General features: G+C 43.6%; 1 protein-coding gene and 2 long non-coding RNA genes across 8 annotated transcripts; 1 reads left to right on the top strand and 2 right to left on the bottom strand.

The window, feature by feature from the left end:
• Nucleotides 1–7,258: 7,258 nt before the first annotated feature.
• PDE9A (phosphodiesterase 9A) lies at nt 7,259–104,108 on the bottom strand. Of its 5 annotated transcripts, none has more exons than XM_075912259.1 (20): nt 103,957–104,108; nt 103,174–103,274; nt 84,368–84,438; nt 82,526–82,603; nt 81,041–81,084; nt 60,164–60,218; nt 58,461–58,531; nt 45,898–45,982; nt 38,451–38,532; nt 30,297–30,371; nt 22,764–22,850; nt 20,182–20,286; nt 17,467–17,549; nt 16,332–16,488; nt 14,316–14,429; nt 13,058–13,162; nt 10,719–10,847; nt 10,455–10,550; nt 7,905–7,991; nt 7,259–7,474 (listed from the first exon to the last, which is right to left on the bottom strand). In XM_075912259.1, exons 2-19 carry the CDS (start codon nt 103,240–103,242, stop codon nt 7,941–7,943), a joined length of 1,557 nt encoding a protein of 518 aa, XP_075768374.1. In that variant the 5' UTR covers nt 103,243–103,274; nt 103,957–104,108; the 3' UTR covers nt 7,259–7,474; nt 7,905–7,940. The 5 variants fall into 5 exon arrangements, with proteins under 5 accessions (XP_075768374.1, XP_075768377.1, XP_006137931.2 ...); XM_075912262.1 differs by lacking the exon at nt 103,957–104,108 and adding an exon at nt 103,641–103,845; XM_006137869.4 differs by lacking the exon at nt 103,957–104,108 and having other exon boundaries at nt 7,259–7,469; nt 103,174–103,609.
• Nucleotides 73,984–81,034, bottom strand: LOC142821374 (uncharacterized). Its single transcript, XR_012898155.1, has 3 exons — nt 78,965–81,034; nt 78,711–78,803; nt 73,984–78,232 (listed from the first exon to the last, which is right to left on the bottom strand). It is a non-coding gene; the product is annotated as an uncharacterized LOC142821374 (long non-coding RNA).
• LOC106733001 (uncharacterized) lies at nt 101,927–112,022 on the top strand. Of its 2 annotated transcripts, none has more exons than XR_012898154.1 (3): nt 101,927–102,061; nt 110,349–110,584; nt 111,482–112,022. It is a non-coding gene; the product is annotated as an uncharacterized LOC106733001 (long non-coding RNA). The 2 variants fall into 2 exon arrangements; XR_003087074.2 differs by lacking the exon at nt 101,927–102,061 and adding an exon at nt 102,087–102,236.
• Nucleotides 112,023–118,967: the final 6,945 nt, after the last annotated feature.

Below are 118,967 nucleotides of genomic sequence, written 5' to 3'. Positions count from 1 at the left end.
AGCGGTATCAAAATGGTAAACCAGGCATTGTGCTTTACCCATTATCATGCTACAAGAACGAGGAGCAATCAATGAAACAGTGATAGCAGAGGTGGTTTTTTCACAGAACTTGTAACTCACCGGTGGTGCTCCAGGAGGATAAGGTGCTAGAGAAGTACAGGGGCTGACCCTGGAGTCACAAGATATCCCAGAAATGCCAGAGAGGTGTTGGGAGCATGGTCTCCTCTTCTCCCTCCCAGCCTACTGGATCGCTGAGCTACCGGTAACTGGCCAAGGTGACGCAAGCACACTGAAGGGATGGTGCATTGTCTACTGTCCCTGTGTGGCTAGCTACTCCCTCCCATAGCTCCACGGGGGCTAGGGATTCGACTTACCAAAGCAACTGAATTCTAAGCATGTGACGCTCACTAGACACTAGTCGGGAAGAATTTCACTCTGATGCCACCCCATGCAAATAAAACCTCTGGGAAAGGCAGTGAGGTGAGAACATAAGTCAGACTCCTGCATATAACTACAAAAGCGACGAAGAGTCCTGTGGCACCTTATAGACTAACTGAAGTGTAGGAGCATAAGCTTTCGTGGGCAAAGACCCACTTCGTCAGATGACATGCATCTGACGAAGTGGGTCTTTGCCCACGAAAGCTTATGCTCCTACACTTCAGTTAGTCTATAAGGTGCCACAGGACTCTTCGTCGCTTTTGCAGATTCAGACTAACACGGCTACCCCTCTGATATCTGCATATAACTGTACCACAGACAGGCCACCCCTCAGTTTTCTCCATTCAGTTTAGCAGGGAGAGCATGCAATGGGACAGGAAGCTATTCTGACACTTTGGCAGCTCTGATGTTGAAGTTGGGAAGGTTTTTATTTTTGTTAAAGGCAGGGTGCAGAGGAATGTTGTAAATCTAACTATATGTTACTATTTTGGGCCCACCATATTTATGGCTATTGGACTTTCTTCCGCAATAGATGCATTTATTGTCTGCTTTCCAGCACAGTTCTTCAGAGCCCAATCGCTAATTTTTACTCAGAGCTTTCCTGGGGGACTGAGAAGAACAGACCTTCCCACTCACTTCTTTGTTGCCTGGGTAAACATCAACTGTGTTTTAAACACAGCAAGCCTTGATTCACTTGTATGTACAGCTGACATTGCCTCATTTTTCCAGCAAAAAATAGCCCTACCTAGCAGATCTAGACACTGGAGTATTCCCCAAGCCCAGCGAAATATTTAGTTAATATAGAGCCTTGTATGCCATCCCTTCTGGACATGACCAGATAAGAGAGCTGGGGACAGGGAAACATAGGGGCTATGTCCACACTACCAACTTAGTTCAAAATAAGTTATTTCGAAATAATAACTCCTGAAATAACTATTATGAAATAAGCTTATTCCTCTTCACAAGCGGGAGCTGTTATTTCAAAAGAAAGGGTTTGGTAGTGTGGATGCTCACATTGTTATTTCAAAATAACATGCATAGAGTGGCCACAGTTACCTTATTTCTGTATGATTCCCAGATGTTAGAACAGCTCCTGCCTGCGTCTAGAAATCACTGCTTATGTTTTTGAAGATCAGACCACACAGAAAGGTCCCATGATCAGGGGTATAACATTCTTGCATACTCCTTCCAGCCTTGTGTTAAGAGCCTCTGATGTTACACCAGGAAATCAGTGCTAGCTAGCTCCATTCTACCTCATGTTACACCCCATCCAAACCCAAAGAAGTCTCTGAGATGACTGGGGATGTAAGCAAGCTAGGGAAGATTTTGCTCGAGTATGTGGAAAATTTGTTCCAGAATAATGTATTGCTCTTGAAACCTAACAAATAATAATACCTCGTAATAATAATAATTAATACTAATTTATTGAACAGTGATTAGCAGAATATACAAAAAATGAATGCAAGAGCAGAGAGGCAAGTTGGCACAATGGCCCATGATTTAAATGGGAAAATTAAATACTGTTTGACATCTTTTTTCAAGATGGGTTTATCCTCAGTACCAGTATTATGCTTCACTGCCATAGGGAACAGATGCTATTATTACTACACTGCAGAGGCTGTTCCTTTATTAACCATTTCCACATACAGATATTTATTTGGCATGTATTTAATATGCACTAAAATTTCCTTTAAAATTGGCTGTTGTAGCATATTCAGGTTTTTAAAGCTGCTATGTACAGTAGTTATGATATGTTGTAGCAAAAATGTAATATTATACTTATAGGCATACAAGTATAATGTATAATTTGATGTATAATGATTTACTTATATATTCCGTATGCTTCTATTTCACCCTGTCTCTCATGATTAGACAATGTTTGCTGTAAGGTTTTGCTTCCTGTTAGGATTACAAATTAAGTTGTACCCAGTTGTGTCTTCTAGTAACTATGTAATCCTTATCTGGAATGCTCTGTAAGTTGTTCGGTGTGAGTGCAGGAGGTGTGTGAAAGCCATCACTGATGCTCCAATGGTCAAGAAGAAGTGGGAACCTTGGAAATAACCAGGAAACATCCATTGTGTCTGATTATCTGAATTAAATTATCAGAATTGATGAACCCTGGAGACAGGCAGACACCCCCAAAAGTGAGACACAAACAAGAAACAACGATGGGAAACCTGACAATAGCCATCAAACAATAACTGTGGAAAACTCTGAAATTAAACACCTTTTAAGAATGAATGATTGCAGCATAACACTGCAATACCCATAGACTCAAATGGGAACTTACATGTATAAGAAGGGGAGCTTTGGCCAGTAGGACTCTGGGTTCTATCCTGCAAAGCCAAGCCTCAGAGGAGTCTCAGAGGACTCACTCATTCAGCTTTGCTTGGCCAACAAGATGGATTTGAGCCACGAAAGACTCATAACTATACACCATCTGCAGGATGCATGTGTGTGTGTGGGGAGGAGGAGGGAGTTTGTCCTTATGAAGCATATGCTAGCTGCTTTAATATTGTATTCTTAATAAATGTGGCGTCTTGCCTTTCTCCTTAAAGAGATCCCCTGTGCTTTTTATAAGCATAACAATGTGACCTTACTTTAATCTGATTAGAAATGCACTGCTCAAGAGTGAAGAGTATACAGGACTCTGGGGAATTCTCCCTATTTCAAAACAAAACAAAATCCAGAGCCTTAGCTTGGTTTCCCAAGCTAAAAATATGGAACAGATAGAAACTCTTTTGTATTGGCCTATGATTCTAAGGATAATGGTAAAAATACAGGGCTGGAATGCATCCAGGATAATAATGATGTTCAAAGGGTATCAGCAGCAGTGTAACGTTTTGTAAGGCACATGTCATAGAGTAAAAAATAATAGTCAAATATAACATTCATTGATAGCTATTTAAGTGGGTTAGAAAAGAATGATTAAATCACACTTCAGATGTCTGTCTGGATGTCTCAAAAAGCTCAATTTTTAAGTGAAGTAGAGATTCCAAATGTCAGACTTTGAAAATACATGACAACTGGAATGGCTGCTTGCCAGGATGTATCAAATCCATTCATTTACATATGAATCACACTTTCAAATATTATGGAAAGACAGGTAAAAACTAGGATTAAGAGAGGCTGCCTTCCAATCCCCAAATTTAAATATAAATTAGACAGGGCACTGCTTGGAAACATTCCATAGAGGGGGCAAAATAAGTGACAGGGCATGCCAGTTTATATCAGCAGCTGGTTATTAAAACAAATAGTCTTGTTTTCATTTCATTTCAACAGCTGCCTGTGCTTTGCATGTTCCTTTAGTAAACTGGATTGTACGTTACAAGAGCCTACAGGTATTAGTATATGCTTGAGGAAGTAAGAGCCAAATTCTCCTCTCAATAATTCTGATGCCCTTAAAGCTAGGAGGGTTGCACCAGTGTCCTTTATAGTGACCCCCTTCTTCAGAAGTAAATCAGAGATTTAAAGCTACCCTTTAGCCCAACGGGGAATTAGCTTGTTCCCACTGAAGTCAGTTACACACTTTTATTGATTTCAAGCTTATGATGTGCTCTGATCCTGAAAATGCTTATTCACATGCTTAACTTTATGCATGTGCATCGTTCTATGAGACAATGATGTGTGTCAAGTTGTGTGTGTGCTTGGAGAATTGGCGCTTGGTGATGCTGAAGAGTCTTTCAGTTGAAATGAAACCTCTGAGTAACACAACATAGTAATAAACACGTAATATTATTTGTTATGACTGGGGTAAGATAGTCTTCTTACAAAAGATTTTTCTCATTTAATGTTCTGGTGAAAGTAGGACTTGGTATACTCAAAAGATGTGGTTCATAATTACCACATTGTGCATCTGTTTTGGGGGCTGATTTGTGGAGAAAATCCATTTAACTGGAGATGGTAAATGTAATTCCCTTGTGAAAAAGAAACCAGGAACTCCACAGCAAAACTAATCTGGTTCATCTGGAACTTTGGAGAGACAGGTAGCTGTGAAATTTAGATTCAGTTCTCAAACATCACAAAATTCAGGGGTATTTGGATCTTTGTATTATGAAGATAATTGTGTAACATGCCTCTGCATCTTGGTTTAGAACCTTTCTTTCGCAGGATGTTCAGAGCCAGGCTTTAGTTCTGGTTACCATCCAATTTACAATAGAGAGAAGGTCTCTAAAGAACATTGTTTAGAAAGGAGCGTTGGGATCAGAGAGCACCACCCACTGTGGATCTGACATTGGGGCAGCCAAGCAGGAAGAGGACAAAGGGTTCAAGCAGGGGTCCAGTCTGTGGACGAGAGCAGATCGCAATACTGGGATAACCACGGAGGGAGAAAGAATGTTAAGCTGTGAATTAAGAAACATAAACTAGAGGAGAATAAAGGTGTTGAAATGCCAGAGTACTGTACACACAGGGGCTATGTCTAGACTGCAGGCTTCTTTCGAAAGAGGCTCTTTCGAAAGCATCTTTCGAAAGAGCCTCTTTCAAAAGATTGCGTCTAGACTGCAGGCGGATCTTTCGAAAGAGAAATCCGCTTTTTCAAAAGAGAGCACCCAGCGAATCTGGATGCTCTCTTTCAAAGACGGCCTCTTTACATTGAAGAACGCCTTCTTTCGAAAGAGGAACTTTCGAAAGAAGGCGTTCTTCCTCGTGAAACGAGGTTTACCGCCATCGAAAGAAAAGCCGCGTTCTTTTGAAATAATTTCGAAAGAACGCGGCTTGAGTCTGGATGCAGGGGAAGTTTTTTCGGGAAAAGGCTACTTTTCCCGAAAAAAACCCTGAGTCTGGACACGGCCAGGGTGTAAGAATCATTATTCAGTGCTGAAAAGAGCGAGTGTTAGTCACTAGGAAAGCCTGTGATTCCCAATGTGTTGCCTGTGTCATGAGGAAAAAGAACTAGCCACCCACCGTCTTCTTTCTTTGTAAAAGGAGCTAAGACTACACATGCAGCTTTGGAGCTTGCAGATATCTGTCTTCAGTGCATGTGCCCTTCAAACAGAAACAGGAGCATTCTTGGGCACCATTCCTTCCTTCTGTGTTACTCTGAATATTTATAGTACAACCACAGAATAATCTTGGAGACAAAGCCCAGAAACAGCACCCTGTTTTCTTTCTCCAAGAGCGTGTGATTAAAAGCATACCTCTGTGAAAGCTACAGTGCAATCTTTCTTATACTTCTGTCATATGGAAAATTTAAAATATAGGGCCAACTTCTGCCCTCAGTGATACATGTGGAATCCCATTTCAGGTGCTGTTGTGACTTCTAGCCACCACCATTCATTGGGGGTGGAATGGAGGAGCACCATTCCAGCACTGGCACGATTGTGCACGCTGCTTGGAATTCCTGTGTGCGCAGATGTAACCCTGGGGGAACATGTGCTGCTGTCACGGAGTGTGGGGCAGTCTCCAGGCCCTGCACCCCCGTCCGCAGTCAGGACGATGGGACTCTCAGCCGGCAAGTAGAACAGAAGGTTTCCTCGTTGACAGGGACACACCGTAGCCCAGATTTCTTGTTACAGGAACCAGGAGCATTCAGTACAATCCATCTCAGGGAAAGGGGGACCCAGACCTCCTGCTTTTGGCCCCTGTCCTGGCCCCCCAGGCCAGCTAGGCTCCCTTCTCCCCCAGCCAGCAGAAAAACTAACTCACAGCCACTGCTCAAAGCCCCCCAGGCAGCCCCACCTCCTGCTTTGTCCTGCTTTCAGACCCAAGGTGTTATCTGCTGTCACCTGGTCCCCAGGACAGGAGAGACTGAACATACTTCTACAGTGAGTCATGCCCAGCCTCCCCCTCCTCATGCAGATAGTGCTGCAGGGCCCGGAAACGGAGGCATGCACACATGTGCGTAAACACACACACACACACACACACACACACACACACACACACACACACACACGCCCCCCCCCCCCCCACAGAGTCACTGCAGAGCAGCATAGGACAGTATTAATCGCATACAGCACAACAAAGCAAATAGTGAATGTAACAACCGAGTGAACACAGGACTACAAGAGCAGACAAAATCCCCACTATCTCACAGTTGCATCTGCCCCTCTGTCTCAACACAGAGGATAAGAGTTGTTGCAGCCGCAAGCTACCACCAAGCTTTGGCTATTTAACTCAGACTGTAGCAGCTCATGTTTTTAGCTGTGGACATCTCCCATTCAGTTCCCCATGTGTCAGCCAACAGAGCAACTGTCACACAGACAGAACTCATCCATGGATACACCCTATCAGAGGGACTCCACTGTGCAGCTGGACAAATCGGGCAGCTGGTATCCCAGCCACTACTGGCAGGAACCAGTTCCTGCCCTCAAGATTGCCCCAGGACTATGATTGTGGCTAATCCCTACAGAAGGGGCACAAGAAACTAAAGTTCCTTATCCCTAATCCTCCCTTGCATTCTCAAACAGAGATCAATCATGGCCTGGCCCTTAGTAGGGCTGCTGAGGTGTGAGGGACCAGGCCTAGTAAATAAATCTGCATCTCTCACATGTCATTGCCTATGAATGCTACTAGACCAGCAGGCAAACTTTTTCTCACTTCTTTAGTAATCATGTGAGGATTAGTGTCCTAACGATGTATGCCAGGACAGGATTTGGCTCCTAATATTTATATAGTCATATATGACTAATAAACCTTTTTCTTTCTTCCTGTTATGACACACACTTTACCAGACAAAAATGTTTTATAAATTGGCTCCTCTAAAAAAAAGTCCAACACTCAACCCTTTCGTCCATGTACATGTTATGAAAACATTTTTCTATGGGAACAAGAGCAGTTCTTTATATACACAGCTAAAGGAAATAAATACAGCACCCAGTTTGGTATAAGAATATATTATTTAGAAGACCAGTTGAAAAATTAAAAAACAATCTGTACAAAGTTTCCTTTTTTTGCGTCCATGAGGATAGCGACAGTTCTTTAAAAATACACTCTTGGAGTGGTCGCAGCTACTTCTATCATCTTTTCTCTGGGCTGAAGGATCCCGTGATACTTAGCTGCACCTTATTTCCTTTAAGGCCTCATCAGGTCTGTTCTGGGACAGAAGGGGAATTCAGATCAACTATATTAAGTGTTGATTAAACATAATAAAATTCAGAAGATTATATCAATAAATACACTGTTAGGTCATAATCTCAGGAATATTACTAGATAAACAAAGCATTTGGTGCTATACCCACTGACCCATAAATAGTAGGATAGAAAGATTAGTTAGATTATGCTGTAGTTGTCATATGGCTGCCTACAGGTACCTGGTGCATTAATCAGAATGACATTTTTCTGGATGTCTGTGAATCATTTTCCAGAACAGGATGGTTATTAAAACATCATCTTATGTCTATGGACTTCCAGCCAAATTCTCCATGGACACAAGAAGGGACAAGTTTGCTGAAGTCAGTTGAGTTGCACCACCTTATATCCACACATGTCTACTTCAAACATATTTTTTTAAAAAACAAACTCACCTTGTGACTTTTGTGTAGCTCAGAGTGTTTTTCTTTTCACTTCGGTGCGCCGTCAGTTGTCAAACTTTCGCTTTTGTTCTTTTGCAACTAGAATAAAGAGCAAGGTGGAACAAATATCACTACTGGCACATCATGGACAGACTGCCACCGCTAGCTGATCACTAATCCTCCTTAAGGTTACAGCTGAATTTCCATGCAACAGTATGCCCCAATTTGGTGCATCACAGGCCCCATGTCATCCAAAACAGTTCTGATGGCTGCAGGAAGTGCACTTCAGTATTTCTCATTATTTGTTCAGTTAACTTCTGAGATAATTACCCTCTATTATTTGATGGCATTTCTGAGTGTATACAGTTTTCATGATACCACAACTCCTTGGACTAATATACTGTAATTAAAGCTCTATCAGTTTCCATAGAAACTCTGTTTTTGACAACTTTACACTTCAGGTATAAAAATTCACTTCAGCTTGAAACATCCCAAAGTATCAATAAACCCCAGCTATTATCTTAAATGTTTTTTTAAAGGAACATTTCATGTTTCTGTCATAGACTTGAACATTTCCAGAAGATTTTATTTGCCAGTCTGTAATTCCCCCCTGCAAGGTCTGGATATGTCTAGACTGCATGGCTCCATCGATGGAGCCATGTAGATTAGGGTTGTAGGCAAAGGGAAATGAAGTGGCGATTTAAATAATCGCTGCTTCATTTAAATTAAAATGGCTGCCGCGCTGTGCTGATCAGCTGTTTGGCGGCACAGCGCTGTAGTCTGAACGCTCTGTGGTTGACATCAAAGGCATTTGTTGACCTCCCTGTTATGCCTCGTGGGATGAGGTTTACTGAGGAGGTCGACAAATGCCTTTGAAGTTGACGCGGAGCGTCCAGACTACAGCGCTGTGCTGCCAAACAGCTGATCGGCAAAGCACAGCAGCCATTTTAATTTAAATGAAGCGGCGATTATTTAAATCGCCGCTTCATTTCCCTTTGCCCAGTAAACAAATCTACATGGCTCCATCGACGGAGCCATGTAGTCTAGACATGCCCTCTATGTGCTGTTCCTGTCCACTCCCAATCAGAATTAGAATCTGAGCTGCTTAAAGAAGGATCTGTCCTTCCTAAATGTTTGGAAAGTCTCTTAACACACTGTGTTGCTATGGCAAATCACCACCAACACCACCCACCACCACCGCTCAGGGAGTGAGGGAGTAGGCATGGTAAATAAATCTGCCTGTCCCATAATCAACACTCCCAGACCACCAAATACAAACTTTTTCTCACTTTTCTTTAGTAATTATGCGGAAGAACGGCTCTTGCACAAGAGGGAGTTTTTATGCAAAAAGGAGGTGGGTAGATGGCTCCTTTTTGCACAAAAGCCTCTTGCGCAAAAACGCAACCTCATTAATTATGCAAATGAGGCGCGGCGATATTCCATGCTTCGCCTCATTTGCGTATGTTTTTGCTCAAGAGCAGTGTAAACATAGTCACAGTGTGAGCACTAAAGGCATCATTCTGTACCACAGAAGTCAGTGGGAACAGAACCAAGCACTATAGCACTGTGATTCTCCTGCATGCACAGTATTGAAAAGGATTTGGCATAGGTCAGAGAGAACTGAAAGACCTGAGGCCTGGTTACAGACACCATCAAAGCGCTCATAGAGCTTACCTACTACAGTGGGAGATATTTGGTAAATACCATTGTTAGATGTACCTGTTTAATCTGGGTTAAAAAATGAATAAATGTGGTCATCTGTTTAATCGTATTGCATGGTGAAAGTGTGTGTGCACCTGCATGCAGTATAAAATGGAGGAAGAGCAATTCCAAGTATGCCAGTGTCACCTGATAATATTTCTGCAGGCTCTTTTTAATTATGCATTCTGTGCACTCGGATTTTTTGCCATTTTCTTTTCTATGGTTAGGTATGATGACTGCTTCTCTTTCTCATCATTATGTATGTATGTATGTATGTATTTATTTGTTAATTTATCTAGTGTGATAGATATGCATAGTGCTTTATAAATATATAGGAAGAAAGGATGACCAAAGATATCATCAAAGGCAATAAATATAATCAAAATGAAGGAAACCTTGAACTGTTTGTTTTAATTTTTAGTATCACCCACAGCATATGCATACAGCTGAAAGAATAATTGATTATTCAGTTCAAATCCACAAAATCAATTTGTTGTGAACTGAAACTGAACAAAATGTCAAAATCATTTTGTGTAGAGAAAAAAGTTTCAGTTGAGTGAAACTATTTTTTCATTTTCTTACATTTGTCACGTGTTTTAAATAAACTGTTAAACAAAAGGAGATGGATATAAAAAAGAAATGTTGTTTAACATGAAATGTCAAAACGTTTTACTGTACCTTTAAAAAGCCAAAACAAACCATTTAGACTTTTTCAACTTTTAAACATTTTTAATTTACCCAAACTATTTGCTGGATTCAACCTATATTCATGAATAGTTTTGGTCACTCTTCACTGAATTTTTGAGTAAATTTAATATTTGACTGAAAAATGTCATCCAGTTCTAGGTATGTATAGCTTGCCTCTTTCATAGCGTCATCTAGTTGTTTTAATTCCTCATAGCGGTCTCTGGATTCCCAAAGAGGTTGGAGCATGACTTCTTCAACTTCTGGAAAAAGCTAAACAAAAGTGAGAAAAGTCAAACTAACATTTCTTTAAATATTTATTTACCTGTAAATGATAGAAAGGGAGTGAGAGAAGGCGTCACTGGCTTACTAAAGGCGTATCAAAATCAAAGCTGAAATGTTCTCAGCTCCAGGGGCATCTTAGAACCTTAATAAACTTACCTTTGTTACTGTTTCAAACATTGGGATCAGAACAAACTTAAGGAACCCAATCTGTGCTGTTGGTTTGGTCACTTTATCTCGGTCCATGAAAGGTGCTACTGGAAGCCCCTCAGACTTTTCTCGATCACTCTGGAGCAGATTCAATAGGTAACAAAGATTATTATCAATAAGGAGATTGTGGGAGCAGCAGAACACAACTTGTTTTCAGACTGGTAACAAGGTCACTGATATTCTATACATATTCCTCTATGATGTATGTGACAACAGCAAATGAAAGTGTCATACATTTTAGAAGCTGAACCTTATTGTTTTAATAACCTTTTTACTGCTGTTTCTTTTAGTCCCCCCCAAATGTTGCATGTATTGAAAAGTATCATATTGTAACAAGGCCATAAAGTATCATATTGTAACAAGCCTCAAAGCCCCTGGAGACTGTCTCACGCTAATAGGACATGAGCTAGAACACTAAAAATAGCTGTGTGGATGTTTCGGCACTGGAGGAGGCTAGCCACCCCACCTCAAAGCCAGGATGCAGGGTGGGCTTGACCTCAGGTCTCTGCTAGCGCAAGGTCCTCACAGCTATAATTAACATAAACCCACTAGCACAAGCCTGCCTTCCTGGTTTAAGAGGCTTATGTCATGCCAAGCCTCTTAAACCCCAATTATTGTCAGCCAGGATCAAACCCGGGACCTTTGGGGTTTAATGCATGAGCCCATGAACTAAAAGACATCACTCTTAGCCAAGGGTGTAGCAGATGCCTCAATCTCTAGCTGCCACTAGAGCGGGACAGAGTACCACACCAAGAGAGCCTAGATTGCATTTGCGGTAAATGCAGTGTAAGAAGGAGATTCTTAGAGGCATACAAAGCAATTAGGCAGCCACCCAAAATCCATGGGACTTCTTAGGGAGTAAAACACTACTCAGTGTGAGACAAGGTAGCAGAATCTAGCCTTAGCTTTTCTACATAGGAAGGAAAGGATACGTGACTTCATTTTCCTCTGGAGAATTATCATTTTTTGGTATTAAGCAAGGCCTACCCGCCCATAGTCAAAAACAACTTATTGTATCTAGTTTATCGAGTGGCTTCTAGTACATGCACATTCAGGGATGATTGTATCCCTGTGTTCCAAACTTTGGAAAGATCTTTACAAATAATGGGATGGATCCTTAACTAGCATAAATCAGCGTAGCTCCATTGACTTAAATGGGTCTACAGTGATTGCAATCCAATGACTGTCTGACCCAGCATTCCTATAAATGCATAGTTAGTAAAAGGGGCACAGAAAATGCCAACGTTGACACCCTTTTAACTTCACTGCCAGCATTTACTCTTATCTTTCAGACTTGCTTGAAAAACAAGTGTGCAGTAGTACTTTGTGTCAGATGTTAGGGTAAGGAGAACAATAAAGTGCATAGGTCATTTTGTTTTGCATAAAAATATTGCAGTGTCATTGAGCTAAAGGTGCCTCTAACATTTTGTCATTAAGATGCCCTATTATCAAGCATTTTCCTTTGGACGCACCTAACTTAATTTCTTTGTCAAATTGATTCTTTCAGCACACGGAAAATGTAAAAAAAAAAAAAAAAAAAAACAGAAAAAAGAAAACACTGGCATTTTGTTCCTCCAGCCATGATAAAGCCATGTTTTGCATGCTGCCAGCTGCTACAGTGTGCATGGACAGCTTGGTTTGGATGGGAGAGAGCAGAGGATTGCTGTTAGTTTTAACACTGCTTTATACTACCAACCCCCCCCCCCAAAACCCCCACATTAGCGAGGGAAGGGAATACAGAAAGAAGCAAATATTTTGGGAATATAAGTTGATTTTTCAGGACTAACTAAATTGATGGCATCCTTTGGAAATAATCTTTTTTTTTTTCACTTTTAAAGCAAATGTTCATCCTATGCAGACTTGGTCATTTCAAAGCATCGCAGATCTAATTTAAACTTGGCCCATTTAATACTACCCTTTAACTGACTTTTTCTATACCCACATTTCTTGCCCTTTTGGCTTGACAAGGGTTTACATGCCAAATAAACTCACAAGGCAGCCCTATTAGTAAGAACAAGCTGCAGTCCAATGACATTAGCATTTCTACTTTGTTATTGTCATTGATCTCAATGGCAGTCAATTACAGCATTTTATTCTGAACATACTGTCCTATGCCACGCTTCTGTCACCTTATTCAAAAGAAGCCTCCTCATCCTTGTGGCACTAGAATGTCATACAATATTACCAATCAGCTGCAGCTATAACTGAAATAGAGATTAATTAATTATTAATTAGTATTATTATTTTATTTTATACTGTGTATCCGTGTCTCTGTCTCTCATTCTTACCTGCATAAAATATTCCTCTAATAAGCAGTCTACCCATGGTTCTGCAACTTCCATCGGGCGGACTTCATTTGAGATATCACAACATTTTATCAGTACCATCTTCAACTAGAGGAGGAAAAATATTTTTACACTCTAGAAATACAGAAGCCTGCCTCTTTGTCAATCCATGAGCCTTTCATTTTTAGAGAGGCAAAGGAAGCGATCTCAGAGAAGAACAATAGTCTTATGGCTAAGGCCCATGACTGATCTAGTGTCTCCTCCTCCTATCTAGAGATGTTCTGTTCCTGGTTCTGCCTGCCACAGACTTCCTGTATGACCTTTGGCAAGTCACTTAACCCCTCTGTGCCTAAGTTTTCCTTGGCGATAGCGCTTCTTACTCCATGGGAGGTTTAGTCCATGAATAATTGTAAAGTGCTTTTACATTCTTCGAGGGAAGGAACTACAGGGGCCCAATCTTACACTCATTAATGTCAATGGAAAGATATCCACTGATTTCAATGGCAATTGGACTGGGTTTAGAGCAAAGTATTGTTATGATGGATGCCATGGAGACGAGACTAAAACTAAGAATGTATATCTTGACAGATACAGTAATTATTTCTTGCTTCCGTGACTCTAGGATTACAAAATCTGAAAGAGAAATCTAGGCTTTCTTTGTATCAACTGCTCCCCAGATTTATTGCTTTTTTTTTTGTAAAGTTTTTATAAAGAACCATAGAAATATTTAGATGTTCTTGTTAATGTTACAGTGCAAACCAGTTCTAGACACACATTTCCCTGCAGTATTTGGCACCATTGGCAGTGCCACTTAAGAAAGGGAGGAAGGGTGGTTCCATAAGTTAGCTAAACTGGGACTAGCAAGAGCTGGGTCCAGTACTCTGCTCTACTAGGGATTTCTTGTGAGACGTTGGGCAAATCACTTAGTGTCACTTCTCCACTTCACAGGAGTGTTGTGAGGCACATATGTACTATCCTGAGGGGCGCTAGCTAAGAATTTAAATCAGTCTGACCCAAACCAAAAGATTTCACTTGGATTTTTTTCTTGTCAAAATCAAGTTTTTCCCCACACAGAACATTTCAAGTTTGCAGAAACTGCCTTTTCTGTTGGAAAAAACCAAACACACACAGTTTGACAGAAAACTTCTAATCACTTCTACTTAGCATCTTGCATGTTCAGACCAAAGCCACAGTTTAGAATGTAGTGGTATCACCATGAACCACGCTCAGCCCTGAAAAATGATAAACACCATCTCCTTACACAGGTCACATGTTCCTCATTTGAGTAATCAAAATTATCCATTTTTTCCTTGAAAGAGTCCAGTATTTCTGCATGTCTTGCCATGTCTGTTGCCAGGATTAATGTAATTATCCCCTGTGAAAACAAACATAATAATACACCAGTTTAATGTCCCACAAGGCCTTACTTCCACTATGTAAGAATGTGTTTAAATTAACACAAACACTTTATAACACAGATAAGAACAGATGTATCATATAAATGAAAGAGGAACTTGAGGCCACTTGATAAATCATAGAATCCTAGAATACTAGAACTGGAAGGGACCTTGGGAAGTCATCAAACCCATTCCCCTGCCCTCACGGCAGGACCAAGCACCATCTACAACATCCCAGATAGACGTCTATCTAACCTGCTCTTAAATATCTCCAGAGATGGAGATTCCACAATCTCCACCCCCAGCCAATTTATTCCAGTATTTAAGCACCCTGACAGTTAGGAAGTTTTTCCTAATGTTCAACCTAAACCTCCCTTGATGCAGTTTAAGCTCATTGCTTCTTGTCCTATCCTCAAAGGCCAAGGAGAAATTTTTTTCTCCCTCCTCCTTGTAACACCCTTTTAGACACTTGAAAGCAGCTATCATGTCCCCTCTCAGTCTTCCCTTTTCCAGACTAAACAAACCCAATTCTTTCAGTATTTCCTCATAGGTCATATTTTTTAGATCTTTAATCATTTTTGTTGCTCTTCACTAGACTCTCTACAATTTTTCCACATCTTTCTTAGAATGTGGTGATCAGAACTGGACACAGTACTCCAATTGAGGCCTAATCAGCACAGAGTAGAGCAGAGGAATGACTTCCCGTGTCTTGCTCACAACACTCCTGTTAATACATCTCAGAATCATGTTTTCTTTTTTGCAGTTTATTTATTTAAAGAATTTGCAGTGACACGAAAAAATGAAAATCATGTTACTGGTTTGAGTATAATTATATGCTGGAGAAACTGCTGCTTCTTGTTCTGAGCTTTGTTTGATTTTTTAAATATGTGTACACAATGCACAAAGACATAAAAAGGTCAGTTCTATGTGCTGAGGACAAAGTCTGGTCCCACAGAAGTAAATGGAAACTTTGCATAGCTTCATTTTCATTTAACACGGATGGGAGTTGCATCCATGGATCTCAGGACGGAATTTCACCCATAATGTTATGGGAATTACTTCTTAATTTATTGTCATGGAAAATACTGTGATGTCACAGACTTTATCATTATGACTTCATTGCCTCACACAAGAGAAAAAGATATGGGCTCCAGTTTCAAACTTTTTATTATTAATAACAATGACATTTTTAAAAAGATAATAAAATGTGTAGAAGGGGAATATTTGTTTATTTACAATTTTTCTCCATTTGGAACTCCCTTTTTAAGTTCAGTACAATGTACTTCTAATGGTTAAATAGTTATCACCTATGAGCCCTGTGGCCTATTTACAGTCACACCCTAACAACTCCTTTTATAATGTAAATTTCTACACACTGAAGAGTACACGTTTATTAGTCACACTTTGCTCATTGTGTTCCCAAAAGTCCAACTAGAGAATTGCTAGCAGAAGAGCCCAGAAATCTCTCTGTGGCTAAACTTACACTACAGCCAGGATTTGTACCAGTGGTCCATTTAGCAGGTCTAGGGAAGACCCATCAAATCGATCACAAATCACCCTTCAGTTGACCCATGCACTCTACTCTGGATGAGAAGAGTAAGGTAAGTTGATGGGTGAGAGTCTCCCATCGAGCCTATGTGATATAGACACCAGAGTAACTTGATTGACCTAAGGTATTCATGTAGCTGGAGTTGTGTACTTTAGGTTGTCTTACTGCAGTATTGTAGACCTATCCTAAATCACTTCAATTTCTAGATTATGCATTTCTAACCTCTTGATGGAATTATTCTTTTGGATTACATAGAAGGTAGATATGTCCACACTGCATCTTCAAGAGCAGTTTGCACATCATAGACTTCCCTCTGGATCAACATTCATACCTGTCTGATCCGTTTGAATTGTTCCGGGGTGACATTGGAGAAAATGTTGCATTCTGGCTGGGCAATGATCTGGAAAGCCACAGCACAGTGATGGTTCTCCAGTGGGGAGATGTCATTGTACCGCACGGCGAGCTCAGTTCGGGCATTGATCTGGTAGCTGATGTGAAGAAAATAGTGAGGTCTCGCGTGTTACATACACCCAGTACTTAAAAACAAGCATTGCATGTTAGACATTGGCAATGCTACATATGTTGTGAATATCTCATTAGTTAATACAAATTATTGCAACAGTAAATATGACATCTGAATTTTTTTGAGGAAATGATAATGCTTCCAGATAGACTCTCATTATTTACTTTTTATTAGAGAATTCCTATCACTTAAACAGATGAGGGAAGGATAGAGGGGTTTTGAAGTTCACAGGCTTGATTCCCACTAACTCCCAGTAAAGTCAATGGAAAGAGTCTCAAGGACCTTCATGCCAATTGGATCAGGTTTCTATTTAATATCTCAATACAAGTGAATTAGAGTTAAAATATACTTTACACAAGCAACAATGCTTAGCACTTCTAGAATACCTTTCATCTGAGGCTAACACTGTACTTCAGAGACATTTATGAAGTAACCTTCAGATCACCACTGCCAGCTTCTTGTTATTATCTCCACTGTATAGATGGGCAAATGGAAATATACAGTGGTTGAGTGCTTTGTTTAAGGTCAGGCAAGAGGTGTTTGGCAGAGCTGGGAAAAGAACAAAAACTCTTCACACACAATTGAGTCTCAACCATATGACCATTTTTCTGCTACATAGGATAATTAACAACAACAAAAAAATTCACCTGAGAACATTTTCTAGCTGCCAGTTTTACTTTTTTGTGAGAAAAATGAAGAGGGGGCCATTTTTCTTTCAGTGATTAGCAGCCTCAGCTTGGGATAGAGTAAGCTAATGGCTGTTGTTGCATATAGTCTAACCAATGGTGGCTCTGTCATCAGTGTTTGACTACAACAATGGGGCATTGTGGATAGATTCATATTCAGCTGCCACATTTTCTGCTCTGGACAGGAGAAGAAAATACTGATCTGCCTTTTTCGTCGATATATTGTAAAGAAACAAAAAAATAAAGGGTACACGTACGCGTTATTGTATCCTGGGTGATCTAAATCATGGCATACTGCAGCAGTCATTAGAATTAAGATATCAATTTGGGAAAATTTCTCCTGCAATAGAAAAAAAAATAATGTAGTGTCTAACAATGTCTATTTTTTCCTCCTACCATATTCACATTTCAGAAAACCAAATAATTTAAGTAAAGTTAATCTTTATTCATAAATTAAATTCCCTGCAGGTAAGAAAGACGATTCACTGTTCACTGCAGCAATAGATGACTCAGATTTGACTTTGATGTATTAAATAGAAACAGTTTGGAGGTGGCAAATGGAATTTTGTCTCAGATTTCTTAATACTTAGACCTTTAGAAATACTTCCAGCGTCTACATTAGGTGGGGGAGGGTTGGAAGACAATTTACATGCCATTATCTTTCATGCTAACTAGAGATGGGAAGCAAGTGAGGAAATTTTTTCACAAACATTTCAGCAACGTCTAAACAGGATGAACATTCATGAAAGCAAAGTTGAGCTCATATGACTATTTACTAGACCACAAATTCTTGCCAGTAGCAGGGCTTCATTAAACTATGGAACAAAACGGGGTTAATGATGAAATTATATTTGTTTTGTGTGGAACTGAAAGCAGTTTAGAAACATTAGGCCATCCAGTGATGGAAAAATACATCTGGTTTAGGTGACCACACAGATCAAATCTGAATCATGAACATATACTATGCAAAGCAGTACATTCAGTGAGCAATTCACGAGCAATAGGCTGAACCTAGAAAACATTTGTTGAAAAATTTTATATAGTGAATGAAGTATCAATTCATAGCCCACGAAAGTTGTCTTCACTGGCCTTTGATCAGGCCCCAGATACATAAGAATGTCAGGCAATGTGAATCCAGGAAAAGGGTTAAATGAATACTTTGTGAATAGTGCTCTCTCTTTGAGCTGTAGTGTGGCATGGGGGCCTTCTGGGGAACTAGTGACAAAGAAGAGACAACTTTCGCTCTTTCTATTTCTTGGTCAGTTTACATGGGGAGTCCTAAATTTGAGATTAAAATTGAAGAGGCCAGACCTTGGGCTGTAGAAGGTCAGATACACTTGAGTCACTACCACTGTCTGGAGATCTGGCATTTTACTACATCTCTTGATCAATGGTGCCTTTGACAGGATGGCAGGCAGAGATGTTTTCCAGTCTCCCTATTTGTAGGTTTAGATTAGATTAGATGAGATTATAAATAAAACTTCATTCATTCCATGGGGCATAGCAGTCAGCCAGCTTTCTTGTTGATTTTCAGAGGAGTTGTGTACTCACCCTCCCCTCCGCCCCCGAATAAGCCAGTGAGAGTTGTAGGGGCGCTGCACTTTGGGCTATCCTGTGGCTCCATGGAATGACTGAGTCACTGTTAAGCATGAGCTTAAGTGCTTTGCTGATTCAGCTTGGAGTGACTAAACGAAAGAGTCTCTAAAATGCTTAAGCATTTTATTTAGTGATTTTTTTCCTATAATCCAGGGCTATTGGTTCTCATTCTAATTAGACACAGATGAACCAATTTGGGTGAAATAAGAACCCATTGGAAACTTATTTTATTCCGGAGCAAAACACAACCTCCTTTTCATGTCTGAATCTGGTCTAAGTGTCTTCCCTACATGCTGGGTGCATCCCACCCATTTCTCTGCAGTGGCAGATCCTCTTGAGGAAGACTAAAACTCCTTCCTTCCTTGGATGGTTGCTAGAGACTCACTTAGTCTCTGGACTGGCCATTGCTGCTGTAGCTCTTCTCAGGCTTCCAGAGAACTTAAAAGTTTCCCTGGTGCATGCGCCCCAGAATGCACCAAGCCCTGCTGGAGCACAGATGGTCACAAGGTATAATTAGTTTGGGGGCATCAGGAGATAGTAGTAGAGGCTGGGATATGAATACTGGGGAAGAGCCAGAATGAGTGGAATGTAAAGGAGCACTCGGCAGAGACACTAGTGACTCCTGTCCTCAGTTGCTGCTTCCGGAGAGAGAAAGGACAGTGCTGCTGCATGGCTTTTCATTGAAGAGAGTACCACACAGGTGGAGAGGAGACATCCTCTTCCCCTGAAGAGGAGCAAAGAGGAAGGAACACTCATCAGCAAAGACAGAGAGTCTGGGGCTTTTCCAAAGTGTTGTTTCATGGGGAGTGAACCAGAAAGGGACTATCTAAGGCGGAGAGTTTCAGATCATCTTTTGGTGAAGCACTTGTGGTTATGGAGATTTATTTCACTTTTTGAGACCCATCCTATTTATCTTAGATAGTTATATGGTTCCCATTACTGTCGTATTTAAGAATCTCACAATCTTAACATATTTATCTTCACAACAGTCCTGTCACGGAGGGCCGTGCTATCATCCTCATTTTACAGGTGGAAAAGTGAGGCACAGAGAGGGCAAGTGATTTGTTCAAGGTCAGACAAGAAATTTACAGTAGAACAGGGACTTGAACCAAGGTCTTCTAAATAACCCATCGGCTAGTGTCCCAACCACTGGCCATCTATCTTTGAACTATACTCCTTATTGCTTGATTTTTTAATGTTTGCTTGCTTGCTTTCTTGCTTGCTTGTTTTCAGTACATTAATAGTCAGGTGCAAATAAAACGACGCTCCTTTTTGTAAGGAAAATGTCCTGGGTTTTATGACACCTGGTGGATGAATATTTGTCTAGTAATAGACATAGATGTGCAGATAGCTATGTGGACAAACTAAAGACACACCTGGAGATTGCAGAGTGAGATCATACTGTACATCATCTGGGTCACACAGAAGCAGTGCCGGAAATTATGGAATGGGTTGTTTCTGTAATTGTCATGAATACAGAGCTACAAAAAGAGGAAGTAAACCAATTAATGACTGTAGAGTTGTTTCTGAATGGAAAGATCTGAGTCCCTGCACTCCCCCCTCTCCCTCGAGGTGCTCCATGTCACCATGTGACATATGGAGCACCAAATCATTCTCCATTTTTGCTCCTTCAAAAATGAGAACACACAGCCCTGCAACACCTTTTGCCTCAGGAGAACTAGATACAGCTCCCCGTCAAAAATTAATCAACAGAATTCCTGAACAACCCAATGGAGTCACTGAAAAGCCCCAGGAGGCATTCCTTCCCCAGCCACATGAAGGATGGGAATATGAGGCCAAAGATTGTACTGTAAGTAGTCCTGCTCTTTTTCACAAGTTTAATCTGCCTCACCCGATAGCTTACGCAGGGAATAGTAAGCTTTTTCAATCCTGATACACAGCCCATGCTCTTGTCTTGCATCTCTTCTGAGCAGACACCACCACGTTTGCCAAATTATGCTGGGGACATAGACCCACTTAGGAATATACGCAGGCCACAAAACTCATTTCTGTCATAATTTGAATGTCAACCCTGTGGTCTTCAGAGGCAAGAACGAAATAGGTATTTAAGTTAGTCAGACTGCCACAGTACCACTGAGTGCCACACGTTCAGGCTGTGCTCTTGCAAGGTGCTCGTCAATCAGCAAAACATCTAAGGACACAGAGGCAACTTGGGAAGGGCAACCTTGGGGGCTACAAGATTCTCCCCCGGGACAATCCTCCTGTGCCCCAGACCCCATATTACCCCATCCCTGCTCCGCCCTCCTTCCCTTGCTCTGCTCTCTCCCCTCCTCTTCCTGTCCTTGCTCCACTTCCCATCCTGCCTCTTCTCCCAACTGATGTTGCCCAGGGGACTGGCAGCGCTAGGGTCTAGCACCAGCATTGGGGGTCCTGCCTCTGCTTGGGGGGAAAAGAAGAGGGTGCTTCAAAGCGGTAGCACCACATGGAGCCTGATGCCAGACCCCAGCTGGCCCAGGCTGCATGCAGCGTTTCAAAGCGGCAGCGCCATGTAGAGCGCGGGGTCAGCTAGGGACTCCCCCACTGGCCCCACGCTCCTTGTGGCACTGCCGCTTTGAAATACTGCGGGGAGCATGGGGCCAGTGGAAGATTGCTTAAGTCCCTTGCTGATCCTGTGCTCCCTGCAGCGCTTTTGCCTCTGAAGTGTAGCAATAGCTCCAGAGAACTTCAAAGGCGGAAGCGCCCTTATCAGTTGATGCAAATTGCTTTCTGTTCACCTGAGGTTCACCCTAAGTGCACTGTACACCATGGAGGAAATATCACAACCTGGAAGTAGGGACTGTGGATCTCCTTTTATCATCCTTTTCTGCAAAGTCTCTTTGTTCTTGTGTTTCAACACAGGGAGAATTGACATTCCTAATCTGTAATCACTATGCCATTCATTATTTTATATACTTTTATTAAGGTTCCTCTTATTCATCTTCTTCCTAAGTTGAACAATCCCAATTTTCTTTTCATGAGAGTTTTTCCATGACCCTAATTGTTTCCGGGGCTCTTCTGTGAAACCTTTCTAATTCTTCAATATCCTTTCTGAGATATAGTGACCAGTCCTACACAATGTATTCCAAACAAGGTCACATCACTGATTTATATAATGGCATCATATTATTTTGTTTTATTCTCCATCCTCATCCTTATGAAATCTAATCTCTTGTTAGCTTTTTTGACCACAGCAGCATATTTTGCAGAGGTGTTCATTGAGCTGTTTGCACCAACACTGAGACTGCTTTCTTAATTTGATACATCTAATTTAGAATCTTTTAAAGTGTACTAGTTGCTTATTTTTTCCCTTCAATGTGCATTACTTTGAATGTATTGGCATTGAATTTCATTGCGTCTCACTGAAATTCTTCAATCTTCCTGGTCCTGATGAATCTATACAACTTTGTGTCATCTGAACATTTTGCCATCTCATGGCTCACTCCCCTTTCCAGATCATTAATATGAAACACTGTATCAAATATCTAACTTTGAAGCATCCTGTCTTAACCTGCTTTTTCCTTTTGTTAACAATTGAGTTATTCCAGGAATCAGGAGGGCCAGCCCTGAGCACTGCCTGGAGCACGCTGCAGTACTGGCAGCGGCACTGAAAGCCCCGGTTCCTTTTGAATTGCTGAGGCCCCAGGCCAGTTGTCCCCTGTGCCTCTCCTCTCCCCACATCAGCAGGCCTGCCAGGAATAAACTTGGCCACAGTGAGTCCACAGAAAGTTAGGAATCAAGAATAAAGTAAACAAATACAAAGTAATTCTCAAACATGTCATCTGTGACCCTGATCATGCAAACGTTGGCACAAGTGCTTAACTTTGAATATGTGAGTAGTTACCCTGCCTTTAATGGGATTACTCACGTGAATAAAGTCAGTTCCATGAGACAGTATAGGTAGGATTTAGGGCTATATATTAAAAATCACAAATACTAGCGATTTCAAAGAAATACTTACCAACCACCTCTTCAGTGTGATAGGGTTGATATTAAAGTCTTTTACCAAGCCAAGATCATGGTACATGTGTTCCAAACAACTCAGCATCTTCAATGATGAATAGACAAGTTACTGTTTTAATCACTGTCATTTATAAAGCTTAATGAAATGTAAATCTTCACCTTATCAGCACTGATGTCTAATGGAACCCTATTGTTAATCATGAAACAAACTGCTAAAGACTCAAGATTAAAACCAATTCACCAAGGAACTGATCTAAAGCCCACTGAAGCCAAAAGAAACATTTCTATTGACTTCAATGTGTTTTGGATGGGGTGCTAATCCATCTTAGAGCTCCCTAGTGATCACTGCTTATGAAAATCAAAATTATATCACCTCATGAAGATTTGATTGTGCTAATGGACCTGGTTTATGGGCCTGATCCAAAGCCTACTGAACTCAGTGAGTGGTCTTTCCATTCACTTGAATGGACTTTGTATTAGGATCCAAGGGCACAGAAATATGATTGCAAAAGATAAGAGTTGCCGGCATTACAGTGCATTCTAGATAACTGAGTACACATAATTCATGTACAACTTCCTGGAATTTAAAAAAAATCAAGTATCTTCACTACATTAAACAGATGTAAAAAACCCCTCAGACTGTAAAATTACAAAATTTGAGTAGATTAATGCATATTCTCTCCCATAACTGTGTACTTATGAATACGAGCAATGAAAACACAAAGGAAAAACATTCTTTAAGACAACTGTACAGTATTTGACATTTATTCTTTTCAGAACAGCATACAACAAGATTAGCTATGCCATTCCAAGTCTAGATTTTGCTGTGTGTGGCTATAGAAAAAAAAGTATTTATGTGCTACTTAGTTCAAAACTACCTGACCCAGTTTTTGCATTTAAATTATAGCTGCATTGGAATAATGTTATAAATATGTCCTAGAAGATATTTTCATTTAAAAACCTTATTTTTGGCTATTCATAACTTCCCAGAAAAATTGCTTTCTGTGGTCAAATTTGCTGTTTCTCAGGCCATATTTCATTTAATAACATGTTTAGTAAAATTCCATTACGGTTGATTTTGGGACATATAACTATGAATAAAAAAGGCTTTCCTACAAAACTTCAGGAAAAACATCTGAAGGGAGTTCAGATAACACCATCACAATTTTGCCATACAGCATCATGCTTGATTCCCCGATACCCAAGAATATGGCTTGATACATTAAAAGCAAACTTACAAAACATGTTTTGTTAGTCTATAAAGTGCTACCAGACCATTTGTTATTTTTTCCTGTCCAGACTAACTCGGCTACCCCCTGAAGCTTCAAATCAAAGCTGTTTTTTAAACAAAAAGTTAGGCCTGGTCTACACTGAAAAGTTGTACTAGTGTAATTTTGTCATTTAGGGTTGTGATTTAGTACCAAAATTGTTATACTGATACAACTGCTGGTGTGGATGCAGTTATAATTATACAAAGTGCTAATATAGTTTATTTCCTTTCCCATACTGCTATGTCAGTATAAATCACCTTTTAACAATATGACTGCACCCAGTGTTTTGACAGTAGTCAATGCCAGGTGCCCCAGAGGGAATGAACAGAACAGGTAAACATCAAAGGTGCATCTACACTGCACCCGTAGCTTGAAATAAGATATGCAATTTGAGCTATGCAAATTGCGTATCTTATTTTGATCTTATGTCAAAATAGCTTATTTCATCATTTGGTGCTGTCTACACAGTGCCAAATTTTGAAATAAACAGCTATTCCAAAACGTTCCTTACTCCTCATGCAATGAGGTTTACAAGGACATCAGAATAGCGAGCCTTTTACATTTCGATGTAACGGACTTTCTCTTAAGATGCAGAATAGCTATTTTGGGATACTAGAGGTATCCTGAAATAGTTCTGTAGTGTAGACGTAGCCCAAGTGACCCATCCCCTGTCATCCATTCCCAGCTTCTGATAAATAGAGGCTAGGGACACCATCCTTACCCATCCTGGCTAATAGCCATTGATGGACCTAACCTCCATGAATTTATCTAGTTAACCAGTAGACACCCCGTTATCGAAACACCAGTTATCCAGTTATATAGACACCAGTAGGACAGGCAAAGTTAGGAGATTGCCTGGAAGCTACTCAGCCACGTGGATAGAGCAGGGCACAAGCTTTATTAAAGTTCCATTTATTCAACTTGACCTGCATTCTACTTCGCTCTTTGCTAATGAAGCAAGCAGCATACTTCCCATCTGCTAAGCTTCGTTCTCTTTAATGATTTAACTCTGCATCTTGTGCAATTTAGCCAGCAGGCATATATATTTGGATCTTGGCAAATTACATCTCTTGGGTCAGTATAGGATTCCAATAATTTTTTTCTTATATTTCTTTTTCTTTTTCCTCTGAATAATCATAAAAAAGGGAAACATATTGCAAAATGACAACATTATGGTTAACATTTTGCAGACTGAAACCTCAGAAAATTCAAAGTTTGCAGAAAAAAATGTTTATAAATATGGCTTATCTAATCTGTGTTTTATGGATAGCTTTCGCATTTGGAGCCTGAATGATGACATTGTGGAGATGCCACACAACTTGTGCCATCCCCTGCCTAATCAATTTGCTAATGTACAGGTTATTATAATTGGGCCAGGTTTCCAAGTGCTCAGTTTCAATTAAGACACCTAAATGAAGTGGTCAGATCTGCAAATGCACATGCAATAGCTCTCATTAAGGTTAATGACAAGCTGTCTTCAGAACAATAGGAGCTGCTGCATGCTGAGTACTTTTGAAAAGCTGGCACATTATTTATGTTCAATTAGTCATATTATGATAGCACCTAAAGGTCAAATATGGATCAGGACTCCACTGAGCAATGCACTGTGCAATCACAGATGTGGAAATTTATTTACAGCCTAAGGCCCTGATTCTGCTAGCTAGTAAATTGGGTGTCTGTGCGGGGTGGAAGTGGGAGGAGGAAGGGGATGACCATTTGCTAGCACAAACCTTACTGAATACATTGGGCACACTGGTTTGCCAACATGGAGTAGCTTGCAAGATTGGGATCTAAGTGGCAAACAAAAGATGGGGAAGAAGGAAACACTAAAATAAAGTGCTGACTCCTCTTTGTGATTTTATTGTGAGTCTTACAATATTTGGAGTTTTTCATATAGCTTTGGGTGACCGGATGTCCTGATTTTATGAGAACAGTCCCTATACTGGGGCCATGTCTTATATAGGGGCCTGTTAACCTCTCTCCTCTGTCCTGATTTTTCACAGTTATCTCATCATTCTAATAAAGTTGCTGCTCAGTTATCCTCGAGAGTGATCAGGTAAGCTGCATTAGAAGGGAACAAAGGTCTAACACCCCCAGCTAAGAGAGGGTTAGGTTTTAGCCCCCACTGGACAAAATACGTTTATATTGCTATATATTCCTCTGATTCTCCAGGGGTGTTGAAAAAGTAATGCAGAGTTGTTGAAACAGCCTATTAATGAAGTACCATAGAGAAAACCATCACTTTTAATGCCTTATGCACTTGATTACACTCTAGCATGCTGATTTATAGCCCACTTGCTCAAAATCAGCCACATAAACACCACTTACTGTTAAGTTAGCAATAACATAATTGAAATGGTTCATGCAAACATAAAACAGTCAAAAGAGAAAAAATGTTACCAGACATTACCATATGGTATTATGCTCAAAATGGTGATTGGTTCTGAGCAAAAGTTCCACATATGGTATGTTCCTAATCTCCGTACCCTCATGATATCAGTGTGCATGTCATAATGCAATGGCTCCCATTACTATGAATAAGTTACGCTGTTAAAATACTGTGCCTTAGTGTACAAAAATCCATGGATAATTCTTTTTTCCCTATTCCTGCTCTTTGTTAATGGTCTGCTAAACAACCTGCCAACATTTTTATGGTCCACCTGGCACGTTGTAATTCTTAGGGCAGTAAAAACATCACAAGCTAGATATTTGAAAGATGGTGGGTAAGTTGTTTTTCCTGAGTAGTATATGAGTTTGATGCTTACGGTAACTACAGGTGTCTGGAAAAAATAAAGTATTTTCCTCAAAATGGCAAGAAGTGTGGTGAAAATTCTGTTACCTTCTATGTGCTTGCCCATATATACTAATAATCAATGGGAACTGAACTCTGAACCACATAAAAGTCCTGTTATTCCTACCAACTGGAAGTATGTTAATAAATAAACTAAATGAAAAACATTATTCATGTTTGGATTTTTTATCTTTGGAATTTTGGCTCATCATGGAATATGTTCAGCTAGCGATTCTGAAGCAGAACAGCTCTTGTTCACATAACACTCTTTTGAAGATGCAATTTGTGCCCCTTCTTTGCAATTGCTCTCTCCCCTTTTTTTTCTGTTGGACTAATCTAGTTATGTCCTTTTCCTCCCTTTCCTTCCTGTCATTTATTACATCCATTTGTTGAATCTCGTTTCACATTATAACTGTCCATGCAATGGGCAACCTCTTTCTTTGTGTTTCTACAGCTGTTGGTACAATGAGGCCTCTGGGACCTTCCATAACATAGGCCATGTCTATACTAACCAGAGCATCCACGCTGTGGTAGTCTATCTTCTGGTGTTCGATTTAGGAGGTCTAGTAAGGACCCACTAAATTGAATGCTGAGGGCGCCCTCATTGACTCTGGTACTCTTCACAGTTATGAGGAGTAAGGGAAGTCAGTAGGGGTATGTCTACACTACCACCCTAGTTCGAACTAGGGTGGTGATGTAGGCATACCGCACTTGCAAATGAAGCCCGGGATTTGATTTGGAACGAGGTGTACAGATAGTTCGGAATGGCTTGCTAGTTCGAACTATCTAGCCTGTGCCGCGTGTAGCCGCGCGGCACGGGGTTCGAACAAGCCGGCATTTAAAAATGGCGCCGGCCGGCTTATGCAAATGAAGCCCGGGAAATTCAAATCCCGGGCTTCATTTGCAAGTGCGGTATGCCTACATTACCCCGCTAGTTCGAACTAGCGGGGTAGTGTAGACATACCCTAGGAGAGTTACTCCCATTGACCTCCTGTTGTGGGGATGCCGAAGAAATTCATCTTAAGGTAAGTTTACTCCAGCTAAGTTATTTACATAGCTGGAGTTGTGTATCTTAAGCCAACCTTCTGGTTTAGTATAGACCCACCCATAGATAAAGATGATTAATAATTAATAAATAATAATACACCTGAATCTTCATAATCGGGGTGTCCCTAATCTGGAAACATCCATAGTTCAGGCCTGCTGCATGCTGCCATTCCCCCTTTCCTCTCAGCTGTGCCCTTGGGAGTGGAGAGCCAGGCAAGCACTTCACATCTATCCCCCTCCCTCCCAGACCCCACACCCCCATCCTCAGTGCCACTCATTATGGTAAACACTCATGGCCTGGAAAATTCCATAATCTGATAGAGCCTATTTCTTAAACCTGCCAGATTAAAGAGGTTCAAGTGCATTATGCTGTGCGCTTAGATTTGCATCTACTCTGGATTGCACATCAACATCTCTGTACAGGAGCGTACAAATCAAGGTAGCCACACGACCCTGGTTCAGCAAAGCCCCTAAATACTTGTTTACCATTGAGTAGGTAAGTAGTGCCATTGATTCCTTGCTTAAAGCTAAGCATGTGCTTAAGCGCTGTGTTGAACAGGGATACATTCACTCATACTGGATGGCATGAAAGATGCTAGGCTGGCATTAACTTTGTTGCACTTTTCCTTTAATGGCATTACTAATATTTGGATTATTACGAAATAATCAAAGAGTTCTATAATAAAGACAAGCTTTTTGGCACATTTAGGGAACAAAAATTTTTGCGCTCCAAGATGATTCACTCAGTGAAGAATTAGATTTCACACACATTTCCTGGATTCGCCAATTCTGCACTTAAAACAGCAAATTTCAACTTAAAAGCTGAGGAGTCATGACGTGGATATTTTTTGCCTCATCTACTTTTGGGAACAACGCTGATCCAGCAATTGGCTTAATTACTCAGGGTGCATATACACTGCACCTGTAGGTCTAAATAAGCTACACAATTTGAGCTACAGCTACAGTATATATGCACCATGAGTAACTAGTCAATTGCTGGATCAGCGTTGTTTCCAAAAGTAGATAAGCCAAAAATATCCATTCAAGAAAGTTTTGGGTTGTTTTCCTTTTCAGATTCCCTTAACTAATACATATGTCATGACGCCTCAGCTTTTAAGTTGAAATTTGCTGTTTTAAGTGCAGAATTGGTAAATTCAGGAAATGAGTGTGAAATGTGTGTGAATTATTTTCCAGTCAATTTCATAATAGCTTATTTTGAAATTTGGCATTGTCTACACAGCACTTATTTTGAAATAAATTGCTATTCCGAAATGTCCCTTACTCCTTGTGGAATGAGGTTTACAGGGATGTTGGAATAGCGAGCCCTCTGGTATCCTGAACTAGTGCTGCAGTATAGACAAAGCCTTAGATGCTGGCCTCTAAGGATATTTCTGCACTGCAGTTGGATGCCCTGGGCTAGTCAGTGCCACGGGGCTCAGGCTAAGGGGCTGTTTATCTGTGGTGTGGACATTTGAGCTTAGGCTGGAGCCAGAGCTCTGGGACTCAGGACTCACACCTGGAGCTGCCTGACTGGGGGAGGGACACTTCTCCCTCAGTGATAGCAGCTGAGGATAGAACAGCAAGTCTCTCCTAGGCTGCTGCTGTTGCTGAGGGAGAAGTGCCCCGCCTCCCTGCCTGGAAGATCCATGCGTAAATCTTGAGCCCCTGGGTGGGCAGGACTCATTAAGCAGCTGCAGGACTGTGCTGCCACACAGCTTAGCGGGAACACTGCCTGCAGGTTCTTTTCTACACTTTGGGGTCAGCATCCATGGGGCTACTAGGAATGTGAATGACTAGTCGACTGTCCGATAAGCAAATACTTATCAGATAGTCAACACACTAATCGACTAGTTGCTTCCCCCGTCCCTTGCTGCCTCTATCGGAAAAAGGCAGTAAAGGGAGGGGGGGGAGGAAGAAGTGGGGGTACTTCAAAGCAGCAGTGCCACATGGACCCCAGGGCCAGACCCTGGGCTCCACGTGATGCTGCCACTTTGAAACGCCGCGTGCAGACCGGGGCCAGCTGGGGATTCCCCTGCTGACCCCGGGCTCCGTGAGGCACTGCTGCTTTGAAATGCTGCGGGGAGTTCCCCGCTGGCTCCGTTCTCCCCATAGTGCCTTTGAAGGGTAGCAACAGCCCGGAGGTGGGGGGGACTGTTGCTACACTTCAAAGGCAGAGGCACCCTTATCAACTAATCAAATAGTCGATACCAATTGCTGAGTAGCTGAGTAATCTAAATTTAACATCCCTAGTGGCTACATTGACTTCTAGTCATCAGGTGATGAACAGAAGGTATTCTTGAATGTAGGCCAGGTCTCTGTTCAGCATTGCTTTTATTAGGTTGTGTGGCTTTCCTGACACTATTTGTACTGTCACAGGAAAAGCTACAAGTATCGACAACTTGTTTGCTCATTGCCTCGTTACCTCATTGGGCTCCCACAGCCAGACATCAAACGTTGGCTTCCGAAGTGCTTCTATGGTCTCTTGAGACAGCATGTACTGTAGACAGAAAGACAGTGTCTGTTATTAACTGCTACTGAGCTTCCCTCATGTCGTCATGGGAGCTGTGTTCTGTCCTCATCAGAAGTTCTCCAGCATACCATTAATTCATTTTCCAAAATTTAGTGTATAAAATGCATGATCTCATGTTGGTTTTAATATTACATTATTTTTATGGGGGGATGAAATATTTTAACTTCAGGTGATTTATATTTTCATTTTGAACTGTTGTTTTTCTAGGGTTCCCACATTTTAATCAGGTGCCAGGCAGTAAAGTTTATGCAACTGTTTATTGTTGATCCTCCCCCCACCATTTCTGTGAGCAACAGGATGGCTCCTCTTCTCCTCTTAAGAACATAAGAACATAAGAATGGCCATACTGGGTCAGACCAACAGTCCATTTAGCCCAGTATCCTATCTGCTGACAGTGGCCAATACCAGATGCTCCAGAGGGAGGGAACACAACTGGTAATTCTCATGTGATCCCTCCCCTGTCACCCATGTCCAGACAAACAGAAGCTAGACACACCATTCCTATCCATCCTGGCTAATAGCCATTGATGGACCTAATCTCCATGACTCTAGCTAGCTCTTTTTTGAACCCTGTTAAAGTCCTAGCCTTCTCCTCTGGCAAGAAGTTCCAGAGGTTGACTGTGCACTAAGTGAAGAAAAACTTCCTTTTGTTTGTTTTAAACCTGCTGCCTATTAATTTCATTTGATGAACCCTAGTTCTCATACTGTGGGAATAAGTAAATGACTTTTCCTTACTAACTTTCTCCATACCTGTCATAATTTTATAGACCTCTATCATATCCCCCTTTAGTCTCCTCTTTTCTAAGATGAAAAGTCCAAGTCTTTTTAATCTCTCTTCATATGGGACCCGTTCCAAACTCCTAATCATTTTTGTTGTCCTTCTCTGAACCTTTTCCAATGCTAATATATCTTTTTTGAGATGAGGCAATCAACCAACCACACCTGTATGCAGTATTCAATATGTGGGTGTATCATGGTTTTATATAGAGGCAATAAGATATTTTCTGTCTTATTCTCTATCCCTTTTTAAATGATGCCTAACATTCTGTTTGCTTTTTTGTCTGTGGCTGCACACTGAGTGGATGTTTCTAGAGAACTATCCACAATGACTCCAGGATCTCTCTCTTGAGTAGATGTTGCCAAATTTGTCCCCATCAATTGTATGTATTGTTGGGATTATTTTTTCCAGTGTGCATTACTTTACATTTATCAGGTTTCCATTTATCTTTCATACAATTATCATTTACTCTTCCCTTTTCTCCCTGCCACACCTGGCCTGGGAAGGGGAAGATGGTACCCCAGTTCATCCTCCCCCCCCCCCCCCCGCCCAATGGAAAGGTGAAAATTCCCCAGAGGAATCATAGAACACTAGAAATGGAAGGGACTCTGAGAGATCATCAAATCCAGTCCCCTGCCTTCATAGCAGAACCAAGCACCAAGATCATCCCTGATAGCTGTCCCTCCAAACTGCTCTATCCAATCTCCAGGGATGGAGATCTCCCAATCTCCCTAGGCAATTTATTGCAGTGCTTAACCACCCTGGGTATGTCTACACTAGAAAGTTAGTTCGAACTAACGGACGTTAGTTCGAACTAACTTTCCTATGCGCTACACTAGCGCTCCGCTAGTTCGAATTTGAATCGAACTAGCGGAGCGCTTAGTTCGAACTAGGAAAACCTCATTTTACGAGGACTAACGCCTAGTTCGAACTAGCTAGTTCGAACTAAGGGCTGTGTAGCCCTTTAGTTCGAACTAGTGGGAGGCTAGCCCTCCCCAGGTTTCCCTGGTGGCCACTCTGGCCAACACCAGGGAAACTCTATGCCCCCCTCCCGGCCCCGGACCCCTTAAAGGGGCACGGGCTGGCTACGGTGCCCGTGCCAGGTGCAAGCCTGCCAGCACCCAGCTAGCAGACCCTGCACCTGGCACGGCACAGAGCCACCCACCCGATGCCTCCCAGCCCACCCCCTCTTGCCGGGACCAGGCTGGCGGCTCCCGGGAGCTTGCCCTGGACCGCAAGAGGCGGGCACCTTCCTGGGCTAGTGCGGACATCGTGGACCTCGTCCACGATCTCCGCACTAGGCACAGGAAAGTGGCCGTCTAGGGCAGGAGAGCTGCCAGCCTGGCCACCCAGGAGCAGGTGTGCATGAAAATCAAGGGGGTCCACTGAGACCCCCGACCCTGAGCCCTGAGCTTACAATGGCCGTCCTGGGTCAGACCAAAGGTCCATCTAGCCCAGTAGCCTCTCTGCCAACAGCGGCCAACCCTAGGGACCCTGGAGGGGATGGACCGAAGACAATGACCAAGCCATTTGTCTCGTGCCATCCCTCTCCAGCCTTCCACAAACTTTGGGCAGGGACACCACTCCTACCCTCTGGCTAATAGGACTCCATGGACCCAACCTCCATCACTTGATCTCACTTCCCTTTAAACTCTGTTCTAGTTCTAGCCTTCACAGCCTCCTGCAGCAAGGAGTTCCACAGGTTAACTATTTGCTTTGGGAAGAAGAACAACTTTCTCTTACTAGTTTCAAGCCTGCTACCCATTCCTTTCCTTTGGTGTCCTCTAGTCCTTCTTTATGGGAACTCATGAAGAACTTTTCTGAATGCACCCTCTCCACCCAACCGCTGCTTTTAGAGACCTCTATCCTGTCCCCCCTCCGTCTCCTCTTTTCTAAGCTGAACAGTCCCAGTCTCTGTAGCCTCTCTTCATCTGGGACCTGTTCCCAACCCCTGATCATGTTAGTTGCCCTCCCCTCTCCCAGCCTTTCTCTTCCCCTCTCCCACCTCCTTTTCCCAGTCTCCCCCAGTTTTTTTCAATAAAGACAGAGTCAATGTTGGAAGAAACATTAGCTTTATTTTGTACATCAATAAGAAGGGGGGCTAGGGAAGGGCAAGTGGAAGGAGGTGAGGGAGGAATGGGGTACGAGCCCCCGATGGGGAGGACTGGGCTGGCTCTGCGGGCTTCTGGGGGTGGAAGCTCTCCTGCAGCCCCCCAATTACTCCCTCTCCCCAGATGGCAGCCTGCGGCAAGTGCAGCCGGGCTGATGGCCGAGTGGTGTGATGTGCCCAGTGTGGGCACTCAGGGCACTCCAAGCCAGAACTTCTTTGCAAGCGGGGCACCCCTTAGAACTGTGTGTCCGGGGTGGGGGTTGGGACCCTTTAAGCGCAGCCCTCGGCTAGCCTGAGACAGTATCTCCATGCTCTAAGTCCTCCTTTTATGCCCTGCCGGCACTGCTTCCGGCCATCATTAAGCCCTGTTCAGAGTCCACTCAATGTGGACTTACTAGTTCGAACTAGCAAAACGCTAGTTCGAACTAGTTTTTAGTTCTAGATGCGTTAGTTCGAACTAGCTTAGTTCGAATTAACTAATTCGAACTAAGTTAGTTCGAACTAGCGCTGTAGTGTAGACGTACCCCCTGACAGTTAGGAAGCTTTCCTAATGGCCAACCTAAACCTCCCTTGCTGCAAGTTAAGCCCATTGCTTCTTGTTCTATCCTCAGAGGCCAAGAAGAACAATTTTTCTCCCTCTTCCTTATAATGCCCTTTTAGATATTTGAAAACTGCTATCATGTCTCAGTCTTCTCTTTTCTAAACTAAATAAGGCCAATTATTTCTGTCTTCTCTCATAGCTCATGTTTTCTAGACCTTTAATAATATTTGTTGCTCTTCTCTGGGCCTTTTCCAATTTCTCCACATCTTTCTTGAAATGTGGTGCCTAGAACTGTGGTGGTGCCCAATACTCCAATTGAGGCCTAATCAGCACAGAGTAGAGTGGAAGAATGACTTTTCATGTCTTGCTCATACTACCCCTGTTAATGCATCCTAGAATCATGTTTGCTTTTTTTTCGCAACACTGTCACACATCTAACTCATATTTAGTTTGCAGTCCACTATGACCCCTAGATCCCTTTCTGCAGTACTCCTTCCTAGACAGTCGCTTCCCATTCTGTATGCGTGAAACTGATTGTTCCTGTCCAAGTGGAGTACTTTGCATTTTTCCTTATTAAACTTCATCCTATTTATCTCAGAACATTTCTCTAGTTGTCCAGATCATTTTGAATTATGACCCTATTCTCTAAAGCACTTCCAACCCCTCCCACCTTGGTATCATCTGCATACTTAATAAGCATATTCGCTATGCCAATATCTAAATTGTTGATGAAGATATTGAACAGAACTGGTCCCAAAACAAACCCCTGTGGAACCCCACTTGTTATACCCTTCCAGTATGACTGAGAACCATTAATAACTACTCTCTGAGGGTATGTCTACACTACAAAGTTAATTCGAACTAACAGACGTTAGTTCAAATTAACTTTGCTAGGTGCTACACACGAGAACCGCTAGTTCGAATTTAATTCGAACTAGCGGAGTGCTTAATTCAAACTAGGTAAACCTCATTCCACGAGGACTAACGCCTAGTTCGAATTAACAAGTTCGAATTAAGGGGTGTGTAGCCACTTAATTCGAACTAGTGGGAGGCTAGCCCTCCCCAGCTTTCCCTGGTGGCCACTCTGGAGACCACTAGGGAAACTCTTCTGCCCCCCTCCCGGCCCCGGAGCCCTTAAAGGGGCACAGGCTGGCTACGGTGCCAGTGCCAGGTGCAAGCCTGCCAGCACCCAGCCAGCAGACCCTGCACCTGGCACGGCTCGAGCCAGCCACCCGCTGCCACCCAGCCCTCCCCCTCTTCCCGGGACCAGGCTGGCGGCTCCCAGGAGCTTGCCCAGGTCTGCAAGAGGCGGGCACCCGCCTGGTCTAGTGCGGTCATCGTGGACCTCATCCACGATCTCCGCACTAGGCACAGGAAAATGGCCATCTAGGGCAGGATAGCTGCCAGCCTGGCCACCCAGGAGCAGGTGTGCATGAAAATCAAGGTGGTCCAGTGAGATCCCCAACCCTGAGCCCTGAGCTTAGAATGGCCATACTGGGTCAGACCAAAGGTCCATCTAGCCCAGTAGCCTGTCTGCTGACAGTGGCCAATACTAGGTACCCTGGAGGGGATGGACCGAAGACAATGACCAAGCCATTTGTCTCATGCCATCCATCTCCAGCCTTCCATAAACAGAGGCCAGGGACACCATTCCTATCCCCTGGCTAATACCACTCCATGGACCCAACCTCCATGACTTGATCTCACTTCTCTTTAAACTCTGTTCTAGTTCTAGCCTTCACAGCCTCCTGCAGCAAGGAGTTCCACAGGTTGACTATTTGCTTTGTGAAGAAGAACTTTCTGTTGTTAGCTTGAAGCCTGCTACCTATTCATTTCATTTGGTGTCCCCTAGTCCTTCTATTATGGGAACTAATGAAGAACTTTTCTTTATGCACCCTCTCCATACCACTCATGCTTTTATAGACCTCTATCATATCCCCCCTCCGTCTCCTCTTTTCTAAGCTGAAAAGTCCCAGTCTCTTTAGCCTCTCTTCATATGGGACCTGTTCCAAACCCCTGATCATTTTAGTTGCCCTCCCCTCTCCCACCCTCTCTCTTCCCCTCTCCCACCTCCTTTTCCCAGTCTCCCCGAGTTTTGTTCAATAAAGAGAGTTTCTATTTTTGAACACACGTGACCTTTATTTTGTACATCAGGAAGGGGGGCTAGGGAGGGGTAAGTGGAAGGAGGTGAGGGAGGAATGGGGTACGATGGGGAGGACTGGGGTGGCTCTGTGGGCTCCTCGGGGCGGAAGCTCTCCTGCAGCCCCCCGAGCCCGCCCCCCAGATGGCAGCCTGAGGAAAGTGCAGCTGGGCTGATGGCCGAGTGCTGTGATGTGCCCAGGGCGGGCACTCAGGGCACTCCAAGCCAGGACTGCTTTGCAAGCGGAGAACCCCTGAGAACTGTCTGTCCGGGGTGGGGGTCGGGTCCCTTTAAGCACAGCCCTCGGCTAGCCTGAGACAGCAGCTCCACGCTCTAAGTCCTAATCTGATGCCCTGCCGGCACTGCTTCCGGCCATCCTTAACCTCGGTTCAGGGTCCACTCAATGTGGACAATCTAGTTCGAATTAGCAAAATTCTAATTCGAACTGGTTTTTAGGTCTAGATGCACTAGTTCGAATTAGCTTAGTTCGAATTAACTAACTCGAATTAAGTTAGTTTGAATTAGTGCTGTAGTGTAGACATACCCTGAGAAAAGTTATCCCGCCAGTTATTCACACCTTATAGTCACCCCATCTAAGTTGTGTTTCCCTAGTTTATTGATAAGAAGGTTATGCGAGACTGTGTCAAATGCCTTACTAAAGTTTAGATATACCATGTCCACCACTTCTCCCTTATCCACAAGACTTGTTATCCTATCAAAGAAAGGTATCAGTTTGTTATCAGGAGCAGAAGTGAGGCTGATGGGACAGAACAGATGTGGGGGAAGAATTGATGGGAGTAGTGGGAACAGAATGGATGTAGAGGCAAAACTTATTGGGGGGAGCTAGGGAGACAGGACTAATTTGGAGTTTGGGGGCAGTGGACAGGCAGATGTGAAGGCGATGACAGCACTCTCCCCCTATACTTTTTTTCACAGCACTTTTAGCAAGGACCTTCTGTGTTCTGGGTGGTTACAGGGTTGGTAACAACGGCTATAAAAAATTCTAGAGTATTAGAAGATGTGTAAGATATCTAACCACTATTGAACCATGTATCTGAGACACTGTGAGAAAAAATTTCTTGGAACATGTATACCCAGTAAGTTTAATTGGACCACTCACCACAGATGGTTGTAATTAGTTTGGTATACTATTCTGAGAATATAAATGAAATGATCCAAGCCACTGTACTGTTATTTAATTCAAGCAAGAATTACATTTGAGGATTAACTCTCCATATCTGGAAGGCACTAATGTTGCATTTACATGATACTTTATTTGTAGTATAGAGTTTTGCTAGACAGGTGTAAATTAGCAATATTGATGTATTAATTAAAACCAATGTTGTAATTATCAAATCTGTTTCCAGTGAATTGTCATTGCCTAACATGCCTGAGGTCTCTCAAATCCAGTATTTAAAGCCATAACAAATGTCACACACAGAACAAATAAAACCTAAATTTCTCCTGAATACAAGCAATTAAAAGCCTTCATCTCTAGGCAGAAAGGAACAACAGCTTGCCACTTGTTCAGCTACAACTACTGTAACAGTTAATCTCAGAAGCCAAACACTCTAGCAGTGGGTAAAAGGTTAGGTTAGGGCATCGTTGCTGTCTACATATCATGAAATAAAATAATATAGAGCAGTTTGAGAAAGCATGTGTTAGTAGTGTCAACAACACACAAATTTAAGCAAAGCAAAAATGGAAGTGACATTTTACATCCCATTAAACCCCTTTACAAAAGACAGATGCCAGGACTACATAAATTACTTTAATTGAAAAATAATTCACTGAGAGGGAAAAAAGCAAAGGCGCCATGACAGAATAGAGAATAAAGTTATAGACTAATAAATCTTGCTTTGAGCTTGCAGATTAAGTATCATTAGACAAAACAGAACACTAAATGTTCAACAAGTTTGTAACATTTAAATTATTCATGGATTCTGAATATTAAAGGTTACTGAGGGTTGGAGTTGAAATCCACTGCAATAGATGGGAGTCTATTAGCTTCTAGTGTCTTTGGATTAGGTTCTTAATCTACACCAGTGATTTCCAAAGTGGTGTCCTCCAATTCTTGGGGGTTTCCTGTGGGTTAGGTGGGGGTCTGTCCCTTGAGCCAGGGCCAGAACTCTCTGCAACAGTATTCTGGTACTTTTGCTTCATGGAGGATGCCATTTTGCTCTCAAAATGGCATCCTCCGCACAACATGACCTTTCACACACAATGCATGAGAGGTTACACCGTCAGGGATGTTCCTAGACTGGTGGGGTTGTTTCAATAGTACAAGAAATGAAAAGGGTCGTCCTGGACAGTTAGTCAGAAGCCAAAGGACTTTTTTGGGGGAAAACTTTTGGGAATCACTAATCCAAACAAATAAGCTATAAAGAGATGGTGAAATCAGGCACTGTATTCCAGCTCCTCATGGAAGGCATACACTGTAAATTAATATCCTGATAACCAAGTGCATCTTACGGTACCTTTGGATAGGATGGTATGTCCCTTCGGGGTGTCAACTTCTTGTTTTCATCTAAGAAGCTGTACTTACAGGGACAGCTAGTCCTGCAAATGAAAAATTCAGCCCTCAATATTGGGACAACAGCAGGTGCATTTTTTTTTAGCAGCATTGGATATATTAAAGTATCTTGGTATGTGGTCAAATAGAGCAGTGTTTCTCAAAGTGGTCTGTGAACCCACTCTGAGAAAGCTGCTACCGGGCTGCTCTGGTTTGCTTACTTACTGGCTCTGCAGCCACGGAGTCTCATGGCTCACTTTGGCTGCGTTTCATGGCCCATAGCCAAAGAGAGTCGTGGGAAGCAGCATGACCCATGCCGCTGTTTCCTGTGGCTCCCCTTGGCTGCAAATGTTGAACTGCAGCCAATGTGAGCCACAAGGCTCTGTGGCCATGGAGCCGGTAACTAAACACACTGGAGTGGCCTGGTAGCAGCTCTCTCAGAATGGGTCCATGGAGTACTTTGAGAAACACTGACATAGAGGGTATGTCTACACTGCATCCTAAGCCTGGCTTCTAACTCAGCTTTGAGCCCAAGCCCCACTTCCATTCACACATAAGCAGTGGAGAAAGTAACTTAAAATTTTGTACAGGTACTGTCCTATTGCAACTCGGGTCCCTGCCAGCTCTTTATAGCTCCCTGCTGGCTTTTGCTGCAGCTCAGTTAGTTCTTACCAGAGCTGCACACCAGGGTGCACCCGATTACTTTCACCTTTGCACACAAGTCAGTCTAACTAGTGTCAACAAGCACTCAGGGCCTGGGTCTGAGGACCTACTAAGAGGTGACTCCAAGCCCAAGTCCTGCTGTGACTGAGGTCATCAAGCCCTGTGATTTTGTAGTGTGGATGAAGTTCAAGCTGCAGACCAAAACAGAAGACCTGTGTGGTGCATTAGGATGATTGTGAGATCTGGGTCCAGCAATTGTAGCCCAGGCTTACACTGCACTGTGGAAGCCAAAGTGTAGGCTTGGAAACACCAAGCCCACAAGCCAAGAGCCCACAGGCTTTGACCTGGATTTACAATGCAGTGTAGAGGTAACCTTAGAGTCACACTGTTTCTCAGTCTCTCCTAACAATCTCATTTTCCTTAATTATAAGAAACAATCAGGGCCACCATAATATCTATGAAACTCTCCAGAAACAAAGGTAGGTGTTATCTGAAATTCATTCATACACTTTAATCATCTTTCCATTCAAGTGATATGATATGTTTATAATCTTTTGTGTAAAATAGTTCTACTTGAGTTTCACCTTCATTCCTAGATTCCTAATGTTTAGATTGCCCCATTTTATTTTGAAAACATTCAAAACCCAAAACCAAACAAAATCACTACAACCTATGGACTTATCACAACATTTGCTCTATTCAATTGTGAATACCCCGATCCTCTGTTTTTCCCCTTATATCGCTGATGTTTGCTATTATCACTATTGCTGTATTTTGTATGTTTTGTAAAACAATTTCAGCTTTTGGCTGATGGTGATCAGTACTGGACGTCATCTAACAAGGGCTTATTCATTAGCACTATCACTGGTGAGGTTAGAAATTGTACCAAACAGTCCTAAGATATCAATCAGTTCATGAACAGTGATAGTATTACTCTCTGTATTACAGTAGCTCCTACAGGTATCAGCTGTGATTGGGATTCCATGGTGATGGTTCTGTACAAACTTATTTAGGCTTAGCATTGTACCATCCTACTTCAGGTGTTTTGCCTGCTACTGGAATCCACAGTCCCAAGCCACAAGGCAGGCTCCCTATACAATGCATGGGGAGAATCAAGTGCCTGTGAATGGGATTTACAAAAGCCAGCACATTGAACAGGGAGCTACCTAGGTTAGTCAATAGGAAATGCCAAGGAGAGAGTTATGGCCTCAGCCCTTCCCTTCTCTGGGGCTTAGATACCTAACTCTGGCCCAGGATTAGTGCCTATCTCCACTTGCAATTCACAGCTGGGATGCAGCTTCTGGAATTAGGTATCTAAGCTGGGTCAGCCCTTCCTTGAAAAAAATTGAGGAGGCTGTTCTGCCAGCCCCCTTCTATCCATTAGCCCAGGCATTAGAGCTATAGGCTGGTGGCCCTAGTCACCAGATGCGGATAGACAGACACAGTCTGTTAGGTTTCAGTCCCTTTCCTCAGGGCTTAATTTATTGTTTTCCCAAACAAAGCAATAAAAGTATACAAAAAGGAACACCAATAACAATCTGTTAAGGGCTCTGACTGGGGTCTTCCAGCTTCCATTAGGTACTGTGTAGCACCCTTTCTGACCACAGGAGGGCTCCAAAGGGCCAACTGGCTTATCTGCTCTGTTTGCTCTCTCTCAAAGCTCACACCCCACCCTGTTCATGGATTAGCTCTCCTTTATATTCCAGCCAAGAGTACAGGCCAATCATAAGGGGCTGATCAGCTGTGACAGCTGATCCCTGGTACCTGTGTGCTGGGTTTCTACCTGGGGTAGGGATGGCTGCTCCCTCTCTTCTCTCCTCCCCACTCCCAGTTATTAAATGGGCAGATCACCCTGGCACAAGACCTTGCCCTGGATGTGGGAAACCTGACTTCAAATCTTCTAACTGCCTGAGGACTGCAAGCAATTGAAGACAAGCCCTCACTTCTCTTCCCGATGAATGCCTAAAGCCACTGGGCTGTGGGGTATTTCTGGAAGGCGAGGCATGGGTGTGTCTATCAGTCTCTCCTGTTAAAGCTGTCCCACTTTGCATAAAACAATTAAATATTCGCTTGGCCAGAGATTATCCAGTGGCTAGGTAGTCAGCCAGTTCCTGCTCCAATGAGAGACTCCAGTTTCAGTGAGAGTCTGAGGTTAGGGCACTGAGATGGAAGAACTGGGCTGATATCCTTGCTCTTCTGGGAAAAAACTCAAGTCTTCTACATCTCAGGTGCCCCAACTATTAGGCTACTGGCTTGGGCTCCACAGGAGAGATGGGTAAGGGGTTAGATACCTGATTTAAGGATCCTGTCTGAGCTTAAGTGTGAGTGAGGTGTCAGAACTTTGACAGCTGTGCACATGCCTGGCCTGCTGCCAGATTTTTAGGTGTCTTAGAAATTGAGGTACCTACAGGGTTAGGCAGTAGCTAAGTGGGTGTTTTGAGGACCTACATTTTGAGTGGCGGTTAGGTGCTTAACTCCCTTTCTGGATCTAACCTTTAGAGACTTGCCCAAGATCCCACAGAAAGGCTGAGGCAGAACTTGGAACTGATTCCATATCTTTTGAGATGCAGCCCAATGCATTAACCAGAAGTACAGCTTTCCTCATTATCAAAGCCTGCTCTTTTATGCTATCAAAAAGGGAATCTCTGGACCAGATTCATCACTAGCTCAGACCTGATTTGTGCTGCTTGTGGAGAGGTGGAGGTGAGGGTGGAATACACTCTGTAAACTCAGCGTAACCAGTTAGTTTCTCCTGTCTACTAATGCAGGTGGAATACTCAAGTGGAAAAATAAATACACAGAAAATTACACTGGAAAACATAATTCCAACTATACATACAAAACAATAGGGTCTAAATTAGCTGTTACCACTCAAAAAAGAGAACTTGTAGTCATTCTGGATAGTTTTCTGAAAATATCCCCTTGATGTGCATTGGCATTCAAAAAAGTTAACAAATCGTTGGGAATCATTAAGAAAGGGGTGGATAATAAAACAGAAAATAATTTGCCTCTATATAAATCCATGGTATGCCCACATCTTGAATACTGTGTGCAGACATGGTTGCCTCAACTAAAAAAAAATATTGACGTTGTAAAAGAGTCATAAAAAGGCAACAAAAATGATTAGGGGGTGTAGAATGGTTGCCAAATGAGGAGAGGGTAAAAAGACTGGGACTTTTCAGCCTGGAAAAGAGATGACTATAGGAGGATAAGATAGAGGTCTATAAAATCATGACTGGTGTGGAGAAAGTAAATCAGGAAGTGTTATTTACTTTTTCTCATAACGCAAGAACTAGGGGACAGCAAATTATATTAATAGGTAGCATGTTTAAAACAAACAACAGGACATATTTTTTCACACAATGCACAGTCAACCTGTGGAACTCCCTGCTAGAGGATGTTGTGAAGGCCAAGACTGCAAAAAGAACTAGATAAATTCATGGAGGTTATGTCCATCAATGGCTGTTAGCCAGGATGGGCAGGGATGGCATCCTTAGCCTCTGTTTGTCAGAATCTGGGAATGGTCAATAGGGAATGGATCACCTGATGATTCCCTGTTCTGCTTATTTCATCTGGGGCACCTGGCATTGGTCATTGTCAGAAGACAGGATACTGGGCTAATTGGACTTTTGGTCTGATCCAGTATGGCTGTTCTTATTTACTAAGACAGGCACGTTAAGTGCAAGTGCAAAAATAGAGGCCAACGTCAACAATCTAGCCCTTAATGTGGATGAGAGGATGAGAGCTTTGCTGCTCTTCTCTGGAGAAGCTGATATGCTTCTAACTTTATGTAACAATGCTCTGGGAGGGGCATTTTAAAAACATGTTATGTTGAGCATTGCTGTTCTATTATATACCATTAAAATATCACAGTATGTCCACACACATTTTATTAAACTGGGCAGTGAGTGAAATCCTGACTGAAGAAGACTGGGTGAAATGCAAAGAAAACCACTAAGTCCTGACATGTCTTTTTAGACCCCTCTTGCAGTGGGGAGGGCTTGTTTGCTTAGCAACTCAAGGAGGAAGCTCCTCTTGTCTTTGCTCAAGCTGAACCATGGTTGCTAGGGAAACTGAGAGCTGCTTGTAATTACTCAACAACTTCAATGGGGGGCCTTCTTAAGGACAATGCCACACAAGGCACAGCCTACCCTTGCTTTAGAAAACAAATGGAATGCACTAGGATCTTTGATTATATTCTGCATGGCTAAGGACCAGCTGCTGATGCAAGAACCATCTATTTAGGCTGATGACTACAGTGGGTGGCTTATTATACAAGCTTTTAGGTCATTCGGCTTGGACCTCAGTCCTTCAGTTTAAAAATAAGAATGAGTAAATGGATACTATTCTACCTGGATGACGTGGAAGAGGGAGTATGTATGTTTGTGGGATACATGGCTGTGGTTGTAACGTTAATGGGGAATCTGAGATGTAAGCGGTCTGAATTAAAAGTAAAATCAATCAATTCATAAAAGTAATTAATTTTGCACTTTTACAGCGTGTATCACCTGCAGAAGTCAAAGTGGTCAAATCCACTCGTTAAGTCTCATAGTCCATATGTAGGTGAAGTAAGTATTTTGGTAGCAAGGAAGACCAGATGTGGATTCTTATCCTGGACCTGTGGTTGGTCCATGCCAGCTGACATAGGCTTTCAGGACTCAGGCTGCGGGAGTGTTTCATTACTTCATAGGCTTCCAGACTCAGGTTGTGGTCTGGCTCCAAAACCCTGTGTGATGAGAAGATCCTAGAACATGGGCTCCAGCCCATAGCACAGGTTCCCTCCAACCTTAGGAGAACCAGGGTGCCTTGGCCAACCACAATCAATCAGCAGGAAATGAAACAATTGTTTTTTTTTTTTTTACCTTTCGCACTCTTTAACCCATGGATTTCCACGGCATCACAGCAACATAAAACTGGAATTTTGCAGTGGTGAGGCAGGCTCCAAGTTTCTATCTTTTTGCTCTGCAAAGATGCAGCTGTTATGGTGTAAACAGATCTGCAGCCTTGTAGAAAAGCCTATCCAAACAGCAGCAGCAGCAGCAGCAGCAAGGATGGGATCTCACTTCTCCAGTGCCCCACTGACCTCGAGGATGTGTGAATGCCACAATTTAATTGGATGTGTCAAGTTCAATCTGTCTTTTAAAGCTTAGTTACTTAAATGCAAAAAACCCTGTGTTAAGTCAACCTGGGGACTGTCCAGGTAAAGCCATAAAAATCAGGAAATACAGCAGTGCTAACTTGACTACATTGTATATAGTATTTTCTATTCCTGATTTCCTGGTTGAAGGGGTAGCTTATTGTATTGCTGCTCATATTACAACAAAATGAGCAGCACAGAGCAACAGGATGTGCAGCACGAATGAGTCAAGATTGAGATTGGAACAATAAGTTTTACATTTTCTAATTTTGGGATGATGTGAACTATACAACCTTAATGCAGCATTAACATATTTTTTGTTCTGCCTCTCTCTATACATGAATGCACTCACATACTCTACAAAGAGTCAAGAATCAATCCACATCCCCTTCCCAGTATGCAGATTGAATCTAATATGTATTAGAATTCATATTTTTGATTTTGCTGCCAAATTTGTTCCTAGCCATGCTAATCAAATTCTCACAGACGCCTTAACAAGTGACTATGTAACCCATGGGGCCAATCTGTGTCTTTCATGCTGCTGTAAATCTGGAATAGTTTCATTGAGGTTAATGGATTTCTCCAGATTTATATCAGTATGACAGGGCAGAATTTGACTGTACAACTGTATCAAATGTGTTTTCTGAATTATTGCATCACATTCATCTGGATAGTCCTAACATTACAAAACCAAATTATTATATGCCCTGGTTCCAGGATGCTTTGAACAAATCTTGCATCTACCTCAGTGAAAAATTAGTTTGCTTAAGGACCAAAAAGTTTGACCTTAATTATATAGTACAAAAGTGAAAGGCTTTCAAGACAACACCCATGGTTAGCTTTGCTTAGGAGACACCCTTTTGAGTACCAGTCTGAATTGCCTGGTGTATTTCTTTTAAATAACTCTACCAGCAGTGTTAAAAATCTCTCAGTTGCCGATATGTTTATCTTAATGATGTATGTCAGAGACATAAAAGTCCAGCACTACAGATGATGTAGATTACTGCAACAAAATACAATTCCCTCTACTGTTGTTTTAATTACAGCAAGTCTAAACTTGGTAATAGCTGATCATTAAGGTGACTCCTTGAATTTAGAAGGAAATCCCTCATCGCTAGTTAAATTGGAAGTCAACATTCTGCAGAAGAGTGAGAGCATAAATAGAAGAATTGTTATGTATTTATTGTGATATTTTTGCAATTTACATTTTAAATCTTAGTTGAGCTAATTAGAGCACTGGCCTCTAACAAAATAAATGTTGTCTTTGACAGAAGAAGTTTCTCTCTCTGCATAAAACATGGTGCAAAATTCCTATGACTGGATGGCTGAACACAGAAAAAACAAGATGTTAATCTCTGTCTTCAAGCAGATTTTTCTTTCAGTCATCTGGAACAAGCTTGCACTACTGAATTGCCATAAATTCTTAAATAAAACAACAGTCTTTGCAAATGAAGCCAATGCCCTGCACAGCACTGAGCGGCTTCTTTGCTTCTGTTTAAAAAAAAAAATCCAGAATGACTCAAGTCTGTGCAATTACTTCATCAGAGTGAATCCAGAAATCCCACTGGATTCTTCTTTCCCCCCACCCAGTGGTAACTGAAGTAGAACTTACCTGGTGCTTCTTGCTGCCATTTCTTCCCTCATCTTTTTAATGTCACTCTTGCATTTCTCGATCTCTACTACTTTCAGTCCTTCCACTGTCAACAAAGAAAAACAACAGGGGTGTTACCATGGAGAAACATGAAGGATCTTATTTCATTAATTGTGCAGCATTTCAAAAGGCTTGTAACTCTGGGTCTATCCAATTAGTCAACAAGTTCTTACATGCTGCACCAATTCCCAGATGGGCAGGTGTTGCCAACACCATATATCTTTAAAGTCCATAGGAATTTTCTGATGCTAGTGTTCAAAACTAGCTCAAGTGTTTTAATTCACAAAACAGCCATAACATCTAATCTTCTCAGAATAGTTAGCAACACCAATCAAAGGAACTGCTCAGCAAAGAAATGCTCCAGTGATGTGATAAGATTGCCAGACTGCACAGTCACAAATGTGTCCTGCTAGAATTCAAACTCCCTTTAAGATAAAAGGTTTTAATTTAAAAAGTTCCCCAAGGAGCACCAGGAGTCTGTGAGAAGCATGCCTGCACACAGAGAAACCAAAAATAGACATTTTTAAAATGTCTTGGCACTTAGAATTAATTCTATCTCAGTTAAGTACCTAAAATATGTCATAATTCTTTGCAGATAAGTTGTTGGGCAATCCAGGGTTATTGCTGCATACAGCACAGGAAATACTATATTCTCATCTGTATGTTTTATAAGTGCCACAAGAGAGAAAGTTTGTGTTTATGTTGCAGCTTGTTTCATTTCATGCAGCCTTGACAGCCTCATGCAGTTCCAAGGTCTGGATCTTCCTCCCTTCTCCCTCTTTGGCTACCAAAATACTCAAGGACATAATGCAAAACCATTTATTAAGTGTATATTATTCACAGTATGATCATGCCACAGCTCATTTATTTACTGTGCTCACTACTTATGTAGACAAGCTGATATGCAGGGAACTCAAGGGAACTTTTAAACTGTAAGATCAGTTTTCATTCACTCTTCTTTAAACTAGGCATCTTCCTACCCACCCATAGCATAACAAGCAAGTGATGAAAAATAGTTTGGGAGGAACATAATGCTGCAGATCAGCAGAGGACTCAGATTTCATCTAATTGCCAGTAACTACAGTCATTGCTTTTGGGTGTAGGATGAGGAAAGGGGAAAAACACGGGAGCTACACACGCTCAATTCAAACTCTTACATATGGGAATAGGGTTGTGAACATAATTCATGTTTGATGAAAGGGATCTGGAAATCACATTTCCATCTGAACATTTTTTAACTAATATTATTAGGAAGGACCCTTAGGATGATTAGAGCTGGAAAGGATGAGAGTACAAAAGGTTATTTATTCAGTGGTTATGTTTGTGGGTGTGTTATTGACAGCACTTAGTGTAGTGGTCACCAACCAGTAGATCGGGATCTACTGGTAGATCTTGGAGCCTCTGACAGGTGATCCTGACTGGTCTGGCCAAAAGGCTATCAAGTGCCAGCACTTCAACTGCCCTTCCCGCCACTGCTGCTCATCTCCTGCCCTTTGCCTTGGAGCTGCCCCTCCCGCTAGGGAGCCTTCTGCTTTCTGTGCAGTTACATTCAAAAAGTGATCTTGTGCTTGAAAAGGTTGGAGGCCACTAACTTAGTGCCTGCTCAGTTTCACTGCTTTGTGGATAGTCAGTTGCATTTCCTGTCTTTTACATAGGGACCATGACTTCAGATTTCTGTGTGGAGGTCTGGGAGGAGCTCACCTGTATGCTGTTGCCCAGACTCTGCTAGAGGGGGCTAACTGGTAAGCAGTAGCAACAAAGCAGTATCTGATACAGAAGATGGAGTAGAAGGCCTCCCTGTATACCAGGGTTTCTCAAATTTCATTGCACTGTGACCCTCTTCTGACAAAAATTATAACATGACCCTCAGAAGAGGACTGAAGCCCAAGTCTGGCCAAAGCTAAAGTCCAAGCCCCGCAGCCCAGAGGGGTACCAATGCTTGAGGGCTACAGCCCTGAGCGGTGGGGCTCAGACTTTGGCTTCAGGCCTAAGCCCCAACAAGTCTACTACCAGCCCTGGCACCCTAGTAAAATAGGGTTGTGATCCAATTTGGGGTCCCACCCCACTATTTGAGAACTGCTGCTACAGAGTGAGGAAGGGACATGAAGAGTGGGAGCCAAGTGTAACCAAGGTTGTAGTGTTGCTCCTCAGCTTTCCTCAAACCTCATTAACATGGGAGCAGAAAACTAATATCATCGTTTTTCAGAAGGGTGTTTCAAAAAAATGTAAGTGGTTTTCTGGTTTCTTACAGAGGTTTGGGAAGGTTTTGTGGCGAGGCCTAAAATGAAATTCATTTCTGGTCATTAAATAACTATGGTTACCGTGTTTTAGCGCATATAACCCGTGGGTTATACAAAGTTTTACACACCCCACAACCCTCCCATAGGGTATACATGTCCACGGGATATACAAGTTTATTTTTACTTGCCTGGGTGCGAGTGCAGTTCCCCTCCCGCAGGCCGGCCAGCTTGCCTGTGCTCTCTGTTCCCCCCTCCTGGAGGAGGGTGGGTTGCGCCTGGTTGTGGCTGCGTGGAGCCTGGACGAGAGTGCAACTCCCCTCCTGCAGGCAGGCCAGCAATTACCAGGTACCTTAAAGTAGCGCATATAACCCGCGGGCTATATGCCTGCACGGGTTATCTTAGACCTTTTTACACATTTAGGAAAAACTGCAGGTTATACACAGGTGCGGGTTATATACGCTAATTTACGGTAACTTTGTATAATCACACAACAGCCATTTAAGTTGGGAGGCAGGGTTGTATTCTGCCCTCACTTCACATTTGTGAAATATGTTGTGGTCCTTAAATGTAATGCCATCAGCAATGTGCCAGTGAAAGATAGATAAAATGGTTTCCCCTCACTCATTGCCTTAGATATCTTTCCTTTAGGTGTCCTTTTCAGATAATGAATTTTAGCTATGGTTGCTGACCTGTCTAATAACTGCAGTATCATGACTGATCTTTGAGCAGGGGAGAAGGATATTGGCAAAAGAGTCCTTTTTGTTTCCCCTGGCATGGTATTATGTTCAGGTGCACCCTTGGTTAGCTTGTCATGGCCCTTTGGGATTCACAGTTGCACTCTTGTTACATACCTGGTTTAAGGCCATTTATTCTACCGCAGGATGCTTTGCTCTCTTAAGTAACCCTTTATCAACACAGGGATTTATACTGATGTAGTTATAGAGATATTACTTCCCACCTTTATTTCAGCATAAAATTGGCTTTTTTGATTCAGCTTTAAATCCTTACCAAGCAACATAAGAAAAGGAAAAGTTACTCTCATATCAGAGTAAAGGTGTTCCAATGCAGGGGCTGCATCTGTATAAATACATCATATTATACTGAGAAATATTTCCTATGTAGACAAGGCCTTTCACACTTCAGTCATTTACACCCTGTAGGTATTCACATGCCACGCACTCACACTTTTCACATCACTTGTATGCCAGCTCATGGGTCTCCATTGCAGAAGTCAAGAGTGAAGGAAGCAGCTGAAAAAAAGGGTATTTTTCACATTACTTGTAGATGATAGATTGCCTTGTTTGCTTCGATTTTCAGCAACAAATATATTTTCAAAAGGCCCTCTAGTGTAAAAAGGCATTGAGCCAAATCGTGAACTCTGCACTGGATTATAACTCTAGTGAGTTGAGACACACTGAATTGGTCTGGTCAGTTGAAACTCATTAACCGATACCAGTGAGTCCCTTTCCCTCTGGCACTGTGATACTCTTACAGTCACGGTTGCAAACTCTCTTATCTCAGCTACATGCTGAAATAAGTTTCGTAGCTGCAGTAGGTGAGGTTTGGCAGTTGGATTTAGGAAGCCAGCATTCACAGAGCTGCCAGAACAAAATACAGGACTATGTAGCACTTTAAAGACTAACAGGATGGTTTATTAGGTGATGAGCTTTTGTGGGCCAGACCCACTTCCTCAGATCTGGCCCACGAAAGCTCATCACCTAATAAACCATCTTGTTAGTCTTTAAAGTGCTACATAGTCCTGTTTTTTGTTTCAGCTGGACCAGACTAACACGGCTACATCTCTATTACTAGAGCTACCAGATTCTCCCCAAACAAGGCTACTTCTTAAATTTAGTCTTGCTACTGATAGAAACTGATAGAGCTGTGGCTATCCCGGGCTATTTCTGCCTGTATGAGTAAGATTGCATCTCCAACCTCCTACGTTGGTGAAGAGGTGCTCCTTTTTTCCTGTCTAAAAGTGCTCACATCTGCTCAGAATTTGACCTCAAGATCTTGCAATGGTGCCAAGTATGCAATGTTTTGAAATAAGCCCAGGTCTTCATGTTCTAAGTGCGTAAGTGTAATGAGCTGGATCCTGAACTTACTTGGGCAAATTCCTCCTGAGTCTACTAAGAGTGCAGAGTTCAGGATTTGGCCCAATGCCTTTTTAAACTAGAGGTTCTTTTGAAAAAGTATTTGTTGCTGAAAATTAATGCAAAGGGCCTTGATCAATGTGCCTAGACAAGGCAGTTTATCATCTACAAGTAACATGAAGAATATTATGCTTTTTTCCCCCAGCAGCTTCCTTTGCTCTTGACTGCAGCAATGGAGACCATGCACGGGCATACAAACGATATGAGAAGTATGAGTGGGTGGCATGTAGACAGCTATAGTGTGTAACTGACTGAAGTGTGAAAGGCCTTGTCTACACAGGAAATATTTTTCAGTATAATCCAATGTATTTATACGGGTGCAACCCCCATTGGGACACCCTTACTCTGGCAGGCGGGTGACTTTTCCTTTTCTTACATTGCGTGGTAAGGGTTTACAGCTAACCCTGAAAACCCTTTTTATGCTGAAATAAAAGTGGGGAGTAATATCTATAACTACACCTGTAAAACTTCGCTATGTCGATATGGGCTTAGTTAAAAAAGCAAAGCATCCTGCGGTAGAATAAATGGCCTTAAACCAGGTGTACAACAAGAGTGCAACTGTGAATCCCAAAGGGGCATGACAGGCTAGCCAAAGGCACACCTGAACAAAATACACAGTTATAATTGAAGACCCCTCTAAACTGTGTGGCCTCTAGCAGGTTATCAAGGGCTGTACAGCCACAGAGGCCTGGAGAGCACAGAGGTAAGCAGAGGGTGGGGAGCAAGTTGAGGCATGAAGGGCTGCAGGGGGAACTGGCACCTCATCTCTGGACCAGCCCTCAGCTCCAGAGCTGCCATGTCAGGGAGAGGTGTCTTCCCCTAGTCCCAGGCTGCTGTGGTGAGAGAGGACTGTGGGGAGTCCTCTCTCCTCGCTGTAGCTCCGGGGCTGCCTACACCTCCAGCCCCAATCAAGAGTCCATACTCTAGCCAGAGATCGTACCCCCAATACTCTGCCCCTGCCCTGAGCCCCCTCCTTGTCTCTGAATCACTCAGCCCCATTCCACCACAAATCACCTCCACATTGGTGCACATAACAAAATTCATTCCACACACGGATGTAACAAAATTAGAGGGAACTTTGGTTATAGCCTGTATCTAAAAGGTGTCATGTAATATGTCACTGGAAAACTAATAACTTACTTATCATTAACATTCTATTATGATGTGTAGAAAGGGTGTGGACAAAAAGTTATGAGTATGAGCTAGAATTATATCCCTAAGGTGTTTGGTAAGTGTGGCCAGACAGCCCGCCTCCATATCATCCATCTTATTTGCCTTCCTGAAGCATACAGGACAGAAAAGGAGCAATAAAATCAGCATAGTCTATGCTGGCTCATCTGATCCTGAGAAGCTGAAACATAGATATGAGGAGAGATCAGGATATGTGAGACTGCCACCGGCTGGCACCTATGTTGATTCGAACACACACACAGTCCCTGAGAGGAATTTCCCACTGAGAAAACAATGTCCTGTACTTCCAATTTAATCATCTCAAATCTCTCTTACAAGTGTAAATTAAGTTCACAACTCCCTTGTGAGAACTGGTCTCACAGCAGACAGACCAGCATCAATTGGCATTACAGATAAGAAAGAGAAATACGTGACCCCATGATTATAAAAGATGGGCCCAGCACACACTCACTTTGAGTGTCATTCTACCCTCTACCTGCTGGTCGGGTTAGGTGTTTGACCTCCCGAGGTTCTATGGGGACGCCCACCTCGTATTTTCGTCTTTCCTAGGAATTGAGGGACCGGCCCTGGCCTGACATGCTGGAGTCGAGAGGCACAGAAGGGGGTAAAAATGGTACCTGGATGTGGTCCTCTGTCTTAAGTGTACACATAGAAAGAGTAAGCTGTTACTTGGTACCATTATTTCTATTTTTCTATCTTTATCTTCTTTGTAACCATTTTTAAGACCTATATTTTGCTAATAGTTAAGAAATAGAACAATAACCATTGCAACCATATGATTTATAAGCTTCCTCAATACTGTTTAAGCTTTAACCTGACTCCTTCAGTTGCTGTAACAGAACCAAGCACAATTTAAAAGAACTTCAGCCGGTCATAAAGGGACAGTTATAGGAAGAGCTTGGGCGTTTGGATCTGTGTCACTCCCAGGTGACAGGATCCACTGGGGCATCTTTCAGTCTTTCCCCAAGGCTGCCCTCTGCGAAGGAACTCCCTGTGTTCTAGCAGCTAAAATCTAAGGTGTAATAAGCTCTTCCTATATAACGGGGCGTCTGTTGGCCTGCTGGCCACCCTCTGCGATGGGACCCCGGTCCTAGCAGTAAAGGCACGGACGTTAAACCTTTTCTCGGAAACACACACACACACACACTGCCCTGACCGTCGGCTGACAGTAAGCCATGCATAAGCACAGTCTGCCTCAGAGCCCAGTTGTCAGGCAAAGGCAGTGAAAATCCATTGTTACATATTAGGTAAACAGACCCGCTGAGCTGAAAATGGGGAGGGAAGAGAAGACAGCATGGTGTCTATGCCCCAGTAGAAGGCAAATGCTTGATATGGGTTACTTTTCAAAGAATACATTGTAAAGGTTTACTGGTCCACAAAGGCAGGGGGGCAGAACCTCAAATGATAAGCAGTTGAATTAATTGATCATATAAAAGTTTCCTGCTGGACGACAGAGTAACGTCATCATATCATTCTGGGTATGTCTACACATCAAAGCTATTTCGGGATACCAGAAATAGCTTTTGAACGCGTCCGTGTCTTTTGAACGTGTCTGCTATTCCGAAATATAGTGGACGCGCTATTTTGGCATCCTGGTAACCCTCATTCCACAAGGGTTAAGGGATGTCTTGTAGACAGCACAAAATTTTGAAATAGACTATTTCGAAATAAGCTACACAACTTGCATAGCACCAATTGCGTATCTCATTTCAAGTTTACAGTGCAGTGTAGACATAACCTCTGAGTCCCACTGCCTTCTTCCTTCCCTCCCTCCCCCTTTCCCCAGTGCTCAGCTGCCTCACAGGACCTGTGAGCCCTCAAAGTGGCCCTCCTAGCGGCCAGGGGGAGAGCACAGGGCCTGCGAGGCCTTGGAGCAGCCCCCTCCCCTGCAGCCAGCAGTGGGGAAGTGTGGGGCCTGTGAGGCCTCGGAGTGGCTCCCTTCCACCGGCTGGCAGGAGAGCTCAGGGCCTGCCATGGCTGGGAGAGGGGGGGTTAGGGTTAGCACATGGCAAGGGAGTGTGGGGAGTGAGTGTGGGGAGCATAGCTGGGGGGGGAGGGAGGGAAAAGGGGCGTAGGGAGGTGTTGCTGGGGCCAGGCTGCAAGGGGGAGGGAAGAAGGGGCCTGGGTGACACAGCTAGGGGCAGGTGGGAGGGGAGAGGGGAGAAGGGCCCTAGGCTGGTGCAGCCACAGCCTGGTCCTCCCTTGTGGTCGGGGGGAGAGCTGGGGTTGTCTACTCCCTGTGAGAGGGGGGTCGCTGAGCATAGTGAGCAGGGGGCACAGCCCCTTAGTATTACTGTATTATACACGTTTATAGAGTAAGGGCTTTTTGAAAGCAAATGACATTTGTATTTAATATCCTTGTGAAATGTCTGTATGAACAATATATGAGGAGATTCAGATATTTACGGATATTATGCCTTAGTCTCTGGCCAAACAGGGAGAAACAGGTATCTCCTTTCCCCGGGGACAGAACAGAAGGTAGTTGTTTACATTTTTCCTACTTAAATTAAGCATGGTGGAATCAAAACAACAGAAGCCCAGTTTTACATACAGAAGGGTGGGAAGCCTGCAGGAAGGGAAGAACAGGGTAAAGTCATCTTGCCTCTTGAAACAAATTAATTGAACTTTGCAAACTAGAAGCAGAGCCCAAAGCCATCTTTGGCACCCATCGCAAGAAGGCAGAGCTTTTGCAAGCTGAGGAAGAGAGGCCCTGCAACCATGCGGGTGAGGTTGGAAGTTTCTGGAAACTGAATATAAATTAGAAACCTGCTTAGGCAAAGATGTTTCACATAGGAAGACAAGGAAAGCCAGCATCCTGTACTTTTGTGGAAGTTCCTGACTGAGGGAAAGTCAGCCCAGGCTGGAAAGAATGACTGCTGAGAGAAACCATCTTGAACACAGGTTGTATGTTGGTAGACAGACTGCATTTTAGACTTCTAGAGGCATGTTTTCACTCTGATTTGCTTGCACCCCTTTCTACCTTTATTCTTTTTATTTGCCATCGCTTAACCTATGTCCTGTTGTTCATAAATTTGACGTATTTTAACTATAAACCAACTCAGAGCGGTGTTTAAATGGAAGAGTGCATTCACCCTGGTTCAGTAAATAAGCTATGATGTGCTTTTGCATCTTTAGAGGAACACAGAAACATCCCCTTTTATCTGATGTATCCAGAGGAGGGTGGGCAGTGCAGAGTGCTTGGTTTTATGGAAACAAGGCTGGAGGAAGCTAGAGCAGGGCTGTAGACAGAGTGCAAGGATCAAAGCTGCCAAATCAGGTCTGTCCAACATATCAACACTTCTGGGTGTGACCTGTATGCTTGTAAGTTGCTTGTGATCATCTCACGTTGGGAGCTACAGCAGCAAAGCTGTACCCATTGTCCAGGGGGACTGGTGACATAGCCCCTCACAGGTCTGGATTGAACCCTGAGCCATGAGACAGCAACCTTTTGTTATTGCCTCCTATTCCTGCTGGCCTGCCAGTGCTGAAAGGCTGTGTGTGCAGAGTGCATCCGTCACTGCCAGCTGGGATTTAGTAAGGCACCTGGGAGACAGCCAGTGGGAGAAGGAAGCATTTGGCTGGCTGGGATAGTTTGGATAGAGCAGTGCTTCTCAAATTTTAGCAAACAGCAGATCCCCACTTTGATTTAATTTCTTTTGTGGGCTCCCAGGCTGGCTTTTAATTTTCTCCAGGGGTGCTCAACTCCTGCCCAGCCCCAGGCTTTGCCCCCACTCCACCTCTTCCTGCCCCCCTTTGCCCCTCCTCCTCTATGCCTCTCCAACTCTTCCCCAGAGCGTGCCCCTCCCGCTCCCTCCCAGCACCTCCTTTATACTCCTGAACAGCTGTTCTGTGGCATGCAGCAGGCCCTGGAAAGAAGGGGGAGGAGTTGATCATTGGGGGTCAGCAGCCCTGCACATGACTTGTGTACCCTCAGGTCTGCAGACTGTAGTTTGAGGACCATTGGTATAGAGTGCTCACTCTGGTGCCTGCTCTCTATAGCAGTTTGATGGGGAGACCCACAGAAGTGCTGGCCTTTCCTCCTCTGATCCATGGATTCTGGCAAGCTGCTGACACTAGCTTAGAATGAGTAGTCCTGTGGCACCTCAGTCCTGGGCTATACTAAGGAGTTATTTCAAAATAACCCCCTTTATTTTGAAATAAGTAGTCGAGTGTCCACACTACCAAGCCCGTTATTTTAAAATAATGGGCTGGTTATTTGAAATCTGTACGCCCACTTTCTTTGGGGAATACGCTTATTTTGAAATAGGTATTTTAGGAGTTGTTATTTCAAAATAATTTCCTAGTGTAGACATGCTGTTAGAGACTAACAAATATAGTCTCATGAGCTTTTGTGGACAAAACCCAATTTTTCAGATGAGCTTGAGTGGAGAAAAAAAGGGGGAGGTCTCACAATTTATAACAGAAAAGGAAGAGAGAGTGAATAAAAGTACCTATCAATTATAGCACTGGTGCTAATGAGGCTAATTGAGTGGGCTGGAAGTGTCCCATACTTGGCTTTTGATGTCAGCTGGGTGTTGACTGTTGTGATGGGCCGGGCCCATCCCCTCTCATGGGGCTGGATGCGCCAGAGGCTCCTGGCCCAGAGATCGACCAACGTGCCCCCCCCCCCCCGGTACTGTTGTGCATGTGTCTGGAGCTGCGCACCGCATTTAAAAGCGGTGCCGGCTCAGCTGATGGGGGCGGAAGTGGCGGGAGATGCCGGAGACGACAAGGAGGCTGCCAGGGAGGCGGAAGCCACCGGGGACGGGTGGCAAGCCTCCCGCATGGCCAAAATCGGGACCCGGACACTGGAGTGGAAACAACCACTGTGGGTGCCGGAGCAGACTCTTCCCACAACCAGGGGAGACATTCGGCGGCATCTAAGCCATGTAGGAAGTGGTTCCAGGATAGGGGTGTCGAAACGGACGACAAACCCCCGAAAGGGGTGGTGAGCAAACGGCATGTGGCTCATCATTCAGGTAAGGTCTGCATGGCCTCACCCTAGGGTCCTGGGGCTGGAACTTGGAAGTGGGGGCGGGCCCGAGTTCCCCTACCTAATCTGATCTGATGGCTACTAAGGCCGAGAAGACTGACCATTGAGAGAGACTTTTTCCTTTCTACTGAACTCTGGGGAGCAGCAGAAGCAGGGACGCCCAAAGCAGGCGCGGACTATACCCCGCCGGCTTATAGCCAGGGTCAAGGGACAGTCGGCCCGTAGGAGAGTAGGCCATTGTGCTTTCGGGCGAGCCTCTCCCCTGGGATTTGCGGGCCCAGAGCAAACTCAGGTTCGGGGCCTCCGTTCTGCCAACGAGGGCGCCCCAATCCTACATACCCCGCGGGTCGGGGTGGGGGCATGACAACTGTAAGGAAAGCAGATTTTATAATGGGCAATCCAGTTCAAGTCTTTGTTCGAGCCCCAGGAAACAGTGTCACATTTGCATATAAATGTTAATTCTGCACTCTCCTTCTGTAGTTGGCTTGTGAAATTCCTTTGTAGAAAAATGGCTAATTTTTAAATCCATTAATGAGTGCCCAGGTAGGTTAAAATGTTCCCCTACGGGTTTCTGTGTGTTACCATTTCTGATATCTGATTTGTGTCCATTCATCTTTTGTCATAGAGACTGTCCAGTTTGGCCAATGTGCATGGCAAAGAGGCATTGCTGGCACTTGATGGCATAGGTCACATTAGAGGCAACTGCAGCATGGTAGAAAGCTCTGTCAATTTCTGTCATAAATTTACCTATGCTTGTGGAGCATAGAAAGGAAAATTGTCAAAACTGTGCTGTATGATAGTGCTTTATTTGCCTTATTGCCTTCTCGTCTGCAGGTCTATTGTATGCACTTCACAGTGTGAAAAAATAAAAATCATATTATATACAGAAAAATGATGCTTTGAATTTTACTTTCTTGTTGCAGAGCAACTAAAAACAAATTAATTGCCCTAAATAAATAAGGAAAAATAGAAAAAAATAATAGACCCCAGAAGAGTTTTAATCTGCAGTCAGGAAGCAGGATGAAAGATGTGGGTGTTCTATATTTACACTTCCAGTTTCGGCCACGAAAATTTAAAGCCTCTGCTGATTTATTAAAAGCCACAGATAGCCTTTGTTGTTTATGAAGTCACACAAAATATATTTATATGCACATATACAATATACACAATCTACTTTTACTATGCTGTATATTTATTAATATGGACAACATAGTATCTTACTTGTATTACCTATTCTACATTAGTCTGAATGTTGCATTTAGGATAGGAAATACAGTGGGTGAAAACCTGGCCCCACTGATGTTAATAGGGCTTTTTTCCCTTTGAGTTCTATGAGAGCCAGATTTCATACAGTGTGAGAGTACAGGCATGAACCTTTAATTTGCTGCCAGAACCCCGGTTGGCACAGGCTGGGCAGCTCTGAAGAGTTAGCTGGGGGAGACTAGCCTCCAGCTCTCCCCTTTCCAGGGGCTTGGAGCTGGCCTCCCTACCTTGCCTCAGGTCCAGGAATTCTGTTGACAACTCTGTCCGAGTCTCCCCCAGTTTCCTGGTCATAATCTGCTCCCTCTGTCTGCCTTTGAAGGTGAGACTATTGTCTTCTCTGCATTCAAAATAGGCAGCTTCCTCCTACAGGCTACTTTCTGGTCACCAGAATTTTTTAACATGGACAAAATGCCATATTTTCCCTTAGCCTTCTTGAAAATGGTGGAACTTTTTTGGCTGAAATTTTCCAGAACAATACAGCCTCAGGCAAAGACTCAGCATTGAAAATTTCAATCCAAATAGCTAAAGCCTGGTAAATTTATAAGTAACTGAAAGCAGGCTGATATAATGAGAAGTGTCAGGAGACTTTAATAATAGGTAATGCTACCTGTCCTTTGTATAATAATCAAACAGATATCAATTTTACATTAATTCCTAATATTTGTAAAATATAAAAATACTCACATTCAACCTTTTTCTCCAGCATTGCCAAGTGATTTGCTACTTCAGTTTTCAGTTCATTGATTTTAAACACCCTGAGGGGGGAAATAAGATGAAATATAAATGTATATGTATATGTATATGTATATGTATATGTATATGTATACAACAAAGAAAAGATTTTGCACTAGAAACCACATGCCAGTTTCAAAGGATCCTAAGGTATTACATTTAATGTAAAGAACAGCAAAATCTGTACTGAATGTACAACCTTGAAGAAAGATATGGATAGTCCATGAAAATTAAAAGAGAATGCTCTAGTTAAGGCGCTGAGAAAATGAAGTCATCACCCCATGTTCTAGCAGATATTTGTTATCAAACCCCTCATGGAAGCAAAATTTAATTAACTGTTCTTCCAGGCCAGCACACAAGTATTTTTACAGCTTTGAAGCTCTTTTTTTTTCTTTCAATCATATTGGTGGCTTGCAGAGAGAGATGCAGCAGAATTGATCCCTCTTGCTGAAGCCTTTGAGGATAAAATAAGCATTTGTCAAAACATTCAGAATTATTATCTGAGAGAGAAAATGTGCACATTAGATTGATAAAGAAACGTTGAGCCTACGAAATTCAACAAAACAGCACCTTTTTTTTTGTTTCTAGTCATATGATGGAAGCACAATTTAATCAATTAGCCTTTCTTGTTCAAATACCGGCCAGATTCCATCTTGGCATAAGCCTTGTGAATCTCCCCATAGTAGTCAGTGGGATTTGCAAGGGCTGAGTCTGGCCGTAAAGCTGGAATTGCTAACTTCTGAAGGCATGAAGTACTCAACAGCCTTTGAATTCCAGACTTCGTCTACACTACCAAATTTTGTTGGCAAAAATGGCCAACAAAACAGTGAGAGGGTTCATATTGCAATGAGTCTTTTGTCAGGAAAAACACCCAATTTCAGTGACAAAAAACTTCCAACCTGGGAGAAACTTTGTTTCTTTTCTCCTCCCTTTATTGTTGACAAAGAATCAGTGTGGACTCTGCTGTTTGTTTTGTCCAGAGAACTGGCTTCCACCAGTATCCCACAATGCCTGCCCTCATGGCTGTGCTCACTATTTTGATCTCTGCTGCCCTTCAGGCATGTGTCCCTCCCCTTTCAAAGCCTCTGGGAAGTATCTGACAGCTGAGTGAGTTGCTCCCTTTGGAGAACAAACAAAGAACAAATCATTGGAATGCTTCTGTTCTTCCCTGTACTAGGAACACAGCCACAGACAGGCTGCTGCTGCAGGGGGAGGACTGGAGAGACTTCTTTGCTGCTTTGACATTCCTCAGCATAGAGAGCTCACAGAACTCCTCATGATGGTGCTCCCAGCAGCTGAGGATGCTGTGAGAGAACTCAGAGGGAATCCCAAGATGTACAGGGATGAGTTCTCTCTTCCCACAACCCTGCATCATGGGATACATAACCACAGTACATTGCTTGTATTGCCAATGATGGTGCCCCCAATATGAACATGATCTGTTGACAGAGGGGGCAAATGTGAGCACCTTCTGCCAATTTTTGTTTTATCGACTTTTGAATGTTGACATAAGTTCTATTGACAAACCTTGGCAGTGTAGCTATGGCCGCAGAGGAAGTTTGGTGCCTCACTTCTTGAGCCTCCTTGAAAGCCTCAGCTTGTGTCAACAAAAGCAACAGAACCTTGAGTTTATAACAATGATGTAAAGATTTTACCTTGAGAATTGTTCAGCGATCTGTGTCAATACACTCTGGAACAATTCCTCTTTCTCTAAAAAACAAAAAACAAACAAAAAAAAATGGGTCAGCATAGTATATGACGCAGCTGGAGAAGGCAGTGAAGTGAAGTCTGACAATATATGTATTACTTCAAGGTTAGGGCCTGGCAAATGCCACCAACCTGCTGCAACAGGTAGGGGAACTTGGCGCAGCCATCAGAGAAGGGGAACAGTCCCAGCTGTGAGTAAGGATCTACTCACTGAAGGACCTCTTCCTTGGAGTCACCTCTGGCATCCATTGCCATCTGGAGGGAAAAAGGATGCTGAGTTCTCAGCACTCCCTAGCTCCCAGGATTTAACCTGGAATGGGAAGTCATGTGGAGACTATCTGGACCTCCTACACATAGCCCCGCTCTACGATTCTGAACTAGGAATGGGAACCAGGCCTGACAGATGTTGTAGGCCTAACTGACCTCCTGTTTAGGGGGTCAGGAAAGAATTTTTTTCCTTTCAGGGGCCAACTAGGAGAGGCCCAGAGAACTTTTTGTCTTTTCACAGCACTTTCAAGCCAGAGTGAGGTAAGTAGGAATGTGTTTGGTACCTAACTCAGGGTATGTCTACACTACCCCTGAGAACTGTCTGTCCGGGGTGGGAGTCGGGACCCTTTAAGCACAGCCCTCGGCTAGCCTGAGGCAGCAGTTCCACGCTCTAAGTCCTCATCTGATGCCCTGCCGGCACTGCTTCTGGCCATCCTTAACCCCGGTTCAGGGTCCACTTAATGTGGACATGCTAGTTCGAATTAGCAAAATGCTAATTCAAACTAGTTTTTTAGTCTGGATCCGTTAGTTCGAATTAGCTTAGTTCAAATTAACTAATTAGTTAATTAACTAAGTTAGTTCGAATTAGCGCTGTAGTGTAGACATACCCTCAGGTACGTGATTCAGTTGTCAATTCATCACAAGTTGCAGCTGGTTTCCAGTGTGGTTAGAAGGATACATCAACTGTTTTCCAGAGATAAGAGACCTGGGATTTTGGTGATGGTCCTTGAGTTTTTGGGTCAAAGTGAAACCCTGAAGCCCTTTTAGGCAGCCTCTCCACCATGCTGGCTGCACCCTTTGTTCCCCTTTTGAGAGTACATTGCTCTGGGGCTCAGAATGAACTGAGTCTGGGAGGGTCAGCTGAGGAGAACCTGCTCTGAGTTTTGAGTTATGTGATAGCAGCCCTGTAAGTTTCACACTTGGAACCAACTAAATGGGCCTGGTATCGGAGAGTAGGGCTGATGGTGGGTAGCACCCCACCTCTGCATTACAGTTCATTAAAATTTATGGTGTTCAGTTTAAAATCCATCCATATGTCTGTCCTGTGTTTGCTGTGTGTCCGCATCAAAGAAATATATACAGCAAAGCAGCTATTCGGGTACATTAAATGTAAATCTTCATTTGGAACATAGATAAACTAGTGATGGTGTCTTTCCCTTTCCACCATATTTGCTACTTCCTTGGTTCTGACACAATCTCATGTCCCCTGACTACAGATTACAGTCAAAGTTTTCAAAAAAGGCTAGTAATTTTGGATGCCCAACTTGAGGTATCCAAAAAAGATCCGATTTCCATGACATATTCTGCACATATCCTCTGACAATCGGGCACCTTTCAGGTGTCTCAGGGTGGATCCCCAAAACTGGAGGCACTCGAGATCATTAATTACTTTTGAAAATCTTGCTCCACTTCTCGGCTTGCACAGGTTGTGTTCACACTATAAACACATGGGCTGAAGAATCCAAATAACAACATGTTAATGCCTCAGCGTGGCTAAAGCACAGCTTGGAATTGTGCTGTAGTCCTATCAGCATTGGTGCTGATTATAAAAAGCAGAAAAGTTCAGTAACATCTTAAATCGAGGAAGTGTCATTCCATGACCGTGTTGTATTCTTGGGTAGATAATCGTATCAGAAGTGTCTGCTTTACAAGGGCATAAATACACCATTGCTATATAAGGTGATTTTGCAGAGTTGGAGCTGGCAGGCTGACCGTGGAGTCTTTAGTGCATTTCACCCCCATTGCCTCCAAAACCACTCCCCAGATATTAGCCTATTCCCTAGCCTCCATTGTGCTTAACTACAATGTGGAAATAAATTGCATTACAGGAAATTCAAAATCTTGACCTTTCTGGAGACCTAGGGAGACCTCTAGTTTATGAAAGTGAGACACTAGTGGCATGATCTTCAATCAGGTAGAGTGCAGGCAGATGCTGTTAAGGTTTCTCCCCTACCACACAGCAAATTTACTGTGTGTCTGACCTGCAAATCTCTTTTATTTCCTTCTCCAGGGACTACAGCAATGCTGTTGTTTTGGATTTAAACTCACACTCAGGAGACCACCATATTCATTTTCCTTTGTAACTCAAATTAGGATTATAATGCAGGTCCCTAAACAAGAAACTTACCCTATTACCTTTATTGCATAGGCTTGCCAGATGCTTTCACCAAAAATCCCGAATATGGCAAAAAAACCAAAACAAAAAACCAGGAAACCAAACTTGTTGAACACAAACCCCCCCCCCCGCCGGCCTTTCGTACGAGAGAAACAGAAAATACCAAACATTTTACATATATTTTTCTGGGTTTTTTTACCGGATAGGGGCCAGAAAAAATGGACTGTCCAGGTGAAACACATTGTAAATTATGCAATGGAAGGAAAGCAATATACCACACATTGAGACCGACACTTGCTACAGAGGAGAATTCTAACCTTTTACTGTTCTTCATGATAATTACAGGAAGTCCACTTAGGCACACAGGAAAAGTTCAAGCTATACATTGGCTTTACAATGCTTAATACTCTGGTGGTTGGCATGGTGGTAAACCTTAAGGCTGTGTCTAAACGACATCCCTCTTTCGACAGAGGGATGTAAATTAGACACTTCAAAATTGCAAATGAAGCGGGGATTTAAATATCCTGGGCTTCATTTGCATAATTGCGTTATGGCGCTTTTTCGAAAATAAAACCGTGGTCTAGATGGGATTCTTTTGAAAACGGCACTCTTTTTTGAAAGATCCTGTAATCCTCAAAAAATGTCAGGTGCTCCAGAGGGAATGAACAGTAATCATCAAAAGCTTCAGAGGGTAGTCAAGTTAGTCTGTACAGGATAAACTTAAAAAACAACAAATCGTCTGGTAGCACTTTATAGACCAGGGGTGGCCAGCCCGTTCCGGACAAAGAGCCAAAATAGCACAAAGAGCTGGGGCAAAGTTGTTGAGCAAAAAAAAAAGCAACAAAAAAGGGGGGGGGGGAACAAGTAGCAGAGGGTATGAACATATCAAAGGGAAAAACAGGAAGGCATTGACAGTTTGCCTTCTTATTTTTCCCTTTGATATTTTCATACCCTCCGCTCCTTGTTTCCCGCCCCTCCTCCTTTTTTTCCTTCCCCCCCCTCCCTTCTTCCCTATTTATTTTGGGTCTGCACATCCTAAACTCAAAACTCTGGTCATCTGAAGAAGTGGGCTATGCCCACAAAAGCTCATGATACCATCTACATGTTTTGTAAGTAATCACCAAGTGATCCATCCATCCCGCATCACTCAATCCCAGCTTCTGACAAACAGAAGCTAGGGACACCATTCCCAGCCATCCTGATTAATAACCATTGATGGAACTGTCCTCCATGAATTTATCTGTCTCTTTTTTGAACCCTGTTATAGTCTTGGACTTCACAACATCCTCTGGCAAGGAGTTCCACAAGCTGACTGTGTGTGATGTGAAGAAGTACTTCCTTTTGTTTGTTTTAAACTTGCTATCTGTTAATTTAATTTGGTGATCCCTAGCTCTTGTGTTGTGGAAACAAGTAACTCTCCTTTATTTACTTTTTACACACCAGTCATGATTGTATAGACTTCTATCATATCCCCCCTTAATAGTCTCTTCCAAGCTGAAAAGTCCCAGTCTTATTAATTTCTCTTCATAGGGTAGCCATTCCATAACCCTAATCATTTTGTTGCCCTTTTCTGAATTTTTTCCAAAGCCAGGATATCTTTTTTTTAAATGAGGCGACCATGTAGTATTCAAGATGTGGGCGTACCATGGCAATATATGGCCGTTGATCCAACTTGTCTAGTATCCTTTCTATTCCTGGCAGTGGGTAATTCCTCTAGTTGAGAGATACTATACTACATGGACATTATTTTTTTATTGATGCTTATGCTCTGAAGCATGAAAAGTGACAGCACCTTTAAAAATTATATCCTCTCCAATCTAGCTGCAGTTGCTATAGCTATCACCTATATCTACACAGAGATCTATTGTCTATATGTACACACACAGACATATGTGCATGTATGTATATTCATTATCTAAATGTCTAAGGACAGATCCTCAGCTGATGCAAAGTGTCATAGTTCCACAGATATCACTGGACCTATGACAATTTATCCAAATTTACCCCATTTTACACCAATTTGCACTATTTAGCCAAATGTAATGAGGCCACTAGAGAAGGAATCACACTAGACATTTTAAAGTAGAAAAGATCTGTACTTCTAAAAGGAAATCTTTGGTAAAACTGAAAGCATTAAAATGACTTAGAAACCTATGCATCATTTTCAGAAGTGACTTAAATACTTTGTCATAAATTACCCTAACAGACCTTGATATCCTTTGCTGGCATTTATTATGGTTTTTAGTCTGTATTTACTGATATTCAGTAAAATTATAAAAATATACGAAAAAGAAATAACTTGGCCAAAAGTCTGTGATGCAAATAAAAATTAAATTAAGCATAAATGTGTCAAAAGTTTGGGATTGAGCAAGGTAAATCTGAATGGTGAACATGGAAGATGCATCTGTTGTTGATATTGCTTGGGAAATAACCTACTTCCACATTAGATTTTTTTATTCATGCTTTAATTTTTGTCTGTGCACATGGCTTATGCCTTCTTCCCCGTTCAAGCATGGACGTCATCGAGAATCATTAACATCTATAGGTCCTACCTGCAATACAGACCACCTCACTAGTCCATACATTTTACTTCACCAGCATGCTACAGGCAATTATCATAGGTCCCAACAGTCTCATTCATGGACCGACCACAGTATCAGTATTTCCAAGCAAAATCCCAATCACAGAACTGTGTTTTAAAACATTGATAATACAGCAGGACAGCAAAGTTTCAGTTAACAACTTGCCTTGTACTACACAAACATCCTTAGGATGAAGCAGGTAAGTATATATTACTCCTAGGGGAATTCTGTGACAAAAAAATTAAAAATCCTATGCATAATATTTTTAAACTAGCCAATTAGCCCATCATAAGATGGGATTTTCAGGTCTCTCCTCCATGTCGGTCTTCTCTCCTGAGCCTCTGGTCTCTCGCTCCGTCTCTCTCTCTCTCCTCCTCCTACTGCCTCTCTCTCTATCTCTCTCTTTCTCGTCTCCTCCCCCTCCTTCCTCTTACTCGGGGGACTGTGGAGCCCAAATGGCCGGTTGGGGTATGCACTCCCCGTGCTACATGGGGGGCACAGAGCCCAAAGGGTCGCTTGTGCCACTTGCTGCCACGCAGTGGCCTGGCTGAACAGCGCAGAAGTCAGCCGAGCGCCATGCAGGATGTTCATGGCTGGAGGCGGGGCCTGGAGCCGCTGTCACGCCGCACGTCATCGCCCCGCCCCCCTTCGCCTCCCACTGTGGCGCTCGGCTGACTTCTGCGCCGCTCAGCCGGGCTGCCACGGGGGAGCCCAAACACATACTTGCTCCCCTGCAGAGGCCCAGCTGAGCGGCACAGAAGTCAGCCGAGCGCCACGGCGGGAGGCGAAGGGGGGCGGGGCGGTGATGTTCACGGCCAGGGGGCAGGGCCTGGAGCCGCTGTCACGCCGGACGTCACCACCCCGCTTCCCTTCACCTCTCGCCGTGGCACTCAGCTGACTTCTGTGCCGCTCCGCCGGGCCACCGTGGGGGAGCAAGTGATGCAAGCGGCTGTTTGGGCCCCATACTCCCCATACAGCACGGGTGGCCCAGAGGGAACAGCCAGCATTTCAGCATTACAGACTCACAGATACTGGGCTACGATATATATGATTCTGCATATTTTATTTTTCAAAATCATGTAATATAATCAGGCCAGTTTCAATTATTTTGGTGATGTATTTCAAAATGCCTATCAGCGAGTATATCTGCAACACTATAGACAAAAAAAAAAAAAGATCCAGGGAATGTTTTTTTGACAGTTTTTTGACTAGACACTAATACAGAATTCTGAGTAATAATTCTTCTAAACTACAACATAGACACACATTTCCCCCTCAGAAGCAGTGCAAAGATTTAGAGCATAGGCGGGTGGGGTATAATAGGCCAGGCAAGAGCACCTGCTGCTACGGAATGCCAGGTTGCATGTTTTTACTTAGTATTATGTGCTAAGTGGATTCCTGGGCAGCTGGGAAGATGGTTTTTGCTATTCAGTTTCCCAGGTTCATCAATAATCTCTCTGCAGTCCAAGGAGATTATTGTTGAACCTAAGAAACTGTATAGCATATACTACCTTCTCAGTTGCCTGGGAACCTGCATGGCTGACCCCAGCTGACTCCTTATCTCTTTCATTATATCAGGCATATCTGAACCTGCCCCAGGTGTCCCTGCACCCCTACTCAGCCAGACCCCCATATATCTGTGCACCCCCATTCTCACTCAGCCCCCACCCAGGCTGTGCCCTCCACTAGTCCTCTGAACTTCAATCTGTGACCCTTGCAGCAGCCCTCATGTGCCACATGCTATCCATCCCCCCATATCCTCCATGACCCTGGTCTCATTGACAAGTCTCTGTAAGGAACAGACTCTTCTCTTCCCTATTCAAAACTGGGGCTGCTTCCATTCTGGAAGTAGCTGCTGTCTGTTCCAGCACACAGTGGCCCCTACTGCGTGAAAGGCATAATTACAGCACTTCTCGGCAGAATGCATTTTCTGCTGTGAAAAAAACATTCTGAGCCGCACATAAATTCTGTGTATGTGCAGCAGTGCAGAATTCCCTCAGGAGTGGCCTCTACACAGGAAAAGCCTCTAATGAAGTAATTGGATAAGCATAAGGGCCACTAAATTTATATTATATGGCAATATATTAATTTGATTTATTAAACAAATCCTTGGTATACTTTAGGAAGTTGGTAATCTTTAAAAAAATCTAAGTGCATGAAGTGCTAATGTGAAGTAGCCACAGGAGAGGGAGAGTATTGGCATTTGCAGTACAAACTTCCTTAGTTAGCACTTTCCCCTGAAAAATGAAACCTAACCCATATCTGTAGTAGGGAAGTTAAATCCCACCACTGCCAGCACTGGTTCAGCTGCACTGTTGTTAGCAACACTAGAAGTCCTAATGTAGATAGGTCTCTGTCTCCAGCAGTTGTGTCAATTAAACCTGCTCAGCAGAGTAAAGTTATGTCTCCTTTATCTACTAAATCCCCAGGCTATTTACTGAGACTGTCCAAAAGACCATGCAATTAGTGCTTGAAAAGGCAAGTTCATCTTTAACAAGAGACTCGATTTTCAGGAATAGGATCTTATGGCTAAAAAGTAAAATGACAAAATGGTGCTAATTATAATCCCCCGTCCTCCACAAATGAAGCACAGTGGCAATATGCTATATTTCTCTCAATCTCTCCTGAAAATTCAAGAGAAACATTTTGTATTCTAAAGTCTCTCATATGTCTTAAACATATTTTAATATATTGGCAGACACACAAATTTATACTTTAGGCAAAAACAACAACTGGCATTTCTAACAGCTCTTTCTTGTACTTTTCTGATACAGTAAAACGTACCATGAATACAACACACATATAATATAAAATATGTTTTGGAAAACAATCAGTTGTATACACATATAAGAAACAGATACCTGACATTTAAAATGTATTTCTTTACAGCAGCTTCTGTTTCCTTTGAGAGCATCCATTACTACTAGGCTACTTCTCAAAATATTACAATTAATTATGAGAGACATCAGTAATACTTGTCAGAAACATTTGCTTTTATTTTCCAAATGATTTGACTATCACATGATTGCACCTCTAAAAAGGATCAAGCGCACAGTACTATTCTGACAGTTTAGGATCTAATTCATGCTCTGTTGTGTTTTTATTTTATTCGATTCCCAGGTTCAGTGACCCAAAGAGCAAATAAAAAGATTGGTTCTATTACAGTGAATAGTCTACAGTTATCTCAGAAAGGGTTTTTAACTGCTGTTGAAAATCAAAGAGCTGAAACAAAACAAGTAATAATTCTTATTTAAAAATTACCAGGAAAGCTGCTTCTTTGCTTACCGTACACAATGCCTGGAACACTATAAGTCCAGCAGTAAGAATAAACACAGAAACCTATGTACCCTGAATATCTGTTTCAATGGTGGTAGCATACAAGAGAGTGACAAGCTGCTTTTAAAAAACAACCCAGTAACAAAACTAGATGTTCTACTTTCACTCCCTCTGACTGACAAAACTCACTAAGAGTATCAGGACATTCTAATTCACGGAACAGTCAACTGTAACTTAATGTTTATAGATGTAATAAATGAGTTTCAAAACAAAAAAGTATGTTTTTATAACCCTAGAGTGCAGTAAAGATATATGACTAACAATGTCAATTCCTCTCTTCTTAAAGGGACAAAGCACCATTTCTTTTCACCATTTCAGGCAAGAATGCTACAATTGCTTATTGCAGCAAATAATTTTTTTAAAAAATTAAAAATTGGAAATGAAGCAGACAGCATTTAGTCTCTCTGGTTCAGATCCTCAAAGGCATTTAGGACCCTGGTTCCCACTGAAATCAGTTAAAATTAGGTGCTGCAATATCTAGGCAGGAAGAGCTACACTTCTGTGCCTCGGTTCCCTATCTGTAAAATGAGGATAATAATTTCCCTCCTATTCTCCTAGCCTTTGTATGTTGTGTCCATTTAGCTTTTCTGGGATGGGACTGGCTCTCCTTATGGGCCAGACTGTTGTTGTGCTCAAACCGAGTACCTGCCTTATGAGCTTAGTGATTCATTGCAATGCCTTGTATAAGAGGGTTCTACTCAATATACATCATGGAATCACAGTCTGATCTTATGTGTATGCACAGTGCATAGCAAAGTGGTGCCCCAGGCCTCATCAGGGTCTCTAATCTACTGGAACACAAACATGAAACATAATTATCATCCTCATTCTGAAATTCACATTTACAAAAATGGATATGGTTTTGCAAGACAAAGTTGTTGCACAATTTGCAAAGAAATTCTGTTTTGCTCTCCAACATTTTACAAGAGAAAAATCAGAAGATTTACACACACACATAATATTGCAGTAAACGAGTGCTGCACAGCTTATAGGCAAGATTCAACTCTTTTTACAGCTATCTGTTGCTTATGCTGCATTCGCTCTGCATATAGAACTCTCTGCAAGGCTTTTTGCATGACAACAATGGGAATTCATCCCCAAATGAGTGCATGATATTCCATAGTGCTTCTACAGTGTGGATATGTGATCTGCAGTATAGGCCCAGAGAAGAGGACTTTGCTCTTTTTCTTTAAAGGCCAAATTCCAGCACTCTTCTGATTCGGTCAGAAAAGAGATGCTCGTTAATGCTGCAAAAGCCCTCTCGTTGTCATATGTACTGTGGCTGATGCCACCATGCACATATTTTTCTGCCAGAATCAGGAGAAATTAGAGTACGACTATATACTCGGCTGATTAGGTCTTTCGCTCTCACACATGGCTTATATCCCACCAGGATATTTCACTAGGAAGGTGGTGAAGCACTGGAATGGATTCCTTAGGGAGGCGGTGGAATCTCCACCCCTAGAGGTATTTAAGTCCCAGCTTGACAAAACTCTGGCTGGGATGATTTAGTTGGGATTGGTCCCACTTTTAGCAGGGGGGTTGGACTCAATGACCTCCTGAGGTGTCTTCCAACCCAAGGATTCTATAACCCCTCAGTGCCAGATGGCACGAGTGACCATCCCTCCCCTGATTCACCCTTTGCTCTGGTGAAGGAGGAGTAAGTAACTGTGCTCTATTTGTGAAGACCTTTATTCAACCTTTTGGCCCCACACAGCTATTACAGCCAAGTATGGGGAGGCAGAAGCAGAGATCCTCCCATTTCCCACCTCTTCCCTGGGCTTGCTCCCAGGGAGTGGAAGAGGATTGGGGAGCAGCAGGCAATCCGTGTCTGTTCCCCTGAAAAACAGTCAAAATTACAACCTAAGCATGTCAAAGCGGGGGGAAAGGGGTAGGGTAGGAGTTGCTTACCTTACTGCACTTCCCTAGGCGGCCAAGCTAGGCCTGTGGTAATCTCACCGGGTATGTCTACTCATCAAAGTTAATTCAAAATAACAGCCATTATTTTGAATTAACTTTAATAGTGTCTACACAGGCGCTTAATTCGAATTTGGTAAAACTCATGCTACGAGGAGTAACACCAAACTCGAAGTAGCTATTTCGAAATAAGTGCTGTGTAGACACTTAGGGTACGTCTACACTAGCCCCCTAGATTGATCTAGGGTGGCTAATGAGGGCGACTGAAATTGCAAATCAAGCGCGGGATTTAAATATCCCGCGCTTGATTTGCATGTTCCCGTCCGGTCGCCATTTTAGAAATTGACTAGCCCGAAGTAAGTGCCTGCGTATAAACGCATCAGTGAAACGGGATTCCAATTTAAAGCCCTAACTCAAATTAGCTGGTATTCCTCCTGCAATGAGGTTTACCAGCTAATTCGATTTAGGGGCTTTAAATCGGAATCCCGTTTCACTGCTGCGTGTGGACGCAGGCACTTACTTCGGGCTAGTCAATTTCTAAAATGGTGACTGGCTGGGAACATGCAAATCAAGCGCGGGATATTTAAATCCCAGGCTTGATTTGCAATTTCGGGCGCCCTCATTAGCCTCCCTAGATCAATCTAAGGGGCTAGTGTAGACGTACCCTTATTTTGAAATAGGGGGCCTCCAGCCTCAAGCAAGAACACTCCTCTCCCTCCCCGAAGCCCTTAAAGGGGTTGATTCTGGCCACAGTGCCTGTGCCAGCTCCAAGCCTGCCAGCTCAGAGCCAGCAGTCACAGCCCCTGACCCAGTGGCCCCAAAACATGAGCCAGCAAGCCACTGGCAGCCAGCTCTCCACTGCTCTCCAGGAGCCTGCCAGGGCCTGGAGAAGGTGGGCACCTTCCTGGTCCAAGGTGGAGATCAGGGTGGACATTACTCAGGTTTGGGGGGGAGATGCCCCCAATGTCCATGATCTCCACACTAGACAGAGGAACACAGCCATCTATAGCAGGTTAGCTTCCAGCCTGGCCATCAAAGGCCACATGCGATCCCAGGAGCAGGTTCGCATGAAAATCAAGGTGGTCCAGTGAGACCCCCAACCCTGAGCCCTGAGCTTCCCCTTCCTCCCCTTGTTTCCCCCTTCCAGCTCTCTCCTCCCAGGTTTCCCCCTCCCCTCTCCCACCCTCTCTCTTCCCCTCTCCTGCCTCCTTTCCTCAATCTCACCAGAGTTTTATCCCTCCCCCCCCCGCCAGTTCTGTTAAATAAAGAGTTTGTGTTCATGAAAATACGTGTATTTTATTTGACATCAGGAAGCGGGGTTGGGAAAAGGGTAAGTGGAAGGACGTGAGGGAGGAATGAGGCACAAGCCCCCAGTGGGGAAGACCAGGGAGGCTCTTAGTGCTCCTCAGGGTGGAAGCTCTCCCGCAGGGCCTCCTGGATACTGACAGGCCCCCGATGGACCTCCCGGATGGCAGCCTGCAGAAAGTGCAGCCAGGCTCGCAGCAACATGTTCACAAGAAGTACCAGAGTGCCCAGGGGCAGCTCTGGCTCCATGTTGCATAGTGCTGTTGTGTCCTGAGTGAGGGCAACCAGAGCACTCCGAGACACAAATGCTTTGCTGTCCCTCAGTGAGGCAGGCAAGCAAGAAGGGACACCTGGGAACAGGCTGCCCTGGTGTGTGTGTCCTTTTAAGCACACGCCTCAGATAGCCTCAGGCAACAGACACACAAAGACACTCCTGACCTGATGCACTACCTCTGACCTGGTTCCAGTCAGCCTTAAATCCAAATCAGTGTCCACTCAGTGTGGACGTGGTATTTCGAATTAGCAAAACGCTAATTCGAACTGCATTTTGTGTGTAGATGTGTTAATTTGAATTAGCTTAATTTGGATTAACTATTTCTAATTAAGATAACTCGAATTAATGCTGTAGTGTAGACATACCCACCCTAAGATCCAGAATCAGGCTGGATAATTTCTGCCCACTGGTCCTATTCTTATACATCTATGTGAGCTGGTGCTTCTGCCCAGCTCACAGTCCAGATTTATTTTGAGCATTTTGTTTTGATAAGGAGGATAGTCCTTCCAAATGTAAAAGATCTGAAGGACAGAAAGCCTTAGACGTGGGCACAACGAGGGTTGGTTGGGATTTTTTTTACAAAATGGTTTTTCATTGTTCATGCCAATTCATGAAAACCAAGGCTTTCCCAGGAAATATGTCTATTTTGCAAGTCTTTGTTCTGGGAATGTTGCTGAGGTCTTAGCCTGAATTTCTGGGACCAAAAGAAACCCGCCACACAATAGTCAGTTGCTTTGTGCCCTCACCTGGAATGAGAAAGATCCAGGTTCAAGTGCCTGTGTTGAAGCTTGCAAAGATGCTGCTCACATCCCAGGTAAGTGTCCAACCTCTGGACTTTAGAGTCAGTCTCAATTTCTCCTATTGGACTTTGCAGAACTGATTAAATGATCTCAGGACCAGAGACTCAGGTATAGCACAGGTTTAAACCTGCATTTCCCACATATCAGGAGAGGGCCCTAACCACTAGGGGTATGTCTACACTACAGCGCTAATTTGAACTAACTTAGTTCAAATTAGTTAATTCGAACTAAGCTAATTTGAATTAGTGCATCCAGACTTAAAAACTAGTTTGAATTAGCATTTTGCTAATTCGAACTAGCATGTCCACATTGAGTGGACCCTGAACTGAGGTTAAGGCTGGCCGGAAGCAGTGCCGGCAGGGCATCAGAGTAGGACTTAGAGCATGGAGCTGCTGTCTCAGGCTAGCCGAGGGCTGTGCTTAAAGGGACCCAACTCCCGCCCCGGACAGACAGTTTTCAGGGGTTCCCTGCTTGCAAAGCAGTCCTGGCTTGGAGTGCCCTGAGTGCCCACACTTGGCACATCACAGCACTTGGCCATCAGCCTGGCTGCACTTGCCGCAGGCTGCCATCCAGGAGGGGGTCAGTCGGGAGGCTGCAGGAGAGCTTCCACCCCGAGGAGCCCGCAGAGCCACCCCAGTCTTCCCCATTGGGGGCTCGTACCCCATTCCTCCCTCACCCCCTTCCACTTACCCCTCCCTAGCCCCCCTTCCTGGTGTAGAAAATAAATGACATATGTTTTCAAAAATAGAAACTCTCTTTATTGAACAAAACTCGGGGAGACTGGGAAAAGGAGGTGGGAGAGGGGAAGAGAGAGGGTGGGAGAGGGGAGGGCAACTAAAATGATCAGGGGTTTGGAACAGGTCCCATATGAAGAGAGGCTAAAGAGACTGGGACTTCTCAGCTTAGAAAAGAGGAGACTGAGGGGGGATATGATAGAGGTCTATAAAAGCACGAGTGATGTGGAGAGGGTGCATAAAGAAAAGTTCTTCATTAGTTCCCATAATAGAAGGACTAGAGGACACCAAAGGAAAGGAATGGGTAGCAGGCTTCAAACTAATAACAGAAAGTTCTTCTTCACAAAGCAAATAGTCAACCTGTGGAACTCCTTGCTGCAGGAGGCTGTGAAGGCTACAACTAGAACAGAGTTTAAAGAGAAGTGAGATCAAGTCATGGAGGTTGGGTCCATGGAGTGCTATTAGCCAGGGGGTAGAAATGGTGTCCCTGGCCTCTGTTTGTGGAAGGCTGGAGATGGATGGCACGAGACAAATGGCTTGGTCATTGTTTCGGTCCATCCCCTCCAGGGTCCCTAGTGTTGGCCACTGTCGGCAGACAGGCTATTGGGCTAGATGGACCTTTGGTCTGACCCAGTACGGCCACTCTAAGCTCAGGGCTCAGGGTCGGGGGTCTCACTGGACCACCCTGATTTTCATGCACACCTGCTCCTGGGTGGCCAGGCTGGCAGCTATCCTGACCTAGACGGTCACTTTCCTGTGCCTAGTGCGGAGGTTGTGGATGAGGTCCACTATGTCCGCACTAGACCAGGCGGGCGCCCGCCTCTTGCAGACCTGTGCAGGCTCCCAGGAGCCACCAGCCTGGTCCTGGGAAGAGGCGGAGGGGCTGGGTGGCAGCGGGTGGCTGGCTTGAGCTGTGCCAGGTGCAAGGTCTGCTGGCTGGGTGCTGGCAGGCTTGCACCTGGCACGGGCACTGTAGCCAGCCTGTGCCCCTTTAATGGCTTCGGGGCCGGGAGGGGGGGCAGAAGAGTTTCCCTGGTGGTGCCCAGAGTGGCCACCAGGGCAAGCTGGGAAGGGCTAGCCTCCCACTAGTTCGAATTAAGTGGCTACACAGTCCTTAATTCGAACTAGTTAATTCGAACTAGGCGTTAGTCCTCATGGAATGAGGTTTACCTAGTTCGAATTAAGCGCACCGCTAGTTCGAATTAAGTTCGAACTAGTGGTTTGCATGTGTAGCGCCTATGAAAGTTAATTCGAACTAACGTCTGTTAGTTCGAATTAACTTTGTAGTGTAGACATACCCTAGGTTATTCTGAGGTCTCCAGTGTGCCCTCTCTGAAAAAAATTAAGAGGTCATGGTTTTGTTCTGCTACAGAAAAAAAAAAATCTAAAAGCTTGAAATTTTTCACAAAATGGAATTCTTGTTTTGTAGCCAGCTCTAATTCTGACCCCCCAATCCATTGCTATTAAGCAGCTAAGATTGTTCCATGTGTTATTTAGGGCAGAAACTTGCAGATCCTTACTCAGATGAGTAATCTCTTTGCAAGTTACAGTAGCAGCTGTTGGACTGACATTTATGTACCTGAGGTCATAGTCCAGCCCATGGGCTAATTGTGTCAGTAAGTTATGTCGGGAACAGATTTGAAGGATAAGGACCTTTTTGCTGATGACATAGTTTAGCAGGAGCGTGTCACTCTCTTACATAAGTTTTAAGAATTATCTTGGCTCCCAAACAAAAATAGAACATTTATGTAGATTTAGCCATTATGACACGGTTCTGTCACTTCACAAATAACAAATAGGTACAGGTTGGAACTCCCCGGTCCAGCACCCTCAGGACCTGAGTGGTCCCCAACGAGGGATTTTGCCAGACCAAGGGAGGTCATTTCTTCCCCCAGCCACCAGCCCCCTAGACTGGCTCTGCTTCTGGCCTGGCCTCCCCACATGTGAGCAGCCCTGCTATGTCAGCCCATGGTCCCACTACTGGGGCTCTTAGCTTTGCTGTGGCAGACCACTGCCCTGTCACTGGTGCTCCTGCCCCACCAGATCTGCTGCAGCAGCACTGGCCCCACCAGCTCACAGTCCTGTCACCAGGACTCCCACCAGCCGCCCCTGCAGCAGACTGCTGCTCAGCTGCCGGCGTTCCTGATCCTGCCAGGGCAGCACTGTCTCCGCTGCTGGGGATCCTACCTCTGACAGCCCTGCTGCGGCAGCCCCGCAGGCCCACCGCTGGGGCTTCTGGCCCCACTGCAGCAGACCGCTGCCCCGCCGAGCCTGCTGGCATTCTGCCCGTCCTACCACCAGCTCAGCAGACTCCCACAGCAGGGCTCCCAGCTGCTGACCTCCCTGCAGCCAGCCTGGCTGGGTTCCCAGCCCCTGCAGTGCTCCTGCCTCTGGCCCTCCACTCGGTCTCTCTGGTCCAGCGACATCCATGGTCCTGTGACACCGTGGATGTTACCTGACCAGGGAGTCCCAGTTGAGAGAAGTTCAACCTGCACAAGGAAGATAATGTCCATACATAACCATTCAAAGAAATCTGTGGGTCTCACCTCGAGACTTGTAAATCATCAGTGAGCTCATCAGTCAGCAAGATGTGCATTTAAATAACTTTGCACACAGGTCTCCTTCCAAGGAGCTACATTAACTTGGGCAGATCCAATTTTACCACTTCATGCTGGTATCTCTGGGGAAGAATCAGTGGCTTTCTTCCATAGGAGTGGTTGATACCTAGCTAATTGAAAAGGCAAATAAAAGGTAAAGGAAGTTGGAAGCAAAGATGAACTGTTTGCCCTTTGTCTGGTCAACGGGTAATGAAATGCAAGGTAGCCATTCCTAATGCTGAGGCTCTCTAGAAGGAAGTCGTGAATACATTGATCCCCCGGTGTGTTGGCCTAGATCTCATTCCATTTGATAAGACAAATAGGCTATTGACCTCTTTGCTTTTCAATATACAGTCCCAATTTTGTCCTGAGGTTTACTTTGTTATACTTTTCTGAAGGGCCTGTCTGAGCTAGTGACAGTGGGACTAGGGAAAGCTCAGAGTGCATCTAAGCAATGACAGGCCTCCAGCAGAAAATGCTCGAGAGGAATTTTGATTATTTTCCTCAAGGACTGGAATTCTGGAGGAGTTGATCTTCAACATAATTTAACTGGCATTTAACATATTACAAAGTGCTTGAACTTTAGTTGTTGCAACACTATTGTCTTGAATCTGTGACTCCTAAGACCATTTTAGCTTTAGGATTGAGACCACTCTCTTCATACCGTAGAAATCTGTTACTTGCAATACACCAATATTCCCTGGAATTAATGGAGACTGCCCCTATCATATAACTGGGGTAAATAATCTTCCAAGGTCCTGACCCATGTCACAAAGGCCAGGACACAAAGACTGGCCTATTACCAGTACTCCTGTGCATCACACCTACACTACAACTGGTTGATGCAAGTTATGTCAGAGTAAAGCTGCTGCAGTTAGGATATGCAGGTGCATGTATACTTGTCTCCTTGAGTTGGCGCTGTGTGGTAATCATCAGGAGTGCTTGTTCTGATTCACAGCTACTGGCACAGCAAGTGCAGAATGATAGTTGAATGCGCTTTTGGTAGACTGAGGTGGTGTTTACTCACAAGATTGGAATTCAGTTAGAAAAACTTCCCAACAACTATAAGTGCCTGCTGTGCCATGCATAATTGCTGTAAAGCAAAGTGTGTGGGGAATAGGGTGGCAGAGAGAGCTGCTGCTGGAGTGGAGGGTGAAGCATCTATCTGTTGAATTTAAACAGGCCCCTTCCCCAGTAACCTCCTCCCACAAAGTGCAGGGCCTGGGGTGGCTGCCCCAAACTATCCAATGGATGGGACAGCTCTGGGGGCCAGTTAGAAATTGTGTAGTGTTTGGTGCCATCTATGCATATAACACTGTCAGTGTACCTATTAATTTTGTGCTGCACTATGCATGTTTGTCACTAATCCTGTGAGTTGTGTCACACTGAACAAGTAAGGGGGTGCTTTCAGAGCTGCAAGACAGTTCAGCAGCCTATGTTATGAACTGATAATGATGTTCCAAATAAATGAATTTTATTCAGTAACAAAACCAGAGCAGAGAAAAATATGTGCAATTTAAAAGCAAATACACGCAAAGCTTTAATAAATTAATAGACCAGAACATATCCAGGGGAAAGAACATTCACATCCATTTGTACTACACATACAGCTACCATGACCTTCATAGGTCAGTGGATGGTATGGTTGTCCTTCATGTCCCCTGAGGTGGTAGGGCTATGGTTCCTGGTGCCATGTGGAATGTTGGGGGGGGGGGGGGGGGAGGAGGGAAGAAGGACTGCAGAGAAGTGCTTGAATGGAGTTCACCATAAACTGCAAAGAGAAATGACTCCAGTGCTGCTGAATCTGTAGGCCCACAAGAGTCTGCAGCATCTGTGTTTGCTGCCAGAAAACCCCCGTTATGTCCTGATGCACCTCTCTTTCCTTTTCCTGCTGGGAATCCTGTGCCTTTCTCTGGCCCATGTTTTTCTTCTCAAGGTTGCCTGCAAGGTTCACTTTCCAGGTCCTCTGCTCCCAACCTGATGCAGGATCTCACTTAACATGTCATCCCAAGCCCTCTTCCTTCTCCTCATCTGGCTCAGGCATGCCACAGGTGCAAAGGGGAACCCCTTAAGGCCACAATAGCAACAACTACAGAGAAAAAACAGAGGTACCCTTGTCAGTATAATCACAACAGAAAGCAAAAGTTAAGATTCAGAACTCACTTCCCTTGTTCCCCCAAAGTGTTCAGCAAGCCACACCCATTGACACTTCTGCTTTGGAGTGCTTGTGTATGGCAGCACTCTCAGGACCAGCAGTGCTGAAAAAGGCTTGCTAGGGGTGAGGGAAATGAGCCAGGTCTTGCTCAGCTGCATGAAACTATGAGCATAGGGTAGAGGCCCTGAAGACGGGCACCATTTTCCACAGACGGTGGTTATTTTACCCTAAGGGTAACAAAGGGCACAGCTGCTGCTGGTGACCCAAATTTGGCCAGACTTGTAAGCTGCTAGCTTGTGAACTACAATGGCCTGCTGAAGTTGCCGCAGACTGGTGTGGGAAAGTGTCCTACCATGGAGGAAGAAGGAAGGCTGCCATCCCTAGAAACCTTCAAGAAAGGACTGTGAAGTACCTCCATGAAAGTTCCATTGAGATGTCTCAGAAGGATCCCAGGGACATCCCTGTGTACATAAATTTCTCCTCATGGCTCCCACCTGGCCTAGCCCTACAGGGGAATGAAAAATAGACAACAAAACTACTTTTTGTGTACTGCTACCTCTTCTAGTAGGAGTAAAATAATGCAAAATCAATAACTGTGCCCTGTTAAATTGGGGGTGCCATCACTTTAACTGGAAATAAATTTATATATGAACCCAAAAATCCTACCTTTCCATGGGGTTGCCAGGATTGACTAGATGTGGTGGAGTCTCAACCAGGTCCTTGCATAGCTGGACCCTCCCCAGTTGATTGTCTCCCATCCTCATCTTCTTCACCATTCTGATCAGGGACTGGTGGCTCAGGCTGGCCTGGAAGTATCCATGGTGATGGGTTTGCTCTAAGTATGGCATGCAGCTCTATCATGGCTTGGCACCAGATCCACTGTTGGCCTCCTGAACCTTCTGCTATGCCTGACATAGTTCCTTTGCTTTCACCCCACCTCGCTGCTGGTCCTGCTGTATCCCTTTTAAATTAATGAAGATTGCCTTTCTCCTAGAACTGGAAGGGGCCTTGAAGAAGGACACTGAGTCCAGTCCCCTGCCTTCATAGCAGGACCAAGTACTATCCCTGACAAATTTTTACCCCAAATGGCCTCCTCAAGGGTTGAACTCACAAACCCTGGGTTTAGCAGGCCAATGTTCAACCCCACTGAGCTATCCCTCCCCTCCTCCCCCATGCAATCTGCTCATAGATGTCCCTTTTTCTATAGCTGGTACCTAGCTGTGCTTGAACAGCCTCTTCTCTCCACAGGCCCAGGAGATCGAGTATCTCCAGCCTACTCCAAGCTCAAGCACATCTGGAATGTGTAGTTAGCATGGAAAGCTGGACAGTTGTGCACAACAGTGGACCGCTCCAGGTATGCTCACCAAGCTGGGCAATCAGGAAAAGGCACTTCACAAATTCATGGGTCGTTAAAGGGAAGGGAGGCCTTCTGGTCTCTGTGACTCCTGGGCAGTGGAGATCACACCGAGACCAGAGCAGTCAGTGTCAGGATTGTGGGACAGCTGCTGGAGGACTGTTAGGGTCAACACAGGTAACTTAGTGTCTATGCTTGCACAGCGTTGACCTCTGTACATCAACAATGGCTCAGCGCTTCTTGGGGAGACAGTGTATCGGCATTGTTGTAATGGAGCACTTACATTGGGGGATGGGAAGACAAATTTAAATGCAGACAGATGCACATCTAGGTCAGTGGAAAATGGCTTACACGGATCTAACTTTGTAGTAGATCAAGGCTCCCTCTGGTGAAGATGCAGCTTGTATAGTCTACTTACTAAGGGTCAAACTTTCCAGTCTAATCTTTCATGCTCTTCTTTGCTTAACATACCCATATTTCACTGTTTTCCAGCAATGTCAGAGAGCAGTGAAAAGAGTATTGCTAGCTTCCTTGTGGAAACTGCTGTGACCCTAGAAATGAGCAATTTTTCAAAAAAAGAAAAAAAGGATTTCCCACTCTCAATTATTTTTATCCTCTGCAAAAGGCCAGGAATGTTTAAAATTAAAGGCAACCAATGTACACGAGAAACAGAAATTAAAGAAACATTAATTTCCTTGCATACAGTCCTATTTGCTTCCTTTTTCCAAAACAGATACTGCCTGCCTGCTTCAGCTACTAATCCACTGGGAGTTTCCAGCCATTTCAGCTTAGATCTTTGGGAATCCATACTTCATAAAATGAAGCAAGAAATCACAGATACGATTAAAATGACAAGCCATACATTACACAAAGCCATACATTCCTCTCTCCCTTCACTCTCAGCAGGACAAAAACTCAGGGCTATGGGAAAGTGTAAATAGGTAAAAATTCAAAGTGAACTTTATGGAAAATAAAGCCAAACCTCCTGAAGCCATTGGGTCAGATTCTTAAGCAGTGTAAATCAGTGTAGCTTGACTGCAGAATCATGCTTAGGAACACCAAATGAGGATCAGTCCATTTTTTTGTAGATGAGGCAAGCAAACAATGATAGACACACAGAGCAGAGTTAGACCAGTGATGAACACATGAAAATGCCATGCTACATGTGCATAGGTGTATTTCCAACTTGAATACCCTCTGGTTTTAAACTGGGAGTTAAAATATTTTGCAGTTCTTGATGGCTTAGCTTCAACCACAGCAGATCAATATTTTTTTCCATTGTAGCTAGAGAGTGAACAAGTAACACATTTTCCAGATTTTTTTAATCAAAGCTCACTGGCTCAGTCAAAGGTGTTTCAGTAAATATGGCTAAAATAAAAGTGTGTTACCTGATATCTGTCCACTGGCCACAGGTCTCACTTTATACGGAGTACTGCAAAATATCAAAAGGGGCTTGTTATAATGACACTGAAAAAGCTTTGTGGTTCCTGGTGTACATGACTTGAGGAGCGGGAGGATGTATATCAATGCATTGTGAGCCCATTTTAAATTTGTGGGTTGAAAATTTACCCATGGAAATAAAGAACATGTACTTTCTATGAATTTACCACCTTCCGATTTGCCACTGCATGGTAGTAAAGGACTTTGTCAAGTTACTTTAGTGCCACCAGAACACACCATTGTCACATAGCAAGTACAGCAGAAATCTCTCCCCTTTCAGGAGAGTCAGGGTGGCTTGGAAACAGAGGAATCAAGGAAATTCTCCATGGGAAGAAGTTAGTTCCATATGGCAGGAATAGTCATTTTTGTTCTGTTTGTATAGTGCCTAGCACAGTGGGGTCCTGGTTTATCATTGGGGGGTTTAGAGAGAGAGAGAGAGAGAGAGAGAAAGAGAGAGAGAGAAAAAAGCAAGTCAGAGCAAGCTGTGAAAAGCCAGGGAACAGAAACTAAATTGGGTTTAGAGCAGTGGTTCTCAAAGTGTGGTCCATAGACCACTGATCATCCTGCAGGTAGGCCATGGGCTTGTGACTCACCTCTCCCCTGCAGTGGGGAGCCTGCACAGGTGTTCCAGCTTTGCCCCTCCCTACCCAAGATGGAGTGCCAGCTTCCCAAAGCAGGGGGAGGTTTGGATTTGGCTTGCAGGGGGAGGAAGTGGCTCCACATGCTGTCACGTCGCTCCCCACGGCTCAGCTGGGGGAACAGAAGCTTTCCCTGCTGCTTCTGTTGGCTGGAATCATGGCCAGTGGGAGGCACTGCCTGGGAGCGGTGGGAGGCACAGAGCTAGGTAAGCACCCTCCATTCCCTTCTCATGCCAAGACCCCACATCCCAATCCTACTCCTGCCCCCATCCTTCCTCCCTCTCATATCCCCCATCCCCAGTCTGCTCCTGCACCCATTTTGTCATCATGGGTGGTTGGCTGGTAGTCCGCAGAAAGGTTTGTGTTGAGTGGGGTGGGCTGTAACCCAAAACGTTTGAGAACCCTTGGTTTAGAGCAGTGTAGGGTTTGGAGCAGCGTGTATATGAATCCATGCCCCATAAATGCTGGGATCTCCTGTTTACAAATAATGGCATATCAAAGTGGTAACAGAGAAATAAAGAAGTCTGTGAATTACAGCAGCTGGGAGCCTTTGGAGTAAACACAGTGGGTTGAAAACAGATGTTCTACATGAAATACATATGTTCAGTAGTTTTTTCTCAGATATCTCTGCTTACTTTAATAACAGATAAAATTACAAATCAAAGAGATTTTAGTGTTATAAACTTGTGCCCAACTTCTGCTGACACTTAGCCCAGGAAAGGTGTTTGTGATTAAGCAAACCCTTTTCCCTGGGCTCGTCTCTATCTTATAGGATCAGGCCCTCCTGAGGCTTACCGTTCTGAGTTTGCTGGCATTGTTGGATCGATGGATACCATGCAATTATCAGCTGTCAAAAGAGAGATAGTTGAGTTCCTGAAAGACATGAATCAAAGAGGTTTAATTTAACGTAGAAAATGATGGTGCTGATTCTGCGCTGCTCACACCTTGGTATAACTGACGAAGCAGGATTAAAACACTCCCATTCTGACTAGGTACCATATTGCATCACTCCGCACTGATATAGATGACTGCACAGGGGCAAAGCAGTGAAGAATTAGGCCTCTAATGGCTATGCTCTGTATAGCTCAACCTCAAGAGAGATTTGCGATTACAATGCAACTTGTCTTGTCTGTTCCCAAAGGAAACTTTTTGCTCCCTATAAATTGAATTTGCTGTTCTGTTGAATAATCAGATACTGACTTCCACTGAAGAGCTATTATGATTTATTGACTTGGCAGAGTATATATTATATATGTAGAACAAGCTAAAAAATAATATTAAACACTTATCTTGAGAAAATACATACAAAATCCAACCCCCTCCAAGCAAAAAGCAGTGTTACTATTCATTTCTTTTACGAAAGGAAATTCTGAAATTGTTAAACGAGTTCCTTCACGAAAACAAACAAAAAACCAAAAAAACTAAAGCAAAAACATCAACAGCAACAGCAAGTATTGAAAGGAGGGCAATATCTGAATATTAGTTTTGGCATCATAGACTTAGTATGCTCACCAGAAGCTTGTCTGAAATTAGTGAAACCTCAGCTTCCCATTGTGGGGCCTTATTTAAAACAAACCATAACCCAATCTGTTTAACTAAACCTACCTAATATTGTTCATTAATGGCGTATATTGTTAAACAAGGTTTTCTGGGTGACAGTGGAAGTGTTTGACATCACAGGCAAATGCTAATTATTGATCCCTCCAATATCAAAGGAGTTGTAATAGCAAAGGTGAACACCAAAGCTTATTGGATTCCATCCCAGAGTTTTATGTTAATAATAGTCAGTAGGATTCCTCAGATACACACAGAGTTAGCCACACTCAATAGCTCTTTGTTGTTGTTTTTCGGTACCTTGAGTGTGTGCATCTAAGGAACATCAGACTCCTCTCTGCATACTCTTTTTAGAAGGTTCTGTGATAATCCAGGGAGCAGTGGGAACTGGCCTCTAGTCAGTGCATAGACAAAGGTCTTCTGGCCGATTCTCCACCTAGATTCTTGGGTGAAACCTCCAGGCCAATTCATTTTGTAGAGATTAGAAACGTCAAATTCTATCGCAATGGAAGAATTAACAAGAAACTCCAGGCATGAAAACTCATGGAATTTTTAGAACCCACTTTCCCTTCCTCAAAAATAACCCAATTAAAGGAGGAAGTGGCCTGGAACATGGGACTCAGTGACATTTTAATTTGTTCCACTTGTGCAAAATTCCAGTGAGTGCTCTGTGTTTGGATGGAACCTTGAACAATATTGGTATAGTTCTATTTGACAGTGCTCCAGATTGGTAGTCTGGAGTGGACAATTTTTCAAAATTCTATTCTATTCTATTCTATTCTATTCTATTCTATTCTCCTAACCAATATTGTGATATCTGAGCATTAATCTCTCTTCTATTTATGCATTATGCATGAATACTGTTACCCCAGTTTCTGCTTCCGACGTACTGTAACTTGAGAAATGCAACATTCAAATCTGGATTCAGCTCTAGATTTTGAAATATTTTCTTTGCTTTCTAAAACGCAGGGATTGTTAGGTGCGAGTTCTATTTTGGGCTCATCGCTGAATTGCTCTGAAGAGGGAAGGAACCAAGGTTAAAAGGTATGTTAGCCTTTGTCAAATGTATCAAGTGATACCTACCGTGGTAACCCAGTTGCAATGCAGAAAAGGTCCATGATATCTCTGGAATTGCAGTATTTACTGAAGACCACCTTCCAAGCAAAACAGCAGCAGTGAAGAAAAACAAGAGAGGTACAGTTTAATCCCAAGGGACATTAACCTCATGTACTGGCTTTTCGTAAATGATCATTCTTGCTTTTGAAATATCTGAATTGCCCTGGGCACTGGAATTTTTTCCTCCTTTTCTTCTCTTCCTCCTTTTCTAATTCATTTATTTTCAGAGAGAAAGCAGAAAAGGAAAGGGGATTTTCAAATGCTAACCCAACTATCTACAAATATATGAAATGACAGCAAAACACACTTTATCTTACACTTAACCTCTATAATGATCACGATCACAAATTGTACAAAGAAACAACGGAGAGTCCTAAAAGATGTGTCTTTGTAATGGATCAGACCGTCACGGCCAATGCCAGTAAGCACTAGTTAATTCAAGTCAATAGTGCTGCACTGATTTATATCAGCTGAGAATGTGGGCCTGTAATTTAGACAGAATGTAATGTTTTCTACATTGTAATGTATGGCACCACTGCAGGACTGTTAAGATCGTAGTTGAATCTGCTTGAGACAAATTCTAATTATTGCCACTGCTGCTGACCCTCAAAGAATGCCCTTATCCTTTTACACACACAAAAAAAATTAAGGTTGCAAAGACAAGCCTAAAAGATGTCAGTTTAAAAATCTCCAAAAGTCAGGACATGTTGGAGTTAGGTTTTCCATGCAATCCTTTTGTGCATTTGCATTATGACACAGTGTTTAATAACATGATCACATACTATTTTTCCCACTGGACCCTGCCTTATTCAGAGCACAGGATAGATTTGGTCTGGAGATGCACTGTGACTGAGCAGCGAAGAAGGCTTTTGTCTGTTGGATTTTGCTTCATTTGTTGCAGAAGTTGGAAGGTATGGGAAGGGGATTTCAAGAAGAGAAAGGAAACACTCATGGTCTTTTAAGCAATCCCTGCCTCATTCCTTCCATCACCCAGGCCTCTTCCATTTGAGTTCACAAAGTAAGGGTATGTCTACACTACCCCGCTAGTTCGAACTAGCGGGGTAATGTATGCATACCGAACTTGCTAATGAAGCCCGGGATTTGAATTTCCCGGGCTTCATTAGCATAAAGCCGGCTCCGCCATTTTTAAAAGCCGGCTAGTGCGAACCCCGTGCCGCGCGGCTACACGCGGCATGGGCTAGATAGTTCGAACTACGTAGTTATTCTGAACTATCTGTATGCCTCGTGGAACGAGGTGTACAGATAGATCGGAATGGCTACGTAGTTTGAACTATCTAGCCCGTGCCGCGTGTAGCCGCGCGGCACGGAGTTCGCACCAGCCGGCTTTTAAAAATGGCGGAGCCGGCTTTATGCTAATGAAGCCCGAGAAATTCAAATCCCGGGCTTCATTAGCAAGTTCGGTATGCATACATTACCCCGCTAGTTCGAACTAGCGGGGTAGTGTAGACATACCCTAACTGACAACAGTAGTAGATTGCGTTCCATCTACCGTAATTATTTCCCACGCCTGTGCAGAATGAATTTTGTTGGGTGCACCATATTGGTGCACCCAACAAAATTAATGTGCCAGGGGTGAAGCCAAGGGGTTTGGAATGTGGGAGGGTACTCAAGGCTGGGACAGACTGTTGGGGTGGGTGGGTTGGGGGCTCCACCTAGGAGAGCAGGCTCTGGGATGGGGCCAGGAATCTGGGGTTTGGGATGCAGGCTGTCCCAGGGCTATGGCAGGGATAGAAGACTTCCCCCAGCTCTCCCTTCCCCTATCAGCACCTGGATAGGAGGGAGAAGTGTCTCTCCTCACTGTGGCAAAGCTGAGCAGAAACTTAGGTTGTCATCTGTTATGTTGACCAGCATAGATGGGTGACTGGAAACCTTTCCAGTAGGTTTCACACATATTTGCTGACAGCAGAGGAATGATGAGACTCAAGGATTTTGCTTTCCATTCCAGGCTCTAATGGGAAGTGTGCTCTCCTGGGTTTGGGTGCTTCTGTTTATTTCCCCCAAGCACGGCCCCTGCGTCAGCCTGTTCCAGTCCTGTTGTTTCCTCACTCCTGCCTCCTTGTTCCCATCTCATTCTCTTCATTTTGCAGCTCCCAGTCTCCATGCCTCAAGGCCTCTCTCATCCTAGTTCCAACCTCCCTGCTCAGCCAACCCAGTTTTCCCCTCCTGGCTTCTCATACAGGCTGCCTCCCTCCTCCCTCCTGGCCTCCAGCTGCCCCCTCCAACCACATTCCCAGTCTCCTTCCCTCGTCATATCCAACCTCACTGTTCTCTCCTGCCTGCCAGCTCTCTGAACCACTTTGTCCAGTCTGTCTGACTTTTGCCCTGCATCCAGCTCCTTATCAGATCTCTCACTCTTACCCTGTCACTTCCTTCACCTTGCCCCCCACTCAGTCCCAGTCTCCTCCCATTCCCTTTGTCCTCCCTTCCCTTGCTCCCAGTTCCAGTCTTCACCTTGGTTCCCTGCTGTCCCAACTCCTGTTCTGATCCATGTCTCCCTCCCCATTGCCTTTCCTAGCTCACAATGCCAGTCACTTTATTTAGCCAGTCCCACTTGTAAGAGAAAGAAAGTGTGAGCCTGAAGCAAGGGCCTGGTACTTAAACCAAAGTAAGCAAGAGTTATACTATGAGTAACAGAGAGGCCGTGCTAAAAGCAAATGTTTGCTTGCAAGTTAGTGTTTTTTTGGGCTAGCACTGCTAGAAGCACATAAAATATGTAATTACATTTTATTAGAACAGTGCAAAAACATTTTAATTTAGTACATAATAAAATAATTTAAAACAACAACAGGTAGTAAATGTTTTGGAGAAAAGTACAAGAGGAGGTACCAAATGTGTCATTAATGCATAAAATAATATGTAAGGTGCATATTATAGATTGTTTATTTTGGTTTATAAATGTTGGACTACCTTAATATTACTTTTTGGCCAGCCTAGGGAGCAATAGTAAAATTCATACTATTAATTAAGCCACATCCATTATCACTGGTACAAATGTGTAAGCAGGGGCTGAACTGCTGCTTGCTATCAGCTAGCTAAAAAGAGGGGTGGGTGTGCCCACTACAAGGCTGCGTCTAGACTGGCATGATTTTCCGCAAATGCTTTTAATGGAAAAGTTTTTCCGTTAAAAGCATTTGCAGAAAAGAGCGTCTAGATTGGCACGGACGCTTTTGCGCAAAAGCACTTTTACGGAAAAGCGTCCATGCCAATCTAGACGCGGTTTTTGTGCAAGAAAGCCCCGATCGCCATTTTCGCCATCGGGGCTTTTTTACGCAAAACACTTTTTAGCTGTCTACACTGGCCCTCTTGTGCAAATACATTTGCGCAAGAGAGCTTTTTCCCGAATGGGAGCAGCATAGTATTTGCGCAAGAACACTGACAATCTTACATTAGATCGTCAGTGTTCTTGCGCAAATTCAAGCAACCAGTGTAGACAGCTGGTAAGTGGAATGAGGAGTAATGCTAGTTCGAACTAGGAAGCCTAGTCCGAACTACCTAGTTCGTGCCGCGTGTAGCCGCGCGGCACGGGGTTCGAACCAGCTGGGATTTAAAAATGGCAGCACCCGGCTTATGCAAATGAAGCCCGGGAAATTCAAATCCTGGGCTTCATTTGCAAGTGCGGTATGCCTACATTACCCCGCTAGTTCGAACTAGCGGGGTAGTGTAGACATACCCTGGTTTGGCTGAGAGCCAGACCCATTGCAGCCAGTGGAGTGGTGGTGACGACCAGCAGAGTGGCTGGTGGGAATCACTGGCTGGTGACGTAACGTGGTGTGGAGCGGCGACCAGTGGTGTGGAGAGGTGGCAGGCAAGAAGCGGTGACCAGCGGCATGGTGCGGAGCAGCAGTGGCAGCAGGCAAGGAGCGGTGGTAGGTGACCAGCGGAGCGTCCGGTGGCGTGAGATGAGACAGTTGGTGGAGCGTGGCGGAGTGTCGTAAGGTGCCCCCATCTATCCCCCAACCCCATTTCTATCCAGGTTGGGAGGTGAAACCCTGCGGGTGAACTTTGGGACTCTGGGTGGCACGGACCAAGGACAGAGATTTTTGGGGTGTTGGACTCTTTGGACTTCAGGTGATTCGTGGCTGGGGGGGGAGGGGCTTAGTTCACGTTTGGGTTATGAACTCTGTTTGTGGTGTTTTCCCCAAGTTAATGCCGTATGACTTCTCTCTCTGTCTCATTAAATGTTTCTTTCCTACGCTCAGACTCAGTGCTTGCGAGTGGGGAAACATTGCCTCTCAGAGGCACCCAGGGGTGTGTGAATTTCCCAGATTACTGGGTGGGGGCTTGAGCCGGTTCTGTGTGAGATGGACCCCAAGATATCGAACCCAGCCCTGGTTACTGCCAGGCCTATCTGGCAGAAGGGTTACAAATGCATAGGGGCTCAAAGGCCATTTGGCTCCCAACAACCGCGAATGTACTTCGTTCAACAACAAACCTGACTCGGGTGCCTTCATATCTTATCTAAGTCTATGGTCTTTGGGAGCTTTCAAAGTCTATCATGCTAGCTACCTGCGCAGAGCAGACATGACATACTAAAAAAACATATAAAAGGGCACGTGGCTGAGTGTTTATCATCACTAACAGACAGAAGACCTGTCAGAACACTACACGGGTGAATCCAAAATTTACTACTTCATTGTCCTGACCTACTACACCAGTCTCCTTGGCTACGTCTAGACTGGCATGATTTTCTGCAAATGCTTTTAACGGAAAAGTTTTCCGTTAAAAGTATTTGCAGAAAAGAGCGTCTAGATTGGCACGGAAGCTTTTCTGCAAAAGCACTTTTGTGCAAAAGCATCTGTGACCAATCTAGATGCACTTTTGCGCAAAAAAGCCCTGATCGCCATTTTCGCGATCGGGGCTTTTTTGCTCAAAACACATCTGAGCTGTCTACACTGGCCCTTTTGTGCAAAAGTTTTTTTCACAAAAGGACTTTTGCCCGAACGGGAGCAGCATAGTATTTCCGCAAGAAGCACTGATTTCTTACATGAGATCATCAGTGTTCTTGCGGAAATTCAAGCAGCCAATGTAGACAGCTGGCAAGTTTTTCCGCAAAAGCAGCTGCTTTTGCAGAAAAACTTGCCAGTCTAGACACAGCCCCGGTGTGTAAGTCTTCCCTTTCCCTCCTGTTCCCCATCAGTCTGCAGCCCCATTCAGGCTCCTTGTTCTAACCTATTCTCCCTCAGGTCTGGCTCTTGTCCTTGGAGCACCCTCCTCCTCACTGCTTGGACCCAGAAGAGGGCCACTAAGTGCCCAGTATAGTCAGGCTGTCTACTTTCAGTGCCAGTGCCTGGGCTCTGACTCAATTTGGCCTGCAGCATCCCAGAGCTGTAATTGCCTGGAAAGGCCTGCTCAGACCAGGCTGTAAAGCATCCAGTACCCATGAAACCGTCAGGGGATTTACCCTCTAAAATCCAAGAAGTCTCTACTGAGCATGTGAAAACTGCAATTTTTTCAAGGCTTAAACCTTAGCCAAATTTGGGCAGATTTTCACAGGGATGGGAAAAGATACACCCCTGGCACAAAGACCAAATTTCATGTCCTGCTCCAAAGCATGCTCCCTCCTTCCACTAGATCATTTTGAAGAAAAAGTCTCAGAAGTTGTTTACCATGGGGAAAGCTTGTTTCCCTAGTCTTACTCTCAGATATGGCTGAACTGTTTTGATTGAACTAAATTCAGCCTGAAGCAGACAGCCAACACAGACCGTTTCAACTCATAGGCTGTGTCTAGACTACATGCCTCTGTCGTCAGAGGCATGTAGATTAGACACATAGGCAAAGGCAAATGAAGCCGCGGTTTAAATGATCGCGGCTTCATTTACATTTACATGGCTGCCGCGCTGAGCCGACAAACAGCTGATCAGCTGTTTGTCCGCTCAGCGCGCTAGTCTGGACGCTCCCCTGCCGACATCAAAGCCCTTTGTCGGCAGCCCCATTATTCCTCGTGGGATGAGGTTTACCGGGGCTGCCGACAAAGGGCTTTGATGTCGGCAGGGGAGCGTTCAGACTAGCGCGCTGAGAGGACAAACAGCTGATCAGCTGTTTGTCGGCTCAGTGCCGCAGCCATGTAAATTTAAATGAAGTTGCGATCATTTAAATCGCGGCTTCATTTGCCTTTGCCAAAACAACAAATCTACATGGCTCCATCGACGGAGCCATGTAGTTTAGACATACCCATATAGACATAGTTTGGCAAAATTATACGCTACTGAAAACAGGATGTTACAATGCGAGGTGTCAAGCAACCTTACTAACAAGCAGTGCTCCCAGCCCCACCTGTAATAGCAGGGTTCAGTCGTGTAATGATACTTGCAGCATTCAAAAACAATAAATTAAGCCACAATAGAGACTGGTTTCAAAATCATGAGATAAACATATATATACAGATATTGAGTCATTTGTCTTCTGGTTTTTGAGCTTTTAGGCATCACATTGGCAAGTTTTTCTACACAACCCTGGGGACAAAAACTTTATATATTCCTTCCAGACAATGAAAGTAGAGATTTTCACATAATAAAAAGATTCTGGGAGTCAGGGATTTAAGAAAGCACACCAAAAGCCATAACGGGATTGTAAGAGTTGGCCACACTGTCAGGATTCGTGAGACTATGCAAGATGAGGTATTAGATGAGGTATTAAACAAATGCTTCATATCCCAGTCTCTGGGAGAAATTAAAAAAAAACATTGCTGTAGTCACGGTATGAAACTTTTGTTGTTGTTGTTTTTAATGAGCAGAGGATAAATGATACTGCATTTCCCCAATCATTCAGGTATCTAGATTAAATTTTACAGGACTGAACAATTTTACAGGACTAGACCATTAAAAACCTGAGGCAGATAATTACCAGTTATTACACGTTATTTGGAAAGTAACTAGCATCAAGACACAATTTATTGTATTTGGCTATTTTGGTAATCACCACAGTGCTGGACCTCAATTTTTACATATCAGATTTAGATATGACGGAAATCCTGTTCTTAGCAAAACCCAGCAGCTTTCTGAAGTGCTAGCTACTAAAACTGCCTGACACAATATTGTGATCCCATTATTGTACAAAGAACTGACAAATGCAGTAATTTAGGAGAGGATGGTAATTGCAGCTGAACTTAGAATGAACTTTTATGACAAGCCGGGAGTGCTATTTCAGATGACTGGGGTTCTCATTCTGGAAATCAATTATTAGTGACCAGAGAGGATAAGAGTGGGATAAGATAAAAAATATTCAGGAAGCACTAAAGGTCAGAAAGCTAGCCTGTTGCATGAAGGAAAACACAGAGCTTTAAGGAAGCCAGAATGAATTTTTCAAAGTTTTGGAAAATCATGAAAGAATGCAAAGTTAGGAAATAAAAATATTACTTAGTAATAATATTACTGTTGTCCATATTTAAGTGGATATGGGCTAGATTCCAAATTTTCTTGGTTTTTAAAAAAGTTTGATAGAAACTGTGATTCATAAATCACTTGCTGTATTTTGATAAGGCACTCAAGTTTTGAATGATTGTCTTTAGGGTTTTTTAACCAATTATTTTATGCCATAAAAGGTCTTTTCATGTCAGCTGTTGAGCTCTTCTGATTGGCTTTCTTCTGCTTTCAACCCTGGCAGTCAGACAACAAGCAACCATTTCCTAGTTAATATATAATTGGTTCTATGATTGCCTGCATGTTCTTAGGCTTTGTCTACACTTTAAAAGTTTAAAAAGTGCGGCCGTGGCAGTGCTTTGAGCTGAAAATGTGGCCACAACGTGAGTGCTGGGAGAGAACACCTTCTCCAGGAGAGTAACTAATTTCCAGTGCTGTAGCTTGGTTTACACTGGTTCTTTACAGCACTGTAACTTGCTGTGCTTGGGGGTAGGGATGTAAATAGTTAACCAGTAAGCTTCATTGTGCAGGATCACTGGAGTAGCCCCTGTCTGTGGTGGGCCTGGCCTGACCCCACCTGACCGAAGGTTACATTCTGGCTCCCTGCAGCATGTTCAGCCATGTAACGACTAGGATTTTTAGACTTTACAAAGTTACATTTTTTAATGAATGTTTTCATCCCTAGCTTGTGGTTGAGCCAGAAAGTTACAATGGTGTAAAGTGCAGTGTAGACTTAGCCTTACTCCTAATGAAGTAAATGGGAGTTTTCCTGGTGACTTCTAAGTGGGAAATGGGTTGGCTCTTTGTTTTGAGTTTGAGGTGGAGCATATTTTGCCTTAAAGCCCATTTAATGAGCTAGTAGTACCCTATTTTGCATGTGTAACTTGTGAGGGTGGGTGGGAGGAGGGTGGACTTTGGGCATGTGTGTACCACTGATAGCACCAGTACAGTCTGAAAAGCCCATTCACTCAGAGCTAGGGATGTAACAGTACAGTCGATTAACCGATAAGCAAAAGCTTATAGGTTAATGCCATACACTACATGCATCCCCCCCAGCCAGTAATTTTTTTAGCAGGATGGCCAGCAGCCTGGCTCAGTCCTGGCTTGCACCAGTAGGGTTGCCAGGTGTCCAGTTTTCACCCGGACTGTCCGTTATTTGGGTCCCCCATCCGATATAAAGAAAACCAGGAAATACCAGACGTGAAATATCTGGTATTTCCTGTTTCCCTCGGACAGAAGCCTGGCGGGGACAATTTTCCCCTGTTGCATCTGGCGGGGGTAGGGCAGTGAGGAGCCATCCTCCCCCCCTTTTTTTTTGCTCAACAACTTTGGTCTCCCCCCCTTTTTTTTCCTCAACAGATTTTTTTCCCCAATGGTTTTTTTTTTGGGAGGGGGGGGGGAGGGGGGGTGTTCAGTATTTTTTGTTAAACCATCTGGCAACCATATGTGCCAGGTCTGGAACTTACCCTGCTGTGGCTCTGCATTTAAAGTATATTAGGAGCTGGGCAGGGAGCTCAGAGCCTCCTGCCAGGACAGGGGCTGCTAGCACCCTACGCTGCTGCCTCTGTATGAGAGGCAGTAGCACAGGTCAACAGGCAGTCGATCTGCGAGGGGAACTGGTTTTTAAACTGGCTCCCTTCTCAGACCAGCTCCGGCATGATACCTCACACTGCTGCTTCTGATACAGAGGCAGCAGCACAGTGTGGCAGGGATCTTTTCAGGAGTGGGGTCAGAGCACATTGGCTGCTGGCCCAACCCCAGGGATTATAGAATAGTCGAGTAACCGATAAGAATGAATGAGGTTAATCGACTATTCAATTAACCAATATTTAACATCCCTACTTAGAGCTCACCTTTATTTCAGAGACATTAGCAATGTTCCCCACCTGTGGGTGTAGCACAGCAATACATAGCTTGCAACCATCCATTGCCACAGTACTTGCAGTTGGGTCACCAATAAAGTGACCAGACAGCAAGTATGAAAAATAGGGTTGGGGGTGGGATATGATTGGCTCCTCGTGTTAGAAGTGTTCTTAAAAATGAGAACAGTTGATAAACCTAGTTGCCAATGACAAAATGATTACCTGTCACAGTCAGTAATAACCCATCTTCAGATGGTAATTGCAGCTCACTTCTGGCCTCTCTCAATTACATGGCTTGGTACTTAAGGGCCAAAAGACACTTATCACTAGGGATGTAAAACTCTGTGTAATTGGTTAACCCATTAAATATATTGTTTAACCTGTTAACCAATTAGAGGGGAGGCGGGGGGTGGCGGCACTCTACCTCAGCTGGGCTGGAGCGACCCCCTCGCCACAGACAGGGATGCACTAGCCAAGCTGGAATAGCCCCTGCCAGCAGTGGGCCCGGGTGCCCCACAGGCAGGGGCTGCTCCAGTCAGGATCCCATAGCAGCCTCTGCCTGTGGGGGTGCTGGAGCCCGCTGCAGGCAGGGGTTGTTCCCCGTGGGCCAGAGCAGCCCCTTGCTCACAGCATGCAGGGAGCTGCTCCAGCACCCACCAGTTAATCTTAACTGGTTAAACATTGACATCCTCGCTTACCACACACTCCAGAACAGCCTACGTCCTCACACAAAAGTTCTAGAAGCACCGCGGCCATCCTAGGCCTGCATGAGACTGCAGTGCCACCATTCAGTGCTTGTAGGCTTACGTCCAAACTGCCAATCAGCTTACTGGGATTCCACAGCTCTTAAAAGCTGTGTCAGCTGTCTCCACTGCTCCTTGTCTGCATGAACTCCTTAGTAAGGCCTGCTGCCATTGCTTTCTCAGGAAGACAAGGGGCTGCTGAAATAACTCCTTTTGTGTCCAATGTCCTGTATCCCTCTTGAATTGCATTAATGCCAACATCTCAGGGTAGGAACCAGGGTTTGCTATAGATTGGGACAGACATCCACCCTGGACAGAAATCTAGATTATGCCAAACAAGAAATACTTCACTGAGTTGAAAGGCTCACTTCCACACGGCAGCCCAGGAAGGACAAAGAAATTGTTCCAAAACATGATTTAAAAAAAACCCCAAAAACACCACCCAACCAACAACCAAACACACACCCCTCCCAAACCAAACCTGTAGAGCAGCACAGCTTAGAGCAGGACTAAAAATGATGGGATGTGCTCCCAGAAGTCCCACTGCCTGATAGGCAAGTACAGTACAAGTGTGGATACAGCAATTCCACTGGGGCTTTGCAGTGTGGGCACTGCGGCTAGGCTAATCTGGGAGCCAATCATATGAGCTACCTCTTCAGCAAAGAGATACCCAAAATCATGCGACTTTAGTGAAGGGTACTATTGGCACTCTGACCAAATTCTTCTACTTATTCATAGAAGAGATCTAGCACAGGCAGTGGCAATTCAGGTTACCATATGCTGCTCCCAGCAGCACACTTCTGCTTGCCCTGGAGAACTCATATGTATGGTTTAGGGCTGAGTTGAGGCTATAATAGCCATTCAGTGCTGGGCTTCTTCGTTAACTCCACTGGCAAGGGTGACAATTAGGCTAATCATGATTATACGGATTCTTCTCTTCTGGGAACTGGACGGGCACCACAAAAGTTAATTTCAAACAGATCTCATCTCCTAGCAACTTTCAGTAACTATAATTTTGGACCATACTTGAGTTCACCACCTTGAGTTAAAAGGCTCTATATTTCACCAGCTGTTTCCTCCCCAGTCCAGTTCCCTGCAGAAATATTGTCACAAAGTTCTCTTTACTGAGCTAGCAAAGCCAGATTAGTTTAGCCATTTTGATTCTTGTTCTCTATTAGGAACACTCTAAAGGTGGGGGAGAAAGCACTAGAGGCTTCTGTCTGAATTTGGAGATTGCTAACTCCTTCAAGACTCCAAACTGCTATAAACCCAGTATACTGCCTCTTCCTGGCAGACAGCACTGGAAGGAATATAATCCTAAAAACATTATAGCAACTGCACATAATTTGTTAACCTTAAAATTGGGGAAACATTTGTCACATTTCAATCCCTGTTGCCCTCTTGCCTGTAGAGGAATTTCCAATAGTCTTAGAAAAAGGGACAGTGAAACTGGTCATCATTTAGTATTTTACATAATCATTTTCAGAAGCCTCCAACAAAATCAACATGTCGCCATTGGATTTAAGCACAGAATATGCTCCAGTTGCTTCTGAGGGCAACATGAAGCAAGGAAATAAAGCAGAGTGACTAACGAGATGACAGACTTTCTGGAGTGGAAATAAGAGTTGGATTAAGCATGCAATGAGTGTGAAATAAGCCACTGAGTCAGCGCTAATACTTATTGACGGGGCTTTGGGTCAGGGCCACCATGCTAATATTTCAGTGACTTTTTCAGACAAACATCTTTTTTACCTTAGTCCCTTTTGTACAGCTCTGGGGTGTGTTAAAGATCTCATGGTATTTTACAGCGTGGGTAGAGATTAATAACCCTAGCGTCTTGCTCAATATTCCCAATAAATAGAACACATTATGGTCTATGCTGAGCAGAAGCTATTATTCAAGATACAAAATTGCTCTGATTACATGCAATCCCTGCCCTTCTAGTTTATAGCTAATTACTTTGTATTTCACTTGGGGAATATGGATACCATGAGTAAGAAGCAACATACACATTCTGTTCTATATTTAGGGTCAGAGTAACTCATCCTCCACCTGTCCAGAATGCTATACCTTATTAATATTTGTTGATAATTAGACTTTGTTCCAATTTTTTAAACAAGCATTTCAATTTTTTTCCTGGCAAAATTCCTAGTCGAGTAGTATGAAAAATAAAGCAAGCCAGTTTTTGGCTTCCAGCCCTTTGCATGATAGTATCAACCTGCTAGATCTGACATCAGTAGCCCTTCAGTGATGTAGTTTTTTCAGTCAGTAAAATATGCAGTGCTCAGGATCCCTGTCAAACAGGACAGGGTGTGCGACCTTCTAAAGCTCTGTAAAAATGCCAGCACCTGCAGAATAACACTATAGCATAGTTTGTCATACAACATACCATAATAAGCGAGCAGATGGTGCCTAAGTGCAAGCAGCCAAGTTTTGGTGGATCAATGGCCAAGAGGGGCAAGAAGCTGGAATATACCAGAACAGTTGGGAGGAGTAGGAGCAGAGGCGGGGGAGGAAGGGGAAAGGACAAGTACCTCTGAGGCAGGTAGAAGGACTGTGAATGAACCCAGCAAACAGGCCTGTGATGAATACTGCTAGACTGCAATTGGTGATGAACTCTTGGGATTCAGACTCGTGTGTCCCAAGGGGAGGTGAAGGCTGTGTAGTCAAGAAGCAAGATATCTGAATAGGTCAGGGGTCCAGATTAAGCAGCCACTGGCCTGGTGGGATGCACATTTCAGCTTTATGTGCACCACTGGTGTGATATGAGGCTTCAAGTAGGAGAGGTCTGAAGGTTTTGGGTACCTTTGGGAGGTGTGGGAAGGAGAGGGATGGTATGATTGTTTCACTATCACTGTTGAATTCCCTTAGTCCTCCACCCCCTTTTGGCTCATTGGTCTGTTCCCATTCCCATGCTTACTGTTCCTTAAATGATCCCAGAATTCTGCTGTGTGCAGTAGGTTCTGGATCCAAGTAAGCAAAGGGGGGGGGGCGCTATGCCGGAACCAAAGAGAAATAGGCTCAGGAGTGTGCTACCTTATGACATCGACCAGCACTTGTGTCCAAGGTGTGGGGGGGGGGGGGGGGGGGGAGGTGCGGCGGACAATATAATTATGCTTTTGTGTGTAAACTTTCTTGTTCAGGATGTTACAAGTGTTACTGAATTGCTTTACCAATTTTCATAGAGGAATTCTGAACTGCGGTATAAAAAGTCTGATGTGAAATTTCATCCTGATTATACATTCCTCCCCAACAGTCTTACGTAGCTATATCAGTGTGAAACAGCCTCCAGAACACTTAAATACTGGGGAAGAAGAAACTTGCTTTTTAAATTTTGTAATCACATGGTCTTCTTGAGATGCTGAGAAAGTACTGATAAGACTACCTATCTTATCAGTTATATTTCCCACACATAGAGATAAGCACCATCCAAAACCTCACTTCTTGGATCTCAATTTCAAACATTCCTAAACTCAGATGGTACTTAGAAGTGCAACTGGAGCTCAGCTCTATCCAATATCAAGCTGATTCTCCTTTATTGTCCTACTAATTAATAGTTAGGCCAGTAACATCGCCTCTTTGTTGCCCAACTAATTAATAGTTAGGCCAGTAACATCGCCTCCATTTCCCCATCTATAAAATCTAATGAAAGAAGTACAGAGGCTTAGGTGATTTTTATTTCATTTTTCTTTACTTTTATAACTGACACAGCAAGTCCAGCAGTGCCGGAGCTATGAAATGCTAACCCTAGAGGTGCCGGAGTTCAGCCCTGGAACAAATTAAGCACTGATCCCTGAGGGTACATCTACACAGCAGTGTTATTTCAGAATAACTGACTTTATTCCGAAATAACATTGTCCGCGTCTACACTACAAGCAGTTATTTTGACATAATGTCAAAATAATGGCCAGCTGGAGGACTTCTTACTCCAACTCTTGTAACCCTTATTGTATGAGGAGTAAGGGAAGTCGGAGGAAGAGTGCTCTAACTCGGACATCCTGCTGTGTAGACAGTGTCAAAAGCCAAAATAAGCTATTTCGGCTTAAGCTAGGCAATTGACGTAGCTGAAATTGTGTAGCTTGTTTAGCTTGTTTTGACTTTAGCTCTGCAGTGCCCGGAGAGCTGCAGGCTATATTCCTGGTCAGAAATGCTTTGGGAAGGATGCTGCAGAAGGGGTGTGCTTTTTAGAGAGGGAATGGTTGGCATAGGAAATGATGCGAGCTCAGTGTGGCTCCTGTGCAGTCCTTCTGGGCAAAAGAACGGTGGCTATAGACTTGTGCCTTCAGTGTATTTGGAGGAATGTTTGGGGCTGTATGAAATATGCTGAAAATACTCAACTAGTTAAAAAAGAGTTACCACGCTTTTAAAAGAATGCAGAAGGTATGCATATCACACCTAGCAATATGGTTCCCTCTCTTCCAAAGGTCTGAACAGATTGTATAAAGCCGTTTTTTACTCTCTAAAATATTCACTAAACTGGACTATGTAAACAGTTTGACGTGACAAGGTATTTTAGAATGACCATTGCTCAGTTTGCTTAATTATTAACTAGCCATCAAGAAACTATTTCATCAGCTTTCTTGAATTCACTGAAATGTGGTGAGTTATGGGGGAAGTTGAAACAAATTACATGAATCGTGATCTGAGCTATTTTTCATTGACTGTTGTCGTTAGGGGTTCACGCTCAAGAACTATGGCAGAGTTCCTGCAGACATTATTCCCCCCGCATAAATGCGGCAGTTCTCAATCAGGAATAAGTATATCATTTGCGGTACACAGTGACCTTCCATGGGGTACATCAATTCACCTAGAGTCTTGCCTAGGTTTACAACAGGCTACATAAAAAGCAGTAGTGGCTTCAATGCAAACTAAAATTTCATACAGATGATGATTTATTTATAGTACTCAATATGCTGCACACTGAAATGTAAGTGCATGATTTATATTTTAATTCATTCATTTTATAATTGTACGGTAAAAAGTGAGAACATTAAAAAATGTCAGTAGTAGTGTTCTGTGACACTTTTGTATTTTTATGTCTGCTTTTGTAAGCAAATAGTTTTTAACTGAGGTGAAAAGCTGAGGTATGGAAAGCAAATCAGATTCTTCACAGTGATACAGTAGTTTGGAAAGGTTGAGAGTCACTGTATAACTGTAACCCCTTGGGTACTCATATGGGACACGTGAATAAAGAATGTGTGAAAATTGGCCGGACTGAGGCAGATATGTGCAGCATTCAGTACTGCAAAAACAATTTACCACTCTTGGTTTGATCAGTCTGTCACTTTTCTAGGGTTTTTCTTTTTAAAAAGAGTGTTAGAAAGTTTGGACCAGACATAGCAACCTTCAGAAATCTAGTAGTGTTTATAATATAGTTACAGTTGTTTTAATTGAAACAAAAACTAAGCAAAAACCAAACAACTCTCCTCTTTCCCCCACAACATGACAACTGGTAATGTAGTACCAAAGTATGTCAACTTTGTTCCGCTCATCAGGAGCTTTAGTATTCTGTAGTGCCGGTCAATGAGACCAAATTAGGTTGAATTAGGAGGGTTGCTTTTGTTTTAAGGCTCTTTTTCATTTTGGCATTCAAAGTGCCTTTGATTTTACTGGGAAAAGGACTCCAAATTTCTTCACTTACTGCCTGAGCTGTGGCCCTGTCTAAGGTTTGAGGAAATCATCCAGGGTCAGTACTCTTCCATTTACATTACAGTAGTTTTCATGCCCTCCCATCTGTCCATTCTTGGGTCTAAATACAAATCGGGAATTCATGAAGATATTATTACAAACAGATTAAAATGATTCACCCCATCAACTGCCACTGCTCATCATACTTGGGACTGAAATCACTCCACTGACATACTTAAAAATGACACTGCCCAGAAGCCACCCCCATTGGAATTGTTGCTGTTTGGCAGCTATGCTTTGGAGCCATTTACTCCATAAAGTTAATCTACTGTCACGTTCACTGAGCCTTGGCCTCTAAGTGGGAAACAAAATCACCATCAGAAGCATTCTGTTTGTGGATGTCTCAGCAGGAGTGCCTTCAACAGAACCTCAGTTAACATTTCTTAAAAGAAAAAAGTCATGCTGTTATGAAGAGATGAGAACACCTCAAGATTTGGCTTCAGACCCTGAGGTCAAACATCCCAAAGTTCATAGATGGAGAAATGGTCTGAAGTAAATAGAGGGAAAGTCAAGAAGGAGAAATGCAAAGTACTCCACTTAGGAAGGAGCAATCAGTTGCACACGTATGCAATGGAAAATGGCTGCCTACAAAGGAGTACTGTGGAAAGAGATATTGAGGTCACAGTGTATCACAAACTGAATAGGCATGAACAGCGTAACATGGTTGCAAAAAAGCAAAACATCATTCAAGTTGGGGCCATGGGTAGCTGCAGAGCCCTGGGCACGAGGCTGCTGGTTGGGACCCCAAGGCCTACAGTGAAGCTGCTGGGACCCTAGGCAGCAGCTGGCCCCTCTGGGTGCATCCTGGCACCTGGGACCCCGGTGAAGGGAGCAAAATCTGGGGGATGCCCCATGCCCCTCCTTCCTACTTCTATGCTGGTTGTTAGAGCAAAAGAGAGAGTCAGATCTCTTTGGGCAAGCCACTGAATGTTCTTGTGCCTCAGTTTACCAAAAAGTAAAAGGAGGTAATGTTTAATTAAATGTTAATGTTTCATTAACAGATCTTTACATGTAATGTGCTACGTAGGAGCTCCTCAAGTGTTACACTCAATCAGCCAGATTGTCTTCTCACTTAAACTCATGTAAATGAGAAGTAACTGAAGTCAATAGTGTACCAAAAGTGCAAAGGGATGTGAGGTCAGAATTAGGCCATTAGTATTTGGCAAAAGTATTTATCATTATCATCAGATGCCCATCTCCATTACAATACTCTGAAATGTCCATCAGTAGAGTCAGATTTTGGGGCTAAATCCTTTCAGGCTCAAACAATTTTATAATGATCATATTGAATACTGGGACAAGTAAGGAGTTGCTCAGCATTAGTTTAATGAGCTGCCTCTAAAAATCACAAATACTGCATTCCTTGGAAGATTATGGATTCCTTTCCTCTAATTACGCCTCTACTGAGGAGACATGAGGCTTTGCAATATGCTCTGCTTAGCCCTGAATGAACCCCCATTTACTCCATATTTTCTACTACAGGAATTCTTTCAAACATTGCACAGATGGAATTTCACATCTGACAAAAGAAGCAGATAAAGTTTATTGAGCAACATTTATATTGCTGGAGTTTGCATTAGTATTTCATACAATCATGCCTCTGGCGTGTTCTGCAATACAATTGCTCTCTAGAGACTTATCCTGGTTAATGCTCAGTTTTTAGTAGCAGGAAATGACAAAGTGTTATTTAGTAACTATTAAGTAAATGGTCTTGAACTTTTTAAAATAAAAATTAAACCCTTTGCTTTTCCAGTTTTGAAGGTGTTAGGGAACCTCACACAGCAAATGTAATTTCCTTGAATTATTAGGCAACTGCCTCTGCTAAACTGTGGCAAAACATAAATCCTCCTTCCTGTTTAAAAGAGTTTGGCTGTTCCCTTCTGCTAGTGATGAAAAGCTGACAGCAACAGAGATTTCACCTTCAACTCAAACCGATGAGGGGATAATATTCTGCTCTGACGAAACTCGTGCAGCTCTTCATTATCCAAGGTCTCATTTTGAATACATTCCTCATTCTCTGTTTGCGTGCTTCTGTGAGCTTGCCCTATTTTGGAGAATTGGTTATGCCTCACAGGCGATCAGAGCAGTCAGGTGCGGGACCGCAGGCAAAGAAGACATTCTTTGATAATACGGTGGGAAGCTACTTAGATGGCTTTATAAGCAGGTATCTAACATATGGGGGGAAATGCATAATGCTATTTCTTTCCAAAGGGAAAGCTGATGGTATGTGAAATAATATTTTAGGCTTGGACCTTAAGAGATGTCTATTTTGAATTTTGCAAGCCAGAAAGAGATCATTTTTTAATAGCTGAGTGTTGTCTATTTGCTGTCCAAAATAAGGCACTTGATTTGTGGCTGAAAAGTTATCTAGGATAAATTAGTAACTGAAAGAGTAGGATATTTTTGTGTAAAATGCCTCACACATTTCACATATTCTGAGTTGTATGTTTCTTATAGTTAGCATACACATTCCTCAGAGCAGGGATTGCATGTTCCTTTATGTTCTGTATAGTACTGAACATACAAATAATACCTGAAGTTTTGATAAAAGTTTAATGATATGGAAAAAGAACTTTGTCAGTGTTATTGGGGACCCTTGCCCATTACCGTGATACAAATGTATCATGCATCAGACTAATGAAAGAGCTCCCTACCATTTAGAATATATTTTAAAATGTCTTCCTCACATTAATATCCATGTGCTAGATAATTTCAAGATAATGCACCATAGCTTTCTTTGCAGTTATTGTTCATCATGTGAAAACCAGGAAAGCACCGTTCCACTAATGTGCAAAACTTTGCAAACACTTAAGGGTGCTTTTGTAGAGCAATCCTGGAAGACTGTTAAATCAGGATTTCACACACATACACTCACATCCCGCAGCACAGAGTCCTAACTGCACTTTAATAACAAACCAACCGAACATATTTATTCACAAAGCAGAATTAACTCAAGAGCATTTTATAAAAAGAGTCAAGATCCATGCCAGAGCTGAATATAAACACATAATTAGCTTATAGGTCACATAATAAATACACTGTGCCATCATTGCTGCTGCTTACTGAAAGAGACACCAGTTTGTGAAAAATAGGAAAAGTACCTTTTGAATTCTTCCTTCAATATCCAAATAGATACACTTGTGCCGGTAAGTTGAAGAGCCAGATCCCATCTTGCTATAGTTGGACTTTTACTGTACTTTCTCTGTGTCAAATATATAGCAGGAAAAACAAGGCTGACACACCACTGTCTGATACTTCAGTATCTGCTCTTCTTTATCCCACAGCCTCATGCTAGGAAGGTCCCTCCTCTAACATGCATGCATTTTACTGTGGCTGTGTGTGTGTGTGCCACCTCCTCTTAGTTTTTCTTTTCTCTGACTCCAGCTGCAAGCTGCCTTGGACAGGGAAAGACAGGCTTCAGATCCTGTCTTCAAGTGCCCTCCTGATTCCCATAGCAACCCCCTTTGACTTCAGAGCTGGGAGCCTGCGGGCAATCAGTCTGTAATGCTGTACTGGAGAGCGGGGCTTGATTAGTGGCTTTCAACACACAAGACAAAGTGCCACTTACCACTGGGAGAATCCTCTACATTAGACTGCAGTCCATGTCACTCATTCGTATGGTGAAATGGAAACAGAATAATCAGCTAACAGCTATCCTTTCATTTGCCTTTTTGTGTATTTTAAAGACGTTTGGCAGACTCCCAGCTGCACTGAATGCTGACACAACCCATTTAAAAACACCATGTCGCCAGAACTGGGACTGACCCAGCTAAAACTAAGCAGATACATCGCTTTTGTTATCATTGCACAGACACAAGACCGGCAAGAGTCACAGTAGCTAAAATGTAAACCACAGGCAAATGTTAGAAGAAAACAAAACCCACCTGTTGCTATTGACCAATGTCCTAAATGCAATTCCTCTGTTTTTAGAGAAATCCGTATTTAGGGAGATGTTAAGTACTCTGGGACAGATGTACTACATTTGAAAACACCATCTGAAAACTGGAGAGAGCCATACATTTGCTGTTTGAATCTAAGTGCATTCCCAATACCATCTGCTGAATATCTGCCTTGTTTTGCATTGTCAGTGTCTGAACAAGAACAGAGGTTGGCAATTCTCCGTGACAGTGTGAAGAGATTTTCAGAGAGAGCGCAATTCCTCTGACTTCACAAGGCAGACACCATCAGGCAAGCTGCGAGCAGGCAGAACTGCTGGAAATAGCGCATTAGGTTACTTCGATTTCTAAGCGCTTTCTGCGGCTTTTGGTGCTTCTGCAGCTGAATGAACAATAAAATATTTCACTGATTCTTTTGTTTGGCAGTCTGAGAGAAACTATGGAAGACTCGAAACAGTAGCTACACTGAGGGCTCATATCTGCCTCTGGGTATGTCTACACTACAGCACTAATTCGAACTAACTTAATTCGAACTAAGCTAATTCGAACTAGTGCATCTAGACCTAAAAACTAGTTCGAATTAGCATTTTGCTAATTCGAACTAGCATGTCCACACTGTGTGGACCCTGAACCGGGGTTAAGGATGGCCGGAAGCAGTGCTGGCAGGGCATCAGGTTAGGACTTAGAGCGTGGAGCTGCTGTCTCAGGCTAGCCGAGGGCTGTGCTTAAAGGGACCCGACCCCCACCCCGACAGACAGTTCTCAGGGGTTCCCGGCTCGCTTGTCTAACTCGATGGAGGACAGCAAAGCAGTCCTGGCTTGGAGTGCCCTGAGTGCCCACACTTGGCACATCACAGCACTCGGCCATCAGCCTGGCTGCACTTGCTGCAGGCTGCCATCCGGGGGGGGGGGGGGGGGGAGTCAATTGGGGGGCTGCAGGAGAGCTTCCACCCCAGCCCTCTATATGTGGGGGAAACCCCTTTTAAAATGTGCCGAGCTCCTTTTAATCCCTCCTTGAAACCTGCCTCTCCTGTGATGCTTACAAATCACTTCCATCTTGGCAAGTGACATTCTGATAGACTTCTCTAATGGCAAACTGTGTTCTTGTTACCAAATCCCCCACCTCCACCCCATTTCATACCAGTATGGTATGCTTTCTACAGGTTGGACCTCCCTGGTCTGGCAGCCTTGGGACCTGACTGGTCCCAAATTGCCAGACCAGGGGAGGTCCCCTGCTGCTGGCTTTCTAGTCTGACGCTGGCTCTGGCTGATCACCCTGCTAACGGCCCCAGCAGGGCTGCCTACTGATGGTCCTAGCCCAGCACAGCTCCTTTGCCAGGCTGCCGTCCCCTTCTCCCCCCTACCAGGCTGCCAAAGCCCAGACCCCCTGCTGCACTGTAGTGGCCTTGCATCCAGCTCCCATTGTGGGCTGCCGCATGGCCTCAGCTTCAGCTCCCCAGTGTGTGCAGCTCTGGCCCTCTGCTGCAGGGCCCTGGTTTCCCAGTTGACGCGGCCTCCCTGCCGGGCTACCACGTGACCCTGTCTCCCCTGCTGCTAAACCCCAACCCCGGCTCCCCTGCTAGCCCACCTGTTACGTGGCCCTGGTTCCCCGGCTGGGCTGCTGCTAGCCCCATTGGGCTCTCAGCAGCCAGCCCTCCTGCTGTCTGACTTCCAGCCACCAGGGCTCTCTGGCCCAGGAACATCTGTGGTCCTGCCAGACAAGAAAGTCCCCGTTTAGGGAGGTGTAATGTCAGCTCTCTGGGGCTTTGACTATCTGTATTGATACTAGCCCTGTCTGGAGCCTAGTTAGGTTCTGAATCTTGATCCGGGCTCCTAGATCTACTGTAACATAAATCAGTACAAAATGATCATTTAAAAGCTATAATGCCTGTATACCAGTTCCTTATCCTTAAAAATATTAGAACTACTACATTAATGACTTCACTAGCATACCAAAGACTGGCAGATGCCAATTGATAAGTGCTTCTTGCAGATGTGCTGAGTCCCAGGACAGTCTATAGGCCCAATTTGGCTGGAGGGGGTTGTGCTGCAGGTAGTCTCATCAACTGCATTGTCTTCAATGGGACTATTTAGTGCGGTAAACACTCTAGTCAGTACAGTAATAAGAACTTGCAGGACGGGGGGGGGAGGCCAAAGCCGAGAGTTGCAGAGATGGTGAGTGAGTGGAAGGTTTTATTGTAGAGCACGTCTACTCTTGTACTAGTTAGCAGAGATTATTGCAATTAGAATTTATTAGTAATAATATAGCATGTATTTATATTAGACCATCTGTCGCCCAAAGGGATCCCAAAGCACTTGATTATTTTGAACTGAAATACAGACCAAGAGCAATGAAGTGGAAAACAGCAGCTGTTTCATGTTAAACAGACTCTAGAGAACGGTTTAGGACAGGAAGTTAATAATACTGTATCCAACTGAAACTAAAGAGGAAATAATGTAATCAAACCTGGGCTTGGTCAAGACACTGAGTTTAATGCCCCAATTCTGGTCATTCAAAACTACAGCAACATCTTAGCTGAAAACAGACTTAACCCCTCCCCCCCTTATTTAATACATAGTGATCAAAGAAAACATATAGTTTTTGCAAAATGAATACAGTGATGAATTACTAAAGGAAGTAGGTTTCTGTGGGCATATCTGAACTGTAAACAAATAGGAGCACAAGTCTCACAGTATGACCCACATTTGAGAGGCTCAAGCTCTGGGACTAAACATATCAGTTCCAGACAAGTTTCCTACTATCGCTCACAGCCTAAGTGGGAATGTCTACACGGTCCTTTTTATCTCTGTATAAGTGTGAGCCTGAGTTGGTTGATCTGAGCTATGGAGATTTACTACTGCCTCTTTTTGGGGGGGCAGAGGGGATCAGTTAACTGTAGCCTGACAAACAATATTTTGTGAGACAGGCCAGTACAGAAGAGGGATATTATAGGGGATGATATATTATAATCCAAATCATGCTTTTTGTGAGCTATTATCCTAGATGTAAACCTACTTTCTCTTTAAATACACCTAGGCAAACGAGTCAGATCTCTACAGCCCCTGTCCTTCAAATGAATGGGCAATTTGAAAAAACCCTCCCCTATATTTCCTTTCACAACATTTTTGCTAAGAAACCTGAAATATTAGTTTTGTGTCTTAAGGCAGTGCAGTTTTTTCCAAAGTTTTAAACACCCATCATACAAAATTCATGTTACTTCTCATTAGTTTGATATACCATCTCATAGAGGAGAAAGGGACCTCCAGAGGTCATCAAGTGCAGTCCCCCTGCCCTCATGGCAGGAGGGAGTACCATCCCTGACAGATTTGTCCCAGATCCCTAAACAGCCCCCTCAAGGGTTGAATTCACAACCCTGGGTTTGGGAGGCCAATGTTCAAACCACTGAGCTATTCCTTGAAAGTCATTTTAATAAAATTTCAGTGAAGTTTTAATTTACTTATTGCACACAAAAATGTAAAGACAGTGCTTTACTTCTATTTTTCTTAAAAGCCACATTCACCAGTAAAAGACAACTTTATGGGCTGGTAATATCTGAAGGATGCCATCTGTTAAACTGAAGGGCAGTTTCCATGAAGAAAAAAAAAAAAACTTGCACAGAACCCATCACATTTGAAATGTCAAAAATGTGATTTTAAAACTAAAAATCACTCACTTGGGAGACCATTTGCATTCATGGTAGATATCTGTCCAGCATAACTTCAGACAGATCATATGACATGCGGAGACCCAGACAATACTAATATATTTTCCTGAATACCTGCCCTTAAAAGAGGATGCGACTTTTCCTAATGAAATGTAAATATTCTTGCACATTTAATCTCAACCTTTTTTGCTGAGCCTGCATCAATTAACATTATAAGAGTTCTCTATTACAAACATTGTTTGAAATGCAGTTGAATCAGAAACACAATTTGTCAGATAAACCGTAACAAGAATCTCATGGTCATACACTGCCCTGTATTTGCACATGGAAGTCATCAGCACTGACTGAGGTCAGCATATAGCCTTTACTTGGCAGCAGCAATAGTCACAAGTAAATTCAAACTCTTTAACTGACACGCAGCAAAGATGTGAGCACAGGCCAAAGCAAGGAGAAGAACACAGCAATAAAACCCACGTTTCCTCTCCCTGTGAGGGGAATTTTTCCTGTTTATGAAAGCAGATATTGATCAGATTGTTGAGCATTTGTCACTTCTTGTGCCTAACTATGCTGCAAACAGATTTTTTTTTAAATCGGTGTAGCCAATTTTCAGTTTAGCATTTAAAAAAAATACTCTTCCCATTTCTGATAGCTTCTTCAGAATGAATGTTTTTTGTAAAGCTCCTCTGGCACACTGCAAAACCTGATCCTTTTGCCATTTTCCCCCTCACGAAAGGCTGGAAGTTCAAGCAGACAGGTGTTTATTGAAACTTTATAATCATCTGCTTATAACCAGATGTGGAGATTTGGTAGGACAAATAAGTGCTGTTTCCTGGTTACATGAAGAGTACCCTCAGGGCTGGCCTTACTATGAGGCGAACTGAGGTGGCCGCCTCAGGTGCCAGACTATTGGGGGAGGGGGGGCGGTGCCACTAGGACCCAGAGAATTGAGACCTTTCAAAGTTGTGGCCCAAGCGAGGAGGCACCATTTGAGCTCCCCAACTCAGGTGCCAAAATGTTGTGGGCCGACCCTGAGTACCCTAAACAAGGCAACAGCTATTCCATCTGCTGACAGCCTCCAAAATTGAAGAATTACAGCAAACTTCCCACCCGGCTTGTGTTGTCATTGTTCTTTGGTCCCCCTTCTCTCATCCAACCTTTCCTACCACTGCAACCCTTCAACAGCAGAGTCTTACCATTCCTGCTTATCCCATTTCTTTCCCTTTTCACCACTTCCCTTCATTTGTCCTGTCCCCCTCTTATTCCAGCAATCTATTCCTTCTGAGAGTAGGTACTTCTATTGCCCTCTTGGTTACAGTGTCTGAGAGCCTCACAATCTTGCACTTTGGGCATTTATACTACTTATTAAAGAAGTGTACAATGCTCTATCTAGTTGTTGGGGGACGTAGTCAGAATACTAGCTTCAATATCCAGAGTTCTGGGCAAGCCCAACCTTAAAATCCGTCTGGATTTATTTTCTCAACATAATGGAAGAATTAACAGACACAGCTGGAAACTTCAATAACTGGTGGGCAAATGATCAAACTAACGGTGTCTAGAGATGCCTGCTGGATCTCTCAGAGAGATGATAGCCAAGAAATGGAAAAGTCAAGTCCCTAGACTTTAGACTAAACTGGCTGACCCTCTTGGCAAGGAAGATGAGCTGGAGGCAATAGTATATGCCTCAAAATTGAAGACAGCCCAGTATATGATTTTCTCTAAATATATTATTTTATATCTTGCAGGAAAGTAAGTTAATTTAGATATAGGGACTGGATCTAAGTGGATCCTGGATATTGCAATAAAAAGAGTTTGCAAACAAAAACAAACCAACACCACAGACTTTCAAGAGCTCTTAAATGCTTTGGATGACTCAAAGGGACAATCTCTCTTTGTCTTGGTAGTACAAGGAGGCCCCCGAGATGCAACTGCCCAAGTTCCTATTCCCTGCACTTACAACCATTTTTTTGAGTGCGGAAGGGGCTGGAAACTCCCAAATTACATCCTTGGCCCACACTTACGACGATGCATGGCACCTATCGTAAATGAGGGTTCAAGTTACAATGCCTCCAACTTGCGACACTTCCCCTGGAACCAATCATGTCACATGTCGGGGGCCTCCTGTATTGTATATATTTTCTCTCTCAGGTTCATTTTGTAGAACAATTATGACAGTGGTTCTATATAATTGCTTCCCTCCCCAAAAGGGAATTATCTACAGTACACCTTTATACATCAGGATTCAGGTTCATTTCAAAAGGGACAAGAACCTAGAGGCAAGATTATTGCTGCAGCTATAAGTTACCCTTTTGTGCTCTAACTATTTTTTCTAAGATGATCCACTGCTTGCAGACTATTTTTTGCTAAATTTAGACATATTGGAAAAAGTTAATAGGGATGCAATATACAAAATCATATTCTTTGCTTTACAGCAAGTTAGACACAGTCAGGGCCTGCTTGTGATCTCACTTTCACCTGTCTCCCACCAGTACAACTCAATTAGCAAAGAGAAGTTACTTCTGATTTCAACACATAGAATAAGCAAGATCAGAATCAGCTACCAGTTTGCTACATCAGTACAGGAAAAGTTAGCTTATATAAATCACTGCATGATATGAAACCTGATTCCTTTAGAATACATAATCACATTGTTGTTTTGTATGCATATGATTCCTCACTGCTCCCACTAATGTGCAGAGATATGTATTCTTTTTCACAGAAAGAATCAGAGAATCAACATGCCAGAGTGGCACTATATGGCGATATACTCTCTGATATGACAGTACAAGGAGGGGAAAACATTTTAACAAGTCAAGAAGATAAAATTAGATCCACAAAGAGTATGGTCAGCACTGAAGGCTTCTCACTTGTTTCACTGAGGCACTGAAAATGTATGAAGCAGATGAAAATAGTGCTAAGTCGGGGAGAGGTGTGCCTCATGGAGTTCAATTTTGTGTAAGTCTTTTGAACTCTCTTTTGGGTACCCCAAATTTGCCTGAGCACATTAACCATGTTTTCTTGTAATTTACAACTTGTATCTTTCTCTAAGATATTTTAAATAGGAACTGACAAATTATAGCCACAGTTGCCCGCTTGCCACATCTCCCATTTACCTCCTACTCTCTCACTCTTTTGCCTTTTCTGACCTTCTTCCCCCACTTTCTACTTCACTTTTTCTTTTCTATTTTTTGGGAGAAGGAGTGCTTTCAATTTTTTGTCTGACTCCATCTCTCCTTGGGTTCCCCCAATTCTGATGTCTGTCTCGACCTTCTCTTACTCAGCCCCAGCCTCTCCTGTAGTTGATGCTACTCTGCTCTCCTCTCGGTTTCCCCAGAAAGGAAGGAACAGCACCACCTGTTGGGAGAGAAGGAGAGTGAATGTAAAGTCAACATGATTTTTATCACCAGACCTGGGCTCCTACAGTGAGATCAAGTCCTACTTTCTTTGATGTCAATGACAGTCGAACCTCATCTTTGCCAGAAGAAGGATAGGACCCAGTACACTATATCAGTTTGTGTTTATTAATCAAACCTGTGATCTTGATCCAAATTCTTGCTTTCTGCACACATGTCCCTTTCCAAAGGGCCGATGTGCATGAGGAAAGTGAGCAAAATTGGGGCCCAATCCAAAAGAAAGCGATGGCATTATAGAAATATATATTCTTCATATGCTGCTGTACACCAGACATCAAATAGTAAAGCTTTGGTTCTATATTCACAAAATGTTTCACGACTAAACATTATTTCTAGCCATGTCTACGGCACATGTACTATGCTATCAGACCATCTGGTAAGATTAATATGCAGTATTCCTCTTTTCAATCCTTTGAAGTCAATTTTCTGCATGGTTTAGGTGCTGATCAATTCATCGGTGCTGGGTTTCTCATTATATGAAATTGCAGGAGGAGCTGCCAGTGTAATCAAGTGGGTCCACAATCAAAATCCTAGCTGACACGCAAGGAGATCCAGACTCAATCCAATCCCTTGCAGGAGCCAAATCCATCATCATGGATCTTCCCAGGAGGACACCCTGACTTTGACCACCACAAGTTCAAACCAAGACTGCAGCAGCCACAGTATTGCCACCAAGAATAGTTGATCTGCTGTGAAGCCAAGATGCATTAATGGGTAAGTCCCAGCTGTTTTGAAACAGACCCAGAATTTGATGCTGGATGACCTGTGGCTGAAATCCATGAAGTGATCACTTGTACAGCCTTGCTTGACATTATGTACATAATTTACGGGTGTTAAAAATCGCTTGGAAACTGTGCAGTTCCTGACTGTCCTTTATCCTGTACATTTTTGCCTCACACAGAAAAATAAATACTACATTACAGACCGTTGTTTTTCTGAAATATAAGGTAGGTAAGGCAGTATCTTTTGAACCAACTTTTTCTGGAGAGAAAGACAAGCTTCCAAGCCACACAGAGCTCCTTTTTCAGGTCTGATGGAGAGACAAGGTGAGTGAAGGCTCTGGTATCCTGGGACTGACACAGCTGCAGTCATTCTTCTGTCATTTTCTAAACACAAATTTGGCTGGGTGGTTTCAGATATGCCCAGGAAAATTTCAGATAACCGTAAGAATCAACTTAGTTGTTGATATTTACACAAGTGTGTAGATGAAAGCATAAAAGCTGCTATTCCTTTGTTCCACGGGAACAAATAGCTACTTAAAAATAATAAAGTCTTTATGATGTTATGCAGGCACAAAACGTGGATGCTGCTTTAAAAATGGATTGTTTTGGTGTTCTACAGGAAGGTTTTGAACAGTCAAACACACAGGAACTTTGCTTGCAATGATAACAACTACATCCAGCATAATCTTTCTAGCCACAGGCTTATTTCAGACTATGCAGATAGTGTTCTCAGGAGAGCTTAACCAGTATATTTGATTTTCTTAACTATATGGAAGAATTCCACTTTTAGAATTAATCATTAGGGTTTGTTTTTTTTAGTTTCATAGATTTTTTTTTTCCACCTACAAAATATTAATTACGTAACTCTGCAGTCAAACACACACTTCAAAGTGTTTTGACTTGGACGACAGCAAAGTTTTTTTTAAAAAACCAGTGAGGCAAAAATGGGGAAGAGGTGCGGAAGAAAAACAAAAATGATCATTTTATGTAAACTACTCAAAACGTAGAAGCCAATACGTAGAAGCCATACGTAGAAGCCATACTCATACGTAGAAGCCAATACAAGAAAATCAACGGTAGTAAAATATAGCTAGTAGAACTAAGAAGAATGTCAAGAACTGTTCAGCACTGAATTAAAACGCCACTAAACTTAAGCAGATTAGTTCATCTCAGAGCACAGGACCCTCAGGCTATGTCTACACAGCAGCGTTATTTCCAATTAACTGATGTCTACTCTACAAGCCTTTATTTCAAAATAATGTCAAGCTGGATGACATCTTACTCTGTCTCATGGTAACCCTCATTTCATGAGGAAGTTGAAGGAAGAGTGTTCTTCCTTCAACTTCCTGCCAGGGCTGGCTCTAGGTTTTTTGCTGCCCCAAGCAAAACATTTTTTCGGCCGGCCCTCCCCCCTTTTTTGGTGGCTTTTACACGTTTGCACTTTGCAATGTTTATTTGTTTGTTTTTGTTTTCATTTTTGTCCTGGCATTTTAGCCCTATAAATAGCAAATCTAATTTTTATTATTTTTTTTTCCATAAAGGCAAAGGAGCTTCAAGTAAACGCCCCCTCCCCTTTCACTTGTTGCTGGGTCACAACAGCCTTTTCTCTGCCCTGTCCAGTCCCTCCCTATGGACAAGCACCCCTCACTCCTGACCCACAGGGGGAACAGGGTGCAGGGACAGTGCAGAGCCAGGGGGGCATGGGGAACACGGGAAGCAGGGTTCACCATGGGGAATGGGAGGCACAGAGCCAGACTAGTGCAGGGAACAGTGTGGAAGGTACAGGGGTGGTGCAGGGAGGGGGAGGCGCAGAGCCAGAGGGACGCAGGGATTGGGGGGAGCAGAGGAGGCACAGGGAGTAGGATGCGGGGAACGGAAGGAGCAGAGGGATCGGGGTCCAGGGGCAGTGCGGGGAATGGGGGGCACAGAGCCAGAGGGGCATGGGGACCAGGGGGCAGGAGCGGTGCAGGAAATGGGCAGTGCAGAGCCAGAGGGGCACGGGGTGGGGTGGGGTGGGCACAGCGAGCCGGGTGGCTAGCAGGGAGAAGGTCCCTCGCCTGCGAAGGACTGGAGCCAGTGAAGCGGGGCGGAGCCTGGCCGCTCCACATTCAGCTCCTGGGGACACGCAGCCAGACCCGAGTTCCTGTGGCCCTTTACAATCGGTGGGGCGGGCAGGGCCGGATGCTTACCTGGGAATGCTGCCCCTGGAAATGTGTTGCCCCAAACATGTGCTTGATTTGCTGGTGCATAGAGCCAGCGCTGCTTCCTGCTATGTAGACAGTGCCAAAAGCCGGGGTATGCTCTTCGACTTCAGCTATGTCAATTGCGTAGCTGAAGTTGTGTAGCTTAATTCGACTTTAGCCCTGCTGGGTAGAGCAGTGGTCACCAACCAGTAGATCGGGATCTACTGGTAGATCTTGGAGTCTCTGACAGGTGATCCTGACTGGTTTGGCCAAGAGGTTATCAAGCCCAGCACTTCAACTGCCCCTTCCCCCACTGCTGCTCATCTCCTGCCCTTTGCCTTGGAGCTACTCCTCCCCTTGGGGGGGGCCTCCTGCTTTCTGGGCAGGGGAGGGGAGGGCAGGGAGGGAGATGAGGGGTGCTGACATCAAGGTGGCCCCTCCTACCCCGTATTCTATCTTCACAAAGCAGAGAGGGGGCACAACAGGACTTGGGATGGAGTTTGCTGACTGCTTTAGGGAGTGGGCCAGGGCAGGGGTGAGCCTGCCTTAACCTCCCCTCTCCCCCACTGCATCACCACCCAGGAGTCACCTGAGGTAAGCAAGGCCCAGCTGGATCCCACATCCCAAACTCCTACCCCAGTCATGAACCCGCTTCTCCACTCCAAGCCCCAGTCCCGAGCACCCCTGCATCCAAATACTGTCCCAGAACCTGCACCTAGAACCCCCTCCTACATCCCAACTGCCTGCCCCAAAAGCAGCTCAGAGCCCCTCTTACATTCTAGATCCCTTAATCCAAGACCAGAGCCTGCACCCCAGCCCCTTGCCCCAGCCTGATGAAAGTGAGTGAGGTTACGCAAGAGATGGAGGATGGAATGAGCAGGGCGGGGCCTTGAAGAAGGGGCTGGGCAAGGGTATTTACGTTTGAGGTAGATCTTGGACTGTACTTAAATTCAAAAAGTGATCTCGTGCTTAAAAAGATTGGAGATCCCTGGTGTAGAAGAACCCACATAGATCAATGTATGATAATTGAGTTCTTTCCTTATTTCAAGATAAAAAGATATGACTCTTAAAATAATAAAATATAAAATAATAAAAAATTCTCTTTTGTCTCATCTTGTATCTGTTGAAATGGTCTGTAAAATTATTACATCCTTATGCATAACCTTGTGGAGCTGAGGGCAAAGGAAAGTGAGGCAGGAGGGTAGATTTAAAGAACTTCCAATTGTGATCTGCTAACTTGAATCCAAGTTATATAGAAGAACTCCAATAGTCCGGCATCCAACTGTTCAGCACTCCCGATACTCTGGCATCAAAATGCCAAGCGCTCCTAACCAGCTGATTAAAAAGCCTGCTGCTCAGCACACGCGCTGGCTGTAACCAGACGTATGGAAAAGAGCTTCAGTTTTGCTTCAGGGAAGGGGAAAGGGGAGAGAAGGGGGAGGAGGATCAGGTTACAGCACGGAGGAGATACAAAAAGGAAAGGGGAGAGGAGAGGGAGGGAGATTGTGTCCTGGCCAGCCGTGCAGCTGTACCAGACCTCCCGATTCTCCGGCAAATCTGATAATCCAGCACCACCTAGGTCCAAGAAGTGCCGGATTATCAGAAGTCTACTGTAACTATGTAATCATATAAGACCAAGTACACATGCTCTTCACAGGATAACTTTCAAAGGTCAGTTCTTATCTATAGGGACCGTCACTGGGGAACAAGGAGGATGGCATGGGGCAAACCCTCACTGCAGGCGCCACCCCTGTTCCACCCCTCCCCCCCAAGTCCTGCCTCTGTTCTCTCCCCCTTGCCTGAAGCCCCCCTCTCCCAAGCAACAAGAGCTGGAGGATGATGGGGAGCCTGGTGTGCTGGGTTAGTAGTGAATGTGGTGGTAGTGAGTTGAGGCACAGGAGGGGTTTGGGCTCCAGCTGGGTGGTGCTTACCTCAGGCAGTTCTGAATGGGCAGCACAGTGGGGCTAAGACAGCTGGCTCTGTGCTGCTCCTGGAAGTTGCCACTATGTCAAGCTTAGGTGGAGGGGCCAGGCAGCTCTGTGCAATACACACTACCCACACCCACAGGCACTGTCCTTACAGCTCCCATTGGACATGGTTCCCTACCAATGTGTATATTGGTTCTTGTGGTTTCTGGTCCATGGGAGCTATGGAGCCAGAGCTGGGGGGCACACAGAGCTTCCCTGATCACCCCTTCGCTAGGTGCTGCAGGGATATTACCAGCTGGCAAGTCTTTTTGGCTCCGGCCCTGTGTGAGGTGAGCAGGGCACTGAAGCTTCTGGCCCACAATACAGAGACCTGCCCCCGGCCAGATTCAATGAAGAAGCAGGCTGTATCCAGTCTATGGGCTGCATGTTTCTCCATCCCTGCTTTAAATGCTCAGTCAGCCCCGAAATCAGTTGTGGTAGATGGGACTGTGTTTCTACCCTGCCTGCTAAAAGCTAAAACTCAGAGAGAGCTGAAAACCCTCAGACTCTGTGCTTGCGAGTAGGGAAGTATTGCCTCTCAGAGGCACTTAGTGGGGTGTGGGGGCTTAAGCTGGTTCGGTGTTGTATTGAAGGAAAGGAATCCCTAGATATCTTTGCTTGCTGCTGACTCCACCTAGCAGCAGGATTACACAATGAAATGATGACTTAAATTTTCATGTTCTGCAGAAGAATTAATATCAGTGTTTTGGCTGGTCATTCAGAGGAAAACAAAACCTTTCAAAAGAAGCTGCCAGTTCTTTAAATTGGCTATTTGTTTCCTGTTTATGGAACTGACTTATCACAATCCTGCGAATGGTAGAATTCATGGATCAATTTTTCATTTTGCTGAATCTGTTCTTTTCCTTATTTTGAAAGGAACTCACTGAATCTACCAGGCTGCAGTTTAAAATGATCTTTTCCCAATGAAGACTCAGTCGGTACTCCAATTCTAGCACAGATGTCCGGTTCTACCCACATATACACACTCCCCCCCCCCCAGGATCAGCCAATACATTTACCTTGCCTGCTGGGTGCTCTGCACTTTTGAAAACCAGGCCATGTTTTTTTGAAATATACACAAAGATTTAGCAGCTTAAATGTAGGCACATTTTAAAAAATCTTGGCCAAGATTCTTTGGATAGCATATGCTATACATTTTCTCTTGCTAAGCGATGATATAGCCATGACATTTCCTGTCTTAGTTCACTTGTTAACTTCTTTTTGTAGATGTGGAATTAAACTAGCTAAAATAATATAATAAAAATGTCATTTTAAAAAAATAAGGCAATCATGTTATAATCAAATCAATCTCTAAAACCTTGGATTTAGCCCAGGCCCTAGGTTTTGAAGCATCATCAAATGTATTCATTTGTATGCAGCAAAAAGCCTATTTTCTAACATCCAAACTCTTAATCACCACTTAATGTAGGGAAATCATCATAAACACATTGCCAGAATTGCAAGAGAACTGAGGGCCAAACATGACAAAAAGGATTTTCACTTTCAATTTTTTAAAAGGTTCTTTTTGTTAGAAAATACCATAAGCATGAGAAGAACACAGGAAATAAATCATTACAATGGCCCTGTTTAAATGCTACATTCTCCTCATGGATTGGATTACCAACATACTTCTTTACTGGAGGTTAAGAACAGGTGAACACAAGGTCATTCAAGGTTTCAAAATTCATTTAGCAATTAAAGTAAAACTCTTCTGACTTACCAGACACATTTGAGTTGTTTTGTATCCAGCAGTGACAATGAACTCATGTGGCAGGGACTGTTTCCACTGTGTATACATACATGTGTGTGCGCATACAGTACCTGTCTTAATGGATCTGTGGCCTGTAGGTAGTACTTCAATGCAGTAGACCAAAGATTCAATTACAATACGTTTTTCCATCAAAGGAAGCCTGTGCTACATAAGCAGGGAAGAAAGCTGTGAAATGTAGCACTGGATGCTGCTGCTCTTTCACACAGGAACATATATAAAGCACAAGGTGGTAGGGAGTTGCCTTTAAAAGGTGGAATAAGCTTCTGGATCACTCATAGAAATGAAGGAAATGTGGCTAAACCCTTCCAAGCCCCTTTTGTAAAAACGGGAAAAAATCCTACCCTGCTCTGCATATACCTAAAATGTGGAACAAGCAGATAAAGAAAGTAAATAAAAATATAGCAAAGAAACATTTAGCAGGCTACGGCTTCAGGAACAGGTTGCACACAGCACAATTTTCAAAGCATATGAGCTGTCTGTCACTTGCAACATGTCAGAGAAAAGTTTGGCTGTGGTGTTCCTAATCTTTGACGCACAAAAAGTTTACTGGAGTACAAAGAGAGCCTGACATATAGTAGCATAGAGAGGCATAAATAGAATATTTTCCTAATGATAAGTAATTTTCTGCTTGTAGGAAGATATACTTCTCAATATTACTCCCAAATGAAAATTAGCCATGACGAGGGAAATGAACAGGAGAAATGTTAAATTCTTTAGATAGATATAGACAAATTCTGAAGAGAAAATTATATTATACCTATAGCACTTGAGACGAAAGCAGAAAACATATGAATCAGTCCCCAATCAAGAGGATACCCAAAGCCATCTAGAGGGGTTAGATGCACAATTGCCATTGACATAAAGAAGAGATGTGGGTCTATCATTTTGTAGTTCTGACAGTCTCTTGTCCATTACCGGAGAAGACAGATAACACAAATGATTTCCATTTCAAAAGTTTTAAAATCCCCCCCCCCCAAAACTGAAACAGTCATAGTACAGAGAAAAGAAAATCATAATTTTTGGATTGTGAGGCAGAAAAGGCCCTTAGATCATCTAGTCTAACATCCCATAACAGGTCAGAGAGAGTTTTGTCAGGACATGGACACAGAACAGCAAAATCAGGACGTGAGGCAATGCACTTGGATGGCCTAATGCAAAGAGAGCTGGAAGGAAGGAATACTATCCAAGCCAGTAATCAGGCAGTGTTAGATATTTGTTATTTTTATTTTGGTTGTGCCTAAAGGTTCCAGTTGGGATCAGGGCCTCGTTGTGCCAGGCACTG

Source organism: Pelodiscus sinensis, chromosome 1, assembly GCF_049634645.1.
Source record: "Pelodiscus sinensis isolate JC-2024 chromosome 1, ASM4963464v1, whole genome shotgun sequence".
Taxonomy (NCBI): domain Eukaryota; kingdom Metazoa; phylum Chordata; order Testudines; family Trionychidae; genus Pelodiscus; species Pelodiscus sinensis.
The sequence above is the reverse complement of the archived record's forward strand: the minus strand, read 5'-3'. Positions and strand labels throughout refer to the sequence as shown.

What these genes read in the sequence shown, in the direction of transcription:
- PDE9A (XM_075912259.1), bottom strand. Translation starts at nt 103,242, where the DNA reads ATGGGATCTGGCTCTTCAACTTACCGGCACAAGTGTATCTATTTGGAT. An exon ending in ACATACCATCCTATCCAAAG is followed by an intron (nt 30,372 to 38,450) that starts GTACCGTAAGAT and finishes TTCTGTCTACAG; the next exon opens with TACATGCTGTCTCAAGAGAC. An exon ending in CACCCAGGATACAATAACGC is followed by an intron (nt 16,489 to 17,466) that starts GTACGTGTACCC and finishes TCTTCACATCAG; the next exon opens with CTACCAGATCAATGCCCGAA.